Below are 141,062 nucleotides of genomic sequence, written 5' to 3' on the forward strand. Positions count from 1 at the left end.
CTTCCTGTTGGGTTTGCGTCAATGGGCCCACAGACTTTTTTGTTCGTCTTGGCATGATACACATGTGTGCCAAATTTCATACATGTAGCTCAAACGATGTGGTCGTAGGGCTGCATTTAACAAGGCATAGGTGGCGCTGTAGAGCCATTTCCCAGTGCTCATATGTAAAACCATTAAAATACAAAATTTTTCACCAGACCTGGCATGTGTGCAAAATTTCATGAGTTTTTGAGCATGTTTAGGCCCTCAAAAAGGCCCTTGTTTCGCCTGAATAATAATAATAATAATTAAAGCTGCAAGCAGCGTTATGAGGGCCCTCGCACCCCCGGCACGTCGAGCCACTGCCAACACCTCAAACCGGCACGTCCGATGTGATGTCACATTGATGGATTTCATGCTTTTAATCACCAGCTAACATTTCATCTTATTCAACCAGGATTATAGTCATGCCACTAGGTGGCGCTCTAACCATTATTGACAAATAGCATAACAAACATTTCCAAGCTCGAGTCTCATCACACCTGCGACCTTTGGGAGAGATTGGACATTGTGTTTTTTAGTGACAGCAGATTACTGCTTTTTGCGAGTGATTGAAACTCTACGTGCCGCCATGACCACCCCGTTTCCCTAAACGGAAAAAGCTTCGCAATTTAACATCACAAAGGTCTTTAGATTCTACACACTGAAGAATGCTTCAATATGATGAAATCCCTTGGAGGAGTTCGTCAAAGTATGAGGCCTGAAAAGGGGGGAAAATGTCATCAAAATTACACATTAATTTTAAAATGGCTGACTTCCTGTTGGATTTGGGATATTGCTCCAAGAGACTTTTTTGTACATCTTGATATCTTACACAAGCTTACCAAGTGTCAGACTCATAGATGAAACACAGAGCAGGGGCTGATGTTTTGAAATATTGTAGGGGGCGCTGTGGAGCCATTTTGCGCTATTCAAGGAAAATGATCACATGCCAACAAAGCCTTCATCCATTTGGAGGTGTGTGCCAAATTTCAAGCCTCTATAAACTTGCCAAGACCCTCAAAAGCCACTTCATCTTTCATGTTGAACAGCGTTGCCACCAGGGTGCGCCGTTCAGTTTAAAGTCACAATTTTTTCACTGAAGCATCACGAGGGACTGATGGTGATTTTCACCGCTTTTGAGGTGGCCACGATCAACCTGTGAAAATCAGTACAACAAAATTAAAGCCATGACATTTCCTGTTGCCACTAGGTGGCGCTGTCCGTATTTCCGACAATGGGCACATCAATCTGTTCAGGGCGGGTCTGACATCATGCCTGTAAAGTCTGGTACTGATCAGACTGGATTTCATTGAGTTATACTAATTTGTTTCTTCATGGCGTGACATCAAAGTTCGCCATGCTGCTGGGGTCACACCCTTTTGCGAAAACTCACAGTTTTCACTGTAACCCAAGACCAACTCCTTAAGGCTTTCCTGGAGAAATTTGAGGCTGCAGATGTCACCCATCACTATACTGTACCCCAAAGTGTAAAACATGACATTTCCTGTTCCCACTAGGTGGCGCTGTCCTTGATGTCAAATATGGCAGTTGAAATATGTTCAGGGGTGGAGCCTTATCATATGTCTTCACTTTGGTCAAGGTCAGAAAATGTATGACAAAATGAGAGGCAATAAGATTTTCATGGCGAGTCATCGAAATTCGCCATGGCGCCACGGCCTCATGGTATTGTGAAAACTCAAAAGCTCCGCAATTTAACATGGCACAAGGGTGTAGTTGGCACTGACCAAATATGAAGGTTATGAAATCAAACCCCAAGGAGGAGTTCGTTAAAGTTCGAGGCATGGAAACGGTAAAATCAGAGCCAAAATGTCACCTTCAATCCAAAATGGCGGACTTCCTGTTGGGTTTAGGACATTGCCATAATAGACTTTTTTGTTCGACTCTGAACGTTATATAGGTGTGCCGACTTTCAAACATGTAGGTCATACCCATATCGGGGGCTCGCGTTTTTCATTTTTCTAGGTGGCGCTACTGAGCTAATTTTCCCTGGCCATGTCTGGGAACATTAAAATACGTAAATTTTCACCAGACCTGACGCGTGTGCAAAATTTCATGAGTTTTCGAGCATGTTTAGGCCCTCAAACGGCCAATTCATTTGCCGAAATAATAATAATAATAATAATAATAATAAACAGAGCAATTACAATAGGGCCTTCGCACTGTCAGTGCTCGGGCCCTAATAATAATAATAATAATAATAATAATAATAATAAGAAACGGAGCAGATACAATAGGGCCTTCGCACTCTCGGTGCTCGGGCCCTAATAATAATAAGAAACGGAGCAGATACAATAGGGCCTTCGCACTCTCAGTGCTCGGGCCCTAATAATAAGAAACGGAGCAGATACAATAGGGCCTTCGCACTCTCAGTGCTCGGGCCCTAATAAGAAACGGAGCAGATACAATAGGGCCTTCGCACTCTCGGTGCTCGGGCCCTAATAATAAGAAACGGAGCAGATACAATAGGGCCTTCGCACTCTCAGTGCTCGGGCCCTAATAATAATAATAATAAGAAACGGAGCAGATACAATAGGGCCTTCGCACTCTCGGTGCTCGGGCCCTAATAATAAGAAACGGAGCAGATACAATAGGGCCTTCGCACTGTCAGTGCTCGGGCCCTAATGATGGGGTTGAGTTTAGAAATTTACATTTATGTATATGGCATTTCCCTAATAAGATGGAGCGGCCGAAGAGTGAACTAAAGTACTGAATATGACGTCACTTATTTATGTGCGAATGTTTAATAATTAAAGTCAGTCATATATCCACAAACACAACAAGCTGAAAGTCAGTGATATATATGTGTATATATACACATATATGTGTATATATATGTATATGTGTATATATATGTATATGTGTATATGTATGTATATGTATATGTGTATATGTATATATATGTATATGTGTATATGTATATATGTATATGTGTATATGTATATATGTATATATATATATATATATATGTATATATGTATATATATATAAAAAAAACACCCAGCACGCCCCTGCGGGCGGTTTATCCTTCAAGCTCGGGTCCTCTACCAGAGGCCTGGGAGCTTGAGGGTCCTGCGCAGTATCTTAGCTGTTCCCAGGACTGCGCTCTTCTGGACAGAGATCTCCGATGTTATTCCCGGGATCTGCTGGAGCCACTCGCCTAGCTTGGGAGTCACCGCACCTAGTGCTCCGATTACCACGGGGACCACCGTTACCTTCACCCTCCACATCCTCTCGAGCTCTTCTCTGAGCCCTTGGTATTTCTCCAGCTTCTCGTGTTCCTTCTTCCTGATATTGCTGTCATTCGGAACCGCTACATCGATCACTACGGCCGTCTTCTTCTGTTTGTCTACCACCACTATGTCCGGTTGGTTAGCCACCACCATTTTGTCCGTCTGTATCTGGAAGTCCCACAGGATCTTAGCTCGGTCATTCTCCACCACCCTTGGGGGCATCTCCCATTTTGACCTCGGGACTTCTAGGTTATACTCGGCACAGATGTTCCTGTACACTATGCCGGCCACTTGGTTATGGCGTTCCATGTATGCCTTGCCTGCTAGCATCTTGCACCCTGCTGTTATGTGCTGGATTGTCTCTGGGGCATCTTTACACAGCCTGCACCTGGGGTCTTGCCTGGTGTGATAGACCCCAGCCTCTATGGATCTTGTACTCAGAGCTTGTTCTTGTGCTGCCATGATTAGTGCCTCTGTGCTGTCTTTCAGTCCAGCTTTGTCCAGCCACTGGTAGGATTTCTGGATATCAGCCACCTCCTCTATCTGCCGGTGGTACATACCGTGCAGGGGCCTGTCCTTCCATGATGGTTCCTCGTCTCCCTCCTCTTTCTTGGGTTTCTGCTGCCTGAGGTATTCACTGAGCACTCGGTCAGTTGGGGCCATCTTCCCAATGTATTCTTGGATGTTCCTTGTCTCATCCTGGACTGTGGTGCTGACACTCACCAGTCCCCGGCCCCCTTCCTTCCGCTTAGCGTACAGCCTCAGGGTGCTGGACTTGGGGTGAAACCCTCCATGCATGGTCAGGAGCTTTCTTGTCTTTATGTCAGTGGCTTCTATCTCCTCCTTTGGCCAGCCTATTACCCCAGCAGGGTACCTGATCACGGGCAGGGCGTATGTGTTGATGGCCCGGATCTTGTTCTTACCATTCAGCTGACTCCTCAGGACTTGCCTGACCCTCTGCAGGTACTTGGTGGTTGCAGCCTTTCTAGCGGCCTCTTCATGGTTCCCATTTGCCTGCGGGATCCCCAGGTACTTGTAACTGTCCTCTATGTCTGCAATGTTGCCTTCTGGTAGTTCAATCCCCTCAGTTCTGACTACCTTCCCTCTCTTTGTTACCATCCGACTACACTTCTCCAGTCCGAACGACATTCCAATGTCATTGCTGTATAGCCTGGTAGTGTGGATCAGTGAATCGATGTCTCGTTCACTCTTGGCATACAGCTTGATGTCATCCATGTACAGGAGGTGGCTGACAACTGCTCCGTTCCGTAGTCGGTATCCGTAGCCAGTCTTGTTAATGATCTCACTGAGGGGGTTCAGGCCTATGCAGAACAGCAGTGGGGACAGAGCATCTCCTTGGTAGATCCCGCACTTGATGGTAACTTGTGCTATGGGCTTGGAGTTGGCCTCTAGTGTTGTACGCCACATCCCCATTGAGTTCCTGATGAAGGCTCTTAGGGTCCCATTGATCTTGTACAATTCTAGGCATTCCAGTATCCAGCTGTGGGGCATTGAGTCATAGGCCTTCTTGTAATCAATCCAGGCAGTGCACAGGTTGGTCAGTCTGGTCTTGCAGTCTCGGCTGATTGTTCTGTCTACCAGTAGCTGGTGTTTTGCACCTCTGGTATTCTTGCCAATTCCTTTCTGTGTCCCGCTCATGTATTGACCCATGTGCCTGTTCATCTTAGCCGATACGATGCCTGACAGGAGCTTCCATGTAGTACTGAGGCAGGTTATTGGTCGGTAGTTGGAGGGGACCGGTCCCTTCTTGGGGTCCTTGGGGATCAGGACCGTCCGGCCTTCAGTTAGCCATTCCGGGTGTCTCTCGTTAACTAGCAGCTGGTTCATTTGTGCTCATTTGTGTATATATGTATATATATATATATACATATATACATATATATGTATATATATGTATATGTGTATATATCTCCTCTTTACTAACTAATCTTAAATGACTGTTCAGCACAGACATGAAGCCCAACAATCATGTTTTACAGTCCTGTGGTCTCAGCCTCAGATACTCAACTAATCAAAGTGATGTTATGACAAAAATGAATGACCAACAAAACATTTTTCTCCTTCATTTCTGTCACACAAAGCTGTATGTAACGTGTCTCGCGGTTAGTATCATGGTTGCTAGGCAACCTGAACAGCGCGACGACCGTCCCATTTCACAAGCCTCTCACTTCCGCACTTCTCATACTTATAGTACGCACCGTACGTAGTACGCGTAGTGCGCGTACTTCAAGCGTGCAGACCCTGAATTGGGACACAGCTTCAGTCTGATTAACTCGTCCGTCTAAACAACCTGAACTGCTTGGTGGGGCGGAGCCTGTTCATTGTTGACATCTGATTGGATGTAAACCCACGACTGCTCCCCATCACGCGCTCAGACTCAAGCTGGAGGGAGTGTTTCAAATGACCCCAAAACTCTGCAGATGGCGCTGTGATTATTCCACAGGTGCAAAAATCCAACCACTTCCTGTCCCAGCTGCTGCTCACAGGAACCTTCCTGTGCCGCGTTCAAGCTCCCGTTGATGTAAACTCTCAGCTTTCCATCAGCAGGTCCTTCTCTACTGGAAATTAATCTACAAACATAACTTTACTCCTCACAGTACCCCTATATGGAACAACAGGTATATCCGTTTGTGTAGGAAATCTGTGTACGTGGATGAATGGAGATCTAAAGGGATTTGGGCTGTAGCTCATTTTATGGATGATAATGGGATCTTATTAAAACATGAGACGTTTTGTGAGAAATTTGATGTAAGATGTACTGTTAAGAGATATAAATCCCTAGTGAAAGCCATTCCAGTCCCTTTGAGATCAATGATAAAAGAAGATATTGTGCACTCTAAAATTTCTCCTGGACTGAGGCAGCTCTGCATAGCTGGAGTTGAATTTGGTGACAGCAGGTTTACAAACAAAGTGATCAGGAATATTTTGATAAACGAAATTTGCCCTAATCCGGTTAAAAGAAATTATATCCTTAAAGAATTTGAGACCATGGAGGTTAAGGCGATAAGAAAAAAGTACATTTCACTTCCTCTTTCCCCTAAAGTAAAAGAGGTTCACTTTAAAATCATTAATGAGGTTTATCCAACCAATGAATTCTTAAGACGGAAATTTAATTTAGATGTGAACGCCTGCACATTTTGTGAAAATGATATTGAAAGTCTGGATCACTTGTTTTTCAACTGTGAATCAGTGCACTCCTTCTGGACTGACATGTGGAGCTGGCTACAGTCCAGGAGAATTCAGTTACCACATTTGACGGTGACAGTAATAAAATTTGGAATACTTGCTGAGAATGCAGATTTTGACCTGTTGATTAGGACGATTTTGTTAATGGGAAAATTTTTTATTCACAAATGCAGATACTTTAAAGCTAAACCTTGTATAAACAGATGGCTGAATGACTTTAGACTCTGGGCTAAATCGCTGAAACTTGTGAATAACAAGAAAGCCCATAAACTTGTTTTATTTAAAGAGTTTAACCTATGTTAAAAAACAAAAAAAGAACTCCCTATTTTATAATCTCGACTGCCCTTTTTTTGCACGTTAGTTTTTGCCTTTGGTTCGAATCCTTCAATGACTGTTCTTTCTTTTTGTGCTAACTCTTTTAACTTTGTGCTTATTGTTGTTGTTTTGGGGTTTTTTTTGTTCGTTTTGTTTGTTTGTTTGTTTTGCTATAATGCTCAACCGAGGATGTAACATAATCGGATTAATGATGGTGCCTTGTATGTTATACTGTTGTTTATAAATAAAGTTTAATTTAATTAAAAAAAAAAAAAAAAAAAAAAGCTCCCGTTGATGTTTGTCACTACCCGATCCGTACCGGAAACCCGATCGGTACCCCGCATGCGCAAATCTTACGTCACTTCCTCTCTTTGCGACATTCAGTATATTTGAATGATACCGTTAGCGCCCAGTTAGCTCCTAGCATTTCTCAACAGCTCTGCCTTCTTTTCGACTGCCCGGGACATTTAAACAATGGATAATCCGTATACAAAGAAATTCATGCTTTTCTCCTCAACAGAGAGCGTCCCCCGATTGAGCAACAGCGCCGTAAAATAAGAAGAATGGCGCCGAATTACAGAGTTAATAATGCAGACTTTGTAATATCTCATCAGCCAGATGAAGTGTTTACTGACAATTGACAGTGATAGCGCACATCATCATCACTATTCCAACAATCCTCTCCTCACAGACAAGCATAAACACACTCGACTATCGCTAAATCAGATTTAACACACGTTTGTAATGACGATAATTCAGTTTATAATAGGGTTTATTCGCTCGGTCAGCAGGTGGCGGTATCCCCGTACACTGGGGAGTAAACTGCCATTAAACGAACAGAAGAAGAAGAAGAAAACATCTGCACATGCGCGGTACGGATCGGGTAGACCCGATTTGTACGGTCAGACTTTACACATGCGCAGTAAGGATCGGAGAGTCCTGATCCGTAACTTTCTTTTTATTTTTCGTTTTTGTCTACATTGTACTGAAATGCTTCATTATTGCAAACATTTTCAGATATACTTGTTATTCTTAACATCTTAACAGATACTCTGACCCGTAACTATCGTAAAACGCTACGACCGGAAGTAGAAACCTTTCGCGCATGCGGGGTACCGATCGGGTTTCCGGTACGGATCGGGTAGTGACAAAAGTTCTCGGACGCGCTGACCCTCAGAAATATGGGGACCGATGCTTTTTCACAATAAAACACTGATGCAAACATTGAAGTCGGACTTTATTTGATCTTCCACTTCAGTTTAAAAACTCGTCACAGAGACAAGAAAAAAAATGTTCCAGTGAAACTACATTTACACTGTGCACCGGTGTGACGCTTTTATTTGGAAAGGGAAAGAAAGGACGGTGTTTTCACACAGGTGCAAAATAAGTCAGGCATGAGTTATCAAACAGTGATCAATAACTGATATTTTACCACCAATCAGCAGATCCGATCAATAACTGATTTATATATCTGTATGATTTTAAAGTTAGAAAACGATATTGTCAGTTACATATCTAACTTTTTATCCAGTGATAAACAAACACCAGAACAATCACTCACTGAAACTGTTAATTTATTATTCATAATTACCATATTGATCACCTGGAATCTTTATGGGCTTCAATAAATTACACTTTTCTGGAGAAACAAAGCACTGTATTTATCTTTGGGCCCTGAAGTGGTCATAATGAACTACAGGTGAGCTCAGCTCAGGTGTCCAATGTCACCTGGGGGCTCCTGAAGTGGTTGTGCTGTGCTCAGTCCATTAATCTGTAGGAATGGTCACGGTGCGTTCAGGGTCCCACAGTGATGGTGATGTCTATGTGGTGCATTCAAGGACAGTCAGAGTTCAGAGTTGATGTAGTTCTTGTGGTGCGTTCAGGGCCCGGGGAGGTTTGCGCAGGGCGGCGGCGCTCTGTCGGCTCTGCAGCGTGTCACGCACCATGTCCTTCCACTGGTCGTCGGAGATTTCCCGCGCCCACGGCGGCACGCCCAAAGATGGCAGCGCCACGGCCGCCATCGTCCTCTTCACCAGCTCGACGTGATCTGCGGGTTACAGGAAGTGATGTCAGTGTTTATTCTGAGTCACCGAACAGGTGTCACAGGTGTGTGTCTCACCTGCGTCCATGGGGATGGAGGCATGGCTCCTCTCAGAAGCTGCTCCTTCGGGGTCCTCTTCCTCGTCGCTGTCAGGAGGCGGAGCTTCGGGGAGGTGCAACCCCAACACCTGTGGAAAGACGTGCAGGTAAGCTGAGTGCCAGGGGAGACGTGGCTCACCTGTCGCGGGGCAGATCTCACCTCTATCCGCTGCTGCACCTGCTGCAGCTGCTCAGAGTGGGAGGCCGCCTCCCCCGTCTCCTCCCCCCGCTTCTCCTCCTCATCCTCTGGCTGTTCGCCACCGTTCACACCGTCGGGCTCCTGGTTCAGAGGCTGGTAGTAGTACCCTCCCCCACTGCCATCTTCCTCGTCTTCCTCCTCCTCGCCATCCGGTTCCATCTCCCCCACTGCCTCCTCCTCCTCCCCATCCCCCCCACCCCACATGGCACCCGGCGGCAGCGTTCCGTCCGTCGGTCGCTCGTCCTCTCCCAGCTCGTCCTCGGAGCTCGGTAAGACGCGCTCTGGTCCCATTGCAGAGCTGCACACTTCCATCCACAGACACACCTGATGACAGGTAACAGGTCATGTGACTGCCCAACCTAATGTGACATTATCATGCTGCTCACACGCACAAATGCTAACAATTAGCAATCATGATCATGACAGGGAGTGTTTACAACATCTAACCAATGAAACGAGTTCTCAGGAAAACAGCCAATCGAATGCCTCCTTCAGTATGAGCGCGCTCAGAACCTTCACACTGATAACCAATTTTTTTTTTCATTCAAACCTTTATTTAAACATCAGTACAGTACAAAATAGAATTAAACAGTACCACATTGATGGTGTTGTACTTACAAAAAAATTGCATACCATAGCCAAACAAAAAAAAAAACAATATTCAGAACCTACAATATAAATATGCTAGGGGGAAAGTAACTGATCAAGCCAAAGAATAAAATGATTGAAAGATCTTGATTTTTTTCACAAACACCAATAGTTTTTATAGCTTTTGGGTTAGTGGAGTTCTTAGCTGAATTAAGATACTGTACAAGTTCAAAGGAGAATACATAAAAAGAGGGATGTCTTCCTAAACATTTGGACTTGTGAAGATGAAATTTAGCCATTAAAATTAACAAGTTAATCATATATCTGTTATCAAAGTTGAATTGTCTTCGGTTTTCACACTGATAACCACTGTCCTGACACCTGCCACCATACAGTAATCAGAGTACTCTCACTGTAGTAATCAGAGTATTTTAGCACCTGCTAAAGTGCAGATGAAACAGAATTATTAATGCAGCATTTTTCCTTCTCATTTTATTTATTTTTATTATTTCATATTTATATATCTCCTTAACAGAGCAAGATTTTTAGCATGAATTACTTTAGGGTCAGTGTGATGACCCCTGAAAACCTTACTTCCGGCGCCCCCCGTGTGTGGCAGCCTGTTACAGCAGCTCCGCTCATTCTGACCTTCTTTCTTATCTCCTCTTTACTTTCTCGTAATTTTTTGTAACTAAAGTTTTAGCAATTAGATTCTGCAATCATGGACTACCGTTTTGTGCTAGTCTTGGTTGTCTTTCTCTCTTTTTTTCCACCTCTTTCAGCCGTGTTTGGGGACCCAGCGCATGGATCCTTTGTTTACAGTGGGGATCAGCTGTTAGCGCTGCATCCTGCAGTGGTGCTGGCATGACACTGGCAATGTAACAAATTATTTGAATGTTTGTAATTCTTTGTATTACACCCCCTGGCATATGTTAATTTTGTTCTGACTGTATACATGTTCTGTATACTGTTTCTTAATAAAGTTTTTTTTTTTATACAAAAAAAAAAAAAAAGACACTGGCAATGTAGCATCATGATGCTAACGGAGTCCTGGCTAACACCGCTAACTCCGGACACGAGCGTGACTAGAGCAGGGTGATATGGCCAAAAATATTTATCACGATATATATTTGAAAATTTGCGATAACGATATAACTGACGATATAATTGATGCGAGACAAAATACAACTCCACAACATTACTAGCGCAAAAAGACAACCTTCCATTTATTTTCACTTAAACAAGAAGCTGGTTTTTATGTACATTAAAGCTTTATAAAACTGTAACAGTGCAAATGCAAATTCCTTGCTGAAAGTTTAACCAAAAGGCATTTCCAGTGGAAATGGGCTGACATATCCTGAGCATAACCATGTATAATATCCACTGAAGTTAAAAAGAGGAGCTTTGCAACATTAAACTGCAGTGTGCAGTATATTAATGACTAACCTCGTATTGTGGATGGATTATCTCAGTTGTTCTCCTGACTGAAGTTTGGTCCGTTTACAGCATCCTGCCATGCGATTGCATTTGTCTCTAACCATGAGGAACCTTCACGTTAACTTTTATAAATGGGAAAGTGTTAGTGTTCGTCCTCCAGCTTCACTGTTTATGTTATGCTAACATAGCTGTGTCGCTAGCGATCACGTAGCCCATCATTATATGATATACCAGCTAGCCCAACTTCAGTAACCCTACAAACGTCACTGCTGTTTAGTTTCCTGTCTTCATTTATGTTGGAAGTGATAGCAGAGCTGTACGTTTGAATTTTTTCAGAAATCTCTCAGTCAGAACATGCTATATCATGCTTAGGTAACTAGCGAAACTAGCGAGCTAACTTCCGCTAGCTTCCTGCTAACTTCTAACTCCGTTAAATGTAATAACTTTTGTTTTCATGGATGCCTGGAAGTTAAACTTTATAGTTACACCTGGTAAAGCAGCAATGCTGATCGTTTTATTAAAGATGAAAGAATTTAGACAGTTTTTAACTCTCAGTGATGCTGCAGTGTTCGTTTGACCTGAAGCATACGGAGTTTAGGACCCAGATTACTCCCAGATTTAAGAGCATCTTAGTCCGACAAATACGACAATAACAACGGCCGCTTGCATGTTCTGCAAAAAAAAAATGTGTGTTGTTGTGTATCTGACGGACAAATACCAAACCAGTTCCACATCACTGAAGTTGCACCATTTTTACAAACCAATTCTGGTTCATCTGTTTCACTCAACAATCGGCCATGTGCATGAAAACAAAGGCACTGCGCATGCGCGTTTTACTCATATTCTATCGCGATATTTCATTTTCCTATCGTTGCCTAACATTATACCGGTATTACCGTGAACGGTATAATATGGCCCAGCCCTAAGCGTGATGCTACCGGGATTCCAGCTGCTGTGGGCGGACAGGACGGAGAGAGAGGAGGAGGAGAGCGGTAAGAGGAAAGGAGGGGGACTGGCAGTGTTTGTGAATGACAGTTGGTGTAACCCCCGGGCACGTCACTGTGAGAGACATTGAGCTGTTAGCCGTTAGCATGCGACCGTACTACCTGTCCCGAGAATTCTCGCATGTTATCGCGATAACACCCCCCCCCGGGGCCAACGCGGATGCAGCCTGTGACACTCTCCACTAGGGCCGGGTATCGTCACTGATTTCTAGAATCGATTTGATTTCAATCAGGGAAATTTCGCCTCTGAGAGTCAGAAATGTTGTAATTCTGATCATACATCAGTACATTTCCATATTTTTATATCTATAAAAACAAAGCTGACACTTGCGAGACTTTATCAAAGGTGTGAGCATCACAGCAGATGCCTTTGATAACAACTGTGTGGGGTGATGGAGCACCTCTTCAACCTGAGCCTGGGGAGAGTCCCAGAGCTCTGGAAACCTCCTGTTTTGTACCAGTGCCAACGACTTCACGCCCAAAGGACCTCAACAGCTACAGGCCGGTGGCTCTGACATCACACCTGATGAAGACCCTGGAGTGGCTGATCCTGGCTCAGTTTCAGGGCCTGGTGAGCTCATCACTGGACCCACTTCAGTTTCGTTGTATTATACTCAATTGTATATAGCATTTGTATTCTGTTTTATTCTATTGTGTACAGTATCTTATTCTTATCTTATTCCAGTGGGTTTTTTCTAATTTTGCTATGTAACTTTGCACTGTCCACTTTCTGCTGTAACAAAACAAATTTCCTACGTGTGGGACTAATAAAGGTTATCTTATCAACCTCAACTCTGAAGATAGAACTAGCATGCTAGCAAAGCTACTGAGTTCAGCTCAGTAATCTGTAACTGAAGTGTAATCGAATTACCTTTAGTCATGTAATCCGAGTCTTTTACTGTTTTACTTAAACTAATCAAAGTAGTTGCTCTGCAGTACTCAGAGTATTTGGAGTATCCCAATTACTATGTTAGCATCTGAAGGCTAACCGGGTATACACTGGGCTCAGACCCGCGAGGCGTCACCTGTGACCGACACTACCTGCTGCTGCTGCCGACAGACAGACACACACACACGCACACACACACAGAGAGAGAGAGAGGAGGATGAAACAGCTGGAGCAGCTAACAGTGACTCAGACGCGGTGTGTCTGTCATGAAGCCTCCAGCTGTTTCTTTGTTTGTCAGAGTCGTAAACACGCCGGTCGCACGTGAGCCTCACCTGTCTGTCGTTCCGTCTGTCCTCTCGGAGGAGCTGCTGCGACTGTTAGCCACCACAACTTCTCCTGATAGCCGCTGCTAGCTGCAGCCGCTACTGCGCACAATTACTTCCGGGTACGTTAGGACGCAACAGCGCTGACGTCAGAGCACGTAGCGGAGGTCGTCCAAACACGAGAGTCTCTTAAATTATTTGAATGTATGTAACTTTTTATATTACACCCCCTGGCTTATGTTAATTTTGTTCAAGTTGTATACGTTTTCTGTGTGCTGTTCCATAATAAAGTTTGTTTTGTTTTTTAAAAAACATGTACAGTGTTTGTTTTTCCTCCAGCTATTTCAACGGGAATAATAACAACAAGCATAACACATGGAGGAGACACTGGAAGAGTACGTACAATTAAGCAAACTCGATAGAGACACAGATTAAAAGGGAGGGGAAAAAATAAAACATTAAATTAAATTAAACCCATAATAAAGAAGAATAGAGCCTTATTCCTGTAAAGAATGTTACAGTTGTTCCAAAAATAAAGTCTTTGTGGAGAAAAGTTATGTTTATAGATCAAAGAGCCAAAAGAGCTTGTTGATGGAAGTTTGAGAGTTTCATTGGGATTTTCTGAATATTGCAGAGAAGAATAAAGTCCAAGCCACCCAAATGTAAAAAGATCATAATAATGTAATAATTATTACTCTCTGCATTTAACCCATTCACTCAGTGAAGCAGTGGGCAGCCACCAATCCAGCGCCCGGGGAGTGGTGTAGGACAGCACTGTGCTCCGGGGTATCTCAGGATAGCCGTTCGGAGGAGTCAAACCTCCGACGTGGCGAATCACAGAATGACGTCAGGGAGGAAGGTGAGGGCGTGGCTGCTTCATCATTCAGTGATGTCAGCAACATCAGACCATTTAAACGTGGAGCCAACGTCATTATAAAAAAGGGACATTTTGTTGGTTTGACACACTCCTAATATGAACAAAGTCATTTTCATACATTCAACTTTAGTCTTCATTGCTGATCGGATTATTTTAATGACTGAATCTATGGAGGGTATTTTTGTACTGGGAACATGCATGATTACAACAGCCACACAAACACGATAATTTTTATGAATTCAAAGAGGAAACTTGAACTTTTCAGATACCGTTCAGAATAAAAAGCTCATTTTAGGAGGAGAGTAGAACTGTAATAATAATTGTTATTATTAGCAGTTAGTGTAGAACTGAAGAAAAAGTTTATGGTAAGCACGGGGAATAAACCCAATGTTGATTACAGTTTTTTACAGATGCTAGGACACATGTCTCAATACTTAGGTCACTTTTGCAAAACTCCTCACACAGTGAGCACAACAGAAGTCTATGTGGGCTAAACTGAGGACCAGTTATCATTGTTTTGGCACAAAATGCATTCAATGACTACATCTCTCAAATTTCATGAATTATCTTCTCACTCAGACACAACAACTGCCAAAACTCTTTGTACGTACAGGACATTTTGCATGTGCTTACATACTGTTTTCAAAACTGTTAAACTTATGGCCAAAACAATAACACAATGCAAAACTTAAAAAGACAGCAAAATCCAACAGCAATATTTTATTGAAATATATTTTAAATCTAAAAATGCAGTTTAACCAGCCACAGCTGATTCTCATTGTAGATGAACATCTGCACAGGTGTTACTGCTTCAATTTTTCAACTCCTTCAATTCTGGCAGCCAGAAGATTCTTTCCTAGGTGTGTTGCCCTGGATGACATAAGATGTGATGTGGATGAGAACCTGTGGCCAAATGGAGAAGACCGAGTAGATTAGCATTACTATTGTATGTGTATCAGTGGATGGTGTGTATACAAATTCTTGTATTTTGGGATTACTTAGTGCAAAAAAATAAAAATACATAAACAAATATTAACGAATTCTGCATGATGTCTGATTCATTCCAGTAACATATATTGAAATTATAAACAGAGATGTGTCCTTGTTTTACACAAGAAAACACTGTGTAATGCTACATGTTGTTAGTGTTTTTCAGGTCATTGTTTTGTGGGTGACAAAGTGTGTTTGTCGGCTGTCAACCTTTGCTAGTGTTCTGGAAGAATGAGTTTATTTGAGACCTGAATAAAGTGTTTTGGTAGTTGTAGTGCATTTTGAATGTGAAATGAACTGCTTTGCCAAGCTGACGGTCAGTTAGGAGGATTGTGTGAAGAGTTTTGCAAAAGTGACCTAAGTATTGAGACATGTGTCCTAGCAGCTGTAAAAAACTGTAAGAGATGGAAGAAATGAGCCCCGCTTCAACTATTGAAAAACATCAAAAAGAGTCATGTGATCAGGAATCATCCCTGGAACAATCAAAGACTGTATCTGCAAAATCCCAGGGAATGACGGACACATCACTGACTTCTTATTACGTTTGGGTTTTTACACTTTACATTCAGGTTCTTTCCCCTCGCCATCTACCTTCTAAACAGTTGACCTGTCACACTGCTCCCACTGCCAGACTGCAGCTGCACCTTATGTACATTCTGTAGTATTCATTCCACCTCATTCATTTCTGTATTTTATGTATATAAGTTTAGATGAGTTATTTATAGTTGGTTTACACAGCTTTGTGTATGCATGTGTAATGTATATATAGACACGTGTGTGTGTGTGTGTGTGTGTGTGTGTGTGTGTGTGTGTGTGTGATTTACATTGCCGTGCTTGAGAGCCTCCATCTACCGGAACCAAATTCCTTGTATGTGTCTGCACATATACTTGGCCAATAAACACGATTCTGATTCTGATTTGTATTCAAAAACATATTCAGTAGGCCATCCTTGCCCCATTTCACATTCACACAGCGTGGTCTGCTGGGGCGGCAGCATCTCTGCTGGGGACAGGAAGAGACTGAACAGGGTGATCCGAAGGGCCAGCTCTGTTCTAGGATGCCCTCTGGACCCAGTGGAGGTGGTGAGTGACAGGAGAACGGCGGCTAAGCTGTCATCCCTGATGGACAACATCTCCCACCCCATGCAGCAGACTGTGACAGCACTGAGCAGCTCCTTCAGTGGGAGACTGCGGCACCCACGGTGTGGGACGGAGAGATTTCGCAGGTCTTTCCTCCCCACTGCTGTCAGACTCCATAATAAAGACTTTAACTGATCAAGCACACACATGAAATCACCCAATTCTTTGAATCTTTGGGCTGAAGGAAGGACAATACTCGGTGTATAAATGCTCAATCAACAATCATTTATTTCCATACAATTCAACAGTCAGAGCATTACAACGTCCGGATGGGAGAGATGCTACCAGAGGGTCAGGCACATGTCTCAAAATGGTGACGGGTTGCTCAGCTTTTTATAGTCTCTAGTGGCCCCCAGCTAGTCGTAAAAGCCAAAACATCACATTCTTTCTCTGTTACAGCGCCTAAGTTATGACCTCGGCTCCCTGTCTCTCTGCTCTTCACCAAAGGAATGTGGTCTGTTTCTTCTATTATCTGGACAAGGTCCTCTGCACACAACATTCTCTTCATGATTCAGCAGTATGAAATGTCAAGAAACAGTGTAATACATTCAACAGTGTTGAGTAATACATATCAAACCAATAGATCGAATGATTTTCACACTCTTTTAAGTCAGAAGTATAATGCAAACTAAAACTACATACTGATCACACACTCTATGTTAAAGGGTATAATATGATCTACAGCAGTTAACATAATTCAACTATTTTGATTACATATACAAGGTAACATATAATAACAGAATAATCTAACACCACACATGTGCAATAATACTAAGTGCAATAATCCTTTCTGTCATCGTTGTATTTTTACTCAGTTGTATATAGTATTTGTATTTGTATTCTATTTTTATCTTATTGTATATTTATTTTATTTTATTCTACTGCAGTGGTTCTTAACCTTGTTGGAGGTACCGAACCCCACCAGTTTCATATGCGCATTCACCGAACCCCTCTTTAGTGAAATTTTTTTTTTTTTTCAAATTCAAGACATAGATATGTTTTTTTACTGGTGCACAAAATGAGCCGTACATGAACATCACCTTGTTCAAAGAACAAAACCAACACAATGCATGAACTTACAACAAATTACATACCTGCAAATCAGTGTGACTTCTGCTGTTGCCTTTGAGAGACCAGTTCAGATATGCGTGGCTTCACCTTGGCAAGTGCCAGTCTCATGTCATTTTCACAGAAAAGTCTGTTCCTTTTCTTCGTTTTTATGTCCAGCATCGTCGAAAAGGATTGCTCGCAAAGATATGTTGTAACAAATGGTATAAAAAAAATCCACGGCTTTCTTAGCAATAATTGGATACTTGTCCATTTGTCGACACCAAAACGTTGAGAGTGTTGTTGTTCTGAAGAGTTGCTGTTGAACCTGGCTCTGCTGAATTTCAATGATTTCGTCAAGGTATTCATCATTGACATCTGCTGTCTCAACAGCAAACGTGAACGGCTGTCTCACCCATGCTGGATATGACTCTCTTGTAGGGAAATATCTGTCGAGAGACTTTGCAAGCTCATCTAAGTGCGTTGCAATTGTTTGCTTCAGTTTCGTGGATACAGAAACATCTCCGATTCCAGACACATCTTCGACCTTACTTACACAGTTGTCCAGAAGGGGGAAGTTTGCAAAGTTGTTGTTCTCTGTTCGTTGTTTCCATAACGTTAGCTTTTTTTGAAAAGCCTTCAGGTGTTCTTCCGCTTCTATGATATTGACTCCACCACCCTGCATCTGCTGATTGAGATGATTGAGAGCTGCGAATATATCAGCCATGTACGCTAAAATGAGAATGAACTCAGGATTTTTGAAGCAATCTGCATGACAGTGTTGGTGCTCTTGCAAAAACAGGGCTAATTCCACACGCATGGCAAAAACACGATTCAGCACCTGTCCCCGGGATAACCACCGAACATTAGAATGGTACAGAAGTACCTCGAATTCAGAGCCCATTTCTTTACACAGCTCACTGAAGATGCGGTGCCTCAGAGCACTATTTCGCACATAGTTCACACATTCCACCACTGTTTTTAATACTTCTGCCATTTTTGGAGGCAAGGTTTTTGTTGCCAATGCATGCCTGTGCAAAATACAATGAGTCACAATGATGTGTGGTGCATCGGCTTTTACTAGCGCACCAAAACCAGAGTTTCTTCCCAGCATGACGGGAGCTCCGTCTGTACAAACTGCAGAAACCATGTCCCATGAAAGATTGTTGTCTCCGAAGAAGTCATCCACAAGCTTCTTCACATCGGCTGCCTTAGTTGTTTTTGTTAGAGGCTTACAAAATAAAAAATCTTCTTTTATCATGTCATCTTTCACATAGCGCACAAAAACAGTAAGCTGGCTTAGATTAGCAACGTCTGTGCTCTCATCGAGCTGAAGGCTGAATTTTGCCGGGCTTGAAATCAGATCGGCGACTACTTGAGCCAAGATGTCTTTACTCATGTCTTCTATTCTGTCGCTGACGGTGTCATTTGAAAGAGGAATTTGTGATAATTTACCTTCGGCCGCTGTTCCGAGTATCAGATTTGCCATCTTTAACGCGGCTGGTTTCACGAGTGTTTCACCAATGGTGTGTGGCTTGCCCTGCTTTGCGATCAGGTAAGCAACTTCGTACGATGCTGTGAGGATTGGTTTGTTAACGGGTACAAATCCAAGAGCAGGCAGAGTGGGCCTTTCATCGAATCTGGCTCTCTTCACCTTGAATTCAGCAAGTGTTGTGTTCTTGTATTCCCCGTCTCCATGCAGCTTCAAGAAGTGTTCCTTTAGTTTTGCCGGTGCGAGACTAGAGTTGCTCAACTTGGCGTTGCAAATCATGCAGATAGGACGCTCACTCCCATATTGTACATATTCGTCCAACCACTTTCTTTTTTTGCCCGACATAGTTAGTATGGATTAAAATGTTAAAAAAAAAATCACGCGAAGTACTACCACGACATTCACATGTTGACTACTGCGCGCGCTACATTCCCCGCAGCCCTGATTGGCCAAGCAGTGTAGCATGATCGTCTGCAGCCAGTGATGGCCAGAAGGGGGCGTGTCATCACAAATTTACACGATAATTCGGGCGTGGCTGGACCTCTGCGACCTCCGCAGTGGAGGCTCTGCCGAACCCCTGAGACCGACTCACCGAACCCCTAGGGTTCGATCGAACCCAGGTTAAGAACCACTGTTCTACTGTATATAGTATTTTATTTTATTCTATTCTGTACAGTTGTGTACTGTATTTATTCTTATTGTATTCTAATTTTTGCCTCATAACTTTTGCACTGTCCACTTCCTGCTGTGACAAAACAAATTTCCCACGTGTGGGACTAATAAAGGTTATCTTATCTTATCTTATCTTATTTACCAGCCTTATTATGGATACGGTCATCCATCGTAATCATCGGCGTAACTTTGTGCTGAACATTGGGGGGGTCAAGTTCAGAGGCGGAGGCAGACATTTGATACACCCGGGTCTTAGCCCTAAAGGGTAGTATGCATGTGGGATTTGGGAAGGGGGGGTTAGAAATGACTGAAAGATTAATAGGCTGTGTTTTGAGTTTTGTTCAAAAAAGAATGACTTCATATAGGGAAAAATATATATCACATGTGCAGGTCACCTTAAACTATTTTTTTAATTAAGCAGCGAGGCAGAACAACGTCGGGGCTGTATCAAGACACGAGGACTAAACCCAGGGCCGGCCCGTGGCATAGGCCGTATAGGCAAATGCTAAGGGCGCCGTCCATCAGGGGGCGCCACGCCAGTGCCACAAATGTTGAAAAAAAAAAAAAAGTTGGTACTATTATTTCTAAATACAAAAAATAATCCCACGTCAATTAAAATGCAAAGTAAAGCTTATTTAATAGAAATATTATTTGTTACAACATTACGCCCCCCCTCCCGGCACGGTGCGCCCCCTCCCTTCCCGTATCATGGTTCCTTTTGGACGTCACCACATCAAAAAATCAACACAAGATGTCAAAACGGCCAAAACTGTCAGGTGCCCAGGGAAGAAAAAAGAGAGAAGAAGAGGAGGAGAAACGAGAAAAAGACAGAGGTAGGTAACGTTAGCCTACATGAAATTATTTGTCTGAATGTGATAGTAACCTAAATTTTTAGCATTAAGCTAATGTTACATGATTCGCTAATTGCTAATCAATAAATAGCTAGTTAACTGTTTTAACGTCAGTTAATATTGTGGAGGGGGCTAAATTGTTATGGAAAATAATAATGTAACGTTAGGTAATTACAGTACTCCCACCTTTCCCACCATTCCTCATTTGTATTCATCTTTTAAGCAGGTGTTTTTTGTTTACATTGTTATTGCCTTCTGGTTAGCTAACGTTTACCCTGCAGGTAATAGTCACTTTTCCACCCCTGTATATATTATAGTTGTAAGCCTAGTTGTTAAAGCGCACATCATTAATGTTAATTAAGCAATATCACATGAGAGGGAATGCTGTTTTTTAATATGAGCACTGCTGTGATTCGGTCAAAGATAATCATAACATAACATTCTCATATGATATTATACTGTTACTTTGCATTCTGCTATTCAGCATTTCACTGTAATGATGACAATAAATTGAATCTAATCTAATTTGCATATCAGTTAAGATCATACATATATCTCTTTGGTTTTTCATTTATATTATATCATTTCATTTTATTCCTGGAATCATATGTTTTTATTATTAGACTTTAATACTCAGTGGTGTCACATACTCCTCTCTTCAGATGCACTGTTGAAGTTTCTAAATCCCACCCCTGGGCCATCTACCACATGGATAGTGTCAGGAGAAGACATACCACAAGTTAAAGAGCATTTCCTGGGCTTTCTTGTTGCAGAGGAATCAACAGGAGATCATTTGTCAACTCTCATGCTAAAACGGATAGAGGAGCTTAACATTCCTTTTGAAGACTGCAGAGGACAGTCCTATGACAATGGGGCCAACATGAAGGGAAAAAATAAAGGTGTTCAGGCAAGGTTGCTTCAGCTAAACTCAAGAGCTTTTTTGGTCCCATGTGGTGCCCACACTTTAAATCTGGTAGTAGCTGATGCTGCAAAAAGCTCACCAGATGCCCTTGGCTACTTTGGGCATTTAGCAAAATTATTCAAGCTCCTCTCAGCCTCCACCCATAGGTGGGGTGTTCTCCTGAAACATGTGAAAACCACCTTGAAATCATGGGCTGAGACCAGATGGGAAAGCAGGATAAAAAGCATTGAGGCAGTCAGATATCAGGCTCGGCAAGTCAGAGAGGCTCTTCTGGAGGTGAGGGAAACAGCTACAGACCCTGTGGTCAGAGTTGAAGCCCAGTCTTTGGCTGAGGAGATTGGATCCTATCGTTTTTGCATTTGTACAGCCATCTGGTATGACATTCTCAGCAAGATCCAGTATGTGAGTAAACTCATGCAGTCGGCCTCCATGCAGCTAGATGTGGCTGTCGACTTGCTAAAGAAAACCAAAGATTCCCTCACCAGCTACAGAAACACTGGATTTTCTGATGCACAGACAACGGCAAAGGAGATGTGTGAAGAAATGAATGTGGAGGCTGAACTCAAACAAAAGCGATTGAGAACCACCAAAAGGCACTTCGGTTATGAGTCTCCAGATGAGCCCATACAAGATGCACTTAAAAAAATGGAAACCACATTTTTTAATGTGGTAGTGGATACTTGATGAGAGATTTCAGAACCTTGGAGAGGTGAATGACAAGTTTGGAGTACTCCTCGATTTCCACAACTTACAAAAAGAAGAGCTGCTACAGCAGTGCCAAACACTGAGTACTACTCTGACCCATGACAGCCAGCCGGACATTAATGGCACAGAACTTGCAATGGAAATGCAGAATTTCCCACCATTGCCATCAAAGAACATGACAAACATGGAACTCTTGACCTTCCTGCATGAGAAGAAGCTGGTAGAAATTTACCCCAACATGTGGGTTGCTCTGAGAATCTTTGCCACTCTTCCTGTTACAGTAGCTGCTGCTGAAAGAAGCTTCTCTAAGCTCAAACTCATTAAAACCTACCTGAGATCTACTATGATGCAAAAACGTCTCAGTGGACTTTCCATCATAAGCATAAATCATGTGGTCTCAAATCAGTTGTCATATGATGATGTTGTAGATGACTTTGCTGCAAGAAAGACTAGGAGAGTAAGGCTGTAGCAGGTGATGTGAGGTTGATGAGGGGGTGGTGTACAGTAATTTGTAAGTCATTCTAGTTAATGCAGTATTAAAAAGCACAACTAGAGAACTCTGTAGGATCCCCTTTTTTGTAATATAGTTGTTAAAGTCATACTGGTTTATTTAATATCTTGTTTTGTGCAGTGCCTTATTTATATTGTATTTTTAATTTATTTTATCCAACTTGTTGACACGTTTTATTGTGTTTATGTATATAAAATTTATTGTATTTCATATATTCATTTTTTATTTTTTGTATTCATTTATTTATTCATATCTTTTTTTTTATCTTGTTAATTATTCTGATTGTGAATTTGCTTTCTTTAAGTAAAAAAAAAAAGGTCAAAGACAAAGCTATTCGGTTTCTTGTGAGTACATACACTACACTGCCGATGTAGGGGGAGCGCCACCTAAAATCTTGCCTAGGGCGCCAGATTGGTTAGGGCCGGGCCTGACTAAACCCCAATTCAACCAGACCCAGAACTGATCCGGAATTAAAACAGGACTACAACAGTTCACAATCAGGACTACTGAGGACTTAACCAAGACAGAACCAGAATCAGAACTAGATTCCTTAATCATAATTATGCAAATTCTCATCTTTTGTATAATTATGATTAAAGAACTGACCTCCCAGCCCATTGTTCCCTCAGTGGGCTGAGTCATTATGCAAATGTACTGTTTATAAGATTTGGGAAAACCTGCAGTCAGCTGAGACTGAAGAAGTCACTTGGATGAGTGACGAAACGTTTCTCCCACAAAAAGCTACGTCCAGATGAACAGAATCAACTTTTGGAGAATCATTCTCCTCTCTCTCCCTCTTTGTGCTGACAATCAAACCAAACACCAACATAATCAAATATACAGTTAAAACCAGATATTTACAAACTCTTCAGATAAAAACACTTTTTTAATTGTAACATCAAATCAGACTAAATGTTTATTTTTTTAGATTGATGAATATAAAAAACACATTTGTTAACTTTAAGAGTAAAGAGAGAAACTATCTGTATTTCTTATTAATTAACAATAAACTTAGTGTATATGTACTCCTACATTTGATCAAAGTGATAATAAATAGAAGCTCTGTCTCTCTTTATTCTGACATTTAACTCATTCAAAAGATGTTTCAATATTTATCTAAAACAAAAGTTTACTCTAAATTGATGTTGTACAGTAAAAAAATGTTCTTGTGTTTTCCATAAAGTGTAAACATCTGGTTTAAACTGTGAATATACTGCTGTGTGTTGATGTTCCTCTTGTTTTGCATAGAAATATACTGAACAACATACAAAGCATAATATATAAAATAACATCTACCAGAGGTTTTTCTTTGAAAGAAGCTCCTTATGTCCATTCTTGTATATCAGTGCATTACTGAAACCGATTTATTTAGCCGTGGAGGGAAACAACTGAAAATATGAAATAAACACATGTAAGCTAAGACTTGTGGGGATAGGTTGATTGGATAATCCAAATTGCCACTAGGTGTGAATGTGCGAATGAATGTGAGTATGAATGGTTGTCTGTCCCTGTGTGTTGGCCCTGCGACAGACTGGCGACCTGTCCAGGGTGTACCCCGCCTTTCGCCCTATGACAGCTGGGATAGGCTCCAGCGCCCCCCGCGACCCTGAAAAGGATAAGCGGAAGCGAATGGATGGATGGATGGATGCTAAGACTCTCTAAAGAAACAGCAGTGTTGTTGTTCGGCTTTTCATTTCGCCTTTTGTTGATTCACTCGAAGAGCGAGTAACGTAATATTGGTCAAGTGATCAGTTTGACATCAATCTTTCGTGATGCACCGTCATATTTACATTATTTGTACAGTACGAATGATTTGCTTTGGTACCTGCTCAAACTTCAGTTCTCCTTTGTCTGCCTGGCTGCGCTTCTCCACCAGCACACTCGCAGTGCTTCGAATATTGTGTGTAGTTTTTGTTTTATACAGTTGTCAGCCAGGCATCTAACTATGAAAAAAATACACTCCAAAAGACCCCGGGCTTCTGAAAAAACAACCTGGGCTTAAGCGCAGTAAGCCACCCCCCGCTCCGCCACTGGTCAAGTTCCTCTCAGAGAGGCTGTCGGATCTGTGAGTGCCCAAATGATGTACAGCCATCCAGTCGTTCTCTAAAATTGAATATTAACTTTCTTAAAAGTCCTTTAAAAGTCCAAACAACCCACAGCTGCAAACATCTGACTGGCACTACCCCCTCTATCCTACAACGGATTCTCGTTGCAACGTTATGCATTGGGTTAGCTCAGTAGGTAGAATGTTGGCCCCATGATCGGAAGGTTGGGGGTTCAAATCCACTGAGGTACCCCTGAGCAGGGTACCATCCCTACTCACTGCTTCACACAGTGAATGGGTATTATATATATATTACACGGAGAGAGGGGAAATTCCTCTCTCTCTCTGGCATGCAGAAGCAACACGTAGCTTCTAAATGCCACATTGTGTGCAGGATGACCACAAGGGGGCAGTATATAGCGGTGTGCCATAGGCTTTACACAAAGCCACTTTGACTAGAAGTGAACAAAAGCTAAATTTGCGTGCAGTAGTATTGCTGTGGTTGTATGCGAAAAAATCAAGATCCTTCGATCGCTTCACTTCTTGGCTTAATCAGTTAAAACTTCTCCCTCAAGTGTAAGTGTAGGTTCCAAATAATGGTGTTTGCTTGTAGTTTACAATTTCTGTAAGTACAACACCTTTAATGTAATACTGTTTAATTCTACTTTGTATTGTACTAATCTTTAAATAAAGGTTGGGGGGGGGGGGGGGGGGGGGGGAGTACTGCATAACTCTGTGTGGAAAATAAATCTCATTATGTAAACAGACCTGTCGTAAATAATCATCCTTATAATCACGGGTGTAACTGTGCCGAATACTCATGCTGATCTCAAACGGACTGGAGGACGGAATTCCTCCTTCTATGTGACTCGGATGTCAACAGAATTCCCATTCAGTTATCTAACTTCCACGCACAGGATTTCCGTGTTTTTGACACGGGTATGGTACACAGGGTATCGGAGCAGGTGAGTGACGTCATCACCCGGAGCTGCAGACACCAGCAGACCGGAGGTTGGGCTCTGTGATTGGAGACGGCCCAGCTGTGGCGGCAGCTCTCACCTTGTCGAGCGATGACATCATCACCCCTCTACCTTAGGCTTGTTGTTTATTCACAATAAAACTGAAGGTGAAGCTGTGACAGATTCAACTCCATCAATAAACAGGAAGCAGTAAGGCAGCTGACGTCACGCTATAAATATCTCCTTGCTCGTGCAGGTGAAAGACGCCAGAGCATGAAGTTTTCCGCTTTTATTGTGAAAGTCAGCACCGGAAGCTGTAATAGGTGATCGGCTCAATTTTATTGGCTTCGTTTGTATCGTGAAAATCTGCCGATCGATCATTGATAATTAATCAGTAAGTAGAATCAATGATCAGAGGAGTGTCCGTTTCCATGACGACGCCAATCACAGAAGGTTAAAACGAGGCTTGGCGAGAAGTGACGTCACAGTCGTGAAGCTCGTGTATTTTGGGTGAGGATTCGCTCCAAGCAGGATTCGAAATCTCTCTTTGACGTCACAGAGAACCCCAGCCTTTAGTTTGAATAGAGTCTGTGTATTACTGTGTTTACTGCTTCAGTAGAAATTCACGCTGAGCTCATGAACGTTTCCTGTCAAAGGCTGTTGTTTTGTCATTAGCCTTGTTGCCATGGTGACAGCTGCTTCCGGTCCCGGTGACGCGCTCGGAGTGAGTCCTCTGTCCTCTGCGAGCTCTCTGGGTGTCATAGTAACGGTCACCTGCAGAAGCACACCGGGACTGCCGGAGCTCGCGGACCGACGGACAGACCCGCTGCCGCTCCAGCTGATCTAATCCATCGATGCCGGATCGATCGGCTCTGATGTCCGCCGCTCTGGATCGGAACCCGCGCGTGGCCTGCGGCGAGATCGGCAAATAATGACATCAGCGCGTGACAGCCCCGAACCTCCCCGCGTGAGCTGATCGATCATCTATCAGGTTAATTGGTTACCTCATCGATACCGATCAGCTGATCGGTCACTGCCTCATGTGGAAATTTAACTTCAGAATCCTGCTTTAGTCGAGTAAAAGTACTCAGTTATTTTCAGCTCTCGTTTAGGAGCTTTATCATCGAGGAGTCACGTGATCTAAGCTGTCACCTGACACCTGTCCGGTCTCCTCTTTGAGCTCAAAGATTCGTGAGTGCCAGTCAGGTGGACTCACCTGAGCTGGTCCTGCTCGGCCTCAGCGCAGCGCTCCATGATGAGCGATACCACCAAGTTACCGAGCAGATCCCGACACGTTTGGGACATAAAAAGTTTCCAATTTTACATTCAAAATAAATACAAGAACCAGACTTCCTGCTCTTATCGTTTAATTATGAAGAATGATAAGAAGTTAAAAACCCTGAAAAGTCGATATGACATTATAAAATACTCATCTAACAATGAAAAACAAAAGTGACTGAAAATACAGCTGAGAAACAGTTTAGAGTTAATATCTGTCTCATGAATGAAATATTTTGCGTTTTAACGATTAGCCTGTATAATCCACTTTCAGTGCTCTACAAATAGTTTTCAGATGAAGCGCAGACAGAAAACCCCAAACCCAGGCGTACGTCAGCTCCAGAGTTTCTCCCTCTGTACCTGGATAACTCCAACCTAGCAGCACCTGTCTCTCTCCTCCTTTTCAGTTCCCGCATCATAAACTCATCATCATTCTGTGTTATAATTTACTTTTCTTTGTGTCTGACAAGGTTTGTGATCCTGCCACGTGTGTCACAAACCTCATCTTGCTTGTTTGTAGCTCCACAAAAGTGACTCTGCTTACGATCATCAACTGAGCGAGCACACGTGAGCCGTGACGCAGTTCACATAACGCTATGAAAGGCAGAAGAGGAAGTAGTTCTTACCAATCATTTAGACGATCCCAATAATGTTGTTGCTTTTTACTGTGTTCCTGTTAATGATAAACTCTAATTCTTTTTCAAAATTACTAAATAATAATAATAATGGATTGCATTTATACAGCGCTTTTCAGGGCCCTCAAAGCGCTTTACAATTCCACTATTCATTCACTCTCACATTCACACACTGGTGGAGGCTACAGTTGTAGCCACAGCTGCCCTGGGGCAGCCTGACTAAAATATCAATATTTTATTAGGAGAATCGATTCTAGAGCATAAATGTCTGTCATCAGAAGAATCAGTACATCAGTGTCAATCTGCACACCACTACTGTCGACCATAATATCCTATTAGAGCGATTAGAACATGCTGTAGGTATTACAGGTACTGCGCTGCAGTGGTTTGTATCATATCTATCTAATAGACTCCAGTTTGTGCATGTAAATGGAGAGTCCTCTTCACACACTGAGGTTAATTATGGAGTTCCACAGGGTTCAGTGCTAGGACCAATTCTGTTTACATTATACATGCTTCCCTTAGGCAGCATCATTAGAAGACATAGCATACATTTACACTGCTATGCTGATGATACGCAGCTCTATCTGTCCATGAAGCCAGATAACACACACCAATGAGTTAAACTGCAGGAATGTCTTAAAGACATAAAGACCTGGATGGCCGCTAACTTTCTGCTTCTTAATTCAGATCAAACTGAGGTTATTGTACTCGGCCCTGAAAAGCTTAGAAATATGGTATCTAAGCAGATTCTTACTCTGGATGGCATTACCTTGGCCTCCAGTAACGCTGTGAGGAACCTTGGAGTCATGTTTGACCAGGACATGTCCTTCAACGCACATATTAAACAAATATGTAAGACTGCGTTCTTCCATTTGTGCAACATCTCTAAAGTTAGAAATATCCTGAAAAACTAGTTGTAGTCAAATAATTCAAGTCAGATCTGTGTTTCTTTGTCACCTGATCAGGTGTAATGGTGGCTCCCAGTCCCGTTCAGAAAACTTGGGTTAACTCTGATCCAAAAACTAGCCAATAGCAGACTTTGGTGCAGTACCCATGTTTCACCAGGTGAGAAAACACTTTTGTTTCAGTGTTCGTTTTCCTGTTTAGGTGTCCCAGTGCTCCCAGTGGCGTCCGCAATGCTGCCTGCCTCTATCCAGATCACAGGCGAGATGCTGTCGGCGGCTGAAGTTCAAGACATCTGCGAGAGTCTGAAGGAGGATGGCGTGCGCCTGCTGTCTGTGCGTGGCTGCCAGCTCTCAGATCGCGACTTTGGGCGTGTCTGCCGCAGCGTTGCTGAGTCGCGCTCGCTTGCTCAGCTGAACCTTAACCTGGGCGTTGTCTCCAGTATTGGCCGGACGCGGCACCTGGCTGACGCCCTGAAGACTAACCGCTCCCTGCAGACCCTGTTGTGAGTAGAACTTAAAGCTGATTGGCCACTAAACTAACTGTGAATGGTTTGTAAGTCTCTAACTCCACCCCTCCAGCCTTCATGGCAGCCCACTGTTGGACGCCGGCTTAGTGACCCTGAACCCCGCCCTGTCCACCCACCCTTCACTGGTGTGCCTGGATCTTGGTGACTGCATGCTGGGAGACGAGGCACTGGGTCTGATCTGCGGGATGCTGCCGCCAGACGGCGCAAAGTCAGGTAACACCTTCTGCCCTCCCACCACAGGTGAGCCAGGTCTCTCAAGTGTGACCCTGAACCTGGTCCGACTCTCACAGACAGAAGCTCATTAAAAAAACTCCCGATTTGAGGAAGCCTGAAATAGCAAGGGTGCCTGAGGGGGATAACCCTCAGGCACCCTTGCTATTTCAGGCTCACATGACCTGAATTTGCGGGCGGCGCGGTGGCACGGTGGTTAGCACTGTTGCCTCACAGCAAGAAGGTCCTGAGTTCATTCCACCTTTCTGTGTGGAGTTTGCATGTTCTCTCCCGGTACTCTGGCTTCCTCCCACAGTCCAAAGTCATGCAGTTAGTGGGGTTAGGTTAACTGGAAACACTGAATTGCCCGTAGGTGTGAATGTGCAAGTGAATGTGAGTGTGAATGGTTGTCTGTCTCTGTGTGTTGGCCCTGCAACAGACTGGCGACCTGTCCAGGGTGTACCCTGCCTCTCACCCTATGACAGCTGGGATAGGCTCCAGCATCCCCCGCGACCCTGAAAAGGACAAGCAGAAGCAAATAGATGGATGGGTGACCTGAATGGCTCTGCTCAGACCACCACGCAGCAAAGCATTCTGGGAGTTTTAACTCTTCACTGTGTGTGTGTGGTAGGGCTCAGGGAGCTCACTCTCAGTGCTAACCCAGGAATCAGCTCCAAAGGCTGGGCTCGACTCTCCATTGCTGTGGCGCACAGCTCGCAGCTCCGCGTGCTCAACCTGGACTACAACCCACTCGGTAACACATGTGTCATGATAACATGATGTCATAACAGCGTGATGTCATTATTGTTTGACGCTCTCGCTCTGTTTCCAGGTGATCAGATTGCAGGGATGCTGGCAGTTGCCGTGGCATCCAGCAGGACTCTGGAGGTTCTGGACCTGGAGGGAACCGGACTGACCAACCAGTCAGCACAGGTCGACCAATCACAGTGCTCCATTCTCTTCTTTTTCTCCAGTTCTCATCAGCAGAGAGCAGCTCTTTAAATACAACTAGAATGCAGTTGTAAGAGAAGAGATGAGCGTCTGTTGGAAATCATTTAGTCTGGTTTTATTCACACCGTCAGGGTTTCTCCTCCGCTCTGAGAACAAAGCCACCATCCTGCAGTGATGTTTAGTCTGACCTGGTGGTGGCGCTGTGTCCCTGCAAAAAACTGTTCCCAGACCCTGAGTTTGGACTCAGTTTTCAGTTCACTTGTTTGTCCACCAGGGGGAAGTGATATGGCAGCATTGTGGCCTTGTTAGGGCTGTGTTTCCTGTTTCAACTACTTTCACAATAAATGCCTGAGTGTGTGGCCTGCGAAACTGCTGGATAAACAGAGACAATAACATAAATAAAAACACAGTGAATATCTAGAAGCTCTGAAGTGGTTGGAGGTGGAGGTAGATCACCTGTTCTTTCTTGAGCTTCAAAATGCTCTGAATGTTTTTGTTTGTTGTTTGTTTTTGTCAAGGTCAGGGAGTAAAATCCAGGAGAATGTAATTAATACTCAGTCCTCGCTAAACTGCATTTCTCACTGATGTATGTAAACTGGCTGTGTGGTCCAACAACAACTCAGCCACACATGTGGATAAGAGGCATGCACATGCGATTGGTGCGTCCCAGTACTGTAAACACAAAGGAGCACACCTGACTGTAAAGATGGTTTGCAGTCACGACCGAGTGGGGTCAGGTTCACTGTCCTCCCTGTCACGTTAAACATTTTGTACAGTTTTATTTTGAAGCCATGCTGCACTTCCTAAGAGATTTATAATGTGGTGGTCTCACCTGTGTGCAGGTATTCCTGGACATGGTGGAGAACTACCCGACCAGCCTGCGGGTCCTGGTTCTGGCTGAGAACGACATTAGTCCGGAGCTCCAGCAGCAGATCGGTGACCTGCTGTCTGAAGGGGAGGATGACGATGACAGAGAGGCCTTGCCTCTGGTGCCAGATCCTGCCTCCATCACTGCTTTCCAGCAAATCAGAGACAAGTATCACCCAATCAGAGACAAGTACCAGCTTCCCGCCTGGCTACCCCACAGCAGTAAGGGCTGACTATTCACCTTGTCCTCAGTTACAGAGTGTCCCTGCTCAGACTGTCTCTCCCTCAAACTGCACAAAACCAATACAGACCCAGCAAACTGGGATTGTTTGCCAGGTTATTTTACTGGCAAGAGCAATATTGCCCCCTTCCCCTACTATAGACTTCTCTTTTCCACTTTAATCTATTATATATCCTTTTCTATCCCACTTTGCCTTGTATAGATCTGATTCTGTCCCACTTTACCCACTAGAAACCCAGTTCTGTTCCACTTTCCCCAAAAAACACCTGATTCTCTGTTACTGTAATCTGTACAGAACCAGTTCTTCGAAACTTTAATCTCTATAAACACGGTTCTTTCCTACTTTACGAAATGTAAATCTGGTTCTGTCGCAGTTTATCCACTATAGTCAAAGGTTTACTTTACTCAGTACAGAGCCAATTCTCCCACTTTAGCTTATATAGACATGACTATGTGCTACTCAACACACTATAGACCTGGTTCTTTCATTATTTACCAAAAACAAACCTGGTTCTGTCCCACTTTACTCAATTTGAACCTGTTTTTTCCACTTTGTAGATCTGTTTTGTCCCACTTTACCTTGTATGGACCTGGTTCTAGTTCATTCAGTGTAGACTTGGCTCTTTTGTACTTTACTCAATAATTTACTTTACCAAGACCATTTTCTTCCTACATGACCCAATATAGAACTAGTTTTGTGTCACTTTACACTGTTTGTGTGTTTTTTAAAAAATATAAACCTGATTCTGTCCCATTGAGTATAGACTTGATTCTGTTGAAAATTCATCTCTATAGACCTGGTTTTGCCCACTTTATCCAGTTTAGATTTGGTTGTGTCCCACAATACCTTCTACAGACTTGGTTCTATCCAACATTACCCACTATCAACCAGTGTCCCAATTAGCCAGGTATAGATCTGGTTTTGTCCCACTATACTGAGTATAGACCTGGTGCCGTCCTTTGTGTGGTGTTTAGGTGTCCTTGGTGACAGTAGGAGGTGTGTATTTTGTATAACTGTGGACAAAGTGTTAATCTGGGTAACCTGCTACATATCTAGTCCCACTTGGTTTTACAATAATGGATATTTAATCAATATTAATTAATATCCCTTTTAAGATTTTCTGTTCTTTTGTGGTTCCTCTGTGATTCATAACAGCAGTGTGAGCTTGTCCTGATCTCAGGTCAGGTCAAGACCAGATAAATTATTCTTAAAAGCTGCAGTAACTACTGAGCAACAAATTTAAAAAGACACAGTGCAGACTCTTTGCTTTTTATTTCATACAGTGTCATTAAGTTTGAAAACCACTGCATACCAGCGATGAAGTTGAATTTTAGACTGAGTGTGATTTCAGCTTCTCAGCAAGTTCAGCAGCTTCATTTTATTTGAATGTGCCACAAATTTGGCAAACGGAGAGAAAATCTGCACACAAACCTAATCTAACAGCCTCTGTACACCAGGGGTGTCCAACTCCAGGCCTCGAGGGTCAGTGTCCTGCAGGTTTTAGACGTGTCAGCCTATTTAAATGGCTAAATGACCCCCTCAACATGTCTTGTAGTTCTCCAGAGGCCTGGTAATGAAGTCATCATTTCAGGTGTGCAGACCCAGGGTGACGTCTAAATCCTGCAGGACACTGGCCCTCGAAGCCTGGAATTGGACACCCCCGCTCTACACTGTGTCATTAGATGAATGAGGTGTTTTTGTCTTTTTCTCTCAAATGTTGAGACAAACTGATTGATCTTACTGCCGCTGTGACCGAGGCTTCAAATGATTGATCATGCATATTTAAACCTTTTCTACATCAGATTTTAGGTTGGTTTTCTTAAAGGAACAGTTCATTGTTGCCCTGTAGCTCAGTTCAGTATAAACAGAGGAATTAATGGACTTCCACCTAATTGTGCTTATTCCTGGACTTTTTCTGGAGTCTTTGAACTGACTTTTATTGATCCAGTGGAAGTAAATCAATCTAAACGTGTGATCTGGAAAGGGCACGGAGGCCGTGGTGTGAGCTGCTGGTCCTGGTTAGAGAAACCGTGCTGAACTATGGCGTGAAGTTCTCAATGTCTTATTCTTTGACCCCACAGACTCCAGCACCCAGGCGGTTTTGCTGACGTCAGGTCTAGGTGAGAGCTTATTGGCTGAGACTGAGATGTGACCCCTCCCACAAACATACCCATTTCCAGTCATGCTGCCGTCACTTTTTTCGGTTTGAATGGGTTATTTTTCTTCTGCACTGCACTTCTGTGGTTGTCAGATCACCTGATGGCTTGCACCCAATCACACGCCCCGCATGGTTCGATGTAGCACCTGAACACAGACGAGCAGAGAACTCAAACACGTCACGTGACCTCCACACAGGTGTTTGTTCTGCTTCTAATGAATGTACCTTTGGCTCTGTTGATTGGTTCTGATGTCACAATAATAAAACTGTTTACAGCTTCTTAAAAACAAAGACTCTGATTGGTTGTTTGCTGCCAGCACACACTTAAACACACTGAACAAGTTTGTCTGAAACTTGCTCCCATGTTTGGTGTTTAAAGGTGGCCCTTAAACCGATCTCCGTTTAGCGAGCGGGCCAGTGGGACGAGCGGTTTCATCCGTAAAACAGAAAGTGAGTCGGTCTTTCGTCAGCCCAGTGACGCTTCCTGTTGATGCTGTGAGGAAACTCGCTGAACAAATCCGGCACTGAAATCAACCTCGTGGTCCCGCCTCCACGCTCTTCACATCCCTTTGCCTCATCCCCGGAGTTCATCGCACACGGCAAAAAAGCTACAGTCCCGTTACCAGTCTTGACAAACAGAGCTACTGCTTTAAAGTTTTGGATCATTTAAATTAAAATTTCCAAAGATCAGTAAACACACAAAGTGAATCTGTGCCAGGAAGCGCAAAACTTCACTGTTTGATGAATTCAGTTTCACAGGTGACGAAAGATGGAAGGAGGAAGAGCGTTTTCAAAAGTCATAGACACGAACTGATGAAACCTTGCAGTTAGTTTCAAATATTTTAATCAGATGCAGTCACATGATTATTTAATAAATGTGACAACAACTGTAATGTGTGAGAGTATGGTGTGGTTCTGCAGGAGGTCTTGATGAGTCTTTATCTTTGTCTGAGTGTTGGTAAGTTTCCTGGCTGGTCTCAGTTTTATCGGTCGAAGGATAAAGATGCTCAAACACTTTGTGAAGGTTCGCTCAGACCTGCAGACGCCATAGAGCAGCAGCAGCACGCAGCAACAGGACGTGACGACTGTCATTACGGAGGTTAGGGCCGCACAGTGGCGAGGTGGTTAGCACTGTTGCCTCACAGCAAGAAGACCTCGACTCCACCATCTCTGTTTTCTGTGTGGAGTAGGTGGGTGCTTCTCCTTCCAAACACATGCAGCCAGTGGGCTTATTTTAACCATGATTCTAAATTGGACATAATTGTGAATGGTTGTCTGTCTCTCTGTGTTAACCCGTACCCGCCTCCCGCCCTTCGATACCTTCGCTACCTGCAATAGGCTCCACCCATGTGGAGCCTATTGCAGGTAGCGAAGGGCTGTGGAAAGTAATGGATGGATGTAAGAGTTTTTCCTTTTTTCTAATGGTAATGGTTTTTACCACCCCTGGTTTTTCATTTTACTTCACTGTAATGACCTTCCTGTGTTACCATGGCAACATGACTGCCTAAGAAAAGCCTGAAAAGACAGCATTAAACCTGAAGACACGTCAGTGGCTACAGATCCAGGCCGCTGACTCCTACCTGCAGGTCAACGGTTCAGTCCGGCACGTGATCCAGACTGACTCGGGGATCTTGGATCAGGACTCCTGCAGGCTCAGACGCCTCCTGGTGGAGAGTCAGACTGCTGCATCAAGTGTTCAGACATGAAAGAACCCAGGAGGCGAGCGGTAAAGTTCAGAAACAGCTTTAATGTCTGTGTGGGGATCTGTTCAGTGACATCAGAAGTTTCCGTCTGCGTTTTTGTCCCTGTAACGTGATGAGGTCTGACAGCTGTGTGTGTGTGGGCGGAGCACACGTGCATGTACACCATACAATAAATAAACATGTTATATACAAATACAGTCGTAACATATTCACACTTCACTTTGATGTGAGTAGATTTCATCTCAAAGATCAGACTGTGGTCACGTCCCATCAGGCTTCACTCAGTAACCCACGACGACGCCAAACTTTCATTTAGCAGTTCATGTTGGGCAGAAAGCTGCAGCTTTCTAAAAGCTGGCCAATCAAAGAAAGCTAAAACAGGAGGATTATTCTGAACTGTGAATCATGCAAAGCTGCTCAGTCTGAGAATAAAGAGGCGGAGCCAAGCAGCACAGATCTCCACCTGAAAACTTCTGGAAGCCTCAGTCAGAACTCCATCTGATTTTCATCCACATTTAAATTCTGGACTTTTGTCTTGTGTCGCTCGGCGTGGCCGAGTGTGGGCTGATGATGTCAGTCGGATTCTTTTAAAGGTCAATCTACTCACAGTTAGCACGATTTTATTTTCCAAGTGATTATAAGAAAAGAGTTGATAAATTATTGATTTATAAAATAAAGCTTCAGTTTCAATTGACCTTTTCAAAATAAAAGCCTCCACATGCCCCTGGGACAAGCCCCTCTGAGCTGACTGCAGAGGTGCACCCTGGGTAATGTAGGTGGGGTTTAAACTGTCCATTCAGTCGTCCTGTGACAACATGGATGATGTCATAGTTCAGGTGCTCGCTGGGAGCTGAACCTGAGGCAGGTGGAGCTGTGTCCCGGCCCCCTCCGGTCAGTCTAAATGACTTCTGTGTTGAGTTTCTTCTTTTCTGGTTCTGCTGCGCTCAGAAACCTGATTTGTCCCTCCTCCTCATCCGGCCATGCTCGCTGGTGGCTTTTCTGTCCTCTCTGTGAAGACGATGATGTCACAGAGGACCAGCAGGAGGTGTGTCCACAGTTCCTGCAGTGACCCTGCAGAACAAGGGCGGTGGTCAGCACCACCATGGTGAGCGTCACCCCTGCCAGCACCAGCACGATGATGAGCTGCACGTCTGACAGGCCGGCGCCACTGCGCTCACTCACAGTCACTTTCAGCAGTCTGTCACCGTGACGGCTGCTGTTCCTACCGTCGCCGCTGCTAGTTGTGATTCTCTGGCTCCTCCCTCTACGTCCTCCTCCCTCCCACCCAACCGTTGTCCAGCCGGGTTTGCCGGCGTCGCTGCTAGTTGGCGTCTCACAGATGTCTCCAGTGAAGCCAGGCCGGCAGACGCAGTGGAAGCCGCCAGCGCGGTCGAGGCAGCGGCCCCCGTTCAGGCACGGCTGACTGGCGCAGTCGTCCAGGTTGACGGTGCAGAAGCGCCCGCTGAATCCCACAGGGCAAACGCACAAGAAGCGGTTGAACCCATCAACACAGGTGGCGCCATTGGCACATGGCTTCATCAGACAGTCATCAACGTCAGTCTCACAGCGTGGCCCCGTGAAGCCGGCCAGGCAGCGACACGTCAGCTCTGGTGCGAAACCGTCAGCATCCTCACAGAGACCGCCATTTTTACACGGAGACCTGCAGGTAGAGAAGAGGAAGATAAGAAAACCAGCAGACTGCAGCAAACATCAATGCCTGGTTCATAAACAGGAAGTACCAGAACCTGCAGTTCATCTACCGTCCAGCAGAGGCAGCAGTGAGTCAGACTCCCACGTTAAAACTTTACAGCAGAAATTAACGTGTTTACAGCCTGATACACAAACTGTTCTGGGCTCTGTAGATAACATCCCCTCCATAACACCTGTATTAAACTTTTGTTACAGAATAAAGAGAGGAGGAAGTAGATGAGAGCAGAAGAAGAGTGTCAGGATATGCAGATGACACAGTTTTATATACGGGAGAAGACTCTGACAGTTTATCTGGATTTCATGTCAGCGGTCAGAGACAAATGTAACACCCACATTGTTTTGAGGCTTAAAGTTTGGATCATTAGGGGTGTGGCCTAGTTGATAGACAGGTGGACGGTGACACAGGCAGCTGTCCCTAAACTGGACCTCATGACGTGTTTGTGCTGTTGGAGCACTTTTAATGACATCATCAGGCCAATCATATGGCTGCTGTGAGGTTAGTGTACTAACAGAGCATCCAGAAGGCGGAGCTCCAATTTCAAGATTTTATTTGGATGGAGCACTGATTAGCAGAAATCTGTGTCCATGTGATGCTCCGCCCTCTCATCCAAAGTGCTAACTGAAATGCTCAAATCAATGATGTCACAGTGGCCACGCCCATCTGTTCTACAGTTTACGGTCTGCAGGTCGACAACAGTGTGTGCGCCTGAAGCTACTTCCCTCACAGACGTGCTCTTCTCCTTTACTGTAGTAAAATCTGTCAAATGTACTGAAGTCGTTTATTTTTACTGCTGCTGAAAAGTCATGTGACAATTACTAAGCTCATTAATCAGCATAATTATTCTGCTAATTATTAAAAATAAATTCAGCTGAAAACATTCCAGGAAAAACAGGAAACACTTTGTTGTTTGATCGGTAACGTCTGAGTGTGTTAGTGTGTGTCCTCTGAACCATAAGAGGAGCTCACACCTCCTCTGGTGACACGGGCCGGTCCTCTGCTGGCAGCTGTTGCCGTGGAAACCTTGAGGGCACAGACAGGTGAAGTCGCCGCTGTCCTGAATCACACAGGTGGCTCCGTTCTGACACGGCTGCTGCTGCGAGCACACGTTCAGGTCTGACAGACAGCAGGAGACAGGTGAGCTCAGACGCACTGACGGAAAGATGGCAAAAGAAAGATGGCAGACGTTAATGCACAGGTGACCTCTGACCTTTGTCGCAGAAGCGCCCTCCCCAGCCTGGCTCACAGGTGCACTGCCAGGGCTGCTCGCAGGAACCGTGCACGCAGCCGGGCATCGGCATGCAGCGGTCGCACAGTTCGCCGTCCCAGCCAGGGTCACACCTGGAAATGGGAAGGAAGCAAGGAGACATTAGGTGGAAAGTTAGTAAAATAGATCTGTGACAGAAACACAGATCAGGTGAGTTACACCTGTGTAAAGTCCTCCTGAACAAGCCACGAGCTGACAGGCAGCCGGGACATTGATCGGGCAGTGATGGATGATTGATTGATCGATCAATTGATTGATGGAGTGTCACCTGCAGACTCTGAACTCGTCACAATGGCTGTTGGCGATGCTGCAGCTGCAGTCAGTTTCTGCAGGTGAAAAACAGGTTCAGAATCAGAATCAGAATACTTTATTGATCCCTGGGGGAAATTATTTTTTGTTACAGTGCTCCATTTTAAACCAACATTAAGACAAGACAGACAATACACTAACTAAGAATAGTACAATATATACATATATATACATACATACATACATAAGTCACTTATAAATAAATATTTGGAAAAGAAACATGTGTAGTTGTAGCAGCAAACAGTGTGTTAAGTGGATGCGTTGTACAGGTTACATCAGTCACACCTGCACAGACGTTTAACATAGAGCATCAGAGCTCTTCGTTTGTGATGATGATGTCACTGTGCCCCTTTAATCAGATACAAACAGACAGAAGCAGCAAACTGACGTTCATTACCTGAAACAAAGAAAATTATAAAACTATAAAAGCAGCTGAAAGAGCCAGAAACCTGGCCTGATTGGCTGACCAAACACAGCCAATCAGCAGAGAGACTGAGGGGATGCAATCATGTGTTGAGGTGTGGCAGGTAGAGTCAGGTGGAGTCCCTGACCTCTGCTTTAATTTGTCAGTGTTCATTGTTGTTAATTATTTCTCTGTTTTTCTCTGACTGTGCCCCCATCCCCCTCATCATCGTCATCATCCTCATCCCGTTATCATCTTCTTCTTCGTCTTCATTATCTTTACCCTCAAAGTGTTTTTTATCTAGACGCCATTTTGGGACTGCCACGCAGCCACGGAGCTGCCGGGAATACTGAGCGCGCCTCTCATAACTGTAGCAGCAGCTGGGAGTTATGTGAGACCGGTCGGACAGCAGTGCGGGGGCTCCGGCTGACAGCTGGGAGAGCCCGGATTAGTAGGAACAATGAGCCGCCGAGCGCTTCGGAGCGTGCTCAGTGAGGATCCAGCTGTGACAGAGGTTTGTGTGTGTGTGCTGATTGAAGCTTCCTTTCTCACTGGTCTGCTGCTGTCTGATTGGTCAGGGGCACACCTGTGGCTCTCGTTAGCCATCCAATCAGAGTCCCTGATGGAGGCTGTAGTGGTGGAGGCGGTGCGAAAGGTCATGAGGTCACACTGCCTTTAGGAGCCCGCTGTTTCCTCCGAGTGTCCAGTTTAATTTGAGCGCTCGAGTGTTGCCCTCGGCTGTCGCACCGTGCCGCTATCACGGAGTAAAGTAATCTCATTACTGCTGTATCTACTGATGTAATTAGAATACCATACCTCCGATCTCACGCCAACGTCTGTAAGTGTGAAGATCATTTTAACTCAGAGAGAAGAAACTGTGAGTGTGGAGCACGCCGTGTTTCCACGTTAGCATGAAACACGTGACGACAGCTAGCACGCGGCGTTGGGGTTGCAATATTTGATTTTGCTCGTGTGCATCGTGACAAATGAATGCACACGTTTGTAGCCTCTGATCAATGGCTGAGCCTTGAAGCAGCAGTCTACAGAGTGATTGGTGCACAGCAGGAGGAGGTGTGATTATGTGACCTACCTTGACCTGCGCAGGGTGGAGTGATGATACCGTGGAGGACGCAACAGCTCAGCGCCAGCGTGGCGGCTGCAGCTCTGAGCACCCACATATCGACTGGGGCGAAGACGACGGCCTGAAACAGAAAACGGAAAGCTGGTCACGTGACCTGCAGGGTCGTACACACAGCAAGGACTCGACAAGCTGCAGGTAAATGTGAGCGCGCTCAGTAACAGCACAGACACACGAGACATGACAACAGACACAAACCAAACACAAGGCTTTTATTTTTAAATCCACAAAGGAAGGACAGAGCATCAACAGACGCCGGAAGACCGACGGGTACGACTGACTGTGTGAGGTCAGGAGGTCAGGGAGGCAGAGACAAGAGGGACAACCACGGAGCAGGACGCTACAGATACAGAGCGACTGGAAGCTCACCAAAGCGGACACACCATCTCCAATCCTACAAAATAAAAGTGTGAACCAAAAAACACAAAGAGGAAGGTGAACACGAGCCACAGAGCCCAGCGCCGCAGTCACACAGCGAGAGGAAGCTGACCCCAGATCAAACACGCATTGACTCCTGGGAGCTTTTCAAAAGCGTATCTGCGGCGCGGGAAGCTGAGACGCCGCTTATCAAACACAGCACTCTGTGATGATGCCACGGCGCATCTGAGAGAAGCTGTGAAGGAAAAGTTGGAGAGCATCAGGGATGAGGCGGCGAAGCTCAGACAGGAAGTGGAGTGATGCTTCCTGTTTGAGGTGATGTCACTGTACTTCCACATCTCGGGATTCCTGCTGGGATCTCTCAGAGCGTTTGTGTGATTTCTGTCGTTAAGCCTGGGTCAGGAGAGGAGATGTTTCCAGGAAGTGAAGCAGCATTTGATGTGACTGTCTCTTCTCTCCTCAGGAGGTTTTCAGGTGTAATGGCATCTACACAGGAAGTTCTCTCACTGCTGAGTCTGAAAGTCGTCAGCTGACGGTCAGAAACGAGGGAGGAGCTTATTGCTGAGGAGGTGTGGCAGTGCGGCGCTGCCTTGGGATACAGCAGCTGATGGAGAACTCGAGCAATGTTCAGCGGTTCCAAAACATCACGAGGCTTTCTCTTTCCTGCTGTTTGATTTGATTTGATATACCTTTATTAGTCCCACAAGGGGAAATTTCATAAGGCTGCCGACCTACTGCACGCAATGGCAGCGCCATCTTACCCTCCGACCATAGATACATTACACAAAACATCACATGGGGAAGACAGGTCAGAGAGGTATAACAATGGAAAATGCACCATATGAGGAAAGATAAGGAGAAAAAAATAACTCCCCCCAAACTGAGCTCCAACAGGGAGATCAGTTTGAGAACAGAAAAAAACACCTCTGCACATGAAAAAACTCTTAATACACCAAAGAAACACATGACAAGCAACAGGGGGGGTAAAGGTGAGAGACAGACGAATTAGACAGCACATCCGGGCCTGCAGCCTGTGCGCTGGTCTCCTTGATCTCCGTCAGCATCGGAAGGGAATAAGCGTCGAAGGCGTTTGGAAAGGGAGGGAGGATGAGTGTGTGCATATCAGTGTATGTGTGTGTGTGTGTGTGTGTGTGTGTGTGTGTGTGTGTCCAGAGTTCAGCTGAGACAGTGTCCTCCGCCCTGCTAGGCTAAGTAAACAGTCTTCCAGCCAACCCAGGTGGCCTTGCATGGAACAGGAAGAACAGACTAAACACAGTTGTTATCAGGGAGTTTTTGTTTAGTTCCTTCCAATGTAGACAATCCGAATGTTATAGTTTCTTTCCACTGTGTTCCTGTTAATGATAAACTACAAATTTACCCTAAATTACTAAAATATCGATATTTTAATGTGAGAATCGATTCTAGAACATAAATGACTTGTATCGGAGGAATCGATATTTCAGGATCGATCCGCACATCACTAGCCGAAGCTTTAGACTCCCTCCTTGTCCTCCTTCAGGTGCTCGTGGCTCGCTCTGAGCTGGCCTGTTGCTGTAGTGACGGCGCCTCAGGACGCTCTGCCCACGCGCTCGACTCGCAGGCGGGAAAGAGCACGGATCATTTTTCCTGAGATTACAGCGACGAGCTCAACCTCCGCACGGGCAGGAACCGACATGCCAGATCAGTGTGTCTGGCATACCACAGCGCGCGCGCACACACACACACACACACACACACACACACACACACACACACTTTATCCTGCCTGTTTGCTCCAGAAAGAGAAGAATGAGGGGAGTGTATGAGGAGAGATGGCAACAGGTGGCCAATTTAATGCTTCAGCACACACACACACACACACACACACACACACACACACACACACACACACACACACACAACAAGCTGACTCACTGCATCCAAGTGTTTCTGTGGAAATAAACCGGCGGTCTGTGTGAGCGGCATCGACAGGGGGCGGAGACAGGGCTGTGAGGTCCCGCCCTCCACCACGCCTGAGTGTAACCACACACACCTTCAGCTTTCATCGGTGTGTGTTTGTTTTGATGTGTTGTGGAAACTCGCCGTGTGTTTTTCTACGATCGTGTTTAATAACTGGAGGGAGTGGCTAAAAGAATGAACTCGCTGACTCACCTCGCCGCACTCAGGCTGACCACATGTCGGCCAGTGTGCGGCGAGATTATTTAGTTTCGTTTTTATTACAGCATTTTCACGTGAATTTCATTTTAATATCTTTATTTTCATTTTCCTGTTATTTTAATTTTATTTAAATAATTTTCTTATTTGTTTTATTAACATAATAAAATTATTATAGTTTTATTATGTTTTGGAATATTTTTTATTTGTATTTTTATTCCTTTTTTACTTTTTTATTTTGACTCAAAAAAAATAAATGAATTCATGGATTTTTAGACGTCATGTTTTCAAGATCAGCATTTGGTTTGTTGGCTCCTTGTATGATGTTAGCGTGTGTGTGGAATCCCGAGGCGTCTGCGTATTCTCCCTGGCATCGTGATGCTGATACTGACGCTTCCTTCAGTCTGAAAGATCCTCCAGCCTCAAGGGCGAGCTTTCAGCGGAGCTCCGCCTCGTTCACTGTTTGATGTTCAACTTGTTTTTTCCATTATAACTTCCTCCATCCTTCAGAGGCGGCGAGGGTTTGTACAGCTGTAAACGATACCTGTGAGAGACTCTGTCCCTCAATGGTTTGCTTCAATTACAACTTTAAGACCTACGTCCATCTGTGATTACAACTTCTTCATCAAACCCGCAGACATAAGGCTGCAAAGATGGTGCAAAAGGACTCCACCCATTGCACAGCTGGGGGAATTTATGGGGTGTTTATGGGGGAGGACGAGGTGAAACATGAAGAAATGTTTCAGGAAATGAAACGATAAACGTGAGTGCGAGGCTGAGTGCACACCGCTGGCAGCCAGGAAGCAGATGAGGAGGAACATCTTAGAGCGTCTTTGATGTCGGCGACTCTGACTGGTCGAACGATCCGCTAACAGGAACACTGAGAACGGTGCCTTGCACTGCAGGTCGGCGCCGTTGCCCTGGCAACAGAGTCAGAGAATGGGGGATAGGAGGGGCAGCGGGTTTCCGTGGACGCAGGCAGGATGCGGATGCTGTCCCCACTGTGATGTTTCTGAGGGTATCATCAGTCTGACACGGCTTGCATCACCGTGTGTTCATGCATCATAATGCCTGCTGCTAGGGTCAAAGGTGAAACAGCCTCTGAGAGCTGCAACATTTCACTCCGCAGACTCTGCTGTGAAGCTGCATCTAACTGAATCTAGCTGGACAAGAGTTGACCAATCACAGAACATCTTCAGAAACAAACCACTCATCCAAACATCCATCCTTCCATCTAAACATCCATCCATCAAACATCCATCCATCCATCCATCCAAACATTCATCCTTCCATCCATCCATCCAAACATTCATCCATCCATCTAAACATCCATCCATCCAAACATCCATCCATCTAAACATCCATCCATCCATCCAAAGATCCATCCATCCATCTAAACATCCATCCATCCATCTAAACATCCATCCATCATCATCCATCCATCCATCCTTCCATCCTTCAATCCATCCATCCATCCATCCATCCATCCATCCATCCATCCATCCATCCAAACATTCATCCTTCCATCCATCCATCCATCCATCCAAACATTCATCCATCCATTCATCCATCCTTCCATCCTTCAATCCATCATCATCCACCCATCCATCCATCCATCCATCCATCCATCAATACATCCATCCATCCATCCATGCATCTAAACATCCATCCATCCATCATCATCCATCCATCCATCCATCCATCCATCCTTCCATCCTTCAATCCATCATCATCCACCCATCCACTCATCCATCCTTCCATCCATCCATCCATCCATCCATCCATCCATCCATCCATCCAAACATTCATCCTTCCATCCATCCATCCAAACATTCATCCATCCATCTAAACATCCATCCATCTAAACATCCATCCATCCAAACATCCATCCATCCATCCATCCATCTAAACATCCATCCATCCATCTAAACATCCATCCATCATCATCCACCCATCCACTCATCCATCCATCCATCCATCCAAACATTCATCCAAACATTCATCCTTCCATCCATCCATCCATCCAAACATTCATCCATCCATCTAAACATCCATCCATCCATCCATCCATCCATCCAAACATTCATACTTCCATCCATCCATCCAAACATTCATCCATCCATCCATCCATCCATCCATCCATCCACTCATCCATCCATCCATCCATCCATCCATCCAAACATTCATCCACTCATCCATCCATCCACTCATCCATCCATCCATTCATCCATCCACTCATCCATAATTCATCCATCCATCCATCCATCCATCCATCCATCCATCCATCCATCCATCCATCATCATCCATCCAGCCATCCATCCAGCCATCCATCAATACATTCATCCATCCACCCATCTATAATTCATCCTTCAATCCATCATCATCCACCCATCCATTCATCCATCCACTCATCCATAATTCATCCTTCCATCTATCCATCCATCATCATCCACCCATCCATCCATCCATCCATCCATCCATCTATCCATCAATCCATCATCATCATCCATCCAGCCGTCCATCCATCAATACATTCATCCATCCACCCATCCATAATTCATCCTTCCATCTATCCATCCATCATCATCCACCCATCCATCCATCCATCCATCCATCCATCCATCCATCCAGCCAGCCATCCATCCATCAATACATTCATCCATCCACCCATCTATAATTCATCCTTCCATCCTTCAATCCGTCATCATCCACCCATCCATCCATCATCATCCATCCATCCATCCATTCATCCATCCACTCATCCATAATTCATCCATCCATCCATCCATCTATACATACATTCATCCATCCACCCATCCATAATTCATCCTTCCATCTATCCATCCATCCATCATCATCCATCCATCCATCCATCATCATCCATCCATCCATCCATCCATCCATCCTTCCATCCTTCCATCCATCATCATCCACCCAGCCACTCATCCATCCATCCATCCATCCATTCATCCATCCATCCATCCATCCATCCATCCATCCATCCATCCATCCATAATAGCTGTTTCCATTAATGTGACTGTATGCAGTGAGCTACTGAGCTACTTTGTTAACCAAAGTGTCAGATGTGAAAACATCAGTGCGTTTCTGTAGAGTTTTACAGATAGTTAGGACTGGGGTCAAAGTTCACATGAGCAGAAGTTCTCCCTGTCCAGTTCCAGTTCTGTGTTTAACTGTGAGTTAACCTGCATCAGCTCATTTTAGGCTAACCTAAGCTCTATTTAGACTGTTTTAGAGGCGCTCAGTAACAGCCTAATGAGTTTGACAGAATGATAACGCTGAAAACAAAGCATCACTTTCACTGGTTTACAGAAACATTCAGATTCACAGTCTGGTGTGAAATCAGAGCTTGAAACAAAGAACAAAGAAACTCATCCTCACATTCAGTCACACAGGAGGTGAAACGGTAAAACCTTCAAGAACTTCAAGAACACAGCACCGACTGATGGAACTATAACGTATAATGACTGCCAACCATCTGTGCAACGCCAGCTGTTCCTGATGAAGGTGAATATTTCTTTCCTCTTAAGCAGAGAGCTGAAGGACCATTAAACCTCACTGTAAAACTGCCCTGAATCACAGCATTTAATTCAGCTGCTGCAGCTCCTGATCCACCTGATGGTTCCACATGTCAGGAAGAGCCACACACCACACCTGCCTAATCACTTGCTGCAGCTGGGTCTAGAGATGGCTTTATAAGTAACGCTACTTACTACAGCCAGCTTGAAGGCCTGTGGTACATAGCTGATTATTAGATATAGGTTGATCATATTTAAGATTGAAGCATTAATTAATGGCAGGACCTCTTTGAGCAGTTTTGTAGGAATGGGGTCTAAAAGACACATTGATGGTTTGGAGGAAGTAATTATTGAAGTTAACTCAGAAAGACATCTACTGTGATAAAGTCCACTCCCCACTGCTCAGTATCAGGAAACACTGTTAAATGTTCAGTTTCTATGCCATATGTTAAAACAAGATCTAGAGTGTGATTAGAGTGGTGGGTGGGTTCTTTCACATTTTGACAGAAGCCAGTTAAGCCTGAACTCCCTTCATATGCACAGGTCTGAGGACACACCTGGGTGACTCGGGACTGGAACTGTGGCTGAGCTGCAGCAGCTGGACTCTGCAGGTGTGCGCCATATTTGACTGACAGACAGTATTCAAAAGACTGAATGCCTGAAACCTGATTTCTCTCCGATGACCAGCAGGGGGCGACTCCTGTGATCTGAGAGCAAATGTACGCCCTGCTCAGTGCACAGGCTCAGTCTCTGGTTGCAGGTTTGACTGAATGAAACATGAGCTTCCCAAAGGTCATCACTGAATGGACTCTTAGGCAGGTTAACATTTACTTCCTGTCATGTGACTCATATTCCTTTGGTGGATGTTTGTGGTAAACAGGACAGTTTGTACTCAGTCATCCCTGTAGGCTCATAGCTCAGGCTCTAAACACTCAGTTTATCAGTTTTTTCTGCTCTGGGATCTGTATGATGTCAGAGAGAGAGGATGGTAGTCCCACCCACTTGCTGGCAGCAAATCAGAAGAAAGCTAGTTAAGAAAAAGGGAGGATCCCATTGGTATAAGACAAAGAAGGCTCATTATGAGCTGTGAATCAAGCACAGCTGCTCTGAGTGAGAGAACAAAAATAAGGAGCTGGAAATGAACCGCACCGCGTCAAGCTTTACATTTTAGGAAATAAAACCCCAAATTACCAATTGTTCTGTAGAGGTCAGAGGTAGAGCTGACGCAGTAGTCCATTAAACCACCACAGAAGAAGTTTATTTGTTTGGTATTTAATTGTCAGTTTCTATCAATATCTCCTCAGCCCCAGTGATCCTTACAGTCACATGATCTTTACGTCATGTTTGTTCCTGACTCTGTTTCACTCTTTGAATTTACCAGTGGAAAACAAGGAGAAACCTTGTGGTTTTGTCACCTTCTCACACGCGACACCGACATCTTAAAAATAACTGCGAGCCAAAGAAAACATCCAGCAGCCCGCACCAATCAGAGATGTCAGGAAGTCTGTACCTGCTGCACGGCAAAGTTTAGAGAGCGCAGCCTGGAAACCAGAGCCAGAGTGTGATCTGCGATCTGATCTGCGATCTGAGCCTCAGGAACTCTGGACTCTGCAGCAGCAGCGCTCAGTGACAGCTCTGAGCTGTTAGGGTGCTTACCTCGAGCTGGCAGCTTCCTCCTCGCTGATCCGCTGTCACAAACCAACTTGATATTCAGCTGCCGTCCACCCCGTGTCTCCAACACACACTCGGACACGCACACACAAAAACACTGTGGGACACACACTGCGCCGTCGTTCAGAGTGTGTGTGTTTGAAGCTGCAGACGAACGACGGGGAGGCGCTGCTCCGGCCGTCCTCCCCTCCTCAGAAAACACTCCCCCTCTGCAGGGTACGACCCCGACACAGCCCCCTCTGTGTGTGTGTGGAGGAGGGGCTGTGTGCTGTTACATGTGATCAGAGCAGGTTTACTCACCTGGAGCAGGGCTCTCAGGTGTAATGGGTGCTGATTGGCCGATTACGCTCGGAGCTGAACATACTCCTTTGACCTTCAGCTTTTTTTCACACTGACTTTAAACAGGAAAACCCACAAAATCCACGAATATGATATTAATCATGTGACTACTTTTCCTGAAAATGTCCCAACAAACGGCCGGCTCACCTGACTGAGGAGGCGGGTCGAGTCTGTGGCATTGTCACAGCTCATCTCTTTTAGCTCCACCACAAATCACAGAAACGTTCATAAGGACTTATGAAAGGTTTCTATAATAAAGTCTGAGTGACGGATCAGGTGACAGCGCTCTGACCACCTGCGCAGTCTGCAGGTAAACATCTACAGCATGACGCTGGCTAGCCTCTGTGCTACGGGAACTTCCTGTGGCGAACCCAGCCGCCACGCAAGGCTTCACGGTACTAAAGGCAAACTTATTACTGAAGTCGCTGCTCTGGAGCAGCAGGTATGAATACACTCAGAGCAGAGACTCCCACAAACAGCTGGATGCAACAATGAGCCTGTAAGTCAGAGCGCTGCCTGCAGGGGGCAGCAGGATGCCCCTGTGTTTGTGTGGCAGAGATTAATGCACGATGTGTGTGTGGTTCACAGTTTGTGTAACTGGCGGCGGCAGAAAAACACTCTGCAGTGTTCCAAGCAAGTCTCCTCCCCCTCTCCTCCCCAAGTGTTTGTTCAGGCCTCCCTCCTCTATCTGATCCTCCTCTCGTCTGTTATGTCTCTGCGCCTCAGCTCCCAGCAGGGCGAGCGCTGTCTGCGTTTGTTACTGAATCAGATCCGCCTTCAGATCGGGCGCTGCCTCACGTCCCGGCAGGCTCGGACTCGCCCTGCCTGGAACGCCGTGGTGCTTTTAAATGTTTTAAAGAGACTCTGAGGGAGCCACAAGCTCTCAGAGGAGAAGCTTCACTTTGACCCTGAAGCTCTGAAACAGCTCCACTTTGCACAAATCAGACCTTTCTTTATTCAGCAGACTGAACAGCGCCCGAGGAGATTCCTCAGACTGTTCTACAGTTTGACCTTTGACCTTTGCTTTGACCTTTGCTTGGAACCTCCCAACAGTTCAAACTGGTTCTGGTGTCAGATCGGTTTGCTCAAACTGCTCAACACTGCAGATATCCACAAAACCAGATTATTACCAGATGTCACAGTTTCATCTCTGAGCATGAACACCAATACCAGGCTCAACTTTTACCCAGAATGCACTTTGTCAACTTTCCAAGTGAAAATGGGGAAAGAGATGAAAGTGGGCAGTGTGTGAGGGATCATCACCCTGAAGCTGAGAGAGCAGGAACCTGGTTCAGAGTCAGACCGAGGGCCGGGCGGTGGGACTAAAGCTGATCTGGGTTCAGCTTTGATGGCTCTGGTTTGGAGCAGAGCAGGTGTACGGGGCTGTGACACTTTCACAGATATTTTTATCCGATGATGGTTTGGTTCTGCTCAGGTGATGAACCAGGTGATGCTGGGGCGGACAGGGAACTCGGGCCATGCTCACGGGACAAAGTGTCGCCGCTGTGAGACGGTCCTCGGCCCTCTCAGAGAGCTCCTCTGGACCTGATCTTTAACAACCTGCAGGATCTGTGTGGCGGGAACATGACGCAGCTTCAATGGTGGAGGACGAGGCTATGACGCCCGCTCCCTCCATCCTCAGCAGCGTGTGTCTATCGATCAATAATCAATACCTGCTGGTTACTTGACTTCAGCTTAGCAGTAACTCGATCCTCCCGTGATGGCATCTGGATCTGAGCATGTACCGAGGTTTGCCCTGCGGTGGGTAGCGGGTTAATATAGGTAGCAGCGCTGTTGAGGGGTTGATGATGGTGTAACCTGCAGCCAGGGCAGCTGGGAGATTCCCGTGTTGGAGCACCGGAGTCACATCGAAGCTCTGTTTACCCTGGGGGGGTTCAGCCTTGACCCCTCCATCACCGCAGCAGCTGAGGAAGCCTCGTGCACACATACCCACTCTCAGGGTGATTAATAACCAATGTGTGTGACCTCTGACCCCAACATGCAGCCGTTTCAGCCTGAGAGCAAACACCGACATGCTCGGGAGGTGTGAGGTTTCACTGAGAATCTCTGCGTCTCTGAAGGGCCACAGCAGTTTGTGTTTAACTCTGTGAGGCTGTTATCAGTGATGACCCCTGACCTCTGACCCCTGAGCTTGGAGAGAAGCAGTAAACAGTGTTTGATGTTTATCAGAATGACTTTTGTCTGACTGCTGAGACAAGAACAAGTTTAAACCTAAAGAAATCTTGTGAGTGGGTAACAATGCTCAGTGAGGATGACTCAGACCAGCAGGCCCAGTTCTGCTCTGGTTCTGGTTTTAGAGAAACTTCCTGAACCTGGGCGTGTCCGTGTCCTTCCTGTCCTGCTGTAATGGTGTCTGAGTCTAATCCCTGAATGTAGTCTAAAATAATCCCGGCTCCTCTTCATGCAGTCTTCCTCCTGCCGGCTAGTTCCTGAGGTCAGAGAGACACGAACAGCTGCCGGGACTCAAACCGCCGGCGTGTTCTCCATTCCTCTCATTCCTCCCATAGCCATTGGGAGGGGGGGGGGGGGGGAGCATTGTTGTGGAGCAGCTGGACATTGTCTTCTTCTTTGCGGGCAGCGAAGACTCGATGAGCTCAGCAGCTGCTGTGTGTCATCACTTTACACACACACACAGTTTTTTTTCATATCCTTGTGGGGACATCTAATTGACACAATACCTTCCATAACCCCAACCCCAAGCCTAGACCTAACCGTGACCTAACTGTGACATTTTCAAAAATGCCTTCAAACTCGTGGGGACAGGTCCAAACATAGTACACACACACAGGTGGATGAAAGTTTAATGACCTGCAGGAGGAAGTGGGACACTGCAGAGGGGACAGCATGACAGTGAAGCGACATGTCACATGTCCTGCTGCCACACTGCAGGGAAGCGTGTGCCCTCAGTCCTGTCTGCAGGTGCCGACAGATGGATAAAGACACCAAAACTGTAACCGCCTGCTTCACGCCGTCCAAACTGATCTGCAGAATACCGGTAATCATCACAGAAGAAGAACAATCAAACATCTGCAAATAATAAACAAGGCATCCCAGCCTCTCCTCAGTCACTGTGTCCTCTGTCAGGGGCTCGTTAGCATCACTGATATCCAAACAGCTGAGTCTGAGCCCCGCCCCCTCTGTCTCACCTGTGTCAGCCTGCTCTCCCAGGTTCTGCAGTTTGGGGGCTGAGCTCAGAGATCAGCCCACCTCACCCCTACTTGCACTCCGTATATAGATGTGAAGAAATAAAATGCAGTTTGTCCCTTGATTTTTTGTTTTAACTTGTGTTAAAATAAGTTCTTTAAAAAGCCAAAAATGATTTAATATGAAGACAACATGAGCCGAGAGTACAAACATGCTGAGGCTGTTAGTTCAGTCAGAGAGTCACAAAAGTCACAAACGCATGTCTGCACGAACACAATGACAGCAGAAGTGCTGCCCTGTGTCTGCGCAGACAGAGCTGTGTTTATTTGGTCGTTCAATCAAAGGCTTCAGTTAGTTACAATCTGCGTTCACGTTTGTAGTTTTGTTTTGTTTGACAATATTTGATATTTAAAAAACAAACATTTTCAAAATTATTGGTGGGTGGTTTCTTGTTTATTTTTTGTACTACTTGAACACTTGGCTGTCCAATGAGACGACAGTGCCAGCAGCGGCTCATTTCAGTTTGACACCCCTGATGAACTTACCTGAATGAACTCTGTTCTGTGGGCGTGACATCAGGTGAAAGGCAGACAGCTCAGGTAGGAAGGTCCAGAAACACCTGGAAGGTAGAGAGGAACAGGTAGACAAACGGCACATGTGCACGGGGTTTACTGGGTCAGCTGTGAGCGGCTGATTACAGCTACAGACTCACACACCAACACAGACTCTGATCAGGACACACATGTGGATGCGCAGAACTTTGTGTCATCAGAAACTGAATTTGAATAATTTAAATTCGAATATGAATTGCTCAGATTGAATCTGAATTGTAACTTAATAAATGCTTTTTAAAACTGAATTTGAATTAGCCTGATTTGAAATTCAATGTATTATAATAAACTTTATTTATAAAGCACACTTAAAAACCAAGGGTATGCCAAGGTGTTTAACAAGTAAGATAGAGTATAGGAGGAGGATAATAGAAATAGGACCAAAGCAAGTACTAAGTATGCAAGCAGATAACTGTCACTGATACATAGGAAAGCAACAGGTATAGAGCAAACAAGAATTTAAATGAGCATAAAAGTGCATGATATAAAATCATAAAAGAAATATTAACTAGAGGGAAAGGCAAGATTGAATAAGTGGGTTTTTAATCGTGATTTGAACAGTGCAATGGAATCAGATGCGCGGAGGTCGAGAGGAAGGTTATTCCACAGTCCCGGGGCAGCCAGAGCAAACGCACGGTCACCCCGGGACTTCAGCCGAGATCTGGGTCGGGTCAGAAGTAGTTGAGTGGCAGATCTGAGTGTTCTAGCAGGAGTATGTGGTTTGAGAAGCTAGAAAAGCTAGCAAAGGAACCCAGGGCAGCACAGAGTTGGGCACGAGGGATTTTACTGTTGAAAACCACAGTCTCAGTCTTCTTATCATTTAAAACGAGGGAATTACTCAGGAACCATTCTTTGACCTCCCGCATGCATTCTTGAAAGTAGTGCAGGGACACAGCAAGGTCGTCAGTAAGGTCAAAATAGATCTGTATGTCATCGGCATAACAGTGGAAGGCAATATTGTATTTTTCAAAGATTGCTCCTAGAGGGAGCAAATACAATGAGAAGAGAATAGGGCCTAAAACTGATCCTTGAGGTACACCACAACAGACCGGAGCGGAGGAAGAGGAGAAGGTGCCTAAGTGAACTGATAAGGATCTATCAGCGAGGTATGATTTAAACCTCGTATTGGTTTGAAAATGATCGGAACTAAATTGAAATTGAATTTTATACTTTGAAAATGAATTCATTTGTTTTGAAACTGTATTTTAACCTTTAAAAATGAAGCTCTCAAATAATTTCAGTTTCAGTCCTACAATTCAGTTTTTTGGGACTTACATCCGGTTCTGATTCCAGAGTAATCAAGCGCAGATTAATAGAACTCCGTTTTAGAGGACTGAAAGTGTCACTGACGGGAATCTATAGCATCTTGAGCTGAATTAAGACCTCAGAAGTCATTCGTCATGTCGAATGACCAGCGGATAAACTCTCAGGTTGGTAATAAATGTATTACATGTATAAGAACAAGAAAGAAGAAGAAGAAAGAAAGAAGACCGCTGTCCTGCAACTTTTCCATGTGTTCCTGTTGCAACACATCCATCCATCCATCTATTTGCTTCCGCTTATCCTATCCGGTTGTTCAGTGATGACGCGACGAATCCTACTTCCGGGTCTAAAGTAGTCTGCGTTTAATATGGCTTTTGTGTTGTTAACATGTTTAATGTTATGTATTTTCTTCTATTTAATCTCAAAAAGCTCCTAAAACAGTCAGTGATCACTGTTGACCTCCCTCGGCTTTTATTACCACTAATCATTTATTTAAGCTCAGTTTTTAAAACCTTAGGATGTAACTACAGCCCAGCCCATGCAGCAGTATATGAATGACTAACCTCGTATTGTGGATGGATTATCTCAGTTGTTCTCCTGGCTGAAGTTTGGTCCTTTTACAGCATCCTGCCATGCGATTACATTTGTTCCTGACCACCGAGAACACTCACGTTAACTTTTATCGAGTGGAAAAAAAGTTAGCTTGTTTATATTATGCTAACATAGCTGTGTCGCTAGCAGTCACGTAGCACATCATTATATACCAGCTAGCCCAACTTCAGTAACCCTACAAACGTCACTGCTGTTTAGTTTTCTGTCTTCATTTATGCTGGAAGTGATAGCAGAGCTGTACGTTTGAATTTGTTTCCAAAACCCCGCAGTCAGGACATGCTATATTGTATTTAGATAGAAGCTAGCGAGCTAACTCCCTGCTAACTTCTAACTCCGTTAAATGTCATAAATTCCGTTTTCATGGATGCCTGGATGTTAAACTCAATTGTTACACCTGGTAGAGCAGAACGCTGATCATTTTATTAAAGATGAAAGACTTTAGACAGTTTTTCAACTCTCAGTAATGCCATAGTGATCGTTTGATATATGGACCTGCAGCGGAGTTTAGACCCAGACACGGCTAGTGACGTCAGACTGAACAACCGGATTCAGGGTCGCGGGGGGCGCTGGAGCCTATCCCAGCTATCATAGGGCAAGAGGCAGGGTACACCCTGGACAGGTCGCCAGTCTGTCGCAGGGCCAACACACAGGGACAGACAACCATTCGCACTCACATTCACTCGCACATTCACACCTAGTGGCAATTTGAATTTGTTGCAACACATCTGAATATGATTAGTAGGTCATTGGCAAGACTATCCAGTCTTTAAGTGATGACATGATGAATTCTGCTTCCAGGCCCAAAGTACTCTGCGTTTATTAAGGCTGTTGTGTTTTTAACGTGTTTTAATGTTTTGTATTTTGTTCTGTTTAATCTCAACAAGCCCCTAAAAACAGTCAGTGATCACTGTTGGCCTGTTTTTATCACCACTGTTCATTTTAAAGCTCAGTTTTAAACCCTTAGAATGTAACTACAGCCCAGCCCATGCAGCAGTATTTGAATGACTAACCTCGTATTGTGGATGGATTATCTCAGTTGTTCTCCTGGCTGAAGTTTGGTCCGTTTACAGCATCCTGCCATGCGATTACATTTGTCTCTAACCATCGGGAACCCTCACGTTAACTTTTATCCAGTGGAAAGAAGTTACTGTTCATCCTCCAGCTTTACTGTTTATGCTAACATAGCTGTGTCGCTAGCGGTCACGTAGCACATCATTATATAGCAGCTAGCCCAACTTCAGTAACCCTACAAACGTCAGTGCTGTTTAGTTTTCTGTCTTCATTTATGTTGGAAGTGATAGCAGAGCTGTACGTTTGAATCATTTCAGAAATCTCTCAGTCAGAACATGGTGTATTATATTTAGATAGAAGCTAGCGAGGTAACTCCCTGCTAACTTCTAACTCCGTTAAATGTCATAAATTCAGTTTTCATGGATGCCTGGATGTTAAACTTAATTGTTACACCTGGTAGAGCAGAACGCGGATCGTTTTATTACAGATGAAACTCTCAGTAATGCTGCAGTGATCATTTGACTTTGGGACCTGCAGCGGAGTTTGGGCCCAGACATGGCTATTGACGTCAGATTTAAAGACCAGATAGAACTTGACTGCATGCTGAGGTGGGAGTGGACCAGAAAGTAAGGAAATCCAAAGTGCCATTAAAACCAGGAGAGGTTTCTTATATATTTTAGAAGAAGGTATTATTAAAAAGAATTCAAAATAAATTATCTCAATGCCATATTTTATTTAGGAACCCTAGAGAGCACTTTGCAAAATAACACATTCTTATCATTTCACCCTCTGATGGGACAAGCTACGACTGTCAGGGAAGGTGATGTAGGTACAGAGCATGTGAGAGTGGTCAAGTAAATGTCACTTGTCTAGATGAAGGCACAAGAGGGATCAATGGCAAGGCGTAGAGATTCATTATCTTCAGTCTTCAGTGGACACTCCATTTCTGGCACAAAACACCTGTAAAAGCTGGTCGATTTATGAGGTGCCTTGGTGACCCGACAATTTCAGCCTGTCAAACATAATAATGGAGCAGTATGTTAAAAAAAAATCCAGCTCAAGATGCTGTAGATTCCCGTCAGTGACACTTTCGGTCCGCTTGTAAAACGCAGTTCTATTAATCTGTGCTCGATTACTCTGGAACCAGAACCGATGCAAGTCCCAAAAAACTGAATTGTAGAACTGAAACTGAAATTATTTGAGAGCTACATTTTTTTTTTGTGATTAATATTTTATTGTACTTTTAGAACACTACAGTCCACCGCAGAGACAGATTACATCACATAAAAAAAACATCAGCATAGCAGCAGAAAAGTAGAGAATACCAAACCAAAATGAGGGGGGGGGGGGGGGGCAAACAAAGCAAGAGACAAACAAAAACATGAAAAAAAACAACAACAAAAAACAAACAAACAAAAAAGAAACAAAAACAGCCAGCCTTTGACTATGTGGGTCTTACTGCATGCCACACTCTGACATCCCTGAAAGTGCTTCATCAGAATTCCAATGTCTGTCCCACTCTAAGTTCTAGTCTGTTCGTTTTATTCTGGACAGATATGGATCCCACTTCAGATGGAAACTCTCCACTTTATTCAGGAGCCTGTATGAGAGTTGTTCTAGTGCAGCGAGTCTCCCTAGTTGAATATGCCATACAGAGACAGGTGGGGTGGAAGGGGCCTTCCACTGGGAGATAATGAGTTTACGCCCCAGCATCAATGCAGTCTGTACCCACTCAGCAGCCTTAGGCGGAGCATATTTAAGGAGTGATGGGTCCCCCAAAACAAATAGTCTTGGTGAAAAAGGAATATCCCATCGTATGGTTGATTTGATAAAGTCATGTATCTCAGTCCAAAAATTTGGGTTTTAGGACAGCTCCAAATCATATGGGTCAATGTGCCTACCCCAGTCTGACATCTCCAGCATTCAGGGGACTGTATGAGGTTCGCCCTATACAGTCTGTGTGGCGACAAAAGAGCTACATTTTTAAAGGATAAAATACAGTTTCAACACAAATGAATTCATTTTCAAAGTATAAAATTCAATTTCAATTTAGTTCCGATCATTTTCAAACCAATACATTGAATTTCAAATTAGGCTAATTCAGACCTTCCCAAAGTGTGGGGCCCGCCCCCAAGGGGGGCGCAGAGCCATTGCAGGGGGGGCGCGGTATGAAAAGGAGGGTGGGGGGGAAACAACGCTTGGATACTGCTAGCACCGGGCGGCAACAGAAACGCAAAGCAGGAGATGAAGCATCACTGAATATGTTTCCAAACCAACTTCATTCTAAGCCAAAGACTAGAAAATATGGTGAAGCAAATCTGCCCTTTGGTTTCACCTGCACAGGTGCCGAGGTAGGTCTCCCTGCAGGTTTTCCCTGTCGGGAGCAGCGCTGGGCTGTTCAAATCACGGACAAACAGGATCCCACATTCTTGATTTTTAGTTCAAACACTTGTTGTAATGACTAACTACTCCTGACATGTTGGAGATGTTTGCTCTTTATACAGTGAAGTTACAGCGAGATACAAATAACATCAGGCTAATCCTGCCACGATTTGTTCCCCGGTTCAAATCACGGACAAACAGTTGTTTATGTTTTTAAACCCATTTTGCACAGAGAGGCATTTTTGAAAAATGTATTGATAGCAATGTTGAATATTATTACACATGAAAAAAACAACTACATGTAAAATAATCACACTGTGCCTTTGTAAATGGAGGGACAGTAACTGTGTGTAAAACCTAAAGACAGTCAGATTAACAGTATTTCGTCTCTATCTGCCATTCTGCAATTCATCTCATGTAAACAATAACGTGGCTCACAGCGTGACGTGAAAAAGGCACATACCTTTGACGTTGTGTGACGAACTCTGTATTCCTCGTCCACACTTAAACGCAAAAAAGGAGTTTTAAAAAAATCTCTGTTTTCGGTGATTCGAAACGCCGTTTACATGGATGAAACAGCTGCGTGTTCAAAAATACCCGTGTACACAGCAAAATCTCCAGTGTTAAATTAACACTGGAGAGTGTCTATATGGGTCCACACCTCTGAGTGTTAAATACACAGTGTTGGGAAGGTTACTTTTAAAATGTATTCCATTACAGAATACAGAATACATGCCCCAAAATGTATTCCGTAACGTATTCCGTTACGTTACTCAATGACAGTAACGTATTCTGAATACTTTGGATTACTTAATATATTATCATGTTTTTTACAACAACGTGAATGTACTATTGCTGTGTGATTTATTACTGTTACTGAAGGTCCGCGACTCCGAACTGTAGTAAAGGGACCTCTGACTAATACGGCGGGGTCCCTGTCGGCTCGTAGCCGAAAAATAGCTTTACTTTGTTGTGTGGGTCAACTTTTCTTGCGAGAGACAGAGAGAGGCGTTGAAAGGCTGCTCCAACAGAACTTATTGTTTTCGGAGGAAAACAGGAACACGGTGTACAGTCGAGTCTTAATAGCTTACTTACAACTGGGCTCGTCAGGCTCTCTTCTTGGCTGCAGTGGTTATTATTATATTTACATGCTTCCAGCTCCCGTTTCTCCTCGATGACAACTCGTACCTTTCCACTCCCCTTTTTCTCCCTCCTCGCGCTCACAGACCCATAACGTGTATGGCAGTCCATTCTCCCTGCAGCACGGACTACACTGCCCATGATGCTACATTCTTTAGAGCTATGCTTGTAGCATTCTGCCTGTTAGCTTAGCACAACAACAACAACAACAAAAAGGCGCTCTCTCACCCAGGAAACACACAGTCGCAGAGAGAGAGAGAGAGAGAGCGTCGCCCTGTAACCATGGCAACCGTAACGCTGCCGCCTGGAACAACAGAACGTAGCTGTCAAACAAACCCAAACAGTCCTGACCCGCGACAAAATGAAACAGGAAAGTACCGCAGTGTAATCCATTTATTTCAACAAAGTAACTGTATTCTGAATACCACCTTTTTAAACGGTAACTGTAACGGAATACAGTTACTCATATTTTGTATTTTAAATACGTAACGGCGGTACATGTATTCCGTTACTCCCCAACACTGTAAATACAACACTGTTGAGTGTTAAATTAACACTTTTGACAGTGTTATATGTTTAAAAGTAACCTAGTCAGTTTTGAAGATTAACAAAGACTAACACTGAGCAGTGCTGATTTTCTAACACTGGAAAATAACTCAAAATGTTAGAAATATTTCCGGCCTACCCGACCTTCTGAGGACCCGGCCCACGTAGACCGCGAAGACCGGGTCCTCAGGAGGATGCAGCCCATGAATTTGGACACGACAGTGAGTGAGAAAGGTGACTGGAAAGGAAAAATGCAATGCATCATGGGAATCCCCAGCAGCCTACGTCTATTGCAGCATAACTAAGGGAGGATTCAGGGTCACCTGGTCCAGCCCTAACTATATGCTTTAGCAAAAAGGAAAGTTTGAAGCCTAATCTTGAAAGTAGAGATAGTGTCTGTCTCCTGAATCCAAACTGGAAGCTGGTTCCACAGAAGAGGGGCCTGAAAACTGAAGGCTCTGCCTCCCATTCTACTTTTAAATACTCTAGTGTCCATAAGTTTGTGGTAGAGGCGAGTGGATCGATCCAAACACCAATAGCAGCTCTGGTACTGATATCTGATTAATAATTGCAATATAAGATCGACACTTTATTTCTAACCTCCAAGTTCAGTATGTGGCCCAACTAAATATATTATCTTTTTGGAAATGAGAAGATATACTTCAACCATGCTCTATGAAAAACATCTGAACCTTTTTGTGTTGTCACGTCTATTTGATTTGCCGCCTACGGCACATTCAAACATCACACGACAGGCACATTTACCTGCTGTCCAAAAAAAAAAACCACTTTCAAAATACATGCAAGTAAAACTGGCAAGTAAAACTGACAGTGAAATTACAAATTGATGATTCATCTTTTAACCGGATTATTCGTCCAGAATTGCTGTGCGTTGCTGACCTACAGCAGACAAGAGCTTCTGGACATCTGGACTCACAACTCCAACAGTTGTCAAAGGAGCTTGCAAAGAAAAGCGTCTGGACTTCTTTAAGTTGCTTGAAGACGTTTGACCTCTCATCCGAGAAGCTTCTTCAGTTCTAAGGTCAAATGGTGGAGAGTCCCAGATATAAACCTAGTGGGAGTGACCCCCCACAGAGGGACAAAAGGACCCCCTGATGATCCTCTAATCGCCTGAGCCAAGGTGTGAAACTGGGTGTGGGTCCCAATCAGCCAGAGTTTCGGGTGTGTTCATTGTGAAACCTGGCCCCACCTTATCATGTGATGTCCTGAGGTCAGATGGCCCAGGATGTGAGTGGGTGTTAAGGCGTCTGGGAAGGATCTCAAAACTGGATTATAGATGGCAGAGAGTTGGTGTCGTAAACCCCCGCCTCTGTTCAAAGATGGTCGCTCACAGTGGACATAGATGGCTTCTTTCACTCCTCTTTCAAACCATCTGTCCTCTCTGTCCAAAATGTGAACATTGGCATCCTCGAAAGAGTGTCCTTTATCCTTAAGATGCAGATGGACTGCTGAGTCTTGTCCTGTGGAGGTGGCTCTTCTGTGTTGTGCCATGCGCTTGTGAAGTGGCTGTTTGGTCTCTCCAATGTAGAGGTCTGAGCATTCCTCGCTGCACTGTACAGCATACACCACATTGTTAAGTTTGTGTTTTGGCGTTTTGTCTTTCGGGTGAACCAGTTTGTGTCTGAGCGTGTTGCTGGGTCTGAAATACACTGGGATGTCATGCTTGGAGAAAACTCTCCTGAGTTTCTCTGATACACCGGCTACATAGGGGATGACAATGTTGTTGCGTCTGTCCTTCTTATCCTCCCGAAACACACCCGAAACTCTGGCTGATTGGGACCCACGCCCAGTTTCCCACCTTGGCCCAGGCGATTAAAGGATCATCAGGGGGTCCTTTTGTCCCTCTGTGGGGGGTCACTCCCACTAGGTTTATATCTGGGACTCTCCACCATTTGACCTTAGAACTGAAGAAGCTTCTCAGATGAGAGGTGAAATGTCTTCAAGCAACTTAAAGAAGTCCAGACGCTTTTCTTTGCAAGCTCCTTTGACTACGATGACCTGGATGACTGAGAACCTTCTCAGACAAACTCCAACAGTTTTATCGCTGATCTCCGACTCATCCCAGAGATCTCCAGAACACCGGAGGCTGCCCACTCTCCCCGGCCGGGCGGAAGTGCACGCAGATGGCGCCGAGATCGTAAACAAAGGCGAGGTAGGCGCGGAGGGCTACGGGCTAAGCTAAAGCTAACACCACACCGGCTGCCTTTACCCAGTATTTTTCTCGCCAATGTCTGTTCTCTGGCAAACAAAATGGATGAGATACGGCTCTCCATCACTAACAACAGACGGATTATGGACTCAAATGTCGTGTTTCTCACCGAAACATGGCTGAACAACAGCTGCCCGGACAATGCTATCGAGTTAGCAGGACGCCACACACATCGAGCCGACAGGCTAGCAGATGACTCCGGCAAGACCAGAGGTGGAGGTTTGTGCATTTATATTAACAATGCTTGGTGCATGAACTCCACTACTACTGAGAGTCACCTAATGCGGAGTTTTTAATGGTCAAATGCAGACCTTATTATCTCCCCAGAGAACTCACTTCGATCATACTCACTGCCGTGTATATCCCCCCCGACGCTAATGCTAGGTTGGCCATGAAAGAACTTTCCGCAGCCATTAACAAACACCAGAATAAACACCCCGAGGCTGCTTTTATTGTTGCTGGCGACTTCAACCACATCAACTTAAAGACAGTCCTCCCCAGATTCCACCAACATGTCTCCTGCCACACCAGAGGAGACAAGACTTTAGACCAGTGGTTCTTAACCTGGGTTCGATCGAACCCTAGGGGTTCGGTGAGTCGGTCTCAGGGGTTCGGCAGAGCCTCCACTGCGGAGGTCGCAGAGGTCCAGCCACGCCCGAATTATCGTGTAAATTTGTGATGACACGCCCCCTTCTGGCCATCACTGGCTGCAGACGATCATGCTACACTGCTTGGCCAATCAGGGCTGCGGGGAATGTAGCGCGCGCAGTAGTCAACATGTGAATATCGTGGTAGTACTTCGCGTGATTTTTTTTTTAACATTTTAATCCATACTAACTATGTCGGGCAAAAAAAGAAAGTGGTTGGACGAATATGTACAATATGGGAGTGAGCGTCCTATCTGCATGATTTGCAACGCCAAGTTGAGCAACTCTAGTCTCGCACCGGCAAAACTAAAGAAACACTTCTTGAAGCTGCATGGAGACGGGGAATACAAGAACACAACACTTGCTGAATTCAAGGTGAAGAGAGCCAGATTCGATGAAAGGCCCACTCTGCCTGCTCTTGGATTTGTACCCGTTAACAAACCGATCCTCACAGCATCGTACGAAGTTGCTTACCTGATCGCAAAGCAGGGCAAGCCACACACCATTGGTGAAACACTCGTGAAACCAGCCGCGTTAAAGATGGCAAATCTGATACTCGGAACAGCGGCCGAAGGTAAATTATCACAAATTCCTCTTTCAAATGACACCGTCAGCGACAGAATAGAAGACATGAGTAAAGACATCTTGGCTCAAGTAGTCGCCGATCTGATTTCAAGCCCGGCAAAATTCAGCCTTCAGCTCGATGAGAGCACAGACGTTGCTAATCTAAGCCAGCTTACTGTTTTTGTGCGCTATGTGAAAGATGACATGATAAAAGAAGATTTTTTATTTTGTAAGCCTCTAACAAAAACAACTAAGGCAGCCGATGTGAAGAAGCTTGTGGATGACTTCTTCGGAGACAACAATCTTTCATGGGACATGGTTTCTGCAGTTTGTACAGACGGAGCTCCCGTCATGCTGGGAAGAAACTCTGGTTTTGGTGCGCTAGTAAAAGCCGATGCACCACACATCATTGTGACTCATTGTATTTTGCACAGGCATGCATTGGCAACAAAAACCTTGCCTCCAAAAATGGCAGAAGTATTAAAAACCGTGGTGGAATGTGTGAACTATGTGCGAAATAGTGCTCTGAGGCACCGCATCTTCAGTGAGCTGTGTAAAGAAATGGGCTCTGAATTCGAGGTACTTCTGTACCATTCTAATGTTCGGTGGTTATCCCGGGGACAGGTGCTGAATCGTGTTTTTGCCATGCGTGTGGAATTAGCCCTGTTTTTGCAAGAGCACCAACACTGTCATGCAGATTGCTTCAAAAATCCTGAGTTCATTCTCATTTTAGCGTACATGGCTGATATATTCGCAGCTCTCAATCATCTCAATCAGCAGATGCAGGGTGGTGGAGTCAATATCATAGAAGCGGAAGAACACCTGAAGGCTTTTCAAAAAAAGCTAACGTTATGGAAACGACGAACAGAGAACAACAACTTTGCAAACTTCCCCCTTCTGGACAACTGTGTAAGTAAGGTCGAAGATGTGTCTGGAATCGGAGATGTTTCTGTATCCACGGAACTGAAGCAAACAATTGCAACGCACTTAGATGAGCTTGCAAAGTCTCTCGACAGATATTTCCCTACAAGAGAGTCATATCCAGCATGGGTGAGACAGCCGTTCACGTTTGCTGTTGAGACAGCAGATGTCAATGATGAATACCTTGACGAAATCATTGAAATTCAGCAGAGCCAGGTTCAACAGCAACTCTTCAGAACAACAACACTCTCAACGTTTTGGTGTCGACAAATGGACGAGTATCCAATTATTGCTAAGAAAGCCGTGGATTTTTTTATACCATTTGTTACAACATATCTTTGCGAGCAATCCTTTTCGACGATGCTGGACATAAAAACGAAGAAAAGGAACAGACTTTTCTGTGAAAATGACATGAGACTGGCACTTGCCAAGGTGAAGCCACGCATATCTGAACTGGTCTCTCAAAGGCAACAGCAGAAGTCACACTGATTTGCAGGTATGTAATTTGTTGTAAGTTCATGCATTGTGTTGGTTTTGTTCTTTGAACAAGGTGATGTTCATGTACGGCTCATTTTGTGCACCAGTAAAAAAACATATCTATGTCTTGAATTTGAAAAAAAAAAAAAATTTCACTAAAGAGGGGTTCGGTGAATGCGCATATGAAACTGGTGGGGTTCGGTACCTCCAACAAGGTTAAGAACCACTGCTTTAGACCATGTGTATTCCAACCTGGCTGGAGCCTACAAAGCCACACCCCTCCCCCACATTGGACAATCAGACCATCTCTCCCTGTTCCTCACACCTAGGTATTCACCACTCATCCAACGTGTGAAACCTGCTGTGAGGACAATTAAAGTGTGGCCAGAGGGGACAGAGGCAGTGCTCCAGGACAGATTTAAAAACACAGACTGGAATATGTTCACCCACACAGACCTGGACCAGTACGCCTCATCTGTACTGGATTACATCTCCGAAACCACAGACAGTGTCACCACCCAGAAACGGATCACCATGTACCCCAACCAGAAGCCTTGGATGAACCGGGATGTTCGTCTCCTCCTGAAGGCCCGCAACACTGCCTTTAGGTCAGGAGATGCACACGCCTACAGTACAGCCAGGGCTAATCTAAAGAAGGGCATCAAAAAAGCCAAACACATTACAAAAAGAAGGTAGAAGGACACTTCTCCAACTCCAACCCCCGACGCATGTGGCAAGGACTCCAGACAATTACAGACTACAGGACCACCAAACCCTCCCCCGCATCCTCTGATGTCTCCTTCCTCAACGAGCTCAACAACTTTTATGCTCGTTTTGAGCGAGGGAATCCAACAACTACAACCAAAGGAGACATGACGCCAGACCACCAACCTCTGACTCTCTCCCCTACCGATGTAGGAGCGGTGCTGAGCAGGATCAATGTCCACAAGGCTGCAGGCCCTGATGGCATCCCCGGGCGTGTTCTCAGAGCGTGTTCTGGGGAGCTTGCAGGAGTGCTCACAGACATATTCAATCTGTCCTTGGCCCACGCTGTGGTACCGGCCTGCTTCAAATCCACCTCCATCGTCCCGATACCCAAAAACTCCAACCCATCTTGCCTCAATGACTACCGCCCAGTAGCACTCACCCCCATCATCACTAAGTGCTTAGAGCAGCTGGTCCTAGCACACTTCAAATCCTGTCTCCCCCCCACCCTGGACCCCCACCAATTCGCATACCGCCAGAACAGGAGCACAGAGGATGCAGTCTCCATCGCACTGCACTCTGTCCTCTCACACCTGGACAACAACAACACCTACGCCAGAATGCTGTTTATAGACTTCAGTTCAGCATTCAATACAATCCACCCCTCACAACTCATCAGGAAACTGACAGACCTGGGCATCAGCTCCCTCATCTGCAAATGGTTACTGGACTTCCTGACCAACCACCCCCAACATGTCCGGCTGGATAACCACTGTTCATCTACCATCACAATGAACACCGGTGTACCACAAGGCTGTGTGATGAGCCCTTTCCTCTACTCCCTCTTCACCCACGACTGCAGACCTGCTGATGGTTCCAACACCATCATTAAGTTTGCAGATGACACCACGGTGATTGGCCTCATCAGTGACAACGATGAGGCCGCCTACAGGGAGGAGGTGGATCGTCTGGCTGAGTGGTGCGACACAAACAACCTGCTGCTTAACACCGAGAAGACCAAGGAGCTCATCGTGGACTACAGGAGGAATGCTGACCCACATCCACCCATCCACATTAAGGGGACGGCCGTGGAGCGTGTGAGCAGCTTCAAGTTCCTGGGAGTCCACATCGCCGAGGATCTCACCTGGACGACCAACTGCTCCAAGCTGGTCAAGAAGGCTCACCAGCGCCTCTTCTTCTTGAGGACTCTGAGGAAGAACCACCTGTCCTCAGACATCCTGGTGAACTTCTATCGTTGCACCATCGAGAGCATCCTGACCAACTGTATAACAGTCTGGTACGGGAACTGCTCTGCCTCGGACCGGAAGGCGTTGCAGAGGGTCGTGAAAACTGCCCAGCGCATCGCCGGAGCACCACTTCCTGCCATAAAGGACATCTACAGGAAGTGGTGTCTGAAAAGGGCTGGGAAAATCATCAAAGACCCCAGTCACCCATCACATGGACTCTTCACCCTCCTGCCCTCTGGGAGGCGCCACAGGAGCCTCCGGACTAAGACCACCAGGTACCGGAACAGCTTCTTCCCCACAGCTGTCAGACTCCTGAACTCTGCCTCCTGACATCTGACCCACGTTAAACTCATGGACTGAACATACACACACCCACAATGGACAACTGTACCCTCAAACACAATAATAACATGGACTGAACCACCACTCACAACCACTAGCACTTTATACAGCCTCTGTAGAAACTATCTACACCCTCACTTATCTTAACTGCACTACTGTATAGCTCTGTGTAAATAATCATTCTGTACATTCAATAATTTTTAACCCTACAACTGTTTACAACTTGCATAGTTCCCATTTCTGTATAGCTGTATATCCCAGATTCTGTAAAGTTATTTATTTCATATTCTGTATAGTTTTTCATATTTATATCCTGTTCATATCCTGTACATAGCTTGTACTCACTACAGCCTGTACATACTTATAGTTATAGAATATTCACAACATACTTCATACCGTGTACATTATAACATACCATAATAGACCCATTTCTGTAATATACTCACATATCTATATTATTGCTAATATATATTGTAATATATCTATATCACTAAAGCACTTCTGGATGGATGCAAACTGCATTTCGTTGCCCTGTACCTGTGCATGTGCAATGACAATAAAGTTGAATTCTATTCTATTCTATTCTATAAATCACGACACGGTGCTCTCAGCTACATAAGCTGCCTTCACAAGTTACAAATATCGGTATCAGAATTGGGATTGGCAGTACCGGCCCTGTATTTACCCATATGGAACAGATGTATATAAATCTTATAAAGTTTGTATCTGTCTTATGTGAAACTTGTATGAAAAGCATACAAGAGTTAAAACAGATATAAGATACCTTGAAAAATTATATAAATGCAACTTGTATGTTTTGGATACTTACTAAAACAATATATGAAAGTAATGAGAAAGTGGCCACTTTCATGACTAAATCATATAAGCCTGATATGATTCACTATATGAATGAGTTTTTACTATTTCTTTTCCATATGGGTACTTGGTATCAGATCAATATTAAAATCTGCAGTATTGCACAGGAGTTTGCAGTACTTAAGCATCTAGCTAGCCCTACAGAAGAGGAGAGAACATAAAGGGAGTGAAGTTTTTTAAGTGTCGGGTAATTTGAAATGCAGCGTTTCTATCAGCTCAACAAACATCAGCAAACACAAACTGTGTGTGTGCAGTTTGTCTCACACTGTGCTGCAGCTGAAGGTCCAGTTGCTGTATTTGACAGGGAGAGAAAAGACAGAGAGCTACGTTCACTCAGAGATGGAGACAGATAAGAAAGAAGGACAGGAGAGGACGAAGAGAGCTTAGAGTTAAAGGAAGGATGCTCAGTGGAATTTGATAAACTGGAAATTTAAAGATGCCATGTTCCTGCAAAACAAACAAAGCTATGCTAACTTTGTGTTATTCAAATGTTCCATGAAAATCCTGTTTAGTATTTCAATGCAGGATAAACATGTGGTGGATTCAGAGTACAGTCACACACAGTGCCCGTGGTGCTCATGGTCCCAGGCAGGTAACAACAGGTGTAGCAGAGATGAGTTTACATGTAAGTTGATGATGCTGAGGTTCATCCCCACTTGCTGAATCCACTGTGACCCCTGACTGTGCTCATGTTACTGTGTAGGTGTGGAGGTGAAGTCACCCTCCACCATCAAGGCAACACAATCGGTTTTACATTCTCTGTCACTGCAGGTGTTCTACACAACAGACTCATGCTGAGTACATTCATTACAATTAGAATGTGATTTTGTGTTGAAATACTAACAAAGCACAAGGTTCAGTTACTTGTATACAATCATGGTTAGTAGCAGAGTACTTTTTCACTTTTACTTGAGTAAAGGAGTTTCTTCATTACTTCACGTTTTACTGGAGTACTTTTAAACACAGGTATCTGTACTTCTACTTAAGTAGAGAAAGTCTCCTGTAGGTGTGAGGAGCTCCATCAGGGTAGATGAAGGAACAGCACCGTCCACATACTTCTGCACAACTTGAAACTTCTTCTTCTCTGGTTTAATTGTTGTTTTCACGCTGTGACGTCACGTTAGAGCAGCCGCAGCGTTGAAAAAGCTCAGTCCTTCATCCTGAGCTCTCATCATCGTCATGATGTTCAGCCCCTCCTCTCCAGGTTTGTGGCTGAAGGTGACGTGAGTCACTCGGATCACCTTCCAGGTAGCCTCGTCACCTGCTTCTCATTCTGCTGCTTCGTCACGGTGACGTCAGCACGCAGGACGTGAGGGGGCTTTAAAGGAGGAGGGGGGGCCGGGATTCCTGAGGATTACCCGTCATGCCCCGCGGGTAAAGATGGCGACAGCTGAGCAGGGCAGCGGATCAACTTTCTTGGAGCGGCTCTGAGCGGATTTCCTTCCGCGGACGGAGCGTCTTAGCCGGCCTCAACCCGACCCACTGCCCTGAGCTCCAGCGCGGACCTCGGCGCTGCTGTCCGGCCTCGGATCGGTCCGGAGCCCCCTCCCTTGGCTCTCCTGCTCCTCCGGAGGAGCGGAGCTCGGACAAAGTTTCCTCTCCTCCCCGGGACCGAGCGGCGCGGACGGGGCCTCAGGTAAGTTCGCGCCGGGCGGGGTGGGGGTGTCCCTGGTGCGGGTCTTCATGACGAGCCGCGCGGCTCGCGGAGCGCGGAACTGGGCCATGGTGGGCCAGTTCGCGTCGGTTTGACGGCCTGCCCGCGGGGGGGGGGTGTCGTGTTTGTGCCTGTCAGACAGAGCCGAGGGCGTACAGCCGCGGCCCCAGCAGCCAATCACAGGACGAGCAGGACGACCCTAGAACGGGGGGCCCAGGCCCTCAGCGAGGCCCCCGGCAGTTTCAATTGCGACTTTATTGATGCTCAGCAAGAAATGTCAAAATAAAAGCCTGTCAATGTTCGATCAAAAGTTTCATTAGAGCGTTATGACGACATGACAACGATAAAAAGAATGAATCCTGATTTTAAAAGTTCAGCAGAGACTTCTGAGCCGGCGATGGCGGTAAACCCAAAACGTCTCCGCTGTTCAAACACGTCACTGATTTCACTGATCTGAGCTCAGTTACTAGACAAAGCAAACCGGCTTCAGTGAGTTAGCATGTAACAGCCAGAGGTGGGAGTTACCGCACGACACGACGTTATCGCGATACTTCGCTCACCACTCGACGTTATTGTGTCGAATTGAATCAGGTTATCAAAATTCATCTTTGTTTATTTGTTTGATCCACAACGATCGTGTTTGTCCCGCATCAGGTTTTTTCTCTAAAAGACTGACGGTGGCGTCCGATGTGATTGAACGGGCTCCAGTTATTTCATCGGTGCTGAGTTCTGAAGAAATGAATGGTCTCCAGTTTTTATGGAAGTTTAATTTGAATGCAGAGACAGAATATCAACAAAATCACGTCACGGTTTTTCGTTTGAGCCAATTTAAAATAAGTTTAGTGTTTTTTCACAGTGGTCATGCTATTTAATAAATTATTGATATGTGGTGGTCCTGTGAGAATGGCGAGGGCCAGCAGCTCTGACCATGCCCCGGCTGAGATACATACATGTCCTTCATTCACACTTCCCAGCAGTCCCCACAAACATACAGTAAATACTAATAAACAAAGCGTAAAAACACGAGCGACTCCAACATTAACTCGTGAACAGTTGGCTAACAGACGCGTGTCCGTCACACATGGTGATGGAAACTAGGACTGGGTATCGTCACTGATTTCTAGAATCGATTCAATTCCGATTCACAAGGTCCCAAATCGATTCGATCCACGATTCGATTTAATTCGATTCGATTTAAATCTGGGAAATTTTGACAGTCAGAAGTATAATTCAGATCAGTACATTTACATATTTTTGTATCTATAAAAAGGAAGCTGACACTCGCAAGACTTTATCACAGGTGTGAGCATCACAGCAGAGGCCTTTGTGTCAAAGTAGCTGAAGATAAAACACAGAAAAACATGTAGGTGATTTTCCTGGCCTGGGATTTTATAAAAATATTCTGCAGTACATCAAAAATGAAAGAAAACCATTAATTAATGAACATTACCTCTGACGTTACAGCGGTTTTATTAGACACACGGCTAAGCATTTTGCATTTTGAATAATATTAAAAAGTTTAAATTTGTTCAGTATTGAACAGCAGAAATGAGGTTTTCTTTTCGGAAGAATGTAAAAGGGAAAAAAACAGCGGCTGACAGCCTGTAAACAACAGTAGACTTGTGTAACAAGCAAGCGAATAATGAAGGAAGGGAAACTGTTCGAGAGAGAGAGGGGGGAGGGAGAGAGAGAGCTGCACATCGCAATGGAAGCAAAACAGTAAAAGTGAATTCATGACGATGTTTATGTGAAGCGTTTGGATCTTCTTTTGCTGCTGGTTCGGTCAATATTGTTTGGAGAGACATCAAACTAACAGCTTTAGAATCAGCGCATAAAGGGCGTGAACACAAAGCGCGGACCCGAATCAGCGAGCTGTCGGCTTTCAGCCCCGACTGTGAGAAAGGCGACATCTCACTGATTCTGATCCGCGGGTCGCGCTGTGTGTTTAAGTCTATGTGCAGAATCCCTGTACCTGCTCTCATTTACTGTTTGGTGGTTCTTGAAATTTTGTGAGATGTCACCAGAGATTCTGGCATTTCGGACAAAATAAATTTATATTAAAAAATCGATTCAGGATTTTAATGAATCGATTTTACGTTATCCAAGCCAGAATCGATTTTAATCGATGAATCGATTATAAAAACCCAGCCCTAATGGAAACGTATGCCCTTTCTCAATTCTCAAGTACGCGAGTACGCGAGTCCGCGCTCGCGTTCTCGGCGAGTCAATTGTACAATTGGAACACCAGCGTACTCGATGATGTCACAGGTCCAGAGTTTTTACTGCCGTCCCCTCTTAATTTAACTGTGATTAATATGTTATGAAGCTTAACTTTGATCTCAGCCAAACTGATTTACTCAGGAACAAATAAAACACTGAAATGATGATGATGATCTAAGAGACTTATACATCATGTTTAACCTCAGTAGTGAAAGACTGCGGGTGCTTTGAAAATGATGTGCTGGGAGTCCGCTGTTCTCGCCGGGTCTAGTGACTCTTGACCTCCCAGTCAGCTATCGAGCTGGTCACAGACGTCTCTGAAAACATCGGAGCACTTTTGCGAATATGTGATGTCTTGATAAATCGAGCAGATATTTGAGGTTTACACAGCTACATCCTCACCTGAAAATATTTTGAAAGTTTTATTTGTGACCCAGAAAGAGTAATGCTTTAAAGGTTTTAGCCGCGCTCCTCCGCCATTGCCGCGTTTGAGTTTTGGACGAAATGCATTCTGGGATATTTAGCTGTACCAAGTCCACACGAGCCACCACCGATGCATGCTCGATAAAACGGGCGGAGCGAGAACACGTCCGGGAATTTTTCTCAGCTTGATGCTTTGAATTTGAACAGTACTTGGTCTCCGACTGACGACGGATCACGAGTCCACGAGAACGCAAGTACGCACCAATACGCATATTGAGACAGGCCCATAATCTAACCAACGTTACATTTATTGCATTAATATGTGAGATGTTTAAATTTTAAATACTGAGGGGACAGTAACCATGGAAACTCTCAGCAGAGGCAAAAACAACACATGCAGTGGAAGAAGAGAAGTTCTGTGTAATAATGAGAAATGACAGGAAACGTATCGATTACATGAAGAGAGGGAGGTGCACAACATCGGAGGGTCAGGAGCTGAACGCCAGCCTGTGTCACACATCAGACGCCTGATGATGCTGAAACTGCAGCACCTTTAGACAGACATCCAGTGTTCAGCTTCGCTGTCTTTCCATTTCAGGTCGCCACAAACACACAGACAGTGCGAATAAGTATATAGAAGAGAGATTCTACTGGCTCCACTACATTTGTCTGACTGACTGTGTCGGGGTAAAATAAATTCATAACCTGTGATCAGCTGCATGTTTCTGATAGAGTCATGTCGTGTCACTGTTTTAAGGTGGAGCTTTAAATGGGCTCGTTTTTCATCCCCAAACAGAAAGTAAACACAAACACTTCCAGCTGTGTTTCTTGGTTACAATCAGGCATTAAAGCTGATTTTTATACACATTTACATATATATGATTGGTGCTCCTTATTTGTATAGTTACTCTTTTATCAGGAGTACCATCACCGTAAACTACTCTGATATACTTTTTATTGTTGCTCAGCACTCGTCAGACAGCCTTCAGCCGGCTTGTCCGTTTCTAACCCGAGGGAATCTGGTTTCTTCTGTGAAGCCATCAGTAGCATCATTCCTAATAGATGTATCAGTTTCTCATGTATTCCATTATCCGAGCGTATGACCGGCATATAAAGTAACGACTGTAACACTGCATCAATTCCCAGCATCCTGTTTTTGAACACGTTTCCAGCAAAGAAGTAATGGACGCCGAAATATATGTGTCAACTTCCTGATCTGCCCCCGACCACAACAATGCAAACACGTGACATCAAATATGATGTGACGCCGTACATCGGCCTGCCTCTTGATATATAAAGCATATAAACACGTGCAGCAACAACTTGGCACAAACACATCACGACCGTGTCCTGACCTTTATTTTCACTCTGGTGCTCAGTAACTCTGCTCTTTGTACTTTTGACTTGAAGGACATCTCCTTCAAGTAATACACAGTAATACACAGTACAGCTGTCTGTGACTTAGGGCTGCCACGATTACGTCGACTATCAAAATCGTCGACGACTGATTTAATAGTCGACGCGTCGTTTGAAGCTTTGTAAGATCCCAAAAGATGCAGGAATAAGTAGCAGGATTTAAGAGTGTAATAACGGACTGAAACAGAAGATGGCAGCACTGCATGTACAAGGATGCCAGCTGCCGTTAAACCCCGAAGAAGAAGAAGAAGCTGTGTCCCAGAATTCATAGCGCGGCCCTGCTCAGTTTTCAACAATGGCGGCAGCTAGTTAGTTTTAATGTTACTCTTATTATTCTTTCTGGGTCACAAAATAAACGTTTAACATATTTTCAGGCGAGAATGTAGCTGTGTAAACCTCAAATATCGGCTCAGTTTATCAGGACACCGCATATTTTCAAAAGCGCTCCGACGTTTTCGGAGACGTCTGTTACCCACTAGCTCGATAGCTAGCCGGGGTCAAGGGTCACTAGAGCCGTGAGAACACCGGACTCCCAGCAAATCGTTTTCAAACCCACCGCCGTCTTTCGCTACTCAGGTTAAACATGATATATGAGTCACTTAGATAACTTAAAATGTTATTGTTTGGCTTTTTTCAGTATTTTATTTGTTCCTGAGTAAATCGGTTTGGCTGAGATTAAAGTTATAGTTCTTACACAGCTGAATAAACGTCAAGCAGACAGCTGATTATCAGAAGTGTGAGATGCTCCAGAATTTACTCCGGTGTCCTGTTATATTTTAGATAGCAAGGAGTTTATTAAACTTCACCGAAACAATCTGCAAATTTCATTAAAATTTAATAAACTATCATCTTGTCTTTATTTTTAGTTAGCACCTTAAACACTTAAAGCTGTAAGCTAATGATAGTTATATAAGAGCAGATGCTGCTGGTGCAATAAGCTGTACGTTTTACGTCCAATGGATGATGATCTGATTAGTCGACTAATCGCAAAAATAATCGGTGACTAGTCACTAGTCTGAGCAGCAGCAGCAGTGAGTCAGTCTCCACAGGCACCCGTGTTAAAATAAACATGTTTAGTCTCTGTGGATAATTTCCTTCTTCATAACACAGGTATGGGGAGGATGTTTCTGTAACTCACCTGTTTTCATTATTATCACCTGTTTGAGGGGCGTGGCCTCTGACTGACAGGTGGATGATGACACAGGTGGATGTAGCTGCTACCTGTCTGCTAGCTTCACCTCTGCACCGTGTTTGTGCTGTTGGTAACTTTTGGAGCGTTTCTAATGACATCACCCGACCAATAACACGGCTGCTGGGAGGTCACTGTACTAACAGACCGTCCATAAAGGCGGAGCTCCTGTTTGGGTGCACACTGAAATTCTGGGATTTTGATTGGTTGCTGCTGCACCATCTTGTCCAAATATGGTCATTCCTAGAAACGAAAAGCAACGTGGAGGCAGAAAAAATGCCGAAATTAAAATGGCTGAAATTCAGCGAGGCTGTGTCCGTCTTAGACGTACAGTCTGTGGTGGCGTGTTGATCGTTGCTATGGTGAAGGAAGGTGTCGACACAGCGCCATCGAGTTGCTGCAGGCTCAGAAAAACATTCTTTGTCGGCTGGAATGAAAACAGGAAGTAGAACAATGATGGTTTCCTGCTCCTACACAGTTACTGCGAGCTGATTGGCTTACAGTTCAGTGTGTGCTCACCTGAGGCTACGGGGTGGTTCTCAGCGAGTTTTAAACGTGCCTCAGACACCTGAAGGCACCGCTGTGGGGACCTCTGGGGGAGTCTGGCTCGCAGTAATCTGATTACAGCATGAGACACAGGAAGTGAAGCTGTCCACCCCCCCTTTTGAGCCCCCTGCTGTGAGGTCTCATACACTGAGGTTACGGCTCTGGCGTGTGTTCTTGCAGGTAGTGAGGGACACGCTCCGTCATTTGTGTTGTTGTTGGAGTGACCAGAGGAGGAGGCGGAGCTCACAGTTGACTGAGACACCATCTGTCCTCGCTGTCTCATGAGGAGAATTGGACATGCTCTGCCGCTCGCAGGACACATGAGCCACAGAGCTCACCTGCTCAGGTAGGTGTGTGTGTGTGTGTGTGTGTGTGTGTGGTTTCATGTTGAGGTGAGTCACATTCAAACCAGTCAGCTGGTATCAGCTGTCAGGTGGAAAGGTGACTGCTGCTCGGCTCTGATAGGACGCCTCGGGTATCATCGTTAGCTGTGAGATGGCCGAGCGCTCGGGTTTCAGATGATTTCATTCGGTGTGATAAATCAAACGCACCCTCTGCTTCTTGGTGCCGAGGTCAGGGGCAGGATCCCTGCATAGGAAGTTTCGGTGACCTTTGACCCCTTATAGGGTCTCGGGGTTCCCTCCATTTGTTTGAAGCTAATCTCGCAGCACCGTCACAGGCCGCCATGCACTCGTTGCTGTTAGCTGTGATGCGACCTCTGCCACGCCCATGTTGGTTTAGGTTCAGGGCTAACTCTGGGGCAGCATCACTACTTATCTGATGCATTGCCATGACAGCTGATGCAGCAGACCCAACCTGTGTTAGATCAGAGTCAGTCAGCAGAAGTCTGTGCCTGTTGGCCAATCAGATGTCTAGAAATGGCGTCGGTGCTCCTGTTGGTGACTCACGTTGACTCTGATTGGAGGCGCATCGGTAATTAAACGAGCAGAACTCGAGTTAACTTGAGTGCAGCTGTGAGCGCGCTTGTCTGCTGGATGCCACAGGAAGTGCAGTCACATGATCACAGAACCTGCGCCAGTCGGCACCAGCTCAACTTCATGTGAGGTCAAAGGTCACGGAGTTTTACTGCGTTTTTACTGCGTCGACCTTCAGAGTATCAGCAGTATTACTGCTAGTATCAGTAATCCTAGTACTGCTCTTTAGTCGCACTAACCCTCTGAGCAGCTTTGTTATTTACTGGCACAGCAGTCACATGACCTCCGCCCTCACAGATCCATCCTACCCATAATCCTCTCTGAGTGGAGATAAACCTCTGTGGCATGTATATTGACACACACACACTCCCGCAGCAGGTGGTCATCCTGACACCGACCCTTGCCTCCGATTGGACGGTATTGATCACATATGTGTGATGGGTGCAGGAACCTTGTGGTGCATTGTGGGAGATGCGGTTTGCACCATCCAGTCTTTGTGATCTCGCAGACACGGCGCTGCGGCTGCTGGATTCCCAGCATGCCATCTGCTGCAGTTTGACCTTCAGCCGTAGATGAGTGAGCTGTGATGTCAGAGGCAGGTGGTCAGCTGCACTTCCTCCCAATCAGACGGCCGTGACGTGGGCCTGCAGAGCCTGGGAACTGACCCGGGATCAGCTCAGCTCACTGTGTGTTTGGGCGAGTGTGTCTCTCAGGTGTTGAACTCCTCACTGTGATTGGTCAATGAGCAGCTCAACCTGCTAAATCAGTTCATGTTTATGTGAACACGTGTACACAGAGCAGGGCGACATGACCAAAAATATTTATCACCATATACATTTGAAAATTTGTGATAACGATATAACTGACGATATAATCGACACGAGACAAAATACTTTACAACTCCTCAACTTTATTAGTGCAAAAAACCCCATCAATGTATTTTCACTGAAACAAGCAGCTGTTTTTTATCTGCATTAAAGTTATATAAACATTTAACAGTGCAAATGCAAATTCCTCGCTGACAGTTTAACCAAAAGGCATTTCCAGTGGAAACTGGCCGACACATCCTCAGCATAACCATGTATAATATCCACAACACTTAAAAAGAGGTTATACACACACAGTACGGTAATATTATGTTGAAGCACAGTACGTATCACTCTGCGAGGCTCCGCCTACGATAGCCGTAACGCTCCGACAATCCATCAAGCGGTGCGGCTTCGTAGCTCAGCAAAGTCGTACTGAAACATTTGACAGATTTTCGAGCGCCGTGCACATAAAATCGTCTCGAGGTCAGTAAACACAACCAGAGTTCATACATAAGGCACACGGGATTATAAGGGGCTCTGTCGACTGTCAGGAAAATCAAAGGATTGATTTTAAGTGCGCCGTATTTTCCAAACAACACGGTAATAACGACGGCCCGCTAGCATGCTCTACCAAAAATAGTGCTTTGTTGTGTATCTGACGGAGGAAAGCCAAACCAGTTCCACACCAGTGAAGCTGCAGCATTTTACAAACCAGTTCAGGTTCATGGTTTCACTCAACGATCCGCTTTCGCTCTTCTCATTCTGCGTCGCCGCCATGCTTTTTTCCGCCATGTGCGTATGTAAACAAAGGCACTGCGCATGCGCGTTTTACCCATATTCTATCGCCATATTTCATTTTCTTATCGTTGCCCAACATCATACCGGTGTTACTGTGAACGGTGTGAGATGGCCCAGCACTACCTGTCTGACACACCTGTGCAGGTTCAGTCTTGGGGAATAACAAACGTGTTGTGTATATTTACATTTTTGCTCATAAATATGTTTCTGTTTTATTTCATTAAAATTTTATTTTTTATTTGTTTCTCCTCTGCAAACGTTTTATTTTATTTTCAGCCAAGTTTTTCTCACTTTGGTCTTTACTGGTGTGCACGTGTGTGTGCGTGTTCTTCGTCCTGCGCCTTGTTGGCCTCAGTCTGCTTCCTGTGTTGTGCGCTCGGCCCTCCTCTCGTGTCCTCTGTGTGGCGGCGGCGCTGACTCGTGTTTCCGTTCCTCCATCTTGTGTTTTAGGTACTTTCAGGCAGCGTGAGGGTTGCACGCCGGCAGGAGGAGGATCTGTGTGTGCGGACATACAAGGTGAGGATGTGTTTGCGGTCTCTGCTCTTTCCTGGTGAGGGGTTCAGATTCTGCTGCAGCCGTTGCATGACCAAAGCGGTCATGTCGATTGGCCAGGTGACATCTCCATGGTGACGCTGCAGGTAGCACTCACATTCAGCTCTTCGTTCGAGCTAACTGCAGCTTCATGTGGAAAGGGTGAAATCTGACCCGAACCCGCAGCCAGGATCAGCTACAGGAGGATTATTCTGAGCATCACTCGTGCTAAGCTGCTCTGGCCTGGATCAGTCTGACGAGCTCACACCATTGGCTCGCTGGGTCACGGCCGCACTTCCTGTCTAACAGCTGCTCTCTGTTTCAGGCTGGATCGTCCTGTGGATGACCTCCTCTCGGGACTCGCTCATCCTTCAGGTACAGACACCGGCGACCCGATGATGATGTCACACACACGTAGCACATGTACATTCACCTGTAATAGCCAGCAGAAGGAAGGGGAGAGACTAATCACCCAGAGCGTGTAACCGAAAGACTTTCCGCAAGCCGCAGTAAGCTCCTCCTCCTCTTCAGCTGTCGGTCGTGTCATCACGCAGGTGAGCCGTTTGAGGGGCGTTTGTCCTTCTAACATGCTGCAGGTCTGTCTCGCCATCGCCGCTCTCAACTCCGCAGCTTGTCATCAGATCTGCACTGTTTTTGAGGTCATTTAATAGAGGAAAGGGCCCCACCCCAGCCCCTAATTACGTCTCCCAGCAAACTGACACATCCTTGGAAAGTTGGAATTAAAATTAATTGCAGCCAGTTTGTGATTAATTACAGCGGAGGGAAGGACCGCTCCCTGACCACGTAAAAGGTAGCACGCCTGGGGTGGACGACGAATGGTGGGTGTCTGCGTGGTGTTGGGGGACAATTAAATTCATACTTCCACCTTTAGATTTGAGATATTGTAGCTTATGTCGGAGAAGGCTCTCCTTTACCAAGGAAACCGAGACGGGAAGCAAAGAGACAGCGGCGCTGTCGTCTTAATAAAATGTCCTCGTCTTCCTCCTCACCTCAAGCCTGTGCTGACGTCATGGCGCTAACACACAAATGCATAAACGTGCTCATTTATTCCCCAAATTGTTCTAAGTGCTTATTATAATTACTTATTAGCAGAATAGACATGAGATCCTGCCGTCAGATTCACGCGTCCTAAAAATCCCACGTTCCCTGTCAAAGACAGTCTGGTTACATCGTTTATTATTATTTAAGAGTCCAGCAGCGTCGCAGACACTTCAGTCAGCAGCGTCCAGAGGCTAACGGCTGCCCTACTCCCAGAAAGGTTCAGTGTATCGTCAGCAGCTGTTGTCGGTCAGCAGTGAGCTCCTCGGACTCCTGTCAGAGTTTTACAGGCGTGTCCAGAGGAAGCAAAGGCAGACGCTTCCCACACGGCATTGACAGCTGAGGTAAACGGTGACCTGACAGCCTTCAAAGATGGGAAAATCTCCCTCACTCACTGTTCAGCTGCCTGCTCTCTGCTGACCTCTAGTGGTGACATTTTACACGCAGCTGTCAGATCGATCCAAACCAGCAGCAGCAGGTTCAACACCGATCTGTGACCGTCTCAGAGGCTGAGTCGGTTGGCTGAACTTTGCCCTCTTTTCAGTGTCTTCCTCTTGCCGTGTCTCGTACAGTCTCCATCCCCATCATATGACATCACGTGGCCTGACTTTACTACCCCTCCATGCGTTGCTGTTGATTAACCTTCTGTCTTCATGTAAATGAAAGTGGGCAGGACTCGGGTTTCCTGTTGGCGTCCTCACATGCGGCGTGTTCTCCCGCTGAAATCAGTTCATTCATTTTCCAGTAGCTCCCAGTTCAGGCGCTGTGGTCCGTTTCTCACAGGCGTACGCAGCTGATTTTAAACGCCGCTGCCTTCGACTTCACTCACAGAGCAGAGTTCATTTCAGCAACATCAGAGACGTCCGGAGGGATTTGTCTTTCGTGAAATGATCCAATATGAACTTTTAAAGATTGCTGATTTATAAAACATTAACAAAGCTTCAGGCGTGTGCATGTGAGCGTGCACATAGGCGTGTGTTCGTGAGGTGGAACAGAGGGCGTTTCCATTGTGTGGAGAAGCTTTAAAGGACGTTCAGTGTGACATCAGAGGTCCTCACAGAGGGGGGGGGGGGGGTGTGTGTGTGTGTGTGTGTGTGTGTGTGTGTGTGTGTGTGTGTGTGTGTGAGAGAAACAGGAAGTTGCACAGTGATCAATGGCCTGCCATTGGCTCCCCAAGGGCAGGACGCGGTCATGTGATGTGCATTAATTGGAGCAGAGAGTGGCGGGTGCGTGTCTGAACACTACATTCACACGTTACAAATCAGAGCTTTGACCTTTGACCTCCACATGCCAGTTGAACGTCCAGTGAGCTCACAGTCAGTCAGAGCAGAGCGCTGTGGCAGCTGTAATCATGTGACATCATCATCAGCTGTTAGCACATTAGCAGTGTTAGCTCCACTCTGTCACATGCTAACATTAGCGTTAGATCAATGCAGCTGCACTTCCTGTTCTGGAAACAAACGCAATCAATGAGAGGCCTGAGGGACGGACACGCATGCACACACACTTTACTGTAGTGGCGAGGGTGTATTTGATGCTGATGACGGGCGACCGAGCATCGATCTGCACACACAGAGAGAGGGTGAGGGGGCGACGGTTGCAACAGTCTAGTTGCGGTCGAGGCGTTGTGGTGGGTGGTTGTCGGGCGTCCGAGTCGTTTTGTGCCTCCTCTAACTCGTCTTCTCCTGGCAGGACTGACAGACCGACACGAAGTTACACAGGAAGGAAGCACGGCCTAGGATGGCGAGTGCGGCGCCGGCCAGGAAGCCGTACCGTAAGGCTCCACCGCAGCACCGCGAGTCACGCCACGCCCTGCCCACTGCTCCACCGCCACCTGCACCGCAGCCCGACATCAATCAGGTAATCAAACACACTTTAAAGACACCTCCACACCCCCCGCAGCACCTTGTCCGTCAGCGGCTGTCTGGCGATGGGATGAGGCCTGGCGTCCCAACCCTGCCGCCGCCACTCTCAGACAGCGAGCTGGAGGTTTCCAGCCTTTCCAGCCTGGAGCTTTGCACCCCGCCGCCGCTCTTCAGAGGACATATCCACCAACCCAGCTCAGCGAAAACCGCGGTGGCGGGCATGACTGCATCCGGTCACGATGCCATGATTCCTCACCGAAAGCCGCGACCTCAGCGCGGCACGAGTCCTCGCAATGTCAAGACCTCCATTAACACAGGAAACCAGGCTTTCCTGGGACATGGAAGCCCCGCCCCAGCCCCGAAACACGCAGTGAGCTGCAACCCTCGAGGAAGACATCACCACCTCAATTACTGCATGAACGCCGCTGGCCGGACGCGGACCGCCAGCGCTCCTCGGAGCATCCTGAAGCAGCCGACTTCACTGGGTGTGGAGACCTATGACATTATCAGGAAGTCAAAGTCGGTGGAGATGCTAGATGACGGCAGAGGGTGGAGCAGCGCCAGCCGGTGCCCTCCAACCCGTTCTCTGGATCGGGTAGAGCAGCAGGGGCTGACCTGGCGGCGGTCCTCGTCCCCACCCTCCCCTGTCAGGACTGACTGGAACTGGAGGATGCAGGCGCTGCAGGAGAAGGTCCGCTTCTCTAACTTCTTGGATGAGATCACCTGTCGGGTCCTTAGCCCCGCCCGCCTAACACTGCTCGGCAGGTCGGCTTCTAAAGAGTATATAAGCCCCGCCTCCCAGCGCCGCCACCCCGCCTACAGAAACCAGCAGGTGGAGGGGTCTTCTGCAGACCGGACTCGACGCTGGGACGACTGGGTGGCAGCGCTGCAGCGGCCCGGAGGCACGCAGGAGGAGGGGGCGGTGCGGGAGACCGCGAAGCAGCAGCAAGGGTACAGAGAGTGGGCGGGGACTAAACGGCAGGTGAAAAGAGGAGTTAAGGTGGACAAACCTCCTCTCTCTAATCTGTCACTGCTGTCACACATCAAGGTAGGTCCACTCCACCTTTACCCCGCCCCCAACCATTTCCTGTTGTTCTTTTCCTGCTGCGGGTGAAAGGTCACCAGTCCAGGGTAGCGGACTGGTCTTAGCGGTTCACACTGAGCTCATTAGTTATTGATCATCAAGATGACATCACACAGGGGCCACATACAATACATAGGACACCAAACTCCCAGTGACGCACTCTGACCTCTGACCTCGCTTTGACCTCTGGTTGTGCACCCCTTGATTTTTGTAACTTGTGATTGGCTCTTCAGCGGTTACGCTGCGATGTTGTCTCCGTGCTGACACCATACTGCAGCAGCTTGTTGCGCTTTAATGGCGGGTATACAGGGAGTGCAGAATTATTAGGCAAGTTGTATTTTTGAGGAATAATGTTATTATTGAACAACAACCATGTTCTCAATGAACCCAAAAAACTCATTAATATCAAAGCTGAATGTTTTTGGAAGTAGTTTTAGTTTGTTTTTAGTTTCAGCTATTTTAGGGGGATATCTGTGTGTGCAGGTGACTATTACTGTGCAGAATTATTAGGCAACTTAACAAAAAACAAATATATACCCATTTCAATGATTTATTTTTACCAGTGAAACCAATATAACATCTCCACATTCAAAAACAAAACAAAAACAAATCAGCGACCAATATAGCCACCTTTCTTTGCAAGGACACTCAAAAGCCTGCCATCCATGGATTCTGTCAGTGTTTTGATCTGTTCACCATCAACATTGCGTGCAGCAGCAACCACAGCCTCCCAGACACTGTTCAGAGAGGTGTACTGTTTTCCCTCCTTGTAAATCCCACATTTGATGATGGACCACAGGTTCTCAATGGGGTTCAGATCAGGTGAACAAGGAGGCCATGTCATTAGTTTTTCTTCTTTTATACCCTTTCTTGCAGCCACGCTGTGGAGTACTTGGACGTGTGTGATGGAGCATTGTCCTGCATGAAAATCATGTTTTTCTTGAAGGATGCAGACTTCTTCCTGTACCACTGCTTGAAGAAGGTGTCTTCCAGAAACTGGCAGTAGGACTGGGAGTTGAGCTTGACTCCATCCTCAACCCGAAAAATTCCCCACAAGCTCATCTTTGATGATACCAGCCCAAACCAGTACTCCACCTCCACCTTGCTGGCGTCTGAGTGGGACTGGAGCTCTCTGCCCTTTACCAATCCAGCCACGGGCCCATCCATCTGGCCCATCAAGACTCACTCTCATTTCATCAGTCCATAAAACCTTAGAAAAACCAGTCTTGAGATATTTCTTGGCCCAGTCTTGACGTTTCAGCTTGTGTGTCTTGTTCAGTGGTGGTCGTCTTTCAGCCTTTCTTACCTTGGCCATGTCTCTGAGTATTGCACACCTTGTGCTTTTGGGCACTCCAGTGATGTTGCAGCTCTGAAATATGGCCAAACTGGTGGCAAGTGGCATCTTGGCAGCTGCACGCTTGACTTTTCTCAGTTCATGGGCAGTTATTTTGCGCCTTGGTTTTTCCACACGCTTCTTGCGACCCTGTTGACTATTTTGAATGAAACGCTTGATTGTTCGATGATCACGCTTCAGAAGCTTTGCAATTTTGAGACTGCTGCATCCCTCTGCAAGATATCTCACTATTTTTGACTTTTCTGAGCCTGTCAAGTCCTTCTTTTGACCCATTTTGCCAAAGGAAAGGACGTTGCCTAATAATTATGCACACCTGATATAGGGTGTTGATGTCATTAGACCACACCCCTTCTCATTACAGAGATGCACATCACCTAATATGCTTAATTGGTAGTAGGCTTTCGAGCCTATACAGCTTGGAGTAAGACAACATGCATGAAGAGGAGGATGTGGACAAAATACTCATTTGCCTAATAATTCTGCACTCCCTGTATACAGCTGCGTGCGTGTGGTGACGGCGTGTCGGTAAGCCGAGCTACGGCTGCAAAGGGTATGGTGGCCGCTTCAGTCCGTCCAATCATGTGACAGTGAGACGGAGAGCAGAGCGCAGGGCGGAGTCCAGAGTGACGCGCATACACACAGTTTAAAGTGCAGTTTGTTGTGTGTCTGATGATGTCGTGTTGTGTTTCAGGAGGCGTTGTCGGACTCGGACAGGATCAGGTGAGTCCGTTTGAACGTAACTTCCTGTCTGTCACGCCTTCTCATTAGCTTAGCCGTTAAAACAGGAAGCTGGGCAGCATTTGTCATCAAGCAGCTTCAAACTAAAGGACGTGTGGGCTGTTTGTCCCGTTAGTGTCGGTTATTAACAGGAAGCAGCTTTTAGTTCAGCCAGGGTCATGTGGTCTCTGAACAGGAAGCTCTGTCTTCATCACTTCCTGTCTCCTCCCAGAATCCTTCAGCAGCAGAATGAGGACCTGCGGCGCCGCCTCTCTCTCACCACCCACAAGATGGAGGCCATGGAGGCGGAGTTTGACAGCAACCGCCACTACATGGAGGCGGAGCTTAGCCGGACTCGAGACGACCTGGACAAGATGAGAGACAAGTTCCGCAGGTGGGTGGAGTCAGTTCATCAGGAATGAGAGTGTCAGTCGCACCGCTCACTCTCTTCCATGAAGTACACTTGCAGTACTTGTACTTTGATGTTTGCAGTACTTGTACTTTGATGAATGGTCCCGTGCAGCTGTACGCTCACGGTTGAGTTTTCTTTAACCAACAAACGCGATCCTCGCAGCGCCGATAAAATCAGCTGACCCTTTCCGTACGCGTGTGCTTTGCTCTGATCGAAGGTTAATCAGCTGACCGGCCTGCGCCCGAGTCTGCACGCGCTCCGTCACGCTGCTGTGTGTACTGTGTTTCTCGCAGATCAGAAAGTACTTGTTCATGTACCTGTCAGCGACGCCCGCCGTCACAGCCACACGTGGAGTCCGGTCGTCTCTTACGCGACCCAACCACGTGGCGTTTTCTCGTCTCTACAGGCGGGGAAACGCTGATCACAGCGCCGAGTCTCTATCTGCTCCGGCTCAACACTCTGGCCTCCAATGAGCCTCGCCTCCAGCGCTCTGCTTCCGTGTCTGACGCGGCAGCGATTGAAGGGTCGAACGCACTGCTGCAGTCTATGGTCGGGCGAGCATTACTCATACTGGCGCTCTCTCTCTCTCCCACCTGCAGACTCCAGAACAGTTACACAGCGTCTCAGAGAGCCAATCAGGATCTGGAGGAGAAACTTCACGCTCTGGTAAACCTCTGCCTCTCACTCACCTGACCTTTGACCTTGAGATACTCGGGAGCACCATAGCAACAGGGTTGATCGAGCTCATCCAATAACTGATCAATACCTGAATAAAAACACTGAGGCAGCGTATTGATCACCTGTGGGAGAGCCACGGTTACAGTTTGGACATGTTTGTTCAAACAAAATGTTCTGTGTTTTTACAAATCCACTGAGCATGTGCAGTGACCTTGGGTTACTGGGCAGTGCAGGGGTGTGTTATGTTACTGAGTGTGTGCATTTATGGTGATGTCATCAGCAGGAACGGCATGTTCAAAAACTGTCACAGTGACTATTCACGCAGCACAGACAACGCTAGCTGGCATTGGTGTTGAAATTGAGTCAACTAATCACTAACAGTGCCAAATGAGTGTCAAGCAGCATGACTCCGCCCACTGACTCCAAATGAAAGAAACAATGAGCTGCTGTGGCTCCACGGGCGTTTCAGAGAGGACATTAGAGTGAAGCTGCTGTTCGGTCTTTAAGTGATGACTTATGAACCCTGGGTCTAAACTGCTCTGTTTATTAAGGCTGTTGTGCTTTTAACATGTTTTAATGCTTTGTATCTTGTTCTGTTTAATCTGAACAAGCCACTAAAAACAGTCAGTGATCACTGTCGGCCTCTGTTTTTATTGCAGCTGCTTAGTTTTAAACCCTTATGATGTAACTGCAGCCCAGCCCATGCAGCAGTATATGAATGACTAACCTCGTATTGTGGATGAATAATCTCAGTTGTTCTCCTGGCTGAAGTTTGGTCCGTTTACAGCATCCTGCCATGCGATTGCATTTGTCTCTAACCATCGGGAACCTTCACGTTAACTTTTATAGAGTGGAAAGAAGTTAGCTTCATCCTCCAGCTTCACTGTTTGTTATGCTAACATAGCTGTGTAGCTAGCGATCACATAGGACATCATTAAATACCAGCTAGCCCAACTTCAGTAACCCTACAAACGTCACTGCTGTTTAGTTTTCTGTCTTCATTTATGCTGGAAGTGATAACAGAGCTTACGTTTGGATTTGTTTCAGAAATCTCTCAGTCAGAACATGCTATGTCCTGTTTAGGTAGAAGCTAGGGAGCTAACTTCCTGCTAACTTCTAACTCCGTTAAATGTCATAAATTCCGTTTTCATGGATGCCTGGATGATAAACTTAATTGTTACACCTGGTAAAGCAGCAACGCTGATCATTTTATTAAAGATGAAAGAATTTAGACAGTTTTTAACTCTCTGTGATGCCGCAGTGTTCGTTTGACTTTGGGACCTGAAGCGGAGTTTGGACCCGGAAACAGCTCATGACGTCAGACTTAAAGATTGGATATTGGGTGTCAGTTTATTCGTGCTAGCATGTGAGCCAACTGTCCCCAGGTTCATGCAGTGCAGCGGACTCACAGCTAGCTGGCTAACTGTAGCTATGTTGCTAACATTATTGCTAACAGGCTATTTTCCAGTTTCGCTGAGCAGCTAACGTTAGCCTGTTTGTGTCTGTGGTCAGTTTTTATTTCACTCCTTAGGATATAATTTACAGGCACAAAGTGATGTAGCGTTTACTCTCCGCAATGGCAATTGTTAGCCAGCTAGCTGTAAGTGGTCTCTGACACGGGCAGCGTCATAAACCGCTGTATTTCTGGTGCTCAGGTGTGCACGCTGCCGAACACGCAATGACTCAGTTGGCTGCAGCTCACTGAGTGGGCACAGGGGGTGCCAGCGACCTCTGAAAGTTTGGGTGGGAGCTCAGCTGGGGTGGGTGGGGTTAGAGGTGGTGAACAGTTGACAAACTTCCTGTTTTTGTCTGACTGTCGTTCTTCATCTGTTTCTTTCTTTCTCCTTTTTCGCACGCTGCTCCCTGGTGGATTGACTCATCTTCATCACCTCCACCTTCATCACCTCCATCCTCATCGCCTCCATCAGGCTGCTGTCAGTCAGACATGGGTTCATGCAGTTGCGTTTCATGTTCTTCTTCCTCCTCCCTCTCTGTTCCCCCTCCTCCTCCTCCTGTTTGAGCACCAAGTCCTCTCGTTCAGCTGTTAAACTGATTTTTCTGGGAGAAACCTGAGCAGCTTTGAGAGGCGTGAGCTCAGCCTCCATCAGCCTCCACCTGTTCCTCCTTTAGTGTTACTGTAAGTTCTCTGTGACCGAGCTGGACTGAAGATCCGGCTGATTTCCGCCTTAAAGACTCGGCTCGCTGCGTTTTGAACTTTTTGGGCTTGGTGTTCAAACTCCGCCCGTCTCCGCCAATGGCGGTTGTGCATCCAGTTTTTTGTTTTTTGTTTTTTTTTAGCTTTTAGGTTTTCTGAGCTCGCCTGACGGATCAGGACGAACTGAAGGTGTCCGATATTACCGAACATTCACGATAGTGAGGAAAATCATTCCCATCAAAAATACTTTTCTCCCGGAATATTTTCTCAAGTTTGTTTTTCCTCTTTTGGAGAAATATCAAATCTTAATTTTAAATCCCGACTTTTCTGTTTGTTGGATAAAAATGTCGTTTGTATTTTTAGAATCAGACTTTGTTAAAATGTTGATTTAAGACTAAATATTTGTGTTTCTTGCAGCTTTTTAAAAAGCATATTTTGATATAAAATGTTTCTGGAAATCAGAACTTTTGACATAAAAAAAATGTAAAAAAAATAGCGATTTTTTTTTTCTTTTTTTTTTTTTTTTTTTTTTTTTTTCCCCTTCCCAGAGCTGCTGTGAACAGCACACTTGTTGGTCAGTAACAAATGGTGCTCATTTCCACCTGCAGTGGGCGGAGCTTGTCCATTACATTCTCCGTGGTGCTGCACGCGTGCAGAATGCGTTCCTCTAGCTGCGGACGAAGGTCCTGATCTGACGATGAGCAGAAAACTGATGCTCACGTTTGAGACGTGCTTGCAGAGTAAAAGCTGAACATCGAGCTTGTTTTCCAGCTTCAGCGCTTTGATCGGGATCTTATCGATCTTATTGATCTCCTAGCACACGCCACTGCTTCCCATAATGCATCTGTAAGAGCTGCTGGCTTAATGCAGCATTCAAATGATCTGGGAAAACTAGCTTAACTTCACAGCGCTGGCTGAAGGAGGACTAGTTTGAAAAGCTGACAGGAGAAGCTGAGCTGCACGGAAAACTACAAACATGTTGCCCACACGGAAAAATGTGCGATTCAGTTTTTTCCCACATGATCTGAATGTAGGTTTCCACTGAAGGCCCACCTGCTGTTGCCTCAGGCTCCTGATTGGCTGCTTTACTGTGACTGATAGCTGGTACGCTAATGCTTTGTCTTTACCCCGCCCACAGCTGCGGAAGGTGGAGAGGGACAAGAACACGATGGACCAGGAGATCGTGCAGCTCACCAACAAACTGCTGGAGGCTAAAAACACAATCGACCATCTGGAGGAGCTCAACGTGAGAACAAACAGTCACTTGTGTAAAAACGTTCAGCTTCCAGGTCAAAGTTCAAAGTGTCAGGTGTTTCACAGTGAGACGACAGGAAGTAAAAACTACTGTGTGATAACTTCCTGATTGTCAAGACTTGCTGTGACCCCATTGATGGTCTCTGTAAAACCATTGTTCTGCAGGATGGGCTTTTATTTTGTTTAATGGTGTCTGTTTCCTCTGAGCGTGCTCTGACTGATGCTGTCTTCTGTCTGCAGGAGCGCTACAGGCAGGACTGTAATTTGGCCGTTCAGCTGCTCAAGTGCAACAAGTCGCACTTCAGGAACCACAAATTTGCTGATGTGAGTAACTTTTATTATTACGAGTGGGAAATGCTCTGAATCTGCAGTCTCTCAAACGTCCAGCAGGGGGCGACTCTGAGAAAATGAACCTCCTGCTCAGCTGACCTCTGACCCTAGTGAACTGTTTCCTGATTGTTTTGAGGTCTGAGTGAAACAAACGTGAAGTTAATTTGGGAGGATTTTAGTCCCTGTGGCGTCACAGCACTGCAGGAAGCAGCTGAGGGCGGGCCTACCTGTAGTTATCAGGGCAGTGTAGCTCAGCAGTGTCTCTGGGTTCAAAGGTCACATCTGCCTCTCACTCTGCTCCAACTGTGGTAGTTTCTTGCTCCAGCTGACAGGCAGAGTGTCAGTACTGAACGTCAGAGCTGACGTCACTGGAAGGTCCTCGCCGCTGCAGATGGCGAGGAGTTTTCCACTGGTCAGCAGGAAGCGGGCGAATGAATCTCCAGTATTACGCTTTAATGGAGGAAACTGGCACACGCGCTAATGCCATTAAAGCGTGAGAGTGGGATCGATCTGCTGCCTGCATCAGACCCATTAGTTTAGAGACACACACGGATATTTCCAGGAGTGTGTGTGTGTGTGTGTGTGTGTTTGTGTGTTTGTGAGGACTACTGACTTTGAAATGGGTCACCATGACAACCACTGCACATGACTTCAGCTCTGCGCTGGATTTCTGGAACAGGAAGTGACATATTTGGGTGAGAGGCGTGGTTATCTGGCCGTAGGTATCAAAGAGCTCCAGTTCAGGTGAAGCCTAGCAGACCATTAGCAGCAAGAGGCCACGCCCCTAATAATGGAAACCTTAAACCTCAATACAGTTTAGACAAGTGAGTTAAAAGCATCCTCCCCATGGACAGGTGTTACATTTGTCTCTGACTTTTCTTTGATATATATATAAAACTGTGTCATCTGCATCTCGTGATAGAGGTGTTACCGTAGAGACCAAACAGTTTGTGTGTTCGGCCGTAAACACGTTCATTTCTGCTGTGATGTTGTAACTCGGGGGACTGACTCACTGCTGCCTCTGCTGATTGTTAGAGGTACTGCAGGTTCTGTAACTTCTTGTTTTAGACCTACAGTTTATTGGCTGATGAAGACTTTAGTTTGTGACCCTGTCTGTGGAGCTGAGTACCGAAAGAACGGGAATTAAACGTGTGTGTGTGTGTGTGTGTGTGTGTGTGTGTGTGTGTGCAGCTGCCCTCAGAGCTTCAGGACATGCTGAACAAACACATGAAGAGCAGTCTCCCAGAGCGAGGCCCCGCCCCCAGCTCTCAGGACCCAGACACGCTCAGTTTGACGCCCGCCGACGTCGTGCCGACCTCGGTCATCGCCCGTGTCCTAGAGAAACCCGAGCCGCTGGTCCTGAACTCTGCCCAGTCCAGCAGCTGCGGCCGGCCCGTCGCCGAAGACGTCTTCGTGCACGTGGACATGACGGGCCCCGGGGGGTCAGAGGGGCGAGGCCGGGAGAACGGTGCCGGTCAGGAGGCGTCGCAGCAGAACGGCTCGTGTCGCAGTCAAAGCAGCTTGGATGAAGAGGCAGGTGGAGCTCCATCTTTCGAGAAGCTGAACCCGTACCCGGCGCCACCTCCACCCCACCCCCTCTACCCCGGGCGCAAGGTCATCGAGTTCTCGTCGGACGACAAAGTGAAGATCCCGAAAAACTCGCCGCTGCCCAACTGCACATACGCCACGAGGCAGGCCATCTCGCTGAGCCTCGTGCAGAATGACGACGAGCGGTTGGCACCTGGCAGCCCCGCCCCCTCCTCCTCCTCTGGAGCCCAACAGCGCACGCCACCATCACAGAGAGACGCCCCCAGCGAGCCGCTGTCCAGCCAGTCCAGCCCATTCAGCAGCCCGCCTCAGGTAACTGAAGCCCCACCCACCATCACACTAGTTAAATCTCAGATGCGAGCTTACGACGATGATGATGATGATGATGATGATGATGATGATGTTGTTGTTGTTTTTAACCCCTCCCACTCAGGCACCCAGTGTCCTCGCGAGCTCTGGCAGCTCTGAGGAAGACCTGATCGCCAACTGGCAGCGGATGTTCGTGGAGAAGATGGCGCCGTCCAGCGACGGCACGCTGCTGCACCGCACGTCCTTCAGTAGCCAGACGGCTCAGGAGCTGCAGAGGAGGAGGCAGGTGGCGGTGGGAGTGGGAGTGGCCTCCTCCTCAGACCGGCACAGGACGGCGTACTCTGACGGTGAGGAGGGCTCGTCGGCACGCAGCTGGACACCGAGCCGCGGCTCCAGCCTTGACACAGACACCGACACCGAGCAGCGGGTGGGGAGGCGGGGCTGTTACGGCGGCAGGGACTGTTCGGAGGAGGAGGGAGAGCAGCTGCTGATGAACCTGGATGATGACGGCGGGAGCGGGGACACTGCAGTCACCGTGGTGACCAGCCCCGGTGACGCCCGCAGGGAGCTGGAGGAGGAGGGCGAGAGCTCAGGGGAGGAGAGAGACATCCTGCCCCACGAACTGCCCGTCATCTCAACCCGTCTAATGGACTTGGACCCCGCCCTTGGCGCCATCGCGCTGCATCGGCCCCAGAAGAGCCCGAAGAGGATGGGAGTGCACCACCTGCACCGGAAAGACAGCCTGACCCGCGCCCAGGAGCAAGGCACACTGCTGGACTGATGCTTGCTCGCCCCGCACTGTGCTCCACTGACCTGATGCTGAGGTCAGAGGTCACACCCATCCAGGATATAGCCATACTCTACCGTATGCCGAGCTCGCCGCCCGACCCGGGTGTGTGCGTGAGACACGAATCACTGTCCACATACTTTTGGTCTGATGACGTGTCGAGAGTGGTGATGATGTAGCAGAGAGGAGACATGGCCAGAAGTATGTGGACACGTCAATCGTAACATTTGGCAAACCGTGTGCACGTGTGCGGGCGTCGTTCACTAACAATGCGTCCACACAAATCTGTGATTTCTGTTTTTGTACCCGAATCCGTACGCGCAGTCAGAGAACGCTGCAGCGTCCACGTCACATATTCAGCACTCCCATTAGCCTGACCGTCACTTGGTTTGTTTACGTTTGAACCGTGGCCGCTCCCGTGGAAACACTGTGGAAAGCTCCGCCTCTTCTGGCCTCCTTGGACACTATTATTCAAGTTTCCTTTTCTTCGCCTTAGACACGTAAGCGTGTGTCCTTGGATAGAGAAATGGGGGCGGGGCCATATGTGGATAGTATGCTAATTATATTGCAATTGCGCAGGGCTGGTTAACGGATTAACGGCCGGTACACATGTGAATCCAGCTGTAATATGGCGCCGTTTAAGAACGTTTCCACGCAAATATTGGTGAATGAGGCCAATAGAGTTCTGATCAGCTGATTATCAATCAATCATCAGATAATGTCCATCCGTATGTGGACAGCCTAAACCGAAGTTTGACGTTTCTGTGAATTTGGAAAAGAAATACTTTTGACTGGTTGGTTCTCCACGAAGGTGTCCGCATATTTATGTCCATATGGCGTCTTTGATTCTGAGTCTGCATATAGAGTTTATACAGTATGAGCAAAAGTATGTGGACAATTAAAGGTTCAGTTAAATTCTGAACAATCAACATTCAAAACCACGTCGTGTGTGTGTGTGTGTGTGTGTGTGTGTGTGTCAGAGCAGAAAAACAGATTTTAAAAGCAAAACTTTTATTTTGAAGAGACACACACAGACAGTGCCTCGCTCGCCCTCAGTCCCTCACTCTCTCACTCCATGGTTGTGAGTGTGACACCGGGCACACTAAGTCTTTTTACTAAGACTTATTTTGAAGTCTGTACTAATCATTGATTTCCTGTTGTTTAGTCAGCTGATGGATTTGTTGTGGAGCTGCAGACTGAGGTTTGACCTTTGACCCAGATTCACCTCTGCCCCCTCGAACACCCAGCCTGTGGGTTGGGGGCGGGGCTTCTTCTCAACTCACACCTGGAATGTACCAGTTTTGTTTTTTTGCTGTCATGTTTTTGTTTTTTTTGTTGTGAAATATTGAGTATTGATCTGTTATTAGTTTTATTGTTTGCCGTTTATAGATTTGTGATTTTTGATTCCCCCCCCCGGTCAGTTTGTGCTTTTGTCGTGCGTCTACAGAAGCCTGTCGGTGCCAGAAATGCTCAGTTTCATTTAAATGATGATTGAAAACAAAAACTCTACTGATAGTCCTTTAAATAGCAAACTGATTCCTACAAAATAAAAGCCTCTATAGTGGGGGAAATTGGGGTTAAAACAGAAATCAAAGAATCTGTTTGACTTCCTGCAGTGCCCCCGGTGGCCTGGAGGAGTTTATATTTGTGGCACCTGTGAGCCTCCGTACCTGACCTCACTCTGTTCTTCTTCTGATTGAATGTCAGCTCGTTGCCTCCTCACAGCTCTGATTGTCACTCCCACCGAGGCCCGACGTTGGGTCATCGATTGGTCCCGCCTCTCTGACTAACGGAGGTGATCGATCATTGGATGGATTAATGGTGGAATGTTCAGGGGCTTTTTTCAGGTTTCCTGCAGAGAAAACTATTTACAGAAACGGGAGCTGCTCACAGTTTTCAGCCGCTTTCACGGGACGTGATGTCACAGCGGAGAGCGCTGCAGCCGCTGACAAGTTAAAGCTAGGCCGCTCGCTGATGTGGTGGGAAGGTCGAGTTGTGGTTGTGGCGTAGCGACAATCGACTGTTTGATGAGTTTCAGCGCTTTCTGAGATGTAAACTGCCCGTGTGCATGCTACGTGACATTTACACACCTGTGCGTATGTCTGAAACTTAACGGACTAAACGCTGTGCGAGCATTATGAACAATGCACACCGACAATTATCTGAAGTGACAGCAGGGAAGTTCACGCCTCCCTCCTCCTCTGGGGAAACGTCGAGGAGTTCATGTTGACGTTTATGGCATTTCTCAACAGCGATGCGCCACCTGGTGGCAGATGGCTGCATAATATTTAGGACACAATCAATTACCGCCATTGGTCAATTTAAATTTTACCAACTGGATTAACTCGTACGTCTGGTAACGACTAGTGACAGTAGCGACCACGCAGTGACCGCATGTGAGGTCAGATGTGCCCGCTGCTGTAACTCACAGTTCAAACAGGAAGTGAGGCATCTTGGTCCAACCGTGGCGTCGTGGGACTGAGGTTTTTTTTGGGTTTTTTTGTTTGTTTGTTTTTTAATGGTAACTTTGACGATGTGAATCAGCACGCGATGTCTCGCTGAAGGACGCCATCTCTGTTTGACCTCACAACATGCTACATCTGCCCCATTATACACCGTGATGATGTCACAGTGATGTAGTTTTCAGATTGTTAGTTGACAGATGGTGGGAAACAGACCAAAAGAGTACGCACTGATTCAGTTGAAATTAAACAGCAGAAAAAGTAAACGAATCCGCACCAAACGTCACGCCGGAGCATCGAACCCTGAGCGTGTCCAGGTGGACTGTGTGTGTGTTTGGGGGGGGTCGTATTGATAGAGACTTGAGGTGTTTGTGAGGACATTTCAGGCATTTTTCCAGTGGAAACACTGAGGTGAAGGTGGGCGGGGCTTCCTGCTCAGACTGCAGGTGAATAAAACATAGACAAGCGGAGCGAGCAGCTCAAAGCTGCGAGCTGATGAAACATTTAAACCTTTTTTTCCTTTTGCGAGTCCTTCATCCTGCAGACATGTCGTCCTCCTGCTGGAGTCGTCAGCTGCTGTTAAATTATTCACCTTTTTTCCGTCTCGCTAATATTTCTGTGTGTGTGTGTGTGTGTGTGTGTGTGTGTGTGTGTGTGTGTGTGTGTGTGTGTGAGAGAGAGAGTGAGACTGTGAGGAATGAGGTCACTGAGACTTTCCAAACAGACCAGGTTTCAGGGTCGGAGTCCTGGTACTGTTTACCTGGTACAAAACCAAAAGGTAGGGGTGTGTGTGTGTCAGTGTGAGAGAGAGAGAGAGAGTATAAATAGATGATACATGAGGACTCGTACATCTTTAATGATGCGACTTGTCGGAGCAATGACATCACTCTACTTGTTTTACCCTTCACATTAAAACACTTCACAGCGTCAGTGTGTTGTAGCCTTTAGTTAATGCTTTTATTCTGAAAAGTATTAACTAAAGAGGTAGGAAACGGTGATGAACGACTCTGGTGATCTAAGGTCAGACTGAAGTGGTGTTTTTCTTGTCTGCTTCCTGTTTAAAGTGACTCTGTGTCCCAGCATGCATCAGAGAAACATGCAAGTGTTCGCGTCAGTGGGTCCTTGATTTCCAGGCCCCGTGACAGCGGCGAGCAGCTCCTGTTGTCGTGTTCGTCTGATGTTTTTGGAAGCTCCATTATCAGTGCTTGCTAACGTGTGGTGTTGCGCTGTTATGCGTCTCCTTTTACAGAGTAGATGATTTTTAAAAAATGGCGTTGATGAGTCAGATCCTGTTTGGAAGCCTCTATTAGTTGGCTCACCTGTGCAGGTGGAGCTGGGCGGCCTCACTGTTGGCGCTAAAAAGGTAAACACACGTTTCTACTGTATTTTCTTTTTTCGTTCTGTTTCGATGTGTCTGCACCAAGCCGACACCATCATGGCTGCGGGCGGACGGACGGGCGGGGGGCTTATGTGAAGACGACATGGAGTCACCCGAGGACCGACAAACGGTAACTAGTGGGGGAGTGTCTGATTGTAATCCCGCCCCTTACGCTCTCCCCCCAACGGGTGCTGTCTGAGGTCACGACCTCTGACCCCAGGCGCGGTGTTTTCGGGGTCAGCTGGGTGGTTTCCTGTCCTTGCCGCGTCTCGCCTGGCGGACAGAAACGGACTGTTAATCTCTGACGATTTTATTTTCTCAGTTTGTAAACAATGTATATTTTAAAGCTAATAAAATATTTTAAACAAAGCTCCGCCTCCTCGCCTGTTATTGTTTTAAGGACCTTTAAGTCAGGTTGGAGTTTATTTCCTTCATGCAGTACAAACCAATCAGATCGTCTCGTGTCTGAGCTTCACTTCCTGGTTCAAACTTTATTAATACAGCAGCTCATGAACAGTGTGACTGACTGAAGCTGGCGCTCTGTGTTCGACCTTTTGTGTTCTCATCGTGGGGTCACATGACCTGTGAGACCTTCGCGTAGTTCCCTGAGGTACTGCGCAAGTAAATGGGCGATGCTTCTCTGTTACCCATGCCCAAGCAGGTTTTTATCTACTAGGGGCGACCGTGGCTCAGGGAGTTGGGAATCGCATCTGTAACCGGAAGGTCGCCGGTTCGGTCCCTGGAGACTCTGTCCTGGTCGTTGTGTCCTTGGGCAAGACACTTTACCCTACCGCCTACTGGTGTTGGCCAGAGGGGCCGATGGCGCGATATGGCAGCCTGGCTTCTGTCAGTCTGCCCCAGGGCAGCTGTGGCTACAACTGTAGCTGCCTCCACCAGTGTGTGAATGTGAGAGTGAATGAATAGTGGTATTGTAAAGCGCTTTGGGTGCCTTGAAATCCAATCCATTACCACTGCGATGGTCGAGGAGGTGGAGCCGGGATGGACCTGGCAACCTCCTAATGGCGCCGCAGTTCTGAATGTGGATGCAGAGATGGACTGCTTTTCAGTGATTGATCAATAAATGCATTGAGCAGCAGATTTTCCCCCACTGTGACGCGTGTGGAGTTTGTAGCTGAATGTTGGGAGGAGGAGCAGCCTTTCCTCATGTATTTAAGGTGGAATTCCAGATGTCAGAGCTTATGTCGATCGAGTGGAATAAAGATTCCAACGTCCAGGTATGTTACACCTGGTCTGTAGCGTCTGTGGACGCTCCTGTTACCTGCTTGCAAAAATAACCAGGTTTATCAAGCTGTTCCCGAACGCCTCGTCAGCGACCGTTTCCTCTGAGGCTGGACAGTAGCCCCACACACAGATTTGTATCAGGCTCTGCTGCCACCTGCTGGTAGCCGCAGGAACTGAGTCTTGCTGCGCCTCCCTCTGTGCGATAACTCAGCAAAGGATTGTGGGTAATGCAGTTTGAATCACCTGTAACAAGCTTCCAGTGAACAAGGAATCAGCCGGAGAACGGACTGTCCGGAGTATTTTAATGCAGGGGGACCTTTGAACTTTTACATTAAGTATGAACCAAATCAGAGTCTTTGAATTTAAAACAGTTTCAGGAAAAAAATAGAAGAGAATCACCTGAAACCATCAGAACAATAATGACCATTTCAGCAAGAAATATCCTCGGAGACACGTGAAGCATGTCCCTTCACATTAAAAGCACAAGAACATTCACGATCTCAATTGGAAAAGAAATTGCTTTGATTTTAACAGACATGGACCAATCACAGGGCTTCACTTTAGTTAGGAAGGCGATGCACATCTGGAACAGCTGCTTTCAGTTTTTCAGGCTACTGAAGAACTGTTCCAGAACCTTCTCCACCTCGTCCTCGCTGTAATCTCGCACCACAAAGTTCTCGACGTCAGTGGCTCCTCGGATCATGGCCGACAGGACTGCACAGAAACAGGAAGTCAGCACGAAGCAGCCAACCAGGTTGAAGCGTGTCAATGAGGAAACAGGAAGTGCACTCACTTCGTCCTGACGATGGTCTAAACAGGCAGAAGATTTTTTTCTTCATATCGACAGCTCGACCGAGCTCGTAGCCAACACCCAGAGACGGCTGCGTCACCTCGGCAACAACCACTGAAATCAGAGGTCAGAAGTCACATGGGTCACTGGCTCAAATTCCATGATCAACGATCAACAAAACGATTGGTTCTCACCATCAGATTGATGCAGCCAATCCAAGTCTCGGTTGTGAATGGCCTGGTCCCCGGACGCTGCATTGTTCTCTCCTGTCCAATCATAGTGCAGCAGTTCAGTGACATAACGCACACACAAACACACACACACTCTTATTTTGAAGGTCAGAACCAGAAAACCAAACCTGAAATCGGATACAGTTAATGTGACTCCGCCCATTTTTGTGACGCAAATGCTTTTATTTCTGAAATTTTTTTTAATTTTTTTTTTACCTTGGAGGTCAGCAGGTGCTGGTGTGACCTCGCCCTCTCTGATGCTTCACGTTTGATAAAGCTCGTCACTCTGACTTTGGCTGTTACTTCCTGCACAGCTCTCTCTCCCTCTGTGTCCTCAGAGACCAGTTTACCATCAAAGCGCTGTTATTGTCAGGCACCAGTCTGCTGCTGTGTTCAGTGTCGGCCTCTGACATCACAGCCTCATTTCTGCTCTTCAATACTGAACAAATGTTTGCTCAGCTGTGTCTGTAACTTTGCTGTGCTTCACTTCAGCAGCATCAGGTAATGTTCACATGCTGATTCATGGTTTGCTTCAGTTTAATATTTTTGAGGTTGTCTGCTATAAAAAGCCAAAGCAGGAAAATGTTCTATGTTTTTATCCTCAGTTACTTTGACACGAAGGCCTCTGCTGTAATGCTCACACCTCTGATGAAGTCTCACAGCTTTGTTTTCATACACAGACATAAAACATGGAGATGTGCTGATAACTGATCAGAATTATGATATTTCTGACTGTCTCAGTTGGAATCGAATAGAATCAGAGAAATCGATTCCCAGCCTCTTCCACCATGTGAACGCGCACCGTTCTGACTGCCGGTGTTCTGGGAATCCATCCTACCCGACAAACCATCCTACCCGTTGTTTCTACGCATGCGCACAACACGAACTTCAGTGGCAAATCGTCCTACCTTTGTTCATATGAGCATATGAGTTTTCTGTGTGTGACCTCTGACCTCTGTCGCTGAGCTCGGCGCTGCTCACGTGCTCGGTCAATACGGTCCCGTAGCTCTGTAGCGCGTGCACGATCCTCCGGTACACGTGCACGTCGTCCCTCCCGCCGCGGATGCTGCCGCAGAAATAAACCTTCATCCCGTTTCTACTCAGACTCTACTGACGGTTCCCGCGCTGTCGCTATACGTCACCGGAAACAGGCGACCGCGCTCGGAGCTTGCGCCCTGAGCTCAGACTGACAGGTAGCTGAACGTCACGGAGGTGAAAGGCCAACAGCCCTCCTCCTCCTCATCGGGATCGCGTGCCTTCACGGGGTCTGACACCTGAGGGTCACCCCCACCTGTATCTATAACCACACACAGGTGTTTATTTCCACTGCTGTGATTGGCTGATTAGACTCTGATTGGCTCAGACAGAGTTTAGGGTGAAATAAAATTTAAAAATCAAACTTATTCTTCTGTGGTTTAGTCCTGACAAACTTCCTGTCGTTTCAAAATAAGGCATTTCAAAGCACAACATCAACTGTCAAAGGTCTCTGACACACTAAAAGTGTTTCCACTAACAGGTACTTTACAGCTGGTTTCCGATTCTCCCTCCCTGTATTCCCGCCTGGATGTTTTTCCAGTTTGGAGGCTTCAGATTTTTGCAGTTTGCAAACAAAGTTCCTCCGATTCTGTCGCACTGTCAGAAACAGCTGTTGCTGTCCTGCACAGTAATTCATAAACACAGATATTATTTGATGGATGTGGCTCCTGGCGTTGTTTACAGGTGCTGTCAGCCTGCCAGTAGATCACCTGTCGGGAGTTTTCTGGCACAGCTGTGGGGAACATCTGCTTCCCTGCAGAGCTTTACTCCACAGAGAGGTGACCTCTGAACCCCTGCTGTTGTATTTGGAGTTATTGACTGTGTCACTATTGTGAAACAGCACTGGAGATCTTCATGTATTTATTAAAGACGATAATTCATTGATACGACCCGAAAGAAGCGCCTCAACACATTTGAATCCACATCTTCAGGTTCGGGTTGATAACCAGATTTGTGGTTTATCTTGGAAAGGTGCTTGTGTTGGATCAGACTGGATCAGTAGCACTCGTGTTCGGGGTTGTTGACGGCAGTGACTCACACTGAACATTTCTCTTCCATAAATATAAATGTGGGAAGCAGAAAACTGTGAAAACAACAAAATGCACTTTTGTTTATGATACAACTTCTTTTTGGAGTGAGAAAAGAATCTGTTACTGTTCATGATGTTTCATATTTTTGTGCTGTTGCTGTAAATATTTGTGTCTGTTCTGAGTTTTAGTTATTAAATCGAGTAAACATCATGAATATCTTCACTTTAACACACATCATGTGACCTCTTTTTGTTTTTTTTTATCTGAAGTAGACTCAGGTGAGTTTTCTGCTGACTTCCTGTTCACCTGTGACAACACACAGCTGTGAATGCATCAGAACATTACTCTGAAATACAGGCTTTCATTTTGGAAAAACTGAAGTACAGGAAGTCTGAACTTGATGAAACCTTTATTATCCCATATGTACACGATCAATAAATCAAAAAGTGAAGGTCGGAGAAGAAACAACCCCCCCCCCCCCCCCCCCCCACACACACACACACACACACACACACATGCAGATCTTTAAATTGAAGCGTTTAAGTTTCACAGACATAACAAAAACCCCCTCCCCTCAGTAGGCGCTCAGCAGCATCCCCGGGTTCCTCGCCGTGGCGTTGAGCATCACCTCGGGCACGTCTCTGGCCACCCGCTGCATGGGCGCCATGTTGTGTCCTTCCAGGGAGTCGAGCAGCCCTGAAACAAACACGGAGGAGAAAACACGAGTCAGCAGACACACCTGTGCAGAAGTAAGCATAAAAACCAGCGAGACAGAGCACGCCGTGCCGACCGAACCGCCCTGGACCGGCAGCAGGAGAACCACAAAAACCTGTCTCTGTGCTTCTGGTTCTGACCTTCTACGATGGTGTGGTAGTTGAAGTGCAGGTAGAGCAAAAAGAGCATGTGCAGCAGCCCCACTGTCCCACAGAGGAGGAGCCGCGGCGTCTGACCCACAGTCCGAGAGAGCAGCGCCGCCACCTGCGCACACACACACACACACACAAACAGGTGAGCTCACACAGGGAGCGTGTCCTGGCACAGGAGCTGATGGGAAGCGACAAGCTCACCATGCGCAGTGTGGACAGGCCGCCGAGCAGCAGCCACAGCCCGTAGAACAGGAAGTGGAAGTGGATGTTGTAGGTGACGAGGAGGACGATGCAGGGACCAAACAGGCCGTAACCCTGGCAACGGCAGACAGGAGGTGAGGTCACATGACATCTTGTAGGAGGAGGAGGGCTGCATTCAGGTGCGGCTCAGAAACCTGAATCACATCTGAGAACAGCAAAAACACACCACCCTGTTCTGCGTGTGTGTGTGTGTGTAGTTCCAGGACTTACCAGCAGGGACAGCATCTGCAGCATGGTGATCTGAGCGTTGACCAGGTATGCCAGGAAGTAGATAAAGGCTGAGACGCCGAGCCAGTAACCGAAACACGTCCCGATAGCAGTGCCCATCAGTGTGCCCTCTCTCTGCAAATACACACACAGAGAACACTTTAACAGACAAAGAAACATGAACAGGGTGTGTGTGCATGTGTGTGTTCTTACGATGACAGTTCCTGAGGTCTTCATGCCGTGCAGCAGGATCGCCACCAGAGTGAACACCAGCATCAGCGGCCCGTACAGCTCGCCTGCGATCTTCTGCACAGGAAGCACACACGTCAGAGGAACCTAAACCTGGATCTGAACATCACCTGTACAGGTGTGAATCTGACCATCGAACTGCAGTGAGACACGTTTGAACCCTTTATCGGCATCTCCACCACCAAGCTCCCTCACGAACATCAGCTCCAGCCTCCGGTCCAGCAGGAGGCGCTAAGCCTGCTCACTGACTGCCATTAACACTACGACAAAGAGACTCATGCATACCTGGGGGAAGTTGATCATGCGGACAGGTATCAGCGACTCGATCAACCTGCGGGGGAGTCAGCCATTAGCTGTTGGCACTAGTCTCAGCAGAAAGCAGGAAACAGCTGACAGGAAGGAGGAAGTCTTACCTGTTGCGCACCTGTACCGGCTCTACGTCAAAGTATGGCCGCAGGATGTCGATGTTAGCGTACAGGTTGAAGGCTTTGGAGGCCTGACGCTTGCCCGCCTGCCACACCTGAACGCATCACACAGGTAAAACATTTCAGAGAAGAAGAAACGAGTTAGCGCTTTTCCACTAACACCTGCTCGGCTCGGCTTTTAGCCGTAGTACCTGGTACCAGGTAAAGTACCTTTAGTACCTGCTTGGCCAGGGTTCCAAGTGATCTGAGGTGATCCAAACATCTAACATCAACAGACTGCATCCCACCGATTGGCCGGTCAGTGGCTTCACTCGATGAGTCATGAGAGCGACTCCTTTAGGAAAATCAAAACCGCCTTTTTTGAAACCCACAACAAGGAATGTGGCCACACAAACCAACACCGCGGCGTCTGACTGAACGCCACAGAGCAGCGGGTGCACCATCGCCTCGACATCCTCCACTGTTGTGTCGTGTTTGTGTCACGTTAAAACGACGCCACAGGACTGTCGTCACCGCTGACGTCAAACGACTGAAGCCGAGCAGGTACTAGTGAAAAAAGCGGTAAGAGTGACGTCACTAAGTAACAACAGAGGCGTCCAGGGGCTGTTAGGTTGATTTTTAAATAAAGCTGTTGTAATTATATTTATATACACACTGCAAATGTGCTCGTATGGGTTGGCACTCCTTTGAAGGTTGAAAGCTTCGTTCGGCGTGACTGTCCGGACTGATAAACTGTAGGAATGACGTCGACTGCAGAGGTTTGTTCGCAACACGCTTACACACAGATAATGGTTAGAATAAGTCTCTGGGTTCGAGCGTCCGAGCAAGATATTCTGAACCTGAACTTAGAGTCAGTAGAAGAAGAATGGATAATAACATTAGATTATCAAGGCTGGGCAGGGAGGTGTTTTCCTTTTCTGTCTCGGACAGAGAAGCGAACAGATACCGGGCGATGGACGGGGAGGATTCGCCAGGAGACAGCACGACTGTGTGGGAGCCATGATAACCTTTGTTTTTGTCTCACTATAGAAAGTTGTGCTGCCCGTTTGAGGGTTATCCTCTTGGTGAACCAGATGCTTGATTTCACACACAGATCCACAGCACTGTGTAAACTTGTAATTTCAGCTGCCAACACAAATTAAATCTTTTTAGCTGGCAGACCTTTCTCCTGAATTTCCTTCTGAAATTTTGAACACGGTCTTTGTGTGGCACAGAGGAGCTTCAGCTGGCCTCTGTAACAGCAGCTAACAGCTACAGAAGAAGAAAATGTTTGCAAGTGTTTAAGACCAGATAACCCCGCCTCACCTCGTCGGCCACCTGCCGGCCCAGCTGACCCTTTAACCCCTTCATGCCCAGGAACTCTCCGTCGTCGGCCACGTCATCCTCGGTGGCGGCAGCCTCTGCCGCGACCTCCTCCTCCTCCTTCATCCTCTGGTGCATCTCGCCCATGTCCTCAAAGCTCGAGCCCGACGTGTCGTCCATGTTCTCCATGTCGATGACCGCTGAGCCGCCGCCCTGAATGCAGGAAACACGAGAGTGAGGGAAGGAGACAGGAGAGGAAACATGGGAGATGTGGAAGGAGACAGGAGAGGAAACATGGGAGATGTGGAAGGAGACAGGAGAGGAAACACGGGAGACGTATAAGGAGACAGGAGAGGAAACACGGGAGACGTATAAGGAGACAGGAGAGGAAACATGGGAGATGTGGAAGAAAAGGAAACATAGGAGATGCGGAAGGAGACAGAAAGGGAAACATAGGAGACAGGAGAGGAAACATGGGAGACATAAAAGGAGACCGGAGAGGAGTCTTACTGAGGTAGGGATCGATCCGTTAAACCGACCAACAGTTTGTTAATCAGTTTATCAGAGGAGCTTCCAGCTGATTACAGATGTTCAGTCGGCTGATCTCAGGTCAGCCTGGTGTTAGCCTGTTAGCTCTCGGGTCTCCTGTTACCATGTTAGCATGGTTTGATTCCTCACAGTGCTTTAACCTCGCGAGCTCACCTGTACGCTGTTTCGGGCTAACCTGCAGCGTCACTCAGGTGCTGTTACTTTTATAGGCCGGCTGGGATGCTCGTTAGCCTGTTAGCATGTAGCTCACCTGGATGAGATTATCGTCGAAGCTTCCCCATGGTTCCGTGTTCCTGCTCCCGGAGCCCGAAGACATTTTCCCCACAACAGCAGCGGCTCTCCGTGGGGTGGAGTCTGTGTCCGTGGTTCGGTCGGTGGATCCGCGGATGGATCTTTTTCTTTTCCTGCTTCTAAAATCTGATGTTTTGGTCCGTAGGACGCTCCGCCCACCGGCTGACGCCACATCCCCAGTCGACGTGGAGGTCGAAGATATCGCGATATTTCCGTGAGAGTTTTTTCATTCATTTGATCATATCTGATTCATGTCCTGAGATTCCACTCATGACAAATCGATGTTTTACAGACGCTCACCACTCCATTTCTTCTCTGACATGCAGATGATGTTTGTCGAGAACAAAGGGTTCCAGTTTGAAGCAAAACTGTAAAATCAGCAACATGTAGCAATTAGAAAAGATGAAGATACACATTTTAAATCTCAGTCAGGGAGAGATTGAACTCTTTCTCGTGTGACATTAAATCTGCTCTGAGTGGTCTGATGTTATTTTCATCACGTCTGAGAGCTGATTAATGCCAAGTTGTCTTTAATCCTGGTCCAGTGAGCTCCAACAGCACGCTTATTTATGTGTCTTTTTAAAGATTTGGAAACATATCTTGATGCTCAATCATCCAGGTAAGCAATTCCCAAAAAGTTGATTCTGTTCATCTCAGTTGATACTCCTGACACATACGGGATCACTACAGGTTTTCTTTATGTGATGTCCTCTGCTTCCCTGGCTGCTGTGTCTGTGGGGATGGTGTTCGCTCCTGTTCACGTCCTGATCACACTCAGCTTATGCTCCAGTGGATGATCAATTCAATTCAATTTTATTTATATAGCGCCAAATCACAACATAAGTCGCCTCAAGGCGATGAGAGTCAAACCTTGAATACTGATCTGTATGCGTAGGTTTCCGGTACACATTAGTGTCCGCTTTACTGGGTGGGATCAAAAACACTGGGTTTGAGGCTCTGTGTTGGTTTGGGTCTCCTGAGCGAGCAGAGACTTGTCAGACGTTTTTTTTAACTTAAACCTGCAACTGCTTCATGACTTTGAGCATGTTTGTCTTCTCTGTCTCAAAATGAACCCAACAGGTCTAAAGTCAAATATAGAAGGTCAAACATGTTGAATGTTAATTGTAGAACAGGATAATAGTTTTAATATGTGTAACCGGTGTGATTCTGCGTTGTGTCTGATACAAAAGGTAAAAGAAAGAAAGACCTCCAAGTAAATAATTTGCCCACTCCAGCTCCTCCAACCAAATACAGGTCCAGTTGACTGCTATCTTCCCCGGTAGGGCACAAGCATCGAAGGCGTTGGAAAGGGAGGGGTGATGAGTGAGTGCTTATCAGTGTAAGTGTGTGTGTGGGTGCGTGTCCATAGTTTAGCTGAGACAGTGTCCTTCGGCCTATCAGGCTAAGTAAACAGTCCTCCAGCCAATCCAGGTGTCCTTGCATGGGATGGGAAGAATAGCCGTACACAGTCGTCATCAGGGAGTGATTGTTCGGCTCCAGCCTTGGGCCTGCAGCTGGCGCCGTGATGGGGGTCCGCAATGTTTATGTTGGTTTTGTTAATTTCCATGCGAGCAGCCCAGGAGAATTTTTCAGGCTGCTCTTTAAGACTCCGACACTGGCCTCTCGATCTCCCGTTGGAGAGTCGCGAGCCTCCCCATGATGGTATCAAACTTCTGTTCCATGGTGTTATTGTTCTTTTGATTCTGAGACCTCACAACTGCAGTGATCCGTTCCGTGATGTTTTCCAACTGTCGCTCAAGGGTCTCATTTTGAGCAGGCCCCTCTCTGATGTTTCCCCTCATACGCTCAATGGTGTTGTTTTGAGCCTTCACAGCAGCTGTAAGCGTCTCCAAGGTGTTGACCATATTACGTTCGTTGTGAGAGGTTGTGCCTCGTTCCATTTCGATTCCAGCGGGCAGCCTTGGGGGGGTTTGAACAGCCGGTTCCGCTCTCTTATTTCTCCGATAAACCAGGGCTAAGCCAACTCCGATCAGCATGAACCCTGTTATCATGGTTCCGAATAGATAGATATCTTCAGCGTTATATGTGTGTTTTACAGTGTTGGGAAAGAAATGACACCCACCTCTCCCACAGGGGAATTGTAGAAAAGGGGAGAGGCAAAAGGGGTACATTGTATTTATAGGATTGCACCAAAGAAGAAGAAGAAAAGAATGAGGAGGGGCTCTAACTGATAATGAACATAACTACAGGCTTGGAGGTCCTAAAAGTCAGGTATAAAAGGAGTAGTTTGGGGGTTTAGAACACATTTTGTGTAATTATAACAATATGTGATTTATGACCCTGTTACATATGCTCAAATGTTATATCAGTGGTGTACAGGCAGCAGAAAGAATCAAGTCTGTGACTGAGTAGCTAAGTGCGGGGATAAGTCTGCTGAACGCTGCCTAAAACACAACAGAACACCAAGAAGTGTTGGCCCAAGGATCGGCCCCGGTAACGGGTACTTATTTAGACATTGGCCTTGAAATGTGAAAGAGAAATCAAAGACTATGCGATCTTTATTGTTGTGACTTATCACGTGATGAGAAATGTACCAGACGTCTTTGCCATCGTCAATCCCCTCAGAGCTGAGTTTAGCCACATAACTAGCTTGCTCTAACTTTAAGATCTGATCTCTGTATGAACGGCTTTGTCAGGATCTGTGGCTAATCGAGATTCAGTATTGCAAAGTCGTGACATGACTGCAGATGGAGGGACATACAAAAGACCTGCGCTTCAAAGCATTTTCTCAAAGTGGACCTTTTCCGATGTTAGTTCAGTACCTTTGGACTATAATGTCAGAGGGCTACAGTTACCGGCTGTGTCCTAGTCTCACCAGCAGGGGGCAGCCTCACGCTGCACGATAGTTTGCCATTTCTCGCGACACTTCTCCGCCCTCTGTGGTTCTTGTTCCTTGACGCGGTGGTGACATTGGCTTCATTTTCCGGACCGTTGTTCTGGCTGTCGTGTTGCCGAACCGAGCGGATCATTAATGATATCGAAAGGGAGAGTCCACGGTAAAGGTTCCAGGTGAGTGCAGCGACACGCGGAGCTCGGAGCGGCTCCCCGAGGAGCTGTTAGCCGTTAGCTCCTCGGTGATCCTTTAAAACACGCAGTTAGAGTCTCAGCCCGAGAGAAGCTGGTTGATTGTGTGACTCTGATTAAACTGTGTTGTTGCCGCGGTTCGGTATAATTTCTGTCGAAGGTTAAAGGCGCCACAGACGCTAGCCGCGTTAGCCGGAACACTGTAACCTCGTTCCGAAATGTTAAAAATAAACTCTGAGGGGTCAGAGGTCATCCTTTTTAATTTAATGTGTTAAAATGCTGCTCCGTTCGCTTGTTTTACTTTGTATGAAATTCGTTTTTACATAATATGTATTTCTGGGATCCACTCTGTAATTCGGCTTAACCCAAACACGCTGATGCTTACCAGTTGTTACAAAACGTCGTCCTAAAGTCACCCTGGAAGTACTTAATTTAACCAAAGAAGGTGCAACAGAGGGAAGAGTGTGTGCGGCTGTTGTGTCAGCTGTGCAGATTATTGCGCGGCACACAATATTCTGCGGACTTTGGCTGCGCTGTGTCACGCTGCCGGTGGTTAATATGTTACGGATATCAGCTGCACTCAGCGACCCCATCGTCGCTTTATCTCGGCCTTTGGAATGTGTTCAGCGGATCCGCCTCGGTGCCCCCGGCCGGCCCCTCCCTGCTCTGGACCCGGAGCGGGGGCCCCTCGCCAGCCCCTCGGCTAGTGGTTACCCAGTGGTAAGACTGGGTTCTCTCTAAACCACGCCCCTCGTAGAACTGTTCCTCCATTGGCTTAGCCTCCAAGCCCCCGCTCTGTAGCTTAATGCGTACGTGCCGGCCGGCAGGCAGTAATGGAGGGCTGTGGCTCCTCCTCCCGTGAGCTGCGGAGGAAAACACCAGAAACGCCGGCTCTGAGCGAGACTGCCTGCGGCTGAAACGGAGCTTTACCCCTGCAGTTTTACCGACACTGAGTCAGCATCAGGTAAAACCCCGCGGTTTACCGACTGTATTCCACTCTGTATGAGGCGGTGGTTATAAAACAGGAACCGAAAGAGACGGACTTGTGCTGCATTCGTAATTGACGGAGAAATTGTGTATTTTCTTATGAGTTGGTTCCTCGAGGCGCCCTTTAACTGCGTGTCAGTTTCATTTATGTGACAGGTGACGAAGAAAAGCTTCCCATGTTGACATTTTAGTTGTTTTTCTTATTCCTAAAGGAGCTGCTGAAAGCAGCAGGAGGCCCTGTTGGTGCTGGTAGAGTGCACGGAGAGCTGGTGTTGTATTTACAGCCTGCAGGAGCGCTGACACCACAAAATCAATCCCTATAATGCAGTCATTTTCATTTCACTGGTGACAGACTGTCAGTGTTCTGACTGCATTAACTGATCAATCAAGTCAGTACCTGCAGGTTCAGGCATGCGGTTGATTTACAGTAGAAGAAATGAGAGTGTGTGTGTGTGTGTGAGAGAGAGAGAGAGAAACTTCCTCAGGGGATTTATTTTTTCTGCAGACAAAGAAATAAATTCCAGCACTGCTCTAAAAATAGAGCTCGCTTCCTCAACCATCAGTCGTTATTGATGGTAAATATCAGGAACTAGTCGGTCTCGTTCATAGTTCTTTAGTTCACCTGCCAGGTCATAAATAAAGTCTGGATGTAACAGGTTCTATATCATAATGTCAGTCAGCTAAGCCCACAGGTGTTACACATTATTACACACACAGGTTTTGATCCGGCGTGTTTCCTTCAGCTTTTAATAAGTTGTGTCAGTAAGTTTCCATATGAAGTTCAGACGTGTTGTGAAGGAAAAGTTAACGCTGATGAGAAATGATCAGTACCAGCTGTTAGCCTGTGTTCTGCTGATCAGCTGATTATCACACAGGAAGTGGGTGAGAGTTGAGCTGGGGTCAAAGGTCACACAGTGAGGGTTATCAGCTGCAGACAAGCTCTGTTTACAGCTGATACTAAGACACTGCTGCACCCTGAGACCCCACCCCCTCTAACAGCTGATTAACAGTTCACTGTGGAGGGTTTCTGCACATGCTCAGGAATGCATGTACTTTGTACTAATAATGCCAAACAGAGTATTCCTGTAAAGTACTTCATAGGGCTATTTAAAGTACTTTAGTACCTTTTTTGTGCCATGGACCGATTTATATCTGACAATATTTTCACGGACTAGCCTTTAAGGTGTCGTGGATACATACAACAAAATAAAGCCAGTACCGCTACCGAAAAAAGATCATAACACACGGGAAAAGACCCAGGGACACCGAGTTAACGATAAAAACCAAACGACTCACGGACCAGCCCGGGGGTTGGAGACCACTGCTTTAGTGTCTTTCATTACTTCCGTGTGTGTGTGTGTGTGTGTGTGTGTGCGCGCGCGCTAGTGATGGGTTAATCTAATTGGTTTGTGGCGAGCCGCGACCCTCTGACCAATCACGGAACACAATGCTGCAGCGTCCACAAACAGCTGATTGAACAGGAGGAGCTTCTATGGAAAGCTTTACTGTTGTTGTGTGAATGACTCAGAGGAGCCGCAGAGCTCGCTGTGTGACCGCGGCGGCTATTATTACCCCCTGAGGTCACAGGCGAGGAAGATGATGGTGTAGAAATAAAGCGAGGTCCTAAAGCGTGTAATCCTGAGAAGGGCTGGGCCATATCATACCATTCACGGTAATACCGGTGTAATGTTGGGCAACGACAAGAAAATGAAATTTGGGTAAAACGCACATGGCGGAAAAAGCACGGTGGCGACAGAGAATGAGAAGAGCGAGAGCGGATCGTTGAGTGAAACCATGAACCTGAACTGGTTTGTAAAATGCTGCAGCTTCACTGGTGTGGAACTGGTTTGGCTTTCCTCCGTCAGATACACAACAAAGCACTATTTTTGGTAGCGCATGCTAGCGGGCCGTCGTTATTACCGTGTTGTTTGGAAAATACGGCGCACTTAAAGTCAATCCTTTGATTTTTCTGACAGTCGACAGAGCCCCTTATAATCCCGTGCGCCTTATGTATGAACTCTGGTTGTGTTTACTGACCTCGAGACGATTTTATGTGCACGGCGCTCGAAAATCTGTCAGATGTTTCAGTACGACTTTGCTGAGCTACGAACTGTTACATGTTTATATAACTTTAATGCAGATAAAAAACAGCTGCTTGTTTAAGTGGAAATACATTGATGTTTGTTTTGCACTAATAAAGTTGAGGAGTTGTAAAGTATTTTGTCTCGTGTCGATTATATCCTCAGTTATATCGTTATCGCAAATTTTCAAATGTATGTCGTGATAAATATTTTTGGTCATATCGCCCTGCTCTAATCCTGAGCACACTTTAAAGTCAGTCGTCAATTTCAGTGAAATCACCGTGCTGTCTCCACTTCCTGTTTTCTGTCCAGGATGTCGCTGGAGGTGCTGGCGGCGAGTGGCCTGAAGCAGTGCCAACAGGCCCAGGATCAGCTGGAGGATGCCATCGGTGCCGTGATGAAGGCGGAGCAGCAGCTGAGGGAGAATGCCAGAGAGGTGAGTGCCTCCTCTCTCTGAACAGGAAGTGCTTTAAGGCGTGATAACCCCAGTGTCACATGACCAGCGCAGTCAAGCCAAGGTATTTATTTTAAAGCAAGAACAGGAAGAGGCCCTTTCAGCAGATCAGATGGTAACGGCACAAATGTGTTCGACATGCCACGACACAGGAAATGCGTTGGCAGACTGAACCAAACGATTCCTGTTCAGTCGATCAATAAAGTTTGTGCCCAGCAAGTCTGTGTTGGATTAGAACAATTGATCAGTGATCAATAACTGAACTGCTGATAAGCTCACGTGAGTTTGTAAAATGTTTTCCTGCTGCGCTGCAGATGGGAGGAAGTGCAGGTCAGCTGATTCACAGGAAGCTCCTTGCTGAAACCTGGATCAGCTCACACGTTTTCTACCTGCTGTCCTGATCAGTGCGTTAGTTACCTGCCACCAAACGGAGCTGCTTGAAACTTTATTGACACCCAGATCATTTTACGGTGAAACACTTGTCCTGCTAAACTGCTGCGACCACTCAGCTGGCTCTGTGCCACGCCCCCTGTTTTTCATATCAAACCGTGAATCACTTGAGCTTTAAACACCTGAGGATTTACCTGTTGAGACCAACCAATCGCAGTTAGCCATCATCATCTTCATCACTGCTGACTCGGCAAGGCTGAAACCACCTGAAATCCTGCCTTTGTCTGCAGCTGAGCCACAGGTGAGGGAGAGGAAGAGGAGGGTCAGGGCGAGGCGGGTTATAAAGCCTGCAGAGGAGGTGAGAGGAGCTCAGAGGAGGTGAGAGCAGTGAAGTGCGACGTGCTGGACTTCATACTTTATCTCCAGGTAAAACTTCAGGCTCCGGCTCAGGTGTGCGTCCATGCTCGTTGGTTAGGGACTCACAGCTTCATTATCGGGGTTGGATTGATCTCAGCTCCGTGATGTTTTGTTTTTTTCTGTGAGATAAACTTTATTTAAACTGAGCATAAACAACAGGACAGGCTGTTTTACTTTAACCTGTCAGCTGATCCACCTCCACAGGAAGGGGGAGCTCGCGTGTCCGTGTGAAAAAACTTTACTAACAAAAAGCTTTGTTTACGCTCTGTGATCACATGACTGTCCGCAGCGCTGCGAGGCTTCACGTTAGGACTGGGCAATATATCGAGTTTTTAAATGTATCGATATATTTTTATACGAGATATCACAATATCGTTTATATCGATATAGTCTATGTTACGATATGACTATACTTGTGGAGCCGCAAGTTTGCCTCTTTCGTCCACTTTTGTCTCTACTCGGCCTCGCGTCTCCTTCACTGAACACAACTCCCCCATCGCTTCACCTGCAGGCAACGGCAGGACGGACACGGCAGCTGCTCGGTAAAAAGAAAACATTTGGAGATTATTTTAGTGCTGTCAGCGTGACGTTAACGCCATAACTGCATTAACGGAGCAAATCTGTTACCGCGGATCGGCCTGTGCGTGGAGGCTGGACGGCGTTAACGAGCTAACCGGGCTAATGCGTTGACGCCTAAAATCCTTTAATTTTCTCAAAAATCGACAGTGTGCCTTATGTATGAATTCTGGTTGTGCTTACTGACCGCAAACCGATTTTCTGTGCTGCACGGCGCTCAGCAATCTGTCAAAAATGTTTGAGTACGACTTTGCTAAGCTACGGAGCCGCACTGCCTGATGGATTGTTGGAGCATTACGGCTGCGAGGAGCCTCGCGGAGTGATACGTACTCTGCTTGAGCGTAATGTTACCGTACTATGTGTGTATAAGGACCAAAGACGGCACCTGTTAAGAGACGTGGTTACGAAGCGGATTTCAAACTCCAGCCTGTCAGTCACGCAGTAGCTGTGAAATTTCTTTTGTTTTTCTCTGGAAGAATCTGTTTGGTTACTGAACATTTCACGTTTAGGTGTTGCTTAACACGTCTCACCTGTGCGTCCCCTCAGGTGCGCTCGGAGTTGCAGAGCTGCGTGAGCCGCCAGCAGGAGGCGCTGCGCTGCAGGGAGGTGTGGCTGCTGGGTCAGATTGAGCTGCTCGAACAAGTGAAGACGGAAACTCTGCAACAGCAGCTGCACCAGCTGCACCGGGTAACTGGGGGCGGGGCCTGTTTACCTGTGTTGACTGTTTGTTTACCTGTCTGCTTACCTGTGCTGTGTCTGTGCTGCAGCTCCGAGGTCAGTTTGACGTGATCGCCTACCAGCTGCAGAGCTCCAGCAGCAACGACCTGAACAACCAGCTGACCAGCTGCATGGAGAAGTACGTGCGCACACACACATGCACACACACAGATTTGTGGGCGCGTTCACACCTGAGCGGTCTGTTCTCCTTGCTGGTGCTCTCACCTGTTGGCGTAGCTGTCCCAGTCTGCACACCCTCAGTTAAGGCATGCAGTCAGGATTTCACTGTCTAATGTGATTACATCTGTGCTAAAAGCTGATGTAATCAGATTACTGACATACTGAGCTGGTTTTACCTGTAGACTCTCACCTGTAGGCATGTGTGTCAGGTGCGGTGCAGTCATGTGATCTTGTTGTCTTCTCCTGTGTGTGCAGGTTGTCCTCTCTGAGTCTCACTCCAGAGGAAACACCTGAGTTGAGTTTCCATGCCGACTCTCGCTCTCTGAAGCAGGCCATCACCTCATTTGGCAGCATCAACGCCCAGGTAACACACACACACACACACACACACACACAGGTAACACACACACACAGGTCACACACACACACACACACAGGTAACACACACACACACACACAGGTAACACACACACACAGGTCACACACACACACACACAGGTAACACACACACACACACACACACAGGTAACACACACACACACACACAGGTAACACACACACACACACACAGGTAACACACACACACAGGTAACACACACACACAGGTAACACACACACACAGGTAACACACACACACACAGGTCACACACACACACACACACACACACAGGTAACACACACACACACACACACAGGTAACACACACACACACACACAGGTAACACACACACACACACACACACACACACAGGTCACACACACACACACAGGTAACACACACACACTGTGTTAGTGGATCTTTCAGGTGTGTTCTCTCTCCTTCCTGTTTACAGCTTGTGGAGGGTATATCCTCTCAGAGCTCCACCCACCTGAGACCTCAGGTGCAGAGTTGTCCAATCACAGCGAAGAAGCAGGTAAGTTGCGTCCTGGTGGTGATGGCGATAGTGATGAAAGCAAGGTGATGCTGATTGCGTCTCCCTCTCAGCAGATGGCTGAGCCCTCCTCTCTGAGCGATTGGCTGCTAGAATCTCAACCCGCCAACAGCTTCGCTCCCATTGGCTATCAGTCTAGCACAGACCCGCAGGATTGGCTGCTGTCACAGAAGGAGAGTAAGGTGAGTGCTAAGGTGTGTTACCTGAGAACAGGCTCTGACCTCAGGCCGTGCCTCTCACCTGCTTTACTTCCTGTTTCTGTAACAGACTTCCTGTCCCGTGATGGCTTCCATGAACTTCATGAAAGCCTGGGGTCAGCTCAGGGACTTGGAGGCGTGGCTTATTCAAGACCCCTCCCCCAACCGGGAGAGAAGCGTCAGCAGCTGTAGCTCCTCCTTCTCCATCGAGAAGATCGACGAAATGGAGCTGTCCGCCGCAGCTGAGGAGGAGCTGAACGACTGGCTTGTTACCCCGCCTACTGCTGCCATGGAGACCATGTCGGACGCCGAACGTTGGCAGCGTGTCTTTAAGCCGTTTGAGGAAAGCTGGTCAACCGATGATTGGCTGTCGCCAGTGAGCCGTTCAATCGGCGACTGCTCGTCGTGCTGTCAGACCATCAGCGCAGTGGAGATTGAAAACCTCGGCAAGCTCAAGTGCCTGAAGACCACGCCTACCTCAGGCACCACCTCGCCCACTTCTCCCGTCCCCGTGTCGATGCCAGCGTCTCTGGAGGTGTGGTTGCAGAAGACGCCGCCGACGCTGCAGACCTGCCGCGCCAACGAGCTCTGCTCCGCCTACTCGGCCTGCGTCTGCGAGGAGAACTGCGGCAAGGATGTGCTGAGCCGCTGGCTGCTGCAGCAGGAGGACCGCGACAAGAATGGCGTCCCCAAGAACACCCCGCCCACTGCCAAGAGCGCCACGGCCACACCCTTCCACCGAGAGCAGGAACAGAAGGTAAGAGCCGATCAGTCAGCTCTGCTGTGACACTTCAGTAAGAATTAGGTGATTGATTAATTGATCAACTGATTGACAGGTTCAGGCCATCCTGGAGGCGTGGCTCCACCCCAGCACCGGCTCCACTCCCTCCAGCTCTCCTCTGCAGGCTTTCACCTCCTCGCTCTCCGGCTGGGTGGCAGCTGAGGAGGAGAAGGCGAGCCGGGAGGAGAACGGTTCCTCCTCGTCTCTCTTCCAGAGCCCCCTGGAGACGGACCTGTGGCTATTTCCACGGAAGAGCCCAGCGCCCGATTCCGCAGTGCCGCCCCAGGAGGAGGAGGAAGAGGACAAGTGGCTGCTGAGGAAGAGGAGTCAAGCTCAGGTGAGCACAGCTGGAGCTGAACACACACGTGGTTTGGTTGCTGCTCGCTTCCGGCTTCCTGACTGCTTCTTGTTTCCTCTTTAGGAACGCCTCGCTGTGGCGCTGCCCACCATGTGTGACCTGTTCTCTTGCATGAAGGTGGGCGGAGACAAAGAGAAGTGGCTGCACAGATCTCCCGTACAGGTGAGTCACCTGCACCGTGTGACGTGGTGTGTATGTGGGTCTGTCTGGGTCTGCCTGTCTCACCTGTGTCTCCTGCAGATGTGATGATGATGACGACGATGATGCTTCTTCTTCTCTGGAGTCACTTTATTGCTGATCAGCGCACACGATCTCATCTGTCTAACCGTCGTCGCTGACGCCTTTTTCTCCTTTCTGTGACATCATCATGTAGTGCCGCTACCCACCATTGATCGCCAGTCAGCAACAGCCTAAAGCCCCTTTCAGATGTAGCTGGCCCCGCCCTTTGATTAACGTGGCAGGAAGCAGGATGTAGGACTCTGAAAGGGGCCTCAGCAGTTTCATCAGGTGAAAGTTCATATGGCTACAGAGGGTGTGGTGAGACGTTTCAGCTTCTAATCAATAATCGATCAGTCACCAATCAATAATCAGCATTTAGAGCTGCGAGTGTTTCGCTTATTGTGGAAGAGATGAGGGGGCGGGACTATATGGAAGAGTGCGTGGGGTGTATTTTAAACATAAATTAGACTTTATTTTATAATACGACTGATGTCACTTCCTTTAACCACATTTTTGTTTTTCTAAAACCTGCTGACATCACAGAGACTCACTTCCTGTCTGGCCTGCAGGCTTCCATCCTGTAACGTGGTTTGTTGGCATAAGAGGGACTCGGTTTCCCAGAGTGCTTTGTTGGAAGAAGCTGTGCAGGCTGGTCACGTGACTCTGGTCAGCGATTGGTGCTTTCCATTGCAGCTCTCGTGTGAGGGGGCGGGCGTTATCACATATAGCTGTGGTGTCATCACTTTTTTTCCTGCTGTGATTCTCTACAGTAATAAAGTTTTCTGACATCATCACTGTGTCTGTGACATCACTGTAAGGTACCCGTAGTTTCCAGGTGTATCTGTGTTCAAACTGGCTGTGACACTGAGCCCAGCGCAGCGGTTTGACTTTGTGTTCGATGTTTCTTTAAACAGGACGGAGTAGGGCTGTGCCATATGACCAAAATCTCATATCCCGATGTAAGACATCTGTCGTCCTGACAACGATATAAATCACAAAAATGTAACATTTTCTGTGAATCTCGGGCAGCTCGACTTGCGTGAAGTGTTTCCAGCTTCGCGTCATGTAGCTGAGTCGAGTGTTTTGACCGATGCATGAAACGATACATTTTTAGACATAAGTTGTAACGGCGCCATTTTCTTTGAGTATTTATTACACGGCTGCGGGGAAAAGCCTGTGCTAACGTTTGAGTCTAAGCTTTATTTTTTAGCACCTGGCGTCTTTTTTTTTTAAAATTCTCATCTGTAAATAATCTGCTCTTTCACGTGATTCAGTTTATTTTGAAAAGTCTCAACAGGATCTTGAGCTTTATTGTGAAAGGTTTATGTGGAACATAAACAAGCGGACACGCGATGCTGTTACCGTCGTTGTTGCTAACGACAACGCATGAAAACAGGCGCTTGTCTGTCCTAGTGTGGTTATATTACATATAAGAAAAAGAGAGAACTTTAAGAACTTAATAATAACTACAGTGACATCAGAACATGAAAAAATATTGCTGTAAACAGTTTATTTTGCGACACCACGAAACAAACGACAGCGTAAAATGAAACGATGGATGTTTTTATATCGTCATCTGATATATATCGTTATATCGAACAGCCCTAGGACGGAGGCAGCGAGACACTCAGGTACACCTGAGAGAGGAACATGCACCTGTGTCAGCTGATCAGCTGGAACTGAAACCAGTTTGACTCCCCAAATGTCAGCTGACCTGTTCGACCTGAAACTTTTTTATACTCAGACGTGAACAGCTCGAGGCTCGGCAGGCTGCCGGGGGTTAATCGATCCAAATGCAGATCGATACTATCTCATCACAGTCAGCCAGGCTTTTAAATGAGTGAACTTTATTGACAGTAACAGCAGCTTTCACACAGGTGGGTCACATGATTTAACAGGAAGCTAAACAGCAAACGTACAGAAAGGCAGTAATCAGAAAGGAAGGGTTGGAAATGAGGCTGGTTGCTGATGATAAACTTCCTGTTTACTGCTGCTGGTGAGGTCACACCCTTCATCAGGAGAACGCTGATAGGGACTGATGACATCACTTGAAGCTGGGGGCTACAAGGGACAGAGAAGCAGGGACTCGAATTAATAAAGTTTTTGAGTCCGAGGATGTGTGACCCCTGCGGCGCGTGACTTATTGACCTCTAACATCGCTATCAGCGGGCTGTGGGCGGTGCAGCGCAGACCTTCAACACTGAAGTGATTAAGAGGAGTTTCCCACCTTTATCGATGTTTGCAACAAGCACGTTTGTTTCAATAAAGTTTGCTCTGGTACAAACAGCTGTTAAATGTTCTGCTCGAGTTCAGAAACACGTTGCTGTCCAGAGCGCAGGTGTGCAACAGAACAAACAAACACCTCAGGGGGAGGGGAGACTGACTGGATAATAAATTTGAGCTGTGTTTTGCAGTGACCTTTGACCTTCAGCTGAGTCCATACAGCTGTGTTTGTGTGTCCTTCAGGCTTATCGGGAAAACCCATCACTGAGGTCGGAATGAGCAGGAGTGGGTTATACAATCAGCAGCCATTGTCGACCACCCGAGGGGGCGTGGCCCATCTTGACCTCAGCAGCTGGTGGCCTTGTTCCTGTGCTGCCAGGATTAGTGCCTCGGTCTTTCAGTCCAGACACTGGCTGTGTTTTTCTGAGCTCACGTCTTTTTTTCTTTTTCTTTTTTTTACTTTTTGGGGGTTTTTTTCAGCTTCACTTCTCTATTTTCTCTATTTTCTGTCTCTTTCCTGTTTCAGTTTCAGGGTTTTTTTATAGGTTTGACCAGCTGTTTGTGTGACGTTTCTCTCAAAACAACAAACCTTTATTAATGCTACACAAGTTAAAATGATGAAAGTTTCAGAGAAATTCACGAGCTGATCCATAAAAATGATGAAAGCTTGAAGCAGTGTGACAACATGAATTCAGATTGTTTTTGAGTGTTTGCAGCTTCAGACTTTTAAAGTAAACCTGAGCTTTAATCACAGATCAATAACATAAAACCGCATCAGCCGGGGCCAAAGAGGACAGGAAGTTCACACTGACAGGAAATGACGCTGCTGGTTTTGATGAGGGGGAACATATAGAGATGCATCTGGTCGATCGGTATGGATCAATAACAGCACTGATTCTTTAAGAGCAAACGGAGACAGAACCATCAGTCTAAGCAGACTCCCTCCTGCTCCTGCTGAAGCTCCAGGGTTTGTGTCCCAGTGTGTCCCAGGAACTGGTCCCACCTCCTCCCATGGTCCGCTTCATGTCTTCATCACAGCTCTTGCTTTGGATCAGCTAACAGCAGGTCATTTTTCTCCTTCTGTTGAACTCTGAGCAGACACCGCCCCCTGGTGTTCCGATATCTAGCTTCATCAGGTCAAAGTGCCTCTAGCTTTTGTTTTTTTATTTAAATTTTTATTCTGCTCACGTCTGTGAGGAGGAGAGGAAGTGACGCAGAAGTATCTGAGAAACGGGGAGGGACTTTAGATGAAGCTGCTTAAAAAAAAAACAACTTTATTGAACAAAAGAAGAAAGCACAAAAAGCAGTAGCTACGTCAGCAGCACAGAGATGACGTCAAATACAGAAGCTGAACACACACGGAGGAATAAAGTGAAGACAGCAGGACAGCAAACATAGAAACTACAGAGGAAGAACAATAAGGTTCTAACTCTTTATGAGTGTTGGTCTGGATCTCATCATCACAGTCAAATGTCTGTGAATATGAAACTGGGCCAAAAAAAGGTTTCTATAGTTGTCCTGTGGTTAGTACGGCATTAGTAATGAAGCCTCTCACTGACAGATCCTTGATGACTGAAACAGAAGTTTAATGAGTGTCCGAAAGTCTCCTTATATTTCAATCGCATCGCTATAATTGTTATTCACAACCACACGTCTGTCCACCCCTCCCACATTCGTTAAGTATGCCTACTGCTGTACTGTTGAGCTGCTGTTAACTTCCATTAAAGTATATCCGGACATCACTCTCTGTGCCCCACTCTCTGACCGGAGTTTAAGTCCTGAGGGAGCTATCATCCCAGCATCCCAGAGATAACTCTCTAACAATGAGCCTCGTCTTTGGTTCGTCTTCAGTTAGAACGATACCTCATAAAATCATAAAATCAATGTGAAATTTCACAGGAAGCCAGTGTAAGTTAGCTAAAACTGGAGTAATATGATCATGCATTCTGGCACCCGATAAAAGGCATGCAGCAGCGTTCTGTACTAATTGCAACCGGTAGAGAGAGGAGTGAGGGAGGCCTAAATAAAGGGAGTTACAATAGTCCAATCTAGAGATAATGAATGCATGAATAAGCTTTTCAAGGTCCTTGGGGGAAAGAAAAGGCTTAGCTTTAGAAATTTGTCATATCTGATTGAAGCTGGATTTAACCACAGAAGATACTTGTTTCTCTAATTTGAAGGAGCTATCCAAGAGTACCCCAAGGTCTCTTACAATGTGGGAGAGGTAACTAGCAAGTGGGCCAAGGGTAACAGTTAGTTGGTTCAAAGGGATATGGCTGTCAAAGACAATAACTTCAGTTTTACTGTCATTCAAGGTAAGAGAGTTTTGAGATGGCCAGTGTGGTGGGGCGTGGTCTGCAGGTGCCATGCAGGGAGGGCGGACACACCTGCACGGCATCCTTAATCTCTCCCACTGAGTTAAAAACACGGGGACTCAGGGGTTGGTGTGTGTTGTGGTGTGATGTGATTTGAATAAAATCGCTCTAAATGATGATCTGTGGTCCCGCCATGCCTTATTCCCACCACAGCCAGATTCTCACATCATGAAGACAGTTAAAGAATGTATGCGATGGATCTGTGACATGCAAACTCAAAGGAAAATAAATTTGAATGTCATCAGCATAACAATGGAAAGAAATATTATATCTTTGGAAAATAGATCCCAAGGGCAACATGTACAGAGAGAATAACATAGGGGCCAAAACAGACCCCTGGGGCACACCACAGAGAAAGGGAGCAGAGGAGGCGGAGTATTGCCCCATAGTGATAGAGAATGACCTCTCTGAAGGATAAGATTTAAACCATGATAAGGCTGTGCCCTTAAGACCAACTACTTGATGCCTTGATAATAGCATGTTATGATCTACTGTGTCAAACGCAGAGGTCAGATCCAGTAAGACTAAAACCACAGAGCAACCTGAATCAGTGGATAAAAGGAGATCATTAAAAACTCTTAACAAAGCTGTCTCAGTACTACGTTAATACCATTGGTAGCGTAACATTAAACATAACCACAGAATGATCAGAAATCCCAGAGTCCCTGATATCCGTTATACGAATATCCAGATCATAAGAGAAAACTAGATCAAGCGAATGACCTTTTAAATGTGTTGGTTCACTTACCCACTGCGCAAGATTAAAAATGTCAATAAGGGCAAGGAAATCCTTTGTTAGTGTGCTTAAAATCACCAACAATTAAAACACGGTCGTAGCGTAAAACCAGGCTCCCTAGAAGATCACCAAATTGAAAAATAGAATCCTTAACAGATTTCGGGGGTTGATACACCACAGCACAAAGAATTGGGGGGGCACAGTTCAGTTCCAGTAGCTGCACCTCGAAGCTGGTGTCAAAGACGGGTGGTAGTTCCCGGCATCGAAATTTGTGTTTAAAAATCGAAGACAATCCTCCACCTGTCAGAGATCTTAGGGGAGCTAGCATAGGCACAACCTGGGGGAAGAAGTTCTGAAAAAGCAGAAGATTCCTCAGGACGAAGCCAGGTTTCAAATAAAGAAAATCCAGCCCCGATGAGAGGAAAAAGTCGTTTAAAATAAAAGTCTTGTTTGCCAGCGATCTAACATTTAGCAAAGCCATCCAGAGTATAGTCAGATTGTTGAAAGCTGGAACAGATCTCAGCAGGCGAAGATTGTTGTAGTTCACACCACCTCTGGAGAGCCGCACCCAGCTCCGAACAGGTGGGCACTCGGCCGGGGAGTCTAGGTGAGCACAGTGTCCAACAGGACTTATCCAGCAATGACAGGGCAGTCTATAGCAGAAGCGGCCCCAGAGAACATGAAAAGAAGATAGGGTATTTATAAATACGTGATAGCTGCTTGCATCAAGTGAGTGTAAGTAAGCCTTGAGGCGAACACGAATACCGCCCCGTTTACCCCGTCTCCTTTGGTGTTTCCTAGGTGGAAGGGTAGCTGGAAAGTGGCGTAAATGATCAGAGATATCCGTCTGAGTCGAGACAAAGTTTCCTGGTTGCCACTTGAAACCAGACGTTTGATGAGTCAATGGCTGGAGATTCAAAAGAGTTAGACAATCATAGGTAAGAAGTGCAAAGGCGTCAGGATAACACTGAGAAAATAGGATAGCAAACAGTAGACAAAGCTCAAGGAGACGGCTCGCCGAAAACACTGGCGCCATCTTGGCTGATAAGATGGGGCCTGATTATTTAAGACCTTGTATGTGAGGAGCAGGACTTTGAATTCTGGATTTAACAGGAAGCCAAAACAGGAGAAATCTGCTCTCTCTTTCTAGTCCCTGTCAGGACTCTTGCTGCAGCATTTTGGATCAGCTGAAGGCTTTTCAGGGAGTTTTTAGGACTTCCTGATAATAATGAATTATCAGCCTGGAAGTAATAAATGCATGAACTAGTTATTCAGCATTACCTCTGTTCTTTAACATTTTGAGAGAAGCCAATTGAGTCTAATAACAGATTAACTGCCATGTTGAGGCTGTCATTTTTAGCATCTACATGGATGTTAAAATCACCCACAATAATTATTTTATCTGAGCTCAGAACTAAATTAGATATAAAGTCTGAGAAATCAGACAGAAACTCTGTGTAAGGCCCAGGTGGACGATAGATGATAACAAGTAAGACTGGTTTCTGAGTTTACAGCTGGGGTGGACGAGGCTAAGCATCAGGCTTTCAAATGAATTAAAAGTCTGTCTGGGTCTTTGGTTGATTAATAGGCTGGTGTGAAAAATTGGTGCCAGATATAAATATAGTGAAATCTACCATTTTTACTTTGTCCCAGGACGGGAGCATTTTTTGAAGACTGCAAACTGGAGTAGAGGAACAAACACATCCCTGGGAAAACTAAAAAATAATAAACACTCAGCACCATACCATCTGTGGCTTTTTGCCACGCTTCTTGGGACCACAGCGTTGCTTTTTTAGCCCTTTCTGTTGCTGCTGGGTTTCAAAAATGGTGGTTTTGATTTTCGTGAACGAAAGTCCCTCACGACCCATCGAGTGACTCCACCCACCAGCCAAACAGTGGCATGCAGTCTGATGACGTCACACTTTAGTACGCGCTTGGATCACTTAGGTAGGTCCTGAAAAAGTGCATACTACCAGGTACTATGACCTAATGGAAAACTGTGGCGGGCTAACAGCAGGTCCTAGCAGAAAGGTCCACCAGCGGCCATATCTCTCAAGCTCTGTTACATGATTCACACATCAGGCAGTGACATGCTCATTGGATTTAATCCTCTTCTCAACACAATACCTGTGATTTCTACATCCACGCACACCATCATTGTCTCTGTGTCACTCCAGGAAGTTATTAGATTGGCTAGCACTGAGACCGCGTCATCAGAACTGAAGAGCTTGTTAGCTTTAGCACTAATGCTGGTCAGCAGTGGCTTCTTAGAGAGCAGAGGTTTGGAAGGAGCTACTGAGAGACGAGGGAATTCTTCTTCATTGCCCGTTCGAAGAGAGCTTAGTCCTGACCTGTCACAACTATGGTCTTCAAACATGGCTTTTTTCAGCAGTTTTTGACATTGTGGTTTCAGTTTGGGTCCTAAGTGATAAGAATAATAAAAAACAAAATAGATCCACTTAAAAAGTTGAGGTATGAAGAATGGAAGTGCAGCCCAATAACAGAAGAAAGCACGTGAGCTCAGAGAACACAATACAAACATCCTTCTCCCTGCAGGTGTTCACTTCCTGGAGTCTTACGTCACAGCAGACTCTGTACTTAAGCAGAAGTACTGATGTAACCGTTGTGTTCCTGCCTATAACACATATGTGGCACACATGTACTACACATTTACAGCATCTAGCAAAAACATCCACAATGATGACAATATCTGAACTAAAAACAGAAACATCAGTGTGGCTAAATATACATTATATGTGTGTTGTACAGTGTTGGGAAAGAAATGACATCAACCTCTCCGATGGGGGAATTGTAGATAGGCCAAAGGGGTACACTGTATTTATAGGGTTGCACCAAAGAAGAAGAAGAAGGATGAGGAGGGGCTCCAACTGATAATGAACATAACTACAGGCTTGAAGGTCCTAAAAGTCAGATATAAACTGGCAAATAAAATTTGTGTAATTATAACAATATGTAATTTATGACCCAGTTACACCAATACTAATTTTAAAGATACTCTGGTAAAACCTGAAGTACTCATTCAACTTCTTTAGTCAAGTAAAAGTTAAAAAGTACCAGCTCTGAAATGTCCTCAGAGTCAGAGTGAGATCCCTGAAGCATGTTTCTAACAGCTATTTTTGAGCAAAACTAACTAAACCTTGTGCTACTTTACTATAATAAAGTAATATCAATCTATGGCAATACTTTATTTCAGCCTAAATGGCTCAGTGTGAGCAAAGTAAATCACGATCTCCTGTCCTCCTTTCTTATCTGTCTCCATCTCTGAGTGAACGTAGCTCTGTGTCTTTTCTCTCCCTGTCAAATACAGCAGCTGGACCTACAGCTGCAGCACACTGTGAGACAAACTGCACACACAGTTGGTTTGGTGATGTTTGTTGAGCTGATAGAAACGCTGCATTTCAAATTACCTGACACTTAAAACATCACTCTCTGCTTGTCTTCTGTAGTGCTAGTTAGATCCTGAAGTACCGCAGTCACATGAAGTCCGTGAAAATACTTCAAATTCTGCTTAATTACTGAAATGAAGTATTTGTGCTTTGTTAATTCCTGCCTCTGGTGATGTCACACTGTGTCCCTCGCCCTGATCCTGAGGGTCATGCGGGACTCTGACCTCAGACCTGCAGTTTAACTCATGAGGTAAATTTGCAGAGTAACTCTGGATCCTGCAGCAGAGCCGCTGGATTAGGGTGCTTACTTTTTTATTTTATTTGTGTAAATAATAATGGATTAGCCCTGTGTCAGGCTAGTGAATTGTCCAGGGTGTACCTCACGTTTTGCCTTACGGTAGCTGGCATAGGTTCCAGCCCCACCTCCACCCCCTCCACCCTGATAAAGACAAGTGGAAGAGAATGGATGGATGGACATTTAATTAAAGTTAGGACAAGAGACAACATTGTCATCCCCTATGTAGCCGGTGTATCAGAGAAACTCAGGAGAGTTTTCTCCAAGCATGACATCCCGGTGCATTTCAGACCCAGCAACACGCTCAGACACAAACTGGTTCACCCGAAAGACAAAACGCCAAAACACAAACTTAACAATGTGGTGTATGCTGTACAGTGCAGCGAGGAATGCCCAGACCTCTACATTGGAGAGACCAAACAGCCACTTCACAAGCGCATGGCACAACATAGAAGAGCCACCTCCACAGGACAAGACTCAGCAGTCCATCTGCATCTAAAGGTCAAAGGTCACTCATTCGAGGATGCCAATGTTCACATTTTGGACAGAGAGGACAGATGGTTTGAAAGAGGAGTGAAAGAAGCCATCTATGTCCACTGTGAGTGACCATCTTTGAACAGAGGCGGGGCTTACGACACCAACTGTCTGCCATCTATAATCCAGTTTTGAGATCCTTCCCAGACGCCTTAACGCCCACTCACATCCTGGGCCATCTGACCTCAGGAATTCGCATGATAAGGTGGGGCCAGATTTCACAATGAACTCACCCGAAACTCTGGCTGATTGGGACCCACACCCAGTTTCACACCTTGGCTCAGGCGATTAGAGGATCATCAGGGGTCCTTTTGTCCCTCTGTGGGGGGAAACTCCCACTAGGTTTATATCTGGGACTCTCCACCATTTGACCTTAGAACTGAAGAAGCTTCTCGGATGAGAGGTGAAACGTCTTCAAGCAACTTAAAGAAGTCCAGACGCTTTTCTTTGCAAGCTCCTTTGACTACGATGACCTGGATGACTGAGAACCTTCACAGACATAAAGTTAGGACAGTTAAAATTGAAAACGTGTTAAACATGGACTGCCTCACTAACACTCATTTACAGAATAAAACAAAATAAAAACCTTTTCACTGGTTGTTTTTATCTCAGCTGGAAGAACCTGTGAGCTGGATCTGACACCAAAATTCATTCACAATATGACCGATTTTATTCAACTTCAGTTATAACTGAATTCATTTTTATTTACATACCGCCAAATCATAACAACAGTTGGCTTAAGGCGCTTTATACTGTAGGGTAAAGCCCCTACAATAATACAGAGAAAACAGAGATAACCCCGACAACCAAACAACCCTCCTATTAGCAAGCACTGTGGCGACAGCGGGAAAGAAAAACTCCCTTTTAACAGGGGGAAAACTCTGGGCCTGGTTCTGCTGCGACGGGTTGGGAGTGAGGGGCAAGATACAAGACAAATCTTATGTTTATGTTTATTCTGTTGCCGAGGTGCTCCTGGGCGCTCATCTGAAGCCGAGATTAATCAGGTTTATTGTTTAGAAGAATAGAAGGCCTTTCAGTGTCACTACACACACACACACAATGAGACAGGGTTAGGGGTTACACACAGAGCATCTGCTACTCAGTGCAGACATATGGGGAAACCACAGGGGTTCTGCAGCACTATATACATATGAACAATATATGAATTATTAGCTGGTTAAAGTGCCAAATTATAGGGGGGGACTCTAGAGATGGTCCACATGTACAGCTTTGATTTCCAGTCCAGCGGAGCAGATATCCGAGGAAGATTCACTAAAACTGAGGATTTTCTCACGGAGTTCTGCAGGGCCTTTTTTCTGCTGCACTCACACTCATTGATCATTGGAGCTCACCAGAGAGCGACTGAAATGTCAGAATAAATAAATACATTTTTACGTCACAAACGGGCTTTTCAGTGCTTTACGACATCTCGCGACATTTGTGGACTTTCATTCCGCGGTCCAATCAGAAAGAGGCTGCGCAGGAGCTCCACCAATCAGAGGCCGTAGTGTGTGCTGTGGCTCTGCCGCCTGTGCGCCGCCGCCGCTCATTGAGTGCGGCCGGGCACGCTCCGCCCCGCCGCCGCGCCGCCGCCGCTCTCAGCTGGATGTGACAGAGGCGCGGTCACGGCAGCGACTCACACCCGAACCGAGCCGAACCGACCCGGGAGCAGCAGCACCGCTTCGGTGTCTCACGTAAGTGCTTGTGACGAACGGAACCGCTAGCTAAGGCGGGAAAACACGGACACGTCGCGCGCGGTTTGTCACACAGGCGGTCCATAAATGAACCGGGGCTCAGCGGGAGGCCGGCGGCGGCACGCGGGCCGGAAACGGCCCGAATCCCCGACCGAGAGAGGCCGAGGGTCCGGGAGGAGGAGGAGGAGGGGGGAGATGAGTGGCACCGCGGGCTCTTCTCCTGCTCTCAGCCCTCCTTCATCCTCCTCCTTCTCAGGACCTTATCTTCATCCTCCCCTGCCTCACGGTGATTATGATGATGATGTCATCATTTTAACGTAATTCTGAAGATGATAATGCAGGCCTGAGGTCACAGATGCTGCAGCGGTTGATCAGTGTGATTGATCACTAATTGATCAGCAGCTTCTGACAGAACATAACGGTAATAATAATAATTATTATTGTTATCATTATCATATATTTTCAGGTTGTTTGTGACTAAAATATGTCAAAATACAATAGTGAAGCCGGTTTAGTTTGGAATTTTCAAAATAAAATTGTTCAGAGATCTATTTAAAAAAAAATGAAATTTTGTGTTATTAATAACTCCTATTATTGCTAGACTTTATGTTTTATCTGTAGCTTTAAGGTTTTTCAGAATCATGACTTACAGGCCATTATTAACTTCTCAGCTTGGAATTTTATATTGAAAATTGTTGTTTTTTGTTGTATTTAACATTTTATTTTTTATATCTTATATTACATTATACCTTATAATTTTATTCGTGTTATTTATGTTTATTTTAATTTTGTAATTGTTTTTATGATTTTTTGGTGTTTTTATTATTTGGCTTTGTTTCACTACGCTCTTATTTTGAAGGACAATCCGCCGTACTTCCGTTTCTTCCAAACATTTAATCCTTTCCCACAATGCTCTGTGAGCTCGGAGGCTGCTTCCTGTTTATTGTGGCCGTTTCCCCCGGTGATTCCGACGTTTAACGTCGCTCTCCTGTAGCCAAAGCTCGGTGAGTTACCGGATTCCGGTCCCTTTTACCGGCGGCTCCGTGTCGTTTATCCCGCTCTCTTATTTTGACAGCGGATAAAATCCCCCTGCTTCCTCATCAGTGACAGCGAGCCTGACCGAACCGGAACTCCACTCAGAAAACCGTCGATTTTTCAACCACTCGAGGTGCGACGTAGAGAAAATGTTTTTTTTTATCACTTAAAAAATTTTCTGCATTTTAGTCGGTGTTTGATCAAATTCGGCATTTGGATAACTGAACAATAAGCTGTAAGTGCTGATGAACCGGGTGTCTTTAATAATGGATGCCCTGCTGGCAGCCGCCCTCCGCGGGCTGCTACTGGGAAATAACCGCTGGGATTGCTGAAAATGGCTCATATGTCTGCTCATATGTAATGTGAAAGAAACGTTAACGGTTTTATTCCACGTATAATCGATGTTTCGTTGATTGAAGAAGCGTTTTCGGTGGAAAAATTCGCCTGGCGCCTTTGCTCAGGTCGCGGCGCGCTGCGCGACCTTAAAACCGCGGAATTGTGAACGGAGTTCGGCGCGGCGGAATTCCGCGTTAAAGCGGAACGGCCGCCGGGTTTAAGTTGTCAGGTCAAACCTCCTTACGTCCACCGTCTCCCAGTCAGCAGCTCGCTTTTCTAGTTTCAGTGATGTGAACGTGGCGCCTTGCTGTTTTACTGCCCTCTTGAGGCCTTGAAGAGAAATAAAATAATAAATACAAGATAAATGAATACATTTATTTATACATTACACATAAGATGTAATGTATAAATAAATGTGTTACACATAATAAAAACATTTAAACCAAATTAATCTCATAAACTAAGTGTGGCGATAGTCAGGTTGTCGTACTCAGGTGTTTATTTAACCAATCACTTTGCAGCTTCACTAATCCATTTTCCCTGCCCCTTTCAGATCTGCAGCTGCTCCTCAGAAGTTCTTCTTCACCTCTTCGCTCCGGGTTCGCTTGTTCATGATGGAGGACTCGGAGGCGGAGCTGGCAGTGTCGGAGCCTGACGCCCTGGGTGCTGACTTCATTACGGTGGAGTTGGACACGCAGCCCATCGAGTACGTAGTGAAGTGGGCAGAGGTTGGCTCAAAGTTCACCATTTCCTGCGTGAAGAAGGACTCGGACGACCCGTCGGACCTGACCGCCGACCAGCTGAAGATCGAGGCGGATGAGGCGTTTTTTGCCCCGTATGAGGAGGTGTACCCTTGTGAGGTGACGGAGCAGAGCGTGGAAATAAAGACGGACTCTGACGAGGAGGACGAGGGTGTGGAGGAGCACGAGGTGCTGGTGGAGGCGGGCAGCAGCCAGTTGGATGGCGAGGCCGATTCGGACCAGGACAACTATGAGCCCGATGAGCGGCAGTTCCGCTGCAGCTACTGTGGGAAGTGCTACAGCCACGCCTCCAGCCTGTATCGCCACCAGCAGACGCACACGGGCAAGAGCTCGGGAGCCGCACCCCTCGCCAAGCGAGCACTGGAGCCGACGCACCAGGACGCACGCTACACCTGCCCCCACTGCGGCATGAGCTTCAAAGGAAGCAGGTTTGTCTCCGGTCTCTCCGAGCTTGACGTGTTTTCCTGTTCTCTTGTGTGATGTCACTTCCTGTTTTCCGTTCTCTGACAGGATGCTGGGCAGCCACCTGCGGCTGCACGGGAAGCGGAGGATCCACCCCTGCAACATCTGTGGAAAGGAGTTCAACCACAGTTCCAGCCTGTCTCGCCACCGCCTCATCCACAAGAAGGGCAAAGGCATCCCAAAGGACGCCGCCATTGGTGCAAATGTGGCAGCCCTGCGGCACTCACTGAAGGCCGGTGCCAAGAACCGGAAGACCAAGCGGCAGCAGCACGTGGCGACTGCCGTCATCCAGGGTGGAGATAAATTCTACGCCTGCCCACAGTGTGACATGACGTTCCGGACGTCCACGCAGCTGTCGAAGCATCAGGTGACGCACGTGAAGGAGCTGCTGGACAACTACACGCCGGGCAAGGAGAACCTCGTCGAGACCTCGTCTGACCTTAAGATCCGCCTCAAGCTCTGCTCCCGCGACAAACCCAACTTCTACACACTGTGCAAGAAGAACCGCCGCCGCCGGGCCGGACGGGCCGCCAAGCGGGGCCAGACCTCTTCCGAGGATGAGGACGCCCCAGGCGGAGGGCGCCATGTCTGTGGCCAGTGCGGGAAGCAGTTCAGCCATGCCTCCAGCCTGGCACGACACCAACTGACCCACCGGGCGGCTGACGGCGACGGGCGCGGGAAGCTTCAGCAGCACCCGAAGACTGGGCTCCCCGCCAAGAACAAGACGTACACGTGCGCAGCGTGCAACAAGACCTTCATGCACTCATCCAGCTTCTCGCGCCACAAGAAGGCCCACATGGAGGAAGAGCAGCGTGCCCGCGCTGCCGCTGCCAAGCGCCGGAAGAGGCCCGTACTGGATGAGACGGCGCCGCTCGAGTCCGACTCAGAGTGAAGGTGTTGGTCCGGGACCAGTTCTGGAAGGTTCTGATTGGAAGCGTTCTGGACCAGTTCTCCTCCAGTTCTGGACCCGTTGGGACAGATTCTGGTTGTCTGGGTTTCACGAACTGTTGGTTCTTCTCTGGTGTAGATAGCAGCAGGTTATCCACTTGTGGCCGCATGGTGGGAGGCCCTCCGCCGGCACACATATCCATATATGGTCAAAACCGACCGTTAGCTAAACGCTCTTACAAATGGATTAGATTCACCTGCCCCGCCCCTGCCCCGCCCCCTGCACCTGTCTGTCCGCAGTCAAGCAGACTCTTCATCCTGCCTACTCCACAGTCCTGTTTCCTATAGGCCACCTGGAGCAGAGAGGCTAGAGTCATGCAGAGCAGCATGGGAGTCCTGACATAATCATACCTGCAGGTTCAATTTCCAAACTGTTAGTGATCAATCATTCTGATCAATCAGAGCCGATCGGTTGTTTTGGTCGTCCATCAGACTGTATTCACCACCTTTGATCTCCACACACGGCCAACAAACAGATTATTGATCAGTGAAGGTGGTTCGTCCGATCAGAAGTTTTCTAAATTGATCTTAAGCCGATTGAATAATCAATGATTATTTTTCTCTTCCGATCATAATATTGGAGCTTGGATTAATCGGTAATCAACTCCTCGCTTACTTCCTGCGTCTCCTCTGATGCATTTTCTGCCTCTGTTCATCTCCATCGTTGTTCCCTTACTGTCAGACAGCCCCACCCAATCCCCTTTGAGTAACCTGATTGGCTGAGGTTCTTCCTAGCGCTGCATTCTGATTGGTCTGCTGCGTTTCACCTTCCACACTTTTTTTTTTTCCTTCATTTTAGCACGTAACCCCCAACTGGTCAGTCATGTTTGCTGGTGTCAGAGGTCGAAGGTCAGACTGTACTACTTATTTGTGAATTTGATGTAATATAGAACCCATATTTAAACTTTACCACAAACAATTTGAAGTAGCCCTGCCCATCGCTATCCTGTAGCTTCATCTTCATCATCAACACCAGGAAATGGTTTTCAAAGTAAAAGTCTCCAAATCAGTTTGGTTTGTTCCTGACTTCCACCCAGTCAGCTGTTTTCAGGAAGTTGGTGACACATAAACGCAGATGGTGATCCTCCAAGATGCTTCAAGTAAAATCAGACCTGCACACTCAGACGGACCTGTCCACATTCTCGACCTGAACTCAGAGATTGAGAGCAGTTGATTGGAAGCAGAGAAACGATTCTTAACCTTGCGCAGACGTCAAAGATCAGATCTCAGGTTTCAGCTCTGCCCAGAGCGCCTGAAGATCGGAACCACGTCTGAACACGAAGCGTTTTGGCCGCCAGAGCGTGCTCGGAGCAGGTCACCTGAACTCTGAGGCTGATGGTCAGGTGACCTCTGCTGATCTCAGGTGTGCAGAGGCAAAATCCAAAAACTAAAATTCAGATATGGAAGAATAATGAACGAATGTGAAGGTTGAGAGTTTTTGTTGGTCGGCGCTCGAACTGATCAATCCGATCAGTCTTTGATTGCTCAGAGTATCTGAAACAACCATCTGCTTTAGTGTCACTGACGGTCTGAAGCTGTTGGTCAAATCTGGTTCGCTCAGCCGGAGGAGAGTCCCTGTGACCAATCGGAGGAGACGTCCGGTTGGGCTGGTTTGTATTTCTGATTTTGGACTTGAGTTGACGTCTTACCGATGTGGTTCATTGATCAGATCAGTCCGATCTGAGGTGGACTGATCAGAGCATCCGGTCTGATCGGAAGTAGGCGGATTGGTCTGATTAGCAAAAGGAAAAAGAGTTTGAGTGTAAAAAAAAAATAAAAATTTCCCAAACTTACTGGTGAATCTGAGACTCGGTGATCAGTGGGACTGATCGATCTAAGATGCTTTAAAAAAAAAAAAAAAAATCCTGCAGATGTTTGTTTTATTCATCAGGATTCTGATGGACTCTCCAAAATAAAAGCCTGTGGAGTGCGCCTGACCCCCCCCCCCCCCCCCCACACACACACATTCTGTTTCCTGCTTATTGACACTTTGAGACTTTTACTGTTTGAATCGATTGGATTTAATTTAATTCTGATCTATTTATGAGTGTGTGCAGGCGGCGGTGGCGTTCTGTAGAAAACAAGGCTCCTCCCCCGCCCCGTCCGCCTCCATGTTCTGGTTTGTTTTGGGGCTTGAAGCCGCCGTTTTCCTCTGTCCGCGGTGCTCTTAGATCCATGTTGTGTTGGTTTGTTGGGTTTGCAGCGCCGCCTGCTGATAGGTCGTTCATTGTGTCGTGTTTGCTGATAGAATAAACCAGTTGACATGTTTGTCTTGCGTTTTGTAATAAACCTTTGAAAGAACCTTCCTGAGTGTTTAAATAAACTCACCTGTCACCGTTACCATGGTAACCACGGCTCATCAGGATAAAGCTTTGGTAAACTGACCGGCTGTTCTATAGCGCTGAGCACTCGCTCATTCACACCAGCGTGCAGGTGGGGATCAAACCACCAACCTTCCACTTAGCAGGTGACCTGCTCCACCACCCGAGCTGCAGCCAACGCAACAGTCGGCGATCACTGATCTGATGTCAACACTAGGAGAGGACTTCCTGAAGGTCTGACCTTTCACCTGCTGATCTGGATCTTCTTCATGAACACCTGGAACAACGGCTCGGTGACATCAGAGCTCGTCGGGTGAGCGTTCCCCAGGTTCTGCTTCGGTCTGACGCTCGTCACACAGTGACAGGACAGTGTTAATCATTTCTGTCTGCTCTTGATCAGTTTGTTCAGACCCAAAACAAGTATACAAAAACATCTGGCCAGTCAGATCGCTGCATTTGGCACCAACTGAATATCCAGAACTGAATATCCAATGAGATTGAAATGGTAAAATTTTTGCAGCTGGGTCAGTCGGCTCTGATCGCGCTGACTTCCCAAAACACAGTCGAAAGCTTCAATGTCACAATGGAACCTGGAAATCCCACTGCCTGCTCCGCAGACTCCGCGGGACTCATCGGGACAGCTCGTCATTGCTTCATGTTTTTGGAGGACGCGTTCACAGAAACGTATTTGCTTTGAGTATACGCTGCACCACAAGCTCGATATAAAAAGTCCTTTATTTTACAAAGGTGTCCTGACACGCTCCTCGACTGTGCAGAAGGACAGAGAACATTATATGCAGTGAGTGAACTGATTTAAATAAAACAAGCAGGATGATGGCTGTGACGGGGTCATGTACAGGAACTGGGATGTCTGTAAAACTTAATAAGAGATATATACCGTCCTTCACAAGGATGTGCAAGGTCAGTGAGCACCTGGGGGGCTGGTTATTTACAGTTACCACCTTTAGTGAGTGTGCACGTAGCTGTGCTGCACCAGAAACCTGGTTATGTATCTCATCATCATCACTGTTTATAAAAATAATCATATGCATTTATTATTGATATTTGATTTCTGCGAGTGCTTCGCGTCTCTGAGAGTGAATGTGTACTAGCTTCATGTGCTTCTCAGTTTTAGACGAGACCTAAAATAAAACAGAGATATTTGAACCCAGCTATAAATTAGGGTCCGGCCTACTCTTAAAGAAAGATCCAGGAGTTCCTGGTTGTGGATCCAGATGTCAGTGTGACGATCTCAGAGTGTCGTGGAGCTCCTTCGTGCTGGAAACGCTCGGATTGTCCCTGAACTTCTCCTGAGTCTGATAGAGAAGCAGGTGTGGGTGTAACCTGGCAGACTCCACCTCAGCATCAAAGCTGAGAAACCCTTCCTGTTACCTGTGGTGACCTTCGTAATGGTCTGGGCAGCTCACCTTCAACATCAGACGTGCTCACACCTGCCTCGGCTTCAGCAGCTCGAGCTCCTCTCAGAGGAGACACCTACTCCAATTGGCGAGGAGTACCTCCCCCCAGCAGACCATCTCGCTCAGGTTTCTCAGGGTTCTGTTCAGGCTGACCTCTGACCTGCACCTGAGGTCAGTTTGAGTTGATTGTAAATCAATAACGTGCGTGATCTAAGCTCTGTCACGACTCCACCAGCTGCAGGTCGGTTTATTCTGCATTATGAGGGAGCGAGATGACTCACAGTCACGTTCCTCCAGATTAAAATGGGCGTTCTGCTCTGTGTTTACCTGTTGCCATGGTGAATCACTGAAAACTCGCTGTGAGCATGCTCAGAGCCCACCGAGCTCTCCTTGGCATTTCTGGAAGTTCTTAGTTTATTAAACCTGATCCAGATGTTCAAATGAAGCGGCCACTGCAGGGCAGTAGACATCCAGCAGGACTTTGAGCTGCTCACAGTGAACACAAGAGGAAGAGAGCAGAGCTCTCCAGTGGTCAGACTGTGCAACTGCAGCTGCTCAGGTACACTTTAAAAATGAAAATATAGAAAAATAAAAATGTTTAAATATTTAAAAATATAAAAAATAGATGTTTGTGTCAGAGGAAACCAAAGGAGATGATCTCAAACTGCTTTCAGACAACAAGAAGAAGCTGAAGCAGGAAGGTGATGTGCAGGTGAGCAGCCGGTCCGAGTGTCCTGGTGTCTGTGAAGGTCGTGTTTATTCTGGCAGATGTTTGATCACCTGCAGACGTGACTTGGCGTCTCTTTACCGTCAGGCGAGCTGGTTTTGGAGGCAGTTTCTGACACCTCGCCCTCTTATCCCGAAACAAATGGCCTGGTTGGAAAATTAAACCACACAGTCCAGAGGTGCAGTACTGCCATTTGTATTGAGTTTTGTGATTACTTCACAAAACAGCATATTTCAGATATTTGTCTAATGCATATTCAACCACTGTTGTTGGCCCCACCGTGTTTGACCTCCGCACTAAGACATGACACTTCGTAAATGTTCTTGTTTGGCAGAGAGGCAAGGTATTAGTCACAGATCCCAAAACAACTGCCATGTAGGAGGCACAACAGGTTTGCAGCCAGTTTCAGCTACTCTGTGTTATTCTAGTCCAATAAGCAATGGAGAGGTTTGTGAGGGTCCAACTGGTCACCTTGTAGGAAGGTTGTAATATTTGTACTTAGGAGATTCATAGTTACATTAAAACACTGCGTGTGGTCTTCGCCCTGCAGCTGGATCTGCTGAGCAGCCTGTGAGAAGTCGTGGTCCCTCTGACCTGCCATTTCTACCCCTCCCTCCTCTGTCTATGTCACATTTCATTTGTCACATACACAATCACACACAGTACGACATGCAGTGAAATGCTTATTGCTGTGCAATTCTGACCGTTAAAAATACAAGAAGAACCTAAAATTAAAAAGATGTGCTGCTTTGACAGCAAACAGTTGAAAACAGCTGCGGGTGCATTACTGAAGTGCTTTATTTTGTTATTAAATTCATGTGAGGTGGTGTGTAGAGAGTCCAGTCCTACGCCTGGTTCAGGGCCCTAAAGCCTGGGGGAGAAGCTCCTCCTCGGTGTCTCTGTGTCGGCCTTTTGGGAGCGGAGGCGCTTCCGTGACCCCAACAGTGAGGAGAGTCTTGTCGGGCTGGGAGGGATCTTCCTGGCTTTGGTGCTGCACCGCTCTGTGTATACAAGGGGTATCGAGCTCCAGGCCTCGAGGGCCGGTGTCCTGCACGTTTTAGATAACACCCTGGGTCAACACACCTGAATCAAATGATTAGTTCACTAGCAGGCCTCTGGAGAACTGCAAGACATGTTGAGGAGGTCATTTAGCCATTTAAATCAGCTGTGTTGGATCAAGGATGCATCTGAAACCTGCAGGACACCGGCCCTCGAGGCCTGGAGTTTGACACCTGTGGTGTAAACAGACCAGGATGGTCTCTGGGCTGTGACTTAAAGACAGTTTAGTTTTTGGAGGATACTTGCCTGTGTTCGCCTATCTGTCCAGGAAACCTGTGGAGCAGTTTTGGAAACATTTCGGGAGACGCTGTGGAGAGAGGCTGGGTGTTGGATTGCTGCACTGGGAGCTGGGATTAACACCGCTGTGGACATCATGTTTGGGTACTATTATTACGTCTTGCTCACCTGTAAATAAACTCACTGTCTTTGTGACTGAGTCCTGTTTTTCTGCCTGTCGGTAAACCTGACAGAGAGTCCTTGTAAGCAATCTTCAGACACGACCGTGGGACTTGGCGCTCCTCTCTGCCTGGGTGGAACTCATTATGGATTCCTGCCTTTGGCCCACGCACCTGCTCGTAATCTGTTCACCTGCTGCTCATTATCTCTGCGTTCCTGTCACTTCTTAAGGTGACAGATCGGTGCTACTCCCTCCCTCAGTCATGTCTCCCTGTCAAGTCCGCATCTCTGTGTTGGGTTTCCTGTTTTACTTTGACAGTCTGTGACCTGTGTTGGGTTTCCTGTTTTACTTTGACAGTCCTTATCTCTGTGTTAGGTTTCCTGTTTTACTTTGACAGTCGTAAGCTATGTCCCAAAACGTCAGCTGCATCCTCCTGAGAACCCGGCCTTCGCAGTCTACGTGGGCCGGGTCCTTCGAAGACCGAAATGGCCGGAAGTGCGAGGCTGTGAAATGTGATGGTCTCACTTTCAGATTTGCGTCACCGCTGTGTAGAGGTGGAGTTTAATAAACTCGGCCATCTACTCCTTGCTATCCAAAATATAACGGGACACTGGAGTAAATTCTCGATCGTCTCACACTTCTGTTTAATCAGTTTTCTGTTTGACGTTTAGTCAGCTGTGTGAAAATCCCGGAGGAACCCACCCGATGGATTAATAAAGTTTTATTTAATCTAATAACTTTGATCTCAGCCAAACCGATTTACTCTGGAACAAATAAAACACCGAAAAAGGGTAAAAAATTAAAATTTTAAGTTATCCGAGTGACTTAAATATCATGTTTAGCGAAAGAGCGGGGGTCTGAAAACGATGAAGCTGGGAGTCCGCTACTCTCGCTGCCTCGAGTGACCATTGAACCCCCCGGCTTGCTATCAAGCGGGTGGGTAACAGACGTCTCCAAAAATGTCGGCACACTTTTGCAAATATGCGATGTCTTGATAAACCAAGCAGATATTTGTAGTTTACACAGCTACTTTCTCGCCTGAAAATATGTTAAAAGTAAGAGTAATTTTAAAACTCAGTAGCGGCCGCCATTGTTGGCAGCTGAAATTTGGCTGGGCCGCGCTATGACTTCTGGGATATGGTGGGCCACGAAGGACACACCCGACCCATCCTTCAAATTCGGGGAAATGAAGGACACATTTGTCAACGAATTGGGACAGCCTTCGTCGCCTGGGCCCTATTTCAGGAAGCCGGTTTAGTGCAAACTCTGAGTAAGTATACCCTGAGTTAACGAAAACTCTGGGTTTTCGGTTTCACAAAGCGAGTTTAGATTAATTCTGAGCGAGTTACTATGACGACACACTCCGTGAAGCTAACCTGCCCCCTAGCAGGTTTACTTCAACTAACCCTGACCTTCTCCGCCTCTTTGTCAGAAACCTGACTGTAGGAAGTGTCAGACATGGCGTGCCCCTTCCTTGAAGAGCCAGTAGATCGTGAAGCCCAAATTCTCCGCAGAGCTCTCCGCCGGGAGAGAGTGATCAGAGCGCGTTTGGACATTTTATCATTTCCTGATGATTTCCTGTGTGAACGTTACCGTTTTTCAGCACAATCTATAATTGATTTGAATAACATCCTCAGGCCTAATATTGCTCATGTGACACATCGCGGACATCCTCTCAGTTCTGTACATATTATTTGTATTGCACTTCGGTTTTTTGCAAACGGGAGCTTTCTGTATAATATTGGTGACGCTGAGCACGTTTCCAAGGCTACCGTCTGTCGGGCAGTCAGGAATGTTACAGTTGCACTGAAACGTCTCCTGTACTCGTCTGTGGTGTTCCCCGGTCACAGACCCACAAGATTTATCAAAGAGGGATGCCACAAAATTGCAGGTATCAGGATGACCAAAACTTAATTCATGATGTGGTGATACTTGGACTACTACTTAAATTTCACATTTATTCTCACGGTTCCCAGGCGTGATTGGCTGTACAGATGGCACTCACATTCCAATCATTGCTCCTTCAGTAAATGAAGGAGACTATGTGAACAGGAAGTCTTTCCACAGCATTAATGTGCAGGTACATAGTTCCCTGTAGCATTTCAAACTAACAAATTATTTCATTATAGTAATGGATGCTAATTTGTGTTCTCTGCACTGTGAAGATCATATGTGATGCTGCCTACATTATCACAAATGTGGAAGCCAACTGCTCAGCCTCTGTGAGTGGTGGTGGTGGAGGACCCCCACCTGTTTTTCGGGCCTCCGCTTTTTTTCTGTTGGCTATAACGGGTCACATTTGAGCATACAGAGTAAGCAAATATGTACTTGTAATGTGCTCAGATAATTTCAATAAGTGCTTACAGAAAGAAAATTAATGTAGCCTCTAACTGCAATTGATTTACATGGGACAAACAGACCAAGCACTATGGCTCATAATACAATTACACCACCTGTTTGGACTATATTTTTATATTTCATTTTTACTTGCTGCCAGGAACGTTGGGGGCCTGTTGGGTTGCACCTGCGCTCACATCACATCACAAAATCAAATGTATGAAATAAAAAAAAAAAAATAATAATAAAATAACGTGTTAAATGGGTGGAAATCCCTCGATCAATGTTTATATTAACACTCACGCATTGACTCTGTCGGCTATGTTTTGCCATGCATGCTCCCTTTGTTTTGCAGCTGAGGCTGTGTTACTTTTTTTCCGCGGAATTTGCATGTTATCGGCATATGCTGCCATCAGAATTTCGGCCTCAAGCGCTGTAAAATACATTGACCGCGCCTTCTTTCCCTCCGTCTCCATGGTGACTCGCTTAATCTGTGCTCCACTAATCAGGGCTTTATGTATCCTCGTGCGCGCGTTTAACTTGGGGTTAAAGAAACTCCGCGTTGACTGAACTAATTGTTATCAGCCTTTCTGAAACCGAATATTCCGAGTTGGACAGTTCGGGGTTACTCAACCCTGAGTATCGTTTTTCACTCTGAGTTTTCTAAACCGGCTTCCTGAAATAGGGCCCTGGCTGTGACGTAATCAGCCTTCAAATGTGGCCTCCGAAGGATGCAGCCGACGTTTTGAGACACAGCTGTAGACTTGTCACTACCCGATCCGTACCGGAAACCCGATTGGTACCACGCATGCACGAAAGGTGTCTACTTCCGGTCGAAGCGTTTTACGATAGTTACGGGTCAGAGTATCTGTTAAGATGTTAAGAATAATAAGTATCTCTTAAAATGTTTCCAATAATGAAACATTTCAATATAATTTAGACAAAACGAAAAATAAAAAGATAGTTGCGGATCAGGGCCATACAAATCGGGTCTACCCGATCCGTACCGCGGATGTGCAGGGGTTTTCTTCTTCTTCTGTTCGTTTAATGGCAGTTTACTCCCCAGTGTACGAGGATACTGCCACCTGCTGACGGAACGAATGAACCCTATTGACACTTTCCCCTCCCACATGTATTCTGTTGATTTTTGCAACTCCCTTATCTCTTTTTTTTCACGTGTAAAATCTCAGACATTCACCATCAACTTAACTCTTTAGGAGCTCCTGACTCTGAAGTAGACTTCCTGGTTCCCCCACTGTCTTTATATATATATATATACATATACATATACACACACACACACACACACACACACACATATATATACATATATATATATATATATATACACCGTTCGCACGATTGCAAAGTGAAAGCAAAAAAACAAGCGCAAATTCAAACGCGACTTCAATATGTCACATATTGACAGTGGCTCACCCATGCCAATGACATAATTACCCAGCTACATTTCCGAAAGAATGCAAAAGCATTGACATATATTTTTCCTTCCTACGATAGGCCGACGGGCAGGGCAGAGATAGATTTATATCATATTATATCACTTCAAACAGAGGTGATCCAGTAATGCTGCACTAATGAATTAGACTAACTATTCACTTTAGCTAAAGGTATTAAGTTAGCTAAAGTTATTAAGTTAGCTAAAGAGTTGGGATGCTGTGTAAGACATAAATAAAGCTAAAACACAAAGGTTTGGACACCGTTTTGCATGTTTCCCTACTGTAGGGGTCTCTGCAAGCATACAGAGGGGGTACTCTGAGAGGGTCCAAGATGACAACTTTGGAATTCTACTAGAAACAGTCGATCATATTTGTTGTCAAAGCTGAATTCAGGGCAAACTACGCTAAATTAGCGTTTTTAGCTAGCAGCTACAATAAGCATAAAAGTTACCTTACGGCTATCATTTGTTAACATGACGCTTGTTCTTATACATGTAGTACATTTATTACCAACCTGAGAGTTTATCCGCTGGTCATTCGACATGACGAATGACTTCTGAAGTCTTAATTCAGCTCAAGACGCTGTAGATTCCCGTCAGTAACACTTTCGGTCCGCTAGTAAAACGTAGTTCTATTAATCTGCGCTTGAACCGGAACCGGATGTAAGTTCCAAAAAACTGAATTTTGGAACTGAAATTGAATTGTAGACCTGAAACTGAATGGTGAGAAGTGAAACTGAAATTATCCGAGAGCTGAATTTTTAAAGGATAAAATGCAGTTTCAAAGCAAATCAATTCATTTTCAAACCATAAATTCAATTTCAAATTTAACTTATTCAAATTCAGTGTCTGATGGCACAGATTTCTGCCCATACATTTTGCCGTAACACAGGCAGAAATATTGCCGTTAAGGACCTTCATAACTTGAATTTTCCGTTAAATGGGGTCTTCGTAAGCCGGGGTTCCACAGTATCTTTATAACTCAGTGTTATTATACATTATAACCAATCCAGTCCAAGTATGTTAACAGAACTATTGTTATATTTGTTGCAATTTCTGCTTTCCTGTTGTTCACATTACTCTAAAAAAGACATTTTTAATGAAAAATGAAAGAGGCTGTCATTGATCTTCAGGCCCGCAGCATGAGAGATAACCTCAAATCCCACAAACGTCGTGATTATCAGAGGAAAGTGTTCACAATGGTAAACGCATGCTTGGATAAATCCATGAGTGCAAAGCTTTTAGTAACTGGAGTGAATGGTACTGATGCAGTTGCTCCAGCAGGGGGCGCCGGCTCACTGCGTAGCTGCTCTCCGTGTCACAACTGATAAAGAAATCAATTTTAAAGGCTCAGTTTTTATAGGTTACTTGCTTAAAAGGAAAACACTGACTTGTGTGTTTTATAAAGTTTTAGTGTTAAATTAAAAATTCTGAAGATTTATAATGAAAACAAAGCAAATCCATTAAAAACAAACTGTGATGATGGAGACTACAAACAAATTCACATAGATCAGAAAGAAATCATGAAATCTGATCTTAAGCTTCACCTCCAAACCCACGACACAGAAACGAGCATCACTCAGGAAAATATTTGATTTCAACAAACTCACCATCTCCGTGATCACACCGCTTGTGTTCTTCATCCTGCTCAGCAGGGACAGGAGGAAGAGGAGCTGTTCAGCTGACGTGGTTCTGATTCTGGATCCCACTTCAGTTTCTGGGAGTTGTGGCTCTGAATCAGAATATTTTATTAATCTCTAAGGAAATGCTGTGACGATAACAGCAACAGATTGAACTAAATATTACAAAGTTATAGATATAAGAAATAGCTCAATTATAAATCTCCAGAAGTTTACAGAAATTAAATACACATGATTGACACAGGTAGGAATGACTTCCTGTGTCGTTCAGTGATGCATTATGGGTAATCTCAATCTCTCACTGAGCGTGCTCCAGTGATTGGCCAGCACGCTGTGGTGTGGGCGGGAGGTGTTATCCACCATTGTCCTTATCTTGGACAACGTCCACCTCTCAGACACCCCCTAAGGGAGTCCAGCTCCATCCCCACAACATTACTGGCCTTGTGTCAGTTTATTGAATCTGTCGGCATC

General features: G+C 46.2%; 9 protein-coding genes across 28 annotated transcripts; 5 read left to right on the plus strand and 4 right to left on the minus strand.

Moving 5' to 3' along the window:
- Positions 1-8,014: 8,014 nt before the first annotated feature.
- mea1 (male-enhanced antigen 1) lies at positions 8,015-13,512 on the minus strand. Its single transcript, XM_082556583.1, has 4 exons — positions 13,383-13,512; positions 9,094-9,456; positions 8,914-9,022; positions 8,015-8,841 (listed from the first exon to the last, which is right to left on the minus strand). Exons 2-4 carry the CDS (start codon positions 9,442-9,444, stop codon positions 8,645-8,647), a joined length of 657 nt encoding a protein of 218 aa, XP_082412709.1. The 5' UTR covers positions 9,445-9,456; positions 13,383-13,512; the 3' UTR covers positions 8,015-8,644.
- Positions 13,513-20,238: 6,726 nt separating this feature from the next.
- On the plus strand, positions 20,239-22,048 carry LOC309720798 (zinc finger MYM-type protein 1-like; the record flags this gene model as incomplete). The annotated part of the gene is made up of 2 exons (XM_082557972.1): positions 20,239-20,424; positions 21,105-22,048. The coding sequence occupies exons 1-2, from the start codon at positions 20,343-20,345 to the stop codon at positions 22,046-22,048; spliced, it is 1,026 nt and encodes a 341-aa protein (XP_082414098.1). The 5' UTR covers positions 20,239-20,342.
- A 3,664-nt stretch (positions 22,049-25,712) lies between these two features.
- Positions 25,713-33,630, plus strand: lrrc73 (leucine rich repeat containing 73). Of its 4 annotated transcripts, none has more exons than XM_082557950.1 (8): positions 25,713-26,093; positions 28,607-28,907; positions 28,984-29,144; positions 29,773-29,895; positions 29,974-30,074; positions 30,935-31,181; positions 33,283-33,321; positions 33,453-33,630. In XM_082557950.1, exons 2-8 carry the CDS (start codon positions 28,636-28,638, stop codon positions 33,500-33,502), a joined length of 993 nt encoding a protein of 330 aa, XP_082414076.1. In that variant the 5' UTR covers positions 25,713-26,093; positions 28,607-28,635; the 3' UTR covers positions 33,503-33,630. The 4 variants fall into 4 exon arrangements, with proteins under 4 accessions (XP_082414076.1, XP_082414075.1, XP_082414074.1 ...); XM_082557949.1 differs by lacking the exon at positions 25,713-26,093 and adding an exon at positions 26,229-26,550; XM_082557948.1 differs by lacking the exon at positions 25,713-26,093 and adding an exon at positions 26,233-26,574.
- Positions 33,631-35,086: 1,456 nt separating this feature from the next.
- dlk2 (delta-like 2 homolog) lies at positions 35,087-60,467 on the minus strand. 5 transcript variants are annotated; one of them, XM_082556571.1, is made up of 8 exons: positions 58,106-60,467; positions 57,474-57,513; positions 51,677-51,750; positions 39,840-39,951; positions 38,306-38,363; positions 37,981-38,111; positions 37,742-37,886; positions 35,087-36,722 (listed from the first exon to the last, which is right to left on the minus strand). In XM_082556571.1, exons 4-8 carry the CDS (start codon positions 39,925-39,927, stop codon positions 35,960-35,962), a joined length of 1,185 nt encoding a protein of 394 aa, XP_082412697.1. In that variant the 5' UTR covers positions 39,928-39,951; positions 51,677-51,750; positions 57,474-57,513; positions 58,106-60,467; the 3' UTR covers positions 35,087-35,959. The 5 variants fall into 5 exon arrangements, with proteins under 5 accessions (XP_082412697.1, XP_082412694.1, XP_082412696.1 ...); XM_082556568.1 differs by lacking the exon at positions 57,474-57,513; XM_082556570.1 differs by lacking the exon at positions 57,474-57,513 and having other exon boundaries at positions 58,102-60,467.
- A 7,240-nt stretch (positions 60,468-67,707) lies between these two features.
- tjap1 (tight junction associated protein 1 (peripheral)) lies at positions 67,708-107,614 on the plus strand. 8 transcript variants are annotated; one of them, XM_082556553.1, is made up of 13 exons: positions 67,708-68,341; positions 74,334-74,499; positions 77,146-77,211; positions 77,552-77,601; positions 79,978-80,145; positions 83,280-83,308; positions 83,538-83,699; positions 84,317-84,383; positions 86,324-86,353; positions 87,689-87,796; positions 88,045-88,128; positions 89,326-89,994; positions 90,116-94,987. In XM_082556553.1, the coding sequence occupies exons 5-13, from the start codon at positions 80,026-80,028 to the stop codon at positions 90,770-90,772; spliced, it is 1,926 nt and encodes a 641-aa protein (XP_082412679.1). In that variant the 5' UTR covers positions 67,708-68,341; positions 74,334-74,499; positions 77,146-77,211; positions 77,552-77,601; positions 79,978-80,025; the 3' UTR covers positions 90,773-94,987. The 8 variants fall into 8 exon arrangements, 7 of the variants coding, with proteins under 7 accessions (XP_082412679.1, XP_082412678.1, XP_082412682.1 ...); XM_082556552.1 differs by lacking the exon at positions 74,334-74,499; XM_082556554.1 differs by lacking the exons at positions 67,708-68,341; positions 74,334-74,499 and adding an exon at positions 76,081-76,380.
- On the minus strand, positions 96,146-98,073 carry dnph1 (2'-deoxynucleoside 5'-phosphate N-hydrolase 1). Its single transcript, XM_082556585.1, has 4 exons — positions 97,834-98,073; positions 96,845-96,916; positions 96,654-96,764; positions 96,146-96,574 (listed from the first exon to the last, which is right to left on the minus strand). Exons 1-4 carry the CDS (start codon positions 97,967-97,969, stop codon positions 96,459-96,461), a joined length of 435 nt encoding a protein of 144 aa, XP_082412711.1. The 5' UTR covers positions 97,970-98,073; the 3' UTR covers positions 96,146-96,458.
- Positions 99,339-103,281, minus strand: yipf3 (Yip1 domain family, member 3). Its single transcript, XM_082556584.1, has 9 exons — positions 103,056-103,281; positions 102,260-102,469; positions 100,943-101,049; positions 100,815-100,860; positions 100,494-100,586; positions 100,284-100,415; positions 100,014-100,127; positions 99,801-99,924; positions 99,339-99,642 (listed from the first exon to the last, which is right to left on the minus strand). The coding sequence occupies exons 1-9, from the start codon at positions 103,119-103,121 to the stop codon at positions 99,521-99,523; spliced, it is 1,014 nt and encodes a 337-aa protein (XP_082412710.1). The 5' UTR covers positions 103,122-103,281; the 3' UTR covers positions 99,339-99,520.
- Positions 105,973-115,221, plus strand: ncoa4 (nuclear receptor coactivator 4). Of its 3 annotated transcripts, none has more exons than XM_082556559.1 (11): positions 105,973-106,126; positions 109,522-109,645; positions 111,593-111,733; positions 111,814-111,902; positions 112,199-112,307; positions 112,777-112,857; positions 112,929-113,057; positions 113,143-113,829; positions 113,909-114,190; positions 114,275-114,373; positions 114,452-115,221. In XM_082556559.1, exons 1-11 carry the CDS (start codon positions 106,089-106,091, stop codon positions 114,455-114,457), a joined length of 1,785 nt encoding a protein of 594 aa, XP_082412685.1. In that variant the 5' UTR covers positions 105,973-106,088; the 3' UTR covers positions 114,458-115,221. The 3 variants fall into 3 exon arrangements, with proteins under 3 accessions (XP_082412685.1, XP_082412686.1, XP_082412687.1); XM_082556560.1 differs by having other exon boundaries at positions 112,932-113,057; XM_082556561.1 differs by lacking the exon at positions 105,973-106,126 and adding an exon at positions 106,954-107,105.
- A 10,320-nt stretch (positions 115,222-125,541) lies between these two features.
- Positions 125,542-131,537, plus strand: LOC309720028 (uncharacterized protein). 4 transcript variants are annotated; one of them, XM_082556565.1, is made up of 4 exons: positions 126,574-126,698; positions 126,770-126,862; positions 127,619-128,254; positions 128,337-131,537. In XM_082556565.1, the coding sequence occupies exons 3-4, from the start codon at positions 127,677-127,679 to the stop codon at positions 129,178-129,180; spliced, it is 1,422 nt and encodes a 473-aa protein (XP_082412691.1). In that variant the 5' UTR covers positions 126,574-126,698; positions 126,770-126,862; positions 127,619-127,676; the 3' UTR covers positions 129,181-131,537. The 4 variants fall into 4 exon arrangements, with proteins under 4 accessions (XP_082412690.1, XP_082412691.1, XP_082412689.1 ...); XM_082556564.1 differs by lacking the exons at positions 126,574-126,698; positions 126,770-126,862 and adding an exon at positions 125,542-125,694; XM_082556563.1 differs by lacking the exon at positions 126,770-126,862 and having other exon boundaries at positions 126,576-126,698.
- Positions 131,538-141,062: the final 9,525 nt, after the last annotated feature.

This window comes from Aulonocara stuartgranti, assembly GCF_965226115.1.
Source record: "Aulonocara stuartgranti genome assembly, chromosome: 13".
Classification (NCBI taxonomy): Eukaryota; Metazoa; Chordata; class Actinopteri; order Cichliformes; family Cichlidae; genus Aulonocara; species Aulonocara stuartgranti.

Coding starts and splice junctions, on each gene's coding strand:
- mea1 (XM_082556583.1), bottom strand. CDS start 9,444: ATGGAAGTGTGCAGCTCTGCAATGGGACCAGAGCGCGTCTTACCGAGC. Junction 9,023..9,093: donor AGGTGCAGCAGCGGATAGAG/GTGAGATCTGCC, acceptor GTCTTTCCACAG/GTGTTGGGGTTGCACCTCCC. Junction 8,842..8,913: donor CTCCATCCCCATGGACGCAG/GTGAGACACACA, acceptor TGTAACCCGCAG/ATCACGTCGAGCTGGTGAAG.
- lrrc73 (XM_082557950.1), top strand. CDS start 28,636: ATGCTGCCTGCCTCTATCCAGATCACAGGCGAGATGCTGTCGGCGGCT. Junction 29,896..29,973: donor CCTGGACTACAACCCACTCG/GTAACACATGTG, acceptor CTCTGTTTCCAG/GTGATCAGATTGCAGGGATG. Junction 30,075..30,934: donor TGACCAACCAGTCAGCACAG/GTCGACCAATCA, acceptor ACCTGTGTGCAG/GTATTCCTGGACATGGTGGA.
- dlk2 (XM_082556568.1), bottom strand. CDS start 39,927: ATGTGGGTGCTCAGAGCTGCAGCCGCCACGCTGGCGCTGAGCTGTTGC. Junction 38,112..38,305: donor GACGAGTTCAGAGTCTGCAG/GTGACACTCCAT, acceptor TCCCATTTCCAG/GTGTGACCCTGGCTGGGACG. Junction 37,887..37,980: donor AGGGCGCTTCTGCGACAAAG/GTCAGAGGTCAC, acceptor GCTGTCTGTCAG/ACCTGAACGTGTGCTCGCAG.
- tjap1 (XM_082556550.1), top strand. CDS start 80,221: ATGAGGCCTGGCGTCCCAACCCTGCCGCCGCCACTCTCAGACAGCGAG. Junction 83,309..83,537: donor TCGGACTCGGACAGGATCAG/GTGAGTCCGTTT, acceptor GTCTCCTCCCAG/AATCCTTCAGCAGCAGAATG. Junction 87,797..88,044: donor ACCATCTGGAGGAGCTCAAC/GTGAGAACAAAC, acceptor TTCTGTCTGCAG/GAGCGCTACAGGCAGGACTG.
- dnph1 (XM_082556585.1), bottom strand. CDS start 97,969: ATGAAGGTTTATTTCTGCGGCAGCATCCGCGGCGGGAGGGACGACGTG. Junction 96,917..97,833: donor CGCCGAGCTCAGCGACAGAG/GTCAGAGGTCAC, acceptor ATGATTGGACAG/GAGAGAACAATGCAGCGTCC. Junction 96,575..96,653: donor TAGACCATCGTCAGGACGAA/GTGAGTGCACTT, acceptor GTTTCTGTGCAG/TCCTGTCGGCCATGATCCGA.
- yipf3 (XM_082556584.1), bottom strand. CDS start 103,121: ATGTCTTCGGGCTCCGGGAGCAGGAACACGGAACCATGGGGAAGCTTC. Junction 100,416..100,493: donor AGACCTCAGGAACTGTCATC/GTAAGAACACAC, acceptor GTGTATTTGCAG/AGAGAGGGCACACTGATGGG. Junction 100,128..100,283: donor TGCAGATGCTGTCCCTGCTG/GTAAGTCCTGGA, acceptor TGCCGTTGCCAG/GGTTACGGCCTGTTTGGTCC.
- ncoa4 (XM_082556559.1), top strand. CDS start 106,089: ATGATATCGAAAGGGAGAGTCCACGGTAAAGGTTCCAG. Junction 106,127..109,521: donor GTCCACGGTAAAGGTTCCAG/GTGAGTGCAGCG, acceptor TTTTCTGTCCAG/GATGTCGCTGGAGGTGCTGG. Junction 114,191..114,274: donor GGAAGAGGAGTCAAGCTCAG/GTGAGCACAGCT, acceptor TTTCCTCTTTAG/GAACGCCTCGCTGTGGCGCT.
- LOC309720028 (XM_082556564.1), top strand. CDS start 127,677: ATGATGGAGGACTCGGAGGCGGAGCTGGCAGTGTCGGAGCCTGACGCC. Junction 128,255..128,336: donor ATGAGCTTCAAAGGAAGCAG/GTTTGTCTCCGG, acceptor GTTCTCTGACAG/GATGCTGGGCAGCCACCTGC.